This window comes from Tripterygium wilfordii, chromosome 11, assembly GCF_013401445.1.
Source record: "Tripterygium wilfordii isolate XIE 37 chromosome 11, ASM1340144v1, whole genome shotgun sequence".
NCBI classification, from domain to species: domain Eukaryota; kingdom Viridiplantae; phylum Streptophyta; class Magnoliopsida; order Celastrales; family Celastraceae; genus Tripterygium; species Tripterygium wilfordii.
In genome coordinates, this window is record NC_052242.1 from 11890324 (window position 1) to 11999476 (window position 109153).

Genomic DNA, 109153 nt, shown 5'->3' on the forward strand with positions numbered 1-109153 from the left:
GTCCTAATCATATCAAGGAACCACACATTCATGAATTCTTGCTTTCACATAATTTGCTTTGCCTTTTAGGTTTCTTTCTAGTCCTCCTCCTTTATTGGTTTGCCACGTACCTCGCATTGACAATAACAGACATTGATGGGAATGGGATATTGCTAACATGACAATAATATAATGTAAACATCTTCTCCGATTTTCACATTTGTTGTTTACTTCTTTCTTCTTGTATGAACTGCAAAATCTATTCATGCACGATTTCGAAACCCAAAAATAGGTTTCACGTGGAACCCAAAAATGCTTAAATTCAACGCGGTTGTTACAGAAATTCGTCTTCAAGCAACAATCGGGGAAGTCGGGGGTTTGTTGTAAATTTTTTACAGCGGTCCGTTGTAAATTCATTTTTAGTGTTTAATAATTTTTTTATAAATTTCAAAAAATTCATGATTGTGTTTTGATCGAAAGTACGAGTTCAATAGTATTTTTTTTTGGTTTCAAACAAAAATCAAATTCATGTTTAAAAGAGACATTGAATGTTTCGAGTTTATATTCGAAGGTCCAAAATTTTCATTTCATTTTCTTGTTTAATTTGATTTTTGTTTGAAACAAAAAAATACCATTAAACTCTTAATACCGATCAAAATACAATCATAATTTTTTTGAGATTTATAAAAAATATAACATTGTATAATATATTTACAATGGAGTCCGTTGTAAAAAATTTATAGCAGACCCCTGCCACCCAACAATAGAAAGAGGGCGCTACAATTTTTTAAGTTATAATTTATTAAAATTCTTGCTATAATCATATTAAATCATGATTTAAAATGTGTATATATATATATATATATTTAAAAAAAAGAACTTTAGCCCTGAGCTAGGTACAAGTAGTCCAACTTTCACTCTCTGTATGACTGTATTGTCAAAGGGGAATTGAATGGACTGGACTGCTTCGGGAAATACAAGAATAAGACTGTAATATAAATAAAAGCTCATCAATTAGTAGTACTCATCAATTATTAGGGGTGGCCTACGGAGGGTCCATCACAGCTAATCACAAAAAAAAAAGCTAGCAACTTGAGTGGGAGAAAAACAAAACACCGCTATCAATCATGATTAAGGGTTCGTGTAATAGACAATTTTGACAGTAACATATATTGTAGACCATATATATTGATAAAAAATGATAATAGGGTCCAGCTTTACAAAATTTTTTAAATGTAGCAGATATATCAGTAGAAATGGTGATAACAGAAATGTTGAACAATTTTAATAGCAGCGATGCTGCTTAAATGCTGTGTAGCGTTTGGTTGAACTTTTACTGATAATATTTTTACTGTGTAGCATATTCTGATAAATTACGTGCAGGGATATTACGCATATTAGTTGTAATGACAAATATACATGTATCCAATTGTAAAAATTAATATATATAATTTATATAATGAATTAAAATAAATTAAAGATACTTAATCAATTATAAATTAATTAATTAATTAAAGTTTTAATAACAATTAATTAATTAATTTATTTATTTATTAAATGAGAGATATTTTATAATAACACTATTCTTTAATTTATTAAATGAGAGATATTTTATATAACACTATTCCTTGATTTATTAAATGAGAGATATTTTATATAATGATTTAAGTATACATTCGAGGGTATAATCGGAATAAATAAAGTTATGGGGATAGTACCTTCTTCGGTAATTGAAATGCTATTGAAATGGTTCCAATAAGTAGCATGTGAAAAATAATCTTGAATTATGTGTCGAAAATACCTATTTGGATGGAAGGTAGCATTTATTACTTTAAAACTAACCACATTAGATGGCGTAATGGGTTTGGCTTTTGATTATTGAAATGCTATTGAAATGGTTCCAACAAGTAGCATGTAAAAAATAATAAAAAATGCAACTAAAAATGTCTTGAATTATGTGCCTAGAATACCTGTTTAGATGGGAGGTAGCATTTATTACTTTAAGATTAACCACATTAGATGGCGTAAGGGCAAATGCAATGGGATTTATGTTGCTGGGCCAACATTTTTGTTGACCCGGTCCCACCTCTATTACACAAAAAGTCAAGTCAAACACGTATTCTAATACAGCTACATCAGTAAAACACAAATTTCTATACACTTTTTCTTCCCACACACTTTATCTTTCCACCCAACCCAACAATATTCCATTCCTCCATATTATCCACAACAAAACTACACCAAAACATCAAATATCAATACATCCACATCAGCAAAACACTTATCCCAATACAGCCACATAAGCAAAACACATTTTACAATACAATCACATCAGCAAAAGACAACATCTTTGTTGGCTCAATACCACTTCACCATTGCATTTGCCCTAATGGATTTGCCTTGTTGCCTTCACGAAGAAATATTTAAATTATTTCATTACAAAATGCATGAAATCCTTTTGGAATCATGTTCCAAAATTTCCACTATCATCATGATATACTAATTCTTTCCACCAGAATCTCGTACTGGCAAATGCTAATAAGCAAACCATTAGTTTAATCTTTCTTAAGAGTGCTTGATTTATTAGTGGGGTTTTCCACTAAACCTTTACAGATAACACTATTAGCATATAGTGTAGTTGGGTGGCTGAAAAGACATCTGTTAATTCACCATACAATAATAGATAGCATACATCATCAATTGTTCCCACTCAAAATATTCATTTTCTGAATAAAGAGAAAAAAGCAAACCTATTTGTGAAAGTAAAGATAAAGCCTGCCTAATACTTGTGTGCAAGTCTAGCAAGAATATTAAGACCAAAAAGGAATGCATGGTAAAGCGGAAAAATAATGGCACAATTAACCCACTAAATGAGTGCAATATCATCTACTTATGAAATGTATTAGAATAATCATCCAAGTGAGTGCGTTCCTGTTGTGTTCACTACTGCCCATACTTTCCACAATTTGGTAGGCACAAATATATTAGCTAAAGTAGAATCTGTACGATAGTATTTGTAGCACCCCACTCGAGTGTGCAGTACCACAAATCTTTGTAGTGTCAAATTTAGTAGTGCTGAACGAGTTACCGAATGAAACGATGAAATTAAATATCTTGTTCCACATTGTCCATAAGAAGGCGTGAAGTAACAAGCACTTTGCCTTGGCTAAAACTGGTATGAGCGGGTGCTAACGCTAGACCTACAAACTGAACCCAAAGAATCTCTATTAACCCCATATGAGCTCCATGTTTCCCCTTCCACTCCAAATCTAAAACAAATAAGTTTTCCACAACACACTCCACTCAACTGCCTTGCAAACTATGAAGATGAATTTCTGGCTTCTACAGATGGTTATGCTGCTGTGCTTCTGTTACACGTCCGTCGTAGCAGAAGAAGAGAGGGATCAGCAATCCCAAAAGACATACATAGTCCACATGGATAGGTCCAATATGCCAGCAAGTTTCACTGAACACCTGGAGTGGTTTCAATCATCCTTGAAATCGGTATCAGAGGTAGCCGAGATGCTTTACACCTACAAAAACGCAGTTCATGGTTTCTCCACAAGGTTAACTGCTAAGGAAGCAGAATCACTGGAAAAACAACCGGGAATTCTCCGCGTTCTGCCTGAAATGACATACGAGCTTCACACAACTCGAACACCAGAGTTCCTTGGATTAGGAAGGACGGGCACTCTCCTTCCTGAATCCGACTCTATGAGTGATGTGATTGTTGGAGTACTGGACACGGGTGCTTGGCCTGAGTCAAAAAGTTTTGATGACACAGGGCTTGGGCCAGTGCCTAGTAGCTGGAAAGGTGAGTGCGAGTTGGGTAAAACATTTAACTTGTCGAGCTGCAATCGCAAGCTGATTGGTGCAAGGTATTTCTCAAAAGGGTATGAAGCAGCTTTTGGACCCGTTGATGAATCAATGGAATCAAAATCACCGAGAGATGATGATGGCCATGGAACTCACACTGCCACTACGGCAGCTGGGTCAGCTGTCTCAGGAGCTAGCCTTTTTGGTTTCGCTGATGGGATAGCACGCGGGATGGCACCAAAAGCTCGAGTGGCTGTATACAAGGTCTGTTGGCTTGGCGGCTGCTTTGGAACTGATATACTAGCTGCAATAGAGAAAGCTATTGAGGATGGTGTCAATGTGTTATCCTTGTCTATTGGGGGAGGATTATCTGATTACTACAGAGATACTGTTGCAGTCGGAGCTTTCACAGCAATGGCTCAAGGAATTCTGGTATCATGCTCGGCTGGAAATGGAGGACCAAGTTTAGGCAGTTTGGCCAATGTAGCACCATGGATAACCACAGTAGGTGCAGGAACTCTTGACCGTGATTTCCCAGCCACCGTTACACTAGGGAATGGAGAAAAATACTATGGCGTATCACTCTACGGTGGGAAACCTTTATCAGCTTCATTGGTTCCCCTAGTTTCTGGTGCTAAGGCCAGTAATTCCAGTAACGGTAATCTTTGCATGACTGGCACTTTGATTCCTGCAAGAGTGGCAGGGAAAATTGTGATTTGCAATAGAGGGGGAAATTCTAGAGCGCACAAGGGTCTGATGGTCAAAGCTGCTGGTGGGGTAGGGATGATATTAGCCAACACCGAATTCTACGCGGAGGAGCTGATTGCCGACGCACATCTACTGCCGTCCTCAGCAGTAGGCCAAAAAGCAGGGGACGCAATTAAGAAATATGTTCTCTCCGAGAAAAATCCAACAGCCACAATTGCTTCTGGAAGAACGCAATTGGGCGTCCAACCATCACCGGTGGTAGCAGCATTCAGCTCTAGAGGTCCAAATATGCTAAACCCAGAAATATTAAAACCAGACCTCATAGCACCAGGAGTAAATATCCTAGCTGGGTGGAGTGGAGGAATTGGCCCAACTGGATTACAAGGAGATAAAAGGCACGTAAGTTTCAATATCATTTCAGGTACATCTATGTCATGCCCTCATGTGAGCGGTTTAGCTGCGTTCATCAAGGCTGCTCACCCAGATTGGAGCCCGGCCGCCATTAGATCTGCACTTATGACCACAGCTTACTCAGCTTACAAAAACGGCGAGACTATACAAGATGTTGCTACAGGACAACCATCAACACCCTTCGACTATGGTGCCGGACACGTAGATCCAATGGCAGCCATTGACCCTGGTCTTGTTTATGACGCCTCGGTGGATGACTACCTAGCGTTCCTATGCGCACTGAACTATACCCCAACTGAGATTAACCTTGTTTCAGGTAGAGACTACACCTGTGAAGCAAACAAGAGATATAGCTTGGGAGATCTTAACTACCCTTCTTTCTCAGTACCTCTGCAAACTGCTTCAGGCCTAAGTGGTGGTGCTGGTAAAACAAGCAGAGTCAAATATACTAGGACTTTGACTAACGTGGGAACTCCAGCAATTTATAAGGTTTCAGTCACTTCACCAACTCCATCAGTGAAAATCTTGGTCCAGCCAGAATCACTGGCTTTCAGTAAGCAATATGAGAAAAAGAGTTACACAGTCACATTCACTGCTAGCTCTATGCCATCAGGTACAAACAACTTTGCTCGCCTAAAATGGTCGGATGGGAAACACGTTGTTGGTAGTCCAATAGCATTTAGCTGGACTTGATCATAACAATGGACAAGAGCTCAGGGGATCTACTTCTGGGTCCTGCAAAATCTGCATGCCCAATTATATTGCTCTTCATATGTGCAAATAATGTCTTATATTTCAGCAACTGACAATGCAAGACCAGTTGTACACTGACTAGAATGGTGTAAATAATTTTACATAAAATTATGTATGAATCAGCATATGCATCTAGACTATATTTCCAGCAATCTTGCTTTCTTCTTAACCTGACTTTTGTGCACTTCTCACATTTCATGCTACTAGGAAGTAATTCTAATTGATACAAGGGTTAAGGACACCAATGATCCCTCAAATTAAGGACCGGGTTCAATTTGGTCCTTCAATTTTACAGTTGGACAATTTTTTCCTCAACAGTATAGTCCAATAATATAGACTTGAAATAAAATGACTAATTTTGAAGTCAAATGCACTTATTGTTGGACCCTATTGTTCTTAATATTAAAGCTGAAGGACTAAATCAGCTAAATTTAAATTACACTACCAGTATGAATTTGGTCCCTAAGTGCAGCGACAGGGACCATTGGTATCCTTATCTTATCCTAATTCTTAAGCAGCCATAAGTTTCATCATTCTTAAGATGACGCCAAATTTTGGCAAGAAGAGTTATTTATTTTGGGTGGTCTACTAATCAACAGCAAGTGGTCCTTGAAAAAAGATTTCAATCAAGAATAGCTTCTTACAGACACTAGTACAACTTAAGGAACTTTGATATCTCCGTAGACTGTTAACTAGAAGTATTGAGCCTATTGGCTCATATCCTCATTAACTGAGCCATAGCATGTAGAGGATCAAATAGGACGTACATGAAGTTCTTCCATCCTTGCTTGGATTGAGCTAAATATCAAAAGACCAAGCATGACAACAATAACAACAAAAGCCTAAATCCCAAATATTTGGAGTCAATTACATGAATTCTTAAATTTTAAAAATGAAGTCTGGCACTTGAATTTTCTTCATCACTCGCACCAATATAAAACTGCATAATCCACCAATTTCTTTGACATCTACAAACTACATTACTTTGTCTCTTTTTGACCACCTTCTTCCCTTCTTAAGATCTCTTACCTGGGTATTCTCAATTTTCCACACCATAACACCAATATCTATAATATACATGCCATACCATCCTAGACAATCCATCTCGCCATATTTATGAGTGGAGCTGCCTACACTTAAAATCGGGCACTTCATTTTGATTTTTTTTATTATGTTGCCCCACATACAACATTCTCATTTCTGCTAAATTTACTTGGACAAACTATGATGGATTGAGGAAAAGATATTAACTATTCCAATAATATCTACCAACAATCTTTCCAGTCAACAATTTCATACATTCGCTAGAAAATCATTTGTATCCGAATATGGCAAGAGCTTAAATATTTAATCCTGGTTGAAGACTGTTTATGAATTTTACCACTTTTAAGACATTGGATATCAAAAGATTATCAATTTAATGGCTAGTATATCTCCAGTATCTATGGTCTATAATAAAATAATCACCAAATTTGAAGATAACAGAAGCCTGAATCAGTAACATCCAACTCTAAACTATCTAGTAACAATAAATAGAAGAAAAAACATCTTCAGTACTGTCCAACAATAACAAACTCAGGAAATGAACAATAATCTGTTATACGATAAATTCAAAAATCAGTCAGAATCCCGTATAGACTGAGAGACAGGAAGGTAGTATGTATCAAGCTGCCAATATTTGTGCCTCACACCATCCCACACTTCTTCTCCCAAACAATCCTTAACAGGCAAGGGAATTAGTTGTGTGGAGTACCCCAAATTCTCTAATTCTAGAGAAACTAAATGACAGTAAACAACATGGAAGAAAGCATTACCACCACAAAGGCCATTGAAGAATGAGTAAATCCCCCCGGACTTCAATAGCTTTGGAAGTTGTTGGTGGAACTCTCTCAGGTCTTCATAGTACTCTCCATATGTGTCAAAGAAAATACCTGAAAGATTTGGCAAATTCTTTTAGAAGTATTATGGGCACACAAGCAAATACAGGGATACAAAATCATTACATGTTAACAGTTATAACTTGTGAAAAGTTCTTGAAGTGCATAAATCTGTGCGTTTGAATTGATAACGTAGGTATATGCCTTGACAAGGGATGTGCATATTGTTGAAAGGGGAATAATGAATTACCATCGTAAGATCCAAGTTGAGAAAGAACGTCCTGCCAACGGCCAAATATTATCTTCACATTATTTTTCTCACCCCAACCACTATGAAGCATACGTTCATAAACTTCTGGGTGTGCCTCAACAATTGTGTGTGTAGCTGGAGAGTATTGCTGAATGGCTGTATCCACAAGACCCATGCCAAACCCAATGTTCAATATATGGCCACCCCCTGAACAAACAGCTTTTGCATGAGCCTCCATCAACGGCTTCTCCCATGCCATCATAATAGCCTTGCTATCAGAGTCCATCAGCTTATCCTCACTAAATGAGATCCTATCCTCCAAGTAGTCCCCACTAGAGTCGCCATTTTTATTTTCTTTCCGCGCAATGGTTCCTAAGATCAACTCAGCCTGAATTCCTGCTCAAAAAAGACAAAGTCCATTTCAGTCTCAGATTCTGTTTCACAAATGAGTTGTGGACATTTATGCCTATTAATTTTTGAACGTGGAAGCACAAGTTTTGGACAGGTGAATCCGTGGATCAGTGCATGTGCTTGCTGAGTTGCTGTGGAGGAAGAACATGAGGAGCTGCATAGAAAGGAATAGAACTTCCAGTGTGCTCGCCTTGGGCTAGTCCATAATCGTGAGCCAACTCACAAATACAAAGCAAATTTCAAAATTTTCTTATAATTTGGGCTTATTTACGAATGCAAGGAACAGGAAGAAACAACTATCCATATGCTATTAAGTATTTGTGTGATTATTTTACACTCTGCACAAAATTCTTTTCTTGCTATTACATGGTACTTAGCCGCCATGAAAACTTTAATATTTTCTTAATTCAAATGTTCTATGACCCACGAGACTGCTAAAAAATTCAATCAGAACACTTCTCTTCAACTTTTGATGAAAACAATGAGTTCGAGGCAACCACACCTGCATTCAGCCATTTTTCGGGAAAAATTCTATCAACATTCAGCTAATTTTAACCTTACATACATTACGACGTGTAACAAAAGCACTTTCACTCTCAAAGTCTCAATTGAACAAATTCGAGGCAACCACGTACACACCTGCATTGAGAAGTATTTCGAATACTTCTTGATGCCCGAATTCCATGGCGAAATCTCCCGCAGAAAGATTTGAGGGAGAGAGCGCGTTCCACGGCGCCCCAGCTTCAAGAAGCACCTTGACCACCTCGGCGTGCCCGAGGCGTGCCGAGTGCATGAGCGGAGTGATGCCATCGCTGTCGAAGTAGGAGACATCAGCTCCTGAGTCAATCAGAGCTCTCAACTTATCAAGAACTCCGTTCCTCGCGGCCTCGCATAGAAGTTCGCCTTGGTTGTCCATGGCTGCCGTCGCCTTCAACGGAACTGTGGAAGAAACCCTGATCCAAGAATTAATAGCAAAAATTACAAAATTGGGTCGAACTGAGAAATCTTCATTTTCCTCCCCAAATTGTCCTGGTTCTTTACTTCTTTTGGGCTAGCTCTTCTAGTGAATTTCAATGGGCCCTTGATGTTGGGCTTGGCTTTTAACTTTACTTTCACTTAAGCCCATTCTATTTCACAACCTTGTATGAGGGCTCCAATGCCGTTACAAGTTTGAATGAAATTCTTACAAACTCTCTTCTTCTTCTTCTTCTCTGTCTTTTCTTCTTCTCAACATCTGAAAGCTTGAATCACCAGATTATATCAATAGATAGATAGATAACCTAATCAAAGAGCTCATTGTTTTTTTTTGTTATTTTTGGATATGGGACTCTAGAATTAGCAGAAAATTCTAGAGTCTAAAATTCTTCAATATGGAGCATCAGATTAATCTAAATGACCAAATAAGAAGCCATCTCATCAATCCTACCAAACCGAAATATACAAGATCATTCCTTCAAAGTTTGGATGCCATTTCTCATTCTTCTTGATACACAAACCTAAAGATCCCAAATTCAAAGAAATGGTTATCTAAGTTTATCTTGAAAAAAGGGGCAAAACTCACCGTTATCAATCAATTACCATTTCGCTTCTGTTGACACCACTCTTGGTCAAAAAGTCCATAACCCTGTTAGCCTCTCTCCACGTGTGAATGAATTCTACGTTAGCAAGAGTCTCAACAATATTAACTATGGCATTGAAGTCTTGATCCAGCTTCCACGGAGAGGGGGAACATTTTCGAAGCCAAGAAATGGAGTTGAGAGAGTCCGACTCTATGATGATGCTAGATCTGTTAGTGCAATCATGCTCCATAGTGATCTCCAATGCCTTTCTTATACCTTTAACTTCAGCAGATGTAGCGTCAATATCTCCCGCAGGACCTGTTAAAGGGATAAAATCCCACATCGGTTGTTGAGGGGCTTGGTGTCTAGCTTATAAGCTTGCCCAAGTCTTCAACTCATTGTCCAGCCTTTTCCATGTGGATGGGCTGGGAACTGCCACAGCACAAAGGGCTGAGATGGTGGGGAGGCTGGCTCTGGGTTGTGTCATCGTGGGATTTTCTACATTTAAACCCATGCGAAGTGCAGTATATAAGAGCAAGCTCTTCTCCCCCTTAATAGGCCTTTTAAGGGGGAGGCCCAAAGGGCCCAGAATTATTTACATGGTATCGGAGCAGGTGTGCACTCATCCTCGATAAAAAGTCCACTCGTTGGGCCTTGGGCATAGATACCCAGTCTACGAGTGCGGGGGAGTGTTAGGACGAAATGTCCCACATCGAGTATAAACCCATGCGAAGTGCAGTATATAAGAGCAAGCTCTTCTCCCCCTTAATAGGCCTTTTAAGGGAGAGGCCCAAGGGGCCCAGAATTATTTACAGGACCAGAGAAGATACATAGGAACTCTCCATTGCTATTTCTCAACACTCCTCCTATGGGGAGTGTTAGGACGAAATGTCCCACATCGGGTATAAACCCATGCGAAGTGCAGTATATAAGAGCAAGCTCTTCTCCCCCTTAATAGGTCTTTTAAGGGAGAAGCCCAAGGGGCCCAGAATTATTTACAGGACCAGAGAAGATACATAGGAACTCTCCATTGCTATTTCTCAACACTCCTCCTATGCCTGCCTTGTTCATATGCAAGGAACCTTTTAAGGGAGAGGCTCAAGGGGCCCAGAACCTTTTAAAGGAGAGGCCCAAGGGGCCCAGAATTATTTACAGGACCAGAGAAGATACATAGGAACTCTCCATTGCTATTTCTCAACACTCCTCCTATGCCTGCCTTGTTCATATGCAAGGAACCATCAGTGTTCCATTTTAGACTCCCTGGTGGGGGAGCTATCCAGTTAGATAAGGATCTATGGTTCTTCTGCACATGAGTTCTGATGTTATGGCTTGGAGACAAAGACCGGGGCGGGTATCAGTTTTGTATGTCATAAGTAAGGTATGAAAAAGTTGATTTATACCAGATATGTCTAAGGTAATACCTCGTTGCCAATGACAGGATATGTGCGAGTCTAAAGGCTAACTAGAGACGGATGTATGGTTGAAGGTCAGGATTAAAGTAGGCATCTGGTCTTAATTTTACAAGATCAATTAGCATCTGTATTGGGGACATTGATTTGATTATAAAAAGATTGTTTAGACACAATATTCCAAAACTTGACCATGATTAGCTATTGTTTAATAATAGTGTAGGTTGAATGACCTGTCAAATTGCGATCAATTAGCATCTTCATTGAGGACATTTATATAATGATAAGAGAGTGGTTAGACACAATAATAAAAAATGTGACCATGATTAGCCATTGTTTAATAATAACCTTAATCTCTCCGTAGGTTGAATGACCTGTCAATTGATCAATAAACTATGAACAGCAGAGGCCGGCAGGTCTACTTCTCCCAGACGGGTATCTTCTTGACTTGCCAAGATCTAATTTTTTGTATAAAACTGAAATGTAGAGCACTATTTCTCCCAGACCCAGACTGGTATTTTCTTGACTTAACAAGATGAGCTGGTGGTGGGCCGGAGCCGTTGGTGCAGCTAAGGTAAAGGTCAAATAATGAATCCAATTCTGGCTCTGTATTCTTCATTGACATAATTGAAATTCTTGGTTTACAGAAGAAATTCGAAGAAGATGAGATCTCAACGAGCTACAAGAGCGTGGCACTAATAATTGGTGTGACCGGTTTAGTGGGTAACAGCCTAGCCGAGATTCTGCCACTATCGGATACACCCGGCGGCCCATGGAAGGTGTACGGAGTGGGCCGACGACCCAGACCCGACTGGCACATGGACCATCCCATCGAGTACATCCAGTGCGACGTCTCCGACTCCGAAGATGCTCAAGCAAAGCTCTCCCCACTAACAGACGTCACTCACATTTTCTACATGAGTTGGATCAATCGACCATCGGAGGCCGAGAACTGCGAGGTCAACGGCCGGATGCTACGTAATGTCCTCCAGGCCGTTATCTCCAATGCCCCCAATCTATGCCACGTGTGCCTCCAGACAGGGAGCAAGCACTACGTTGGCTCCTTCGAGTCCTTCGGCAAGATCCAGCCTCACGACCCGCCGTTCTCGGAGGATTTGCCCCGGTTAGACGGACCCAATTTCTACCATACCCAAGAGGACATATTGATCGACGAGGTGGCCAAAAAGAACGATTTGACTTGGACGGTGCACCGACCCCACCTGATTTTCGGCTTCTCTCCGTACAGTCTAATGAATATAATCGGAACGCTGTGTGCGTACGCCGCGATTTGCAAGCACGAGGGAGTTCCGTTGAAGTTCCCGGGAAAGAAATCTGCATGGGAGTGTTACAGTGTAGTGTCGGATGCGGATCTGATAGCGGAGCATCAAATATGGGCGGCGGTGGATCGGTATGCGAAGAACGAAGCGTTTAATATCCACAACGGGGATGTATTCAAGTGGAAGCATTTCTGGAAAGTACTGGCGGAGCAGTTCGAGATGGAGGAGTATGGGTTTGAAGAGGAGGGGCTGAGCCTGGCGGAGATGATGAAGGATAAAGGGCCGGTTTGGGAGGAGATTGTGAGGGAGAATCAGTTGCAACCGACCAAGTTGGAGGAGGTGGCAGCATGGTGGTTGGCTGATTTAACATTTGCATTTGAAAATCCGTTACCTCTGATGAATAAGAGTAAAGAACATGGATTTTTAGGATTCAGGAACTCTAAGAATTCCTTCATCTCCTGGATTGATAAGATGAAAGCTCACAAGATCGTGCCCTGAATGCTTGCCTGAATGGAAAAACCGAGTCAAAGAGAGAATCAGTCGGATTTGGTCTTAGTTCTTGGGACTCCATTCCTGTTGCTTGTGGCTCAAGACTATTTGCTTAAATTTTGAAGTATAATAAATATTGATGTTTCTACAATTCTACACCTTCATTATAATTTTTATTCATATTCTGCAAGTACTCATTTATTATTGTATTAGAATAATATGAAAATAATAAATAAAAAATTATATTATTGGAGAAAAGGAAAAATTTTTAATTTTAAATAAAGTCGTAATTAGTTTTTTTTCCTTATTTAAGGATATACATAAACAATGCATATGAAATTAATAGTTTGTATATATATTTTTCTCAAAGAAAAAATATTCATTTGTTATAAGAAATTAAATTTATTCTTTAATGTATGAATTATTGTTAGTTATTTACAAAATATTTAAGCGAAATTTTTATTTGCATGTTATCAAACTACTACGTTTACACCACCTACTTCAACCGTATAAGTTTACACTAAATATATACCCAAAATATATACCCAAAATTTAATGAATATATCAAAATGCCCTTTACTGATAAAATATTAAATAGGTAATTGTTAACTTTACACACATGATAAACAAAACCCACAAACAGCCCTTACCGATTCAAACATATCTAGACAACACATCCATCGATCCGTTTCAACCCACCGCCCTCGACCTAGCATTCCGGCCACGAAGCTCTCCCAAGACAACTCAAACCAATCGGACTAACTATACTCGCATGGAGTACAAGTACGGTTTAAGTCTGAAAATTTTCTCAAATCTGTCTACATAGTTGTTGCCATTAAAGCTCCCAATCTTGTCAAAAATTGGTCCATCCAATCCAAAGAGCGGTGGAAAGTATTTCAGTGGGTCTTAGTGAGTTGGAATGGTGAGAGGCTAAGAAAGTGCATGGATCTGCGAACTCTATGCCTCACGGAATAGGAAAATAGGCCACCGAGGTTCAGTGGACCAGCCGCATTCCCAGAGAGATTTTAGATTCTCTAGATTTTTGGTTGTATAAGGTGTAGGTGCTCGAATCTACAATCAAAAGGTAATCAAGGTCGCAATACAAGTAGAAAATGACAGTCAAAAATTGCTTGACACGGATTGGGTGCCAACCGAAAAACTCTGACAGTCAAGTCAGCAATGTCATGGGCGGAAAAGATGGAGATTAATGCACGGTGGATCAAGGTCTAGGAATAAAATGCTTTTTGTGAGTGAATGGGGCTGGTATGTTCAGTGTTCTAAGAATGAGATGAGAAGAAGAGAGAAAAGGAGAGAAAGGAGAAAATTCAGTTACAAAGAAGAGAGAAATCCCTCTAGCAGTAGAAGATTTCATTTATATAGTGTACTTGAGGGGACACATGTCACTTGGACCATGTGGGATACAAGTCAAAATAGCCGTTGGAGGAAAATGTCTTGTGACAGATTTGTGTCAGGAGGATATGATGTTATGGCTTGGAGACAAAGACGGGGTGGGTATCAATTTTGTGTGCCATAAATAAGGTATGAAAAGGCTGATTTAGGGCAGATATGTCTAAGGTTATATCTCATTGCCACTGATGGGATATGTGCGAGTCTAGAGGCTAACTCGGGACGGATGTATGGTTGAAGGTCGGGATGAGGCCTGTTTGACAGGAGGTCGATGTCAAGATGACGTGAGGTAGAGGTCGAGATGATATGCAAGCATGTCGGGTAGGATTCATACGAGTTGGTCGTTTGGGCGGAAGGCTCATCCGACATGCGTGATGTAATACAATATAGATATAGGGTAAGCCAAGGAGTCGTAGCTGCTGGTGGTCCGTACGTGAGCCTGCTAAGGAGCAGTATTCTTGTTGTTATCAATAAGGTCATGGGCCCGTTAGCTGGAATGGACTGTGGGCATAGAGCATACCTGTTAAAGTGGCCAAGACGAATTTTGGCCACTACATATGGGCGGTGAGCCCCTTATATACTATGCTTTTGTTTGCTTAATAATACTTGCCTTAAAAAAATGCCCTTTTGTTGGAAATAAAGGACAAAAGGGAAAGAGTTATGGACAACCGTAAGTCATGTGAATGGAAGGTACAACTTTTCTTCTTCTTTTTTTTCCCAGCTTAACTTAGTTTAGATTCTTCTTCATCTTTCATTGTTGTTGTGCTCAAGTGGTCCTAACTCCAAAACAACATTCCCCCCACAAGTGCATGCAAGCTCACTGAAACCCAGTTGCTTCCATGTGACCTGAAAAAAGCAGCAGCTGAATCTGCATCATCAGTAAACCGTTTTTCTATTTAGAAGGCATACGACTAGGCTTACTCTGATCAAACTCCAATAGCTTTCTTGCTCTCTGATCTTCCTCAACTTTCCAGTATGCCCTCCTAGCGATCAAAGGATCATATATGAAACTTTTCTTCTCCATCATAGTCTTCATCATTTCGTCATTGCTTCTCTCACAGTCACCGCCGTCTGATTCTTGTTGTACTCTTCTCATTTGATTAATCTCCATTGATTTGGACCGAGCAGTCGAAAAAAGCCAAGTGGCATCCATTTGCTTGCTGATCATCCGAGAAGCATAATGAGGAATCTTGTTGCAGCCATCAATGAACATAATGCAATCCATCAAACTCTCCTTTGCCAAACCTTTCATGTCGTAAGCTTGTGATCTCCTCCAAAGGCTTTTACCATGAGAATTTGTTGGGTTTGAAAGACAAAGAGCTCTAGTTGAATCACTGATAGCACTATCTGGGTCTCCAAGCAGCAAATGACACTGAGCTCTATTGCTATAAACCACCATCCTTTCTTTTCTCAACCTTATTGGGCACAAATCCAATGCTTCACTATACTTCATCAATGCTCCTTCCATATCTCCTGACCAAAACATGTAGTTTCCTTGTTGTTTAATCAAACCTACTAAAACCCTTTTTTCTTCAACTTTTTCTTCACACATCAATCTCTCTTTTCTCCTCTTCTCTACCTTCAATTCCCAAACTTGCTCTAGTGCCTTTTGGACATCAATATTAGTACTATATTTCATTTTTCTTTGTTTGTAGTCCAAAAGGAGTGCTCTTGTGATTGCTTCACCTAGGTTTGATCTATCTCCAAGATTTATAATTTCAACCAAATCAACAAGAAACAAAGTAGCTACTCCCATGACTTTGTACCTTGTGTCCTGATCTTTGAGAAGTATAAGAAGACAATCAATTCCAATGTACTGCCAATCGTCCGATGATCTTGCGAGATTGCATAGATTCACTATAACTTCCTTCATTTCAGCTATGTTTTTTCTTCCATATTTATTGTAACACAAAATTCTGACTAGTCCAACCCCAGCAGGAGAGGTGTGATTCACCAATCCACCCCACATTCCACACAAATCTCTTAAAAATTCATGCTTACAAATGAGTTTTAGGGATCTTCCTTTGTAAGCAAAGCAATTTAAGAGATAGAGAGACCAACATTGAAGTTGACTACCCCATTCTTCAGCCTTTCTGTTCTCCATATCTAATCCTCTAACACCTCTAGTAAGCAAGTCACAATGATACTTCAACCTTTCCTTTCTCTCTTTCACACCCACAAAGCCGTCATATATCAATTCAAGGCAAGTAGAGGCTATTTGGATAGATAAGTTAACTACCTCTTCCTCATACAAAGCTAATGCTTCAAATGTTTCTTCATAGCTTGCGAGGTGACCGAGAGCTCGAACCGCGACTCTTTGTTCAACCCAGCTGATCTTACCTCTCAAAAGCTCAAGTAGTGGAGATATAACACCTGATTCCACAGCCTTTTCAGCAAACTCAACCTTGTTCATGGTGTAAGAACCAATGACATGTGCAGCATAATAAGGAATATATATGTTTTGGTCCCTAAGAAGCCAAATTTTATCAGTGACACCTTTCTGAATCAGACTTGCCATGCAATTGAAGACACCGAGAGAAGGCAACTCTGGATCGTTTGGTTGAATCATGGCTATGTTCCATACACCACTCAGCACCAGAACATGTTCTTGGTCATCCCGGACCGGCATTTCCTTGAAATAGTTTGCTATTTTGGCTCTTCTGGGTGATGGGTCTGGCTCTCTCATGATGCAAAAGAAACAATTAGGGTTTGTACATGTCTGCTCTACAACAAATCTCTGATTGACATTAGGGTTCATCTTGTCTGTAATATTCAAGGATTCCATTGATTTGGTGATTTGAGTATCGATAGAGCTCAAGATGCGGTGAGAGGTTAGACTTTAGGGTTTGGAGTTTAGATTGAATAAAGAGAGGATGAGGAAAATGAATGGAATTGATGACCGAGTTATTGTAAAGACATCTAGCGGCGCACCAAAAGAATTGACATCAATAATTCTGACAAGACTTGTACTTTCTTGCTGTTAAATTAATACATATATGCTTCCCAGCAAATTGATGTATTGATCGTCAATTTTCTTGACAATGGCAGTAAAGCCTATCTAGCTAGCTTGACCCTTTTCATTGCTCAAAACTCAAGCCTTAAGGTGTTAAAACATCGATCCGATGGAGGGCAATGGCTATTCATCTTAAAAACTTTCTTTATTTGAAAAAGAAATGAAAAAGGAAATAGAAATATATTTTTTTTGAAAAGGAAATAGAAATATAGAGCATTTGAGGATAGTCGAGTTGGTTGGTGATGAATCACAAACAAATTCAAATTTTATGACTAAAACTGATATTGTATCTCTATAGAGTGAGTCAATCCAGATAATATGAGAAAAGAAACTTGTTACTAAGTTTATGAATTATGAAGTACATTTACACTCGAATCACTAGTTAAGACAAGAATGTTGTATGATAATATCAAAATGATCTCCACACATCCATGCAGATTTTGACACGTGGTATATGAAACCAAAATCCCATCAAGGCGATGTTCCTCTAGTATTGACCGAGGACATCAATCGAGAAAGAGGGATCTAGAGCTCACATGGGGCATGACACCCAAAGAAAGGGAGAGCACCTTGGCTAGATCAAGGAGCCCCCTTCGGTGAAATATTGAGCACACGTGCTTGGTAACCATCGGTGACCAAACGTCATAGGAAAACTAAGAGTTTATAGCATTCACCTTCCTATAATTATGTCTGAGATCAAGGAGAGGAGATCTACTCCTATCAAAACTCATATAAAAGAGGACCCCGACTACAGGTAAAAGAATCTAAACTTTTTCATTCCTACATTATATTAGCTACTGGAGAGAGAATTCCAAACATTGAACACTCCCATTTGCTAATTACTGACTTGATGAGCGTCAGAGCAAGAGGTCTCCAAGAACACCCTCGAGACCCCATAACTTACGTATTTTTTTTGTGCAAGTCATCCTTAACAGTACCGAGGATATTCTCTGAAAGTCTTACCGCCTAAGATGTCATCAAAACCAAAGCTAGCTAGTTTTCAACCTCATACATTCACCCGACAATCAGAACTCGAGTCCCATCTTTTATCCCTTACCCAATTAAGAGCCTTACCCATAAAAAGAAATCATGAAGAGCATTAGCATGCCACCCCAAAAAAGTGAGTGGTCCTCACCGGAGCTCACAAAGGTCGAGGCCCCCCATTTTACTCCTCCACGCTTTCTCTATTAAACACCTTTTACTTTGCACTTTCTAAATCTATAAGCATGCACTTTTGTCTTATTCGGAAAATTAAAACGTAGGCCACAACTGGTAAAACTTCCAATTCCAAATCCACTCTTGTGCCAACGAGACTTCTTAATTATGAGAACAAGTGCACGTAGAATTCCAATCCACATTTTCATGATGTTGTCTGGAATCTGCATGCCCTTGGCTTTTGTTTAATTTCTCCAGTCAAACACAGCTGTGGGCCCCACCCAATCTTACTTTCTGCACTCAGAGTTGAATCCACCAAGTTGAACTTGAACCATAATAGAACATGCATAGAGAAAAATGACCAAGTTAGTCCAAAGATTCTGGTTTAAAATGACCAAGTTAAGTGCACGTAAAATATTCTAAATAAGTTGTTAGGCTGAACAATGACCCATCTTCTAAATTGCGATAATAAAAATACTCATGAGACTTGAATTCACGTCCTCTCCCGCTTGCGCTTAGAGTTATCGTGACAAAGTTCATCATTTCACCCAACAACTTGTTGTCTCCTCTTTCTGAAGTGTTTAAGATGGCCAGGAAGGCAACAATACAGATAATTAAAGCTAGTGCTCATTTTCATACTTATTCCTAGCCAACTCGATTGCCGCTGGTTAGTTGAGGCCTGAGGGCGTTGGCCTATTAATAATGGCATTATTCACCTAGCAATTGGGTAAACCACAAAAAATTGTTGGTAAATATATAAACTGCAATTGAGCAGCAATGGACGCCAAATATAGTACAGGCCTACAAGGTGCACACACCGACTCTTCCACTAGTTGAAAGTTATAGTGCAGGCTATATGCTGCAAAAAGACATGCGGGACCACAGATTGAATATAGGAGGGGTATGTCTCTACTATATATATATACACACACACGAGTTCTTCTCTAGTTACAACTCCTTATTTATAAAATATTTTGAGATTGTTTATTTTTGGTGAATTCCAATTTCCTGTGTTGTAACTTTAAACATAGGTTTAGCCTCAGCCTTACGTTTTCCACTGTGTTGCAGACGCCAACAAATTCCAAATGGAAAACTTGTATGATATCATTCTCGATTAAAATTTATGGCTTAGTATTGTATAGTTAGCTCAACCATTGCTCAGATCTAACAGTTTAAAAGCAAAATGATGAGCCTAAACTCAGACCCAAGCGCACATCAGTTTTTTACCTGACAACAAGGTAAGTTGGGTGAGAATCGAACTCAAGATGTCCCCAATCCATATGGTTTGACTCCAGAGAGATTCACCAACTAGTTTTTTTTATAACCAAAAACAATATCATACAAGCTTGTATTTTGAACATCTATACTATGTCTGTCAGTTCCGTGCGTACATAAATTTTCCACCTAAAAACAAGATAAGTTGGGTTAAAACCCAACGCGTGATCCTAAACAATAAACTCCTAACCCCTAAACCATAAGTCATCTTTAATTTGCCATTTGTTTAGATCCAATAGCTTAAAAGCAAATATTCGTAAATTTTACAAAATAAGGACTTCTATATTAGAGAATTCATGTGCGCGTGTGCGTGATTGAAATGTGGTGCCCTTTAACATTAGTCTTCAACTTATGTATTGAGATAAATATTAAAAACGTCAAATATATATATATAGCAATCAGAGTAGTAACTTTAGGGAATTGACAAAGAAACATTTCAGTACAAACGGTGAAGGTCTCAAGAATATAAATGCGGCTATATACATACATATATGCAGTTCCGAAGCATGAAACTAGGTGTGGAGACTATATTATATAGGGGTGTTAATTTGTACCCTCGTAGGCTCACTTTAGTTTAGAGGTATTGTTCACCTTTTAGATTGGCATGCACAATTTAATTTAATTTTCAAAAAATGGCTGGTTTTCATGAGAAACTGAATATGGGATGTGAAGTTGTAATTTCGTATAGATCCATCACTTTTTGCTTCATCAACATTTGCTAAATCAAAACCTGAAGCTCCATCGATCATCACCAGAGTATATATATAGTCAATGAGAGCACTATATTTTTGTTTGGGATGTGATGGAGTCGGTCCTTGTCCAGAGCAAGGTTCTTAAAACCGGACCGGTCATCAAACCGGAAAAGTCTTCGGTTCACGGTTCAAAGGTTCAACCGGGGTTCAAACCGGGTTCGAACCGGTTTTAATGTAATGAATTATTTATATATATATTTATATTATATGCATATAATATGTAAGAAAACTTCATAAAAATACAATATATTCAAATAAAGTACCATTTTAAACAAAGAAAATCTCATAGCCTAGTGATTAAAACCTTTTTTAATGAACAAAAGGTCATGAGTTCAAACCCTACAAATAACAAAATTTCAAAAATATTTTATTAACATTAATAAATGACCGAACCGGTCAAAACCGGTCCGGTTCTGACCGGTTCAACCGAAGAACCGGCCGGTTCAACCGGAAATATCCCGGTTCACCAATCACCGGTTCTGGCACCTCAACCGGACCGGACAAGTGGCCGGTCACCGGTTGGACCGGTCCGACCGGCCGGTCCGGTCCGGTTTTCAAAACACTGGTCCAGAGCAACCAAAGCTAAGGCTTCGGGTACCAAGTCGACTTAGGGCACCACATAATTTTGAAATTTTTTTAACACCTAACCCAACCCAATCCAAAATTTGAAAAAACTTTAACAAGTTTCTTTCTCTTTAACCTCTTCCTTAGGCCTCAACACTCACGCAAACTATACGTGATTATCGTCTCACTTTATGAGAATAATTTTATTTTTTTTGCGGATAGTACTTTACGGTGCCGCAAAGTGGCTAAGGTGAGCCCTCGATATGTGTGATATTGCTGAACATTGTGGCCTTTATACTGTTCATCAAGATGTGTTACTATACAAGAAGCAAACTTTTGTAACCTAACTCGTATGAAATTTACTTAACTGTATAAAATTGGAAGGGATATTTAAGCAAATCAAGGACATTGTATATGGCATCTATGTAACATATCAGAAAGTTTTTATTATATGAAATTTTTTGACAAACTTCAATATTATATCCCAAAACTGTATGAGTGTGGCATTTTTCGTCACTCAACTACGCAAAAAATACTTATTTTGTCCCTTAAATCACATTAAGACATGAGGCAATTATGTACTCAAAATGAATTTCCTCTTTATTATGCTTTCCTTTGCTGTCATTTACTTTGATTTACCAACCCCTCTTCTTGTACCAAAAAATATGTGGACATTTTTACTCACATCTAGCCAGGTCTCCACCAATGTGGAACAGTTTGATGTCTGTAAATTGTGAAAAAAGTGTTACTCGAGTACAGGCAAATGCTTAATATGTGCTGCAAATCCAATTTCTGCCCAGCAATTGTTGACAATCTTCCTCAACTCAGAAGGGGGAAAAGGAACACTAAAGAGAGGCAAAAACTTGACAAGCTTCGACGTAAATATTAGCAAATTCTGATGCAGCTGGTACAATTTTCTTAAGAAACCTGGGTAGGAGTCCACTACACTGGCAGCTCTACAAAAGATGTCATTCAGCAAACATGTCTTCAGCCGAGCAAAGTGCAACCAAGTGCCAAAGAACTCAAGAAACAAACAGACCCAAATTCGGGAATGGCCATGGCTCTTGTAAAAAGATTACAAGGTACCTGTATGTGAAAAATTATCTACCATGATCTACTACCGTCATAAAGGAGCTTACAAGAATTCTATCACTACTTCCCGACATAAATAGAGCGAAGGTATATGGAAAACATGCCTCCTTCATAGCTCCGTGCGTCATCACTAGCCCAAGCCCTGACTCCAATACTGGGATTCCCCAACAGAAGTATAAAATTAAACCAAAACTCTTGAGAAAATATGTCAATGACTTTGCTCTATTTACAAATTAGAAGAGACATTATCCAAAAGTGGAGAAACTTATAACCTAGCTCATCTGGCCCCTCCACGCAGCATTGTTTGCACCATTTTCATGGCGTTTCTCAAACTCAACAACTTTAGCACGATAAGTTGATGCTGGGATGGCAGGTCTTACCCCACGAACCTGCGAAAGTTCACAGGTTTCGCTCATGGATGTGAATCGTAGTTCAGCAGGAGGGATGAAACAATCAACTGACAGGCCAGGAACATTGAATGCCACTTCCTCTATCACCCATGCTTCTTCCATCCTGGTCCTGGTGTGGCTCATTGCAGTATCACCAAAGCGGAAAAGGGTGGCAACAGAGCGCCCTGAGTGAGCAACCATTATTCCATCCACTGGCCTGTAATCATCAAGAAACGAGTTGATTGTTGTCTCCCAGTACACGGCATCACCTCCGTTGTTTTGGATGCGAGTCAAATGTGAGTCTTCAAGGTGAACAAGGAGCCCTGTTTTCTGGCTGAAGTAGCCAAACAAGACATGCCTAATAATCTCAGCTGGCCCTTCACTCCTAGCCCTCAGTGTAGCCGGATCAGCACAAAGCTTGAGGATAAAGCAATCGTCTCCATTGATCTTCTTCTCCCCAATGCATCTTGCATTTGCGAACATGCTTGCAGTGGTTCTTGGGTCAAGACCCTGCCAAAAGAATACAGCTTGAATCTCATGTTTTTTCAAAGAACTAGCAATTTGCAAAATGATAAACAATTAGATCACTGAGGATGATCGCTTCACCTGAAGTGCACGTCGTAGTGGTCTAACAGGGCCTTTTGCAGTATGCGCACCAAGCCAAGGTGTGTGCCTCCACACAAGCTGCCCATTGCAGCCAGCATGAACTTTACTGCCACCAAGTGCAAGCTCCACATACCACTTGTCTGGATTCATCTGCCATAGAACAAAGCCACCTGACTCTGCAGCTTTGGAGGAATTCCGACTCCTAGTCACCTTGTTGGCAGTCTCAAACTCAGAAGCTATCATCCTCACTTTTCCTATTGCATACGTATTGTGAATAGAGTTTTGAAGCTTCTGCCCTCCTGATGCTGCCGTGTACTGCTGCAATATATACTGAGCAGATGAAGCTTCCTGCACCAGGACACCCACAAATATCACATTGATGCTTTATTGCAACATTGTTGGATATTTACCAACGGTCCAACACAAATGAATTAAAATGAAAACTCGAATAGAACTAATGCTAATTGCTAAAGAAGTATCCATCCACATTGTAAACAAATTTTCACATTATTTCAATCTTGCACATCCAACGGAGACACATTACAGACTCAATTAAGACATCATACCTACAAAGAGCAAAAATCCCAAAGACACAACCATGATTCTTTTGCTTGCATATCTACATCACTACTGATCAATTGCACAGATATCAAATTTTGAATATTTTAAGAAACAAAAACCCCATGAACAGATAAAGTAATCAACAAACCGTCCTCATGCTTAGAACTTACTTTACCAGCTAACAACAGGTATGTGTAAAGATGAAGACAAGCAACATTAGTAATTAGTTAGTAATCCATAAGTGATAGAGCAGCATTTTTCATCTATCACAACCAAAGAAACCCAGACTCTCCATTCCCCAAGAAAACCGTCTTTACCCCCAAATTTCTCCAACCATTACCACTAAAAACTCATTGAATATACTGTGGGAGAAGAAAGAAACTAACAATTGGAGTATCTTTGATGCTGAGATGAGGCAGAGGGTCGCCGGTGAAAACGTGAACAGGGGCGAGCGGTGCACCAAGGACACCAAGCAGCAGCCTCAGATCGGACCGCTTGAAGGCTGAGCCAGCAACTGATGGTGTCCTCGAAAGCTTTTCCTTCATCCAGTGGCCCCACCTCCCCTCCATCCTTGAATCTCCGCGATCATTCCCGTCCGGACCCTCCTTTAGCGGCGATAAAGCTTCTGCAGGCCTCAGACTTCCGGATCTCGCAATTAACTGCTCCGGCTGCTGCACGTGGCGGTGACCCTGACCCTTCCTCCGCCTTAGAAGACCCGACATTGGTGACCCACTTCTCGCCGGACTCTGCGCCCTTGATCTCGACCTGGACCTCCCCGGCGACAGCCCTCTAACCACTTCCTCTTTAAGTGCCGAAAAGAACCCCTGTTTTCTCTCCATTTCACACAACAAACAAAACCCAGAAATGGAAACAATGGAGCACCTGTGAATGGATCAGTGGAGAGTTAACTGAGCAGCGACAACCGGAAAATAGCAAAGCAACTAGAGGTAGAGTGTGAGCAAGAAGCGTCAGCGATAAAGTAGAGAGAGAGAGAGAGAATTTTGTGGATTTGATGCGAAAAGTAAAAAAAATTAAAATCTGAAGAAGAAAATATATTAATTTTGGTAAAATTATTGCCGCGAAAAGTGGCGGTACTACGTCGTTTCGGCTCACTTTTCTGTTTGTTTTGTTATAATAATATTTATTAAATAATATAAAATATAATATAATATTCAATAAATTTTAATATGATAATAATAACAAAAATCATGCATTCATGCGAAGCATGCGAAGGGTGAGGACATAAACGATGATAATGCCTATCTATTTTCTTTTTAAATTTAATTTTTTTTATATTCTTATTTGGTGCCCAATAAAGATGTCCAATTGACAACATGATGATAAAAAAAAATGATGTTTCCACAATAATCATTCCCTAATGTCATCATTTAATTTCAAATTTGTTTTAAATTTCTTAAAATAAGTGTACAACTTGAGAATTACGAATACCTCAAATGACACTCATATGTATAATATCTCATAGAAATATCGAATTTGAACATTCTCGACTCCTTCACATGTATTAAAAAAGGACAGTTTAGTGTTGTTGGGCGCCTAACTTTGACGAATAGATGGAAGTAAGAGGAGATTATCAACTAAATGTCTTCTTTTCAACAAAAGTAGCCACATTGGGTTTGACAATTTGTTTTGATGGATTCATCAACCAACCACGATTAAGTTTTCCATTTCATGGAAGAATGGAGTCCTCGTATTGTGCAAAGATTTTCGACTAAAAGTAAAAAGCACAAGTAGCCAACCTCGCCTTTGTCAAATGTGCCTAATTGGTTGTTTTTTTTTTCTTTGCATCGCCAATCACGGGGATGCAGACTGGGTTTGGTTTTTTCTTTTTTGTTTTTCCGTCTATATGTATAGTCTTAGTCTATACCTACCCAGCTACCCCTATTGGTGTTTCCCTTGGTTGGTAAATGGTATTATCATATCATATATATGATGGAGATGAGGATATTAGAGTTCATAAAAAATGATTGAGGGACAAAGACTAGACTCATGCCGTTGCTTTTGACTTGTTGCCAACAAATTTTCACTCAATTGCATTCATTATGATTACTTATTAAAAAAAAAAAACCACTAAAGTTATCCCCATCACCTTGTCGCATAAAAAAGAGAGTAAAAAAACCTGTATTTAATAAAAAAGAAGAAATTATGTAAGACTTGCTATTTAACACGTATCATGTAAAACTAAACTTCCCGTTTCAGTTCGGTGTGTGTATTTGTCAAAATTGTTTGAGTTCGCTTAACAATCGTGATGTTAAAAATACCACATCGTTTAATTCAAGTGTGTGTGTAGTATCTAAGGCTAGTGAACCAAACATCTTTTTACCCTTAGGGGCGATGTTTGGTTAGTTAGTTTTGTGTGTTGTGTGTGTATATTTGTCTTTCAAGAAAAAAACACATATTATGAAATTAGCATACTCTAATTAACTAGCTGTTGCGGCAGAACATATGCAATCGTAAAGACTAAAAAATAGAAAGGAAAAAACCATTTCGAGATGCGTATCCTAGTCTAGGGGTGGAAAAAAAAAAAGGGTTTCGAATCGATTTCTGGTCGGACGACAATACATGTTTATGAAATATTTATATGTCAGGATCATAATCCGGATTAGATTTCGGACGTGCTTCATTGATCATACGCAAATTGGTTTAAATTCGAACAAGTAAATCAGACAAGATTTTTGAGTTTGAACTCGGACACAGTTTTAAACCGGACAAAAATATTGTGTTTGAACCCAAATTTCAGATATATAATTTATGATCAAACTTGATTTTATTTGGATTGGATAAATTCCATCATTCGAATCGGATAAAATTTTATCACTCCTAGTTACAGGTTTCCAATGTGGTATCCACTATTGAAGTATTGATAAAGTGGCTTAGTACAAAAGAAGATGCTTTTGGCATCTGGGCCTTCTAATGGACTACCTTTACGACATCTAAACGTGGGCCTTCTAACAACTTGCGCTCGTCTTTTTTAGATAATTATCATGTTTTTTTTTCCCTTCATATTGTGTACACGTTCCACTTCCACACAACACAAGTCATATGAAAAGCAACAGAAAACAAACCTGACCAAAAAAAAAAACATAAAGCACATTGTACAAGATTTAATGGGGTGTGGTATTCCAGGAATTGAACATCATTTGACTATTAATGTAAACTCTAAGGGAACATTTAGTTGGTATTTTGAGTGACGAATGAGGGTGAGATAAGAAAAAAAATAATATGAAAATTATACTACTAATATTCTCATACTCATATTCACTCTTTATAATTTATTTTATACCAAACATGACCATGTTCATCTCACACTCACCTCGCAAGTCATCTCTTCCTCACCTCACCTCACCTCGCACTCACCTCACCTCGCACCTCGCACTCATCTCTTCCTTATCTCATGCTCGTCTTACACAATTATGAACCAAATGCCCCGTAAGAATATTTCGTTTATGATCTCATCTATGGTACATACAATCACAATATTCCAAACCTATAAAAGTGTAGTCATCTTCCTCTAATTTTTTTTTTTCTAATGTTTTCCTTTTACAGCGGTTGAGGTATCAGAAGGGAAACCTAGTGAAACAGAAAACCATAGAACTATTCAATGGAATCAGCATGCCTAACAAAAACTCAAAAAATCAAAGTGGCTGAAGCTCGTGCTCAGGGATAGTAGCAGCACCAACAGGCTCATATGTACCAACTGTGCGTTGCCTGTGCCTCCAAACTAACCACACCCCCATAATTGACATACCAACAACCAGAGTTACCAGAACTCCAACAGCCACTGCCAAGAAGTGCTGCTTCCACCATGTCCTGCAATGGTCCAGAGGAGCCAAAACGTCAATGCAGCAAAATCTATCTATAGCTAAACCCTTTTGTATACACGTAACTAAATAGCGCACTTTTAAACAGAAAACTACAGCCAAATAAAAAAGTCCGGTGAATAATAGAAAAGTATGATCGTGCATTCATCTCCGCATAGCCTATCTGACTAAAGTTCCTGATATTGTGTGCCTTTATAGAGATTTTTTGAAAGTTTAGAAATAAAATAAAAAAAATGTAGAGAAACAGCATAGAAAAACTATGAAACATAACAATTAACTAATAGGGTTACAGGGTTACCCAAATAATATTGCTACCAAAATAATATTCGCACTAGAATTTGGAGAAATCTAATACTGACCATAGAAAGACTATGATCTACAGAGTACTAATAGAGTTACTGCCATAACCCTACGGAAACGGTTCAGGTAAGGGAAATTTTGTTGCTGCCAGAGCCACTGTTCTACACGACTATCACCTGTGGGATGAGTACATCCCACAGGCACATTATCCTCCCAAAGAAGTTAATGATACCAATATAAATGAAATGAAAATGAACACCTTCCATTTCTAATAGCATATTGGATTCTAATCTCCTTCTCTGACCTTTTCGACAATTAATACTTGCTCGGAGTAATCTTACAACACTACACTGTACATGGACATTATAATTGCCCTATTTAGCGCCAGGTGGTAAAAATGATTATTAAATAGTTACTGGGGCTATCTATCTTAAGGCCAAAGTTATTCATAGAAAAGAAACAGTAGAAAAGAGAAATGAAGGGAGTAATCCTACAACACTACACTGTACATGAACATTATAATTGCCCTATTTACTGCCAGGCAGCAAAAATGATTATTAATTAGTTACTGGGGCCATCTATCTTAAGGCCACAGTTATTCATAGAGAAGAAACAGTAGAAAAGAGAAATGAGAGAAATGAAGGGAGATACATGTTATTTTATCAGTTTAACTGACCCAACAAGACGGAATGCTTTCAGGTCACCATATATGAGACATTGAGAATTGATTTAGCCAAATCTTTAAGACCAGTTCACTGTGTGTGTCTGGACATTGAAAATGAAAAGAGTTATTACATTTAAATATGTCCCAGATGTTGGATCTTAGCAGAACTGTGATCAATGAAGTTTTTCTACCACAAACAGTATTTCAAGCATGGCAAATTCGCAATTTTCCTTGTTCCCTTTCTGTGCATGGTTTTATCCAAGATGCACAGAAGTGTTCTTGGGGGCTTTTACTGTGTTCAATGTTCATAGGCTTAGAAAAGAAAATTAAATCATGTATAAGAGTTTAAAAGAGCCATGCAAAAAAAAAAAAAAAACACTAGAAATTTGAAGAACAGAAAGAAAACATACTGCTCCCTTCGAGGTTCTACATTCCATTCAAGCAACTGATAACTCCCAAATCTTTCGGGAAACTGCAGACGATGTTCCTTTAATTGCAGAACTATGCTCTAACACATTGAAATGACAAAGAATCAGCTGGCACATATTCAACAAAATTTACAGAGCAAACCAATTGCATATTTCATCATAACAGAATGATTACCATTGCCATACTATTTGAGATGTATCTAGCCGATTCAGGTGGAAAGATGGCCCATCTAACAAGATAAGCATTTTCTTTGAGAGAAAAATTTAACAGATGAACCTGAAATCAGACATTGGTATAACTCTTGAGCCAAATTCAGTCGATATAGAATGCTTGCTGGGACTAAGCAATATTGTCATCATCTCATGAACTCTTTCAGATGGAACTGGACGTACAAAATGATGGTAACCGAATTAGGTTAACACTGCCTTTACCAATCATTATCTTTTGCATCCCATCCACTAATCATTAACCTATAAACTTACAAGGATCAAGCCCAACATAGAATTTTCCTTTTCTTTTTTGTTTTTTTTTTTAACTTCTCCTGGTTAGCTTTTCTTTTCTGTGGATGAGTAATTAACCAGCAATAGTTTCTAGGCTAGAAACGTTGAATTCCATGCTTGAGGCTTTTGCGAGCTGCAATTGCCTGTTACCTAAGTTAGTCAGTGGGTTAGGGGTCTTTAAAGCGAAGTATCTCACAATTCAGTGATCAAGATCCAATTAAAAGATGAGTTCAACAGCCAGATGAAAACAGCACGCTATAAATGATATACAATATCTTGCTTTATAGAGTCCATAAAACTTAAAACCTGACAAGGTGAAGAAACACCATAATACCTGTAACTCATCAATTTCCATTTCATGGGCAATGAACTCTGCAAGTTCAGTGAAGTTGGGCTTCGGTGAAATGTTATTCACAGTGATTGACATATCAAAGGTTATCATTCCAATCCGAAAATCATCTGTATACATAACGCACAGAGATAGCACCAAATTCCATAATATAAGTACAAGCTGAACTGCAGAAGTATGCATCAAAAGCAGAAAATACATCATGACTATATGACGACGATGATATGATTTTCATTGCATGTAATTACTAGTATATTTCAAATGCTATAGAAAATAACGAAAAACATGTCTAGAGAACTACATTGCCTTCCTGGACCGCGTATGATTAAAAAATTAAATGACAACAAAATGTCCGCGAGGATCTTGAAATTCTAATCATGGCATATGCAAAATCAAATGAAGTTCAAATGCACACAAACGCAGGTATGAAAAATCAATGCCTTTTCTTCTGAATGTTGCACGACCACATGATTTTGTCTAACGAAATCACAGTATATCCCCAGCAATGTAGAAAAGACACTGTATCTTTTTTCTTTAGGTTTGACCAAACATCCTGAAATAGCCTGACTTCAAGAACTTCAGTATCTATAGGCAATGTCTCAGCCAATTATGACTAAATAAGTATCATAATTTGTTGATTGGGAAAATGTTGGCAAGTATTAAGAAAATATGATATCAGGTTGCGAGCAAGAATCTTCAGACGTTTAACATGCCACGGTCACTAAGATTGCCAAACCCACCACCAGGTGCCAAGAACTACTCCCCTGTCATTATGACACAACTTATGCGGCCTACGGGAACAAACCAAAATCACAACCAGCAACCTGTCTTTTATGATAAGAAATCAAGAATATTTGATAACCACCAAGAGTTGAAAATGAAAATTTTTATTAAATCCCAAACACAAGCCTGCCCATGGCAATTCGGCAATCAAAACAATATAATAAAAAAGTCACCACCCCTTTGCCGAGGCATATCATTCTGAAAGCAACACTGCAATCCTCGCACTAACAATATCAGCAACCCATCAATGGAGTTCACTTTCGCTCGAGGACCTAACCTCCACCCCCAGCCCCTAGGGCTATCAGGAACAATAGTCACATTGTCCAAGCCACAGAGCCTCATAAGTCGAAGGAAAATCAAAGAATCACAATTAGCCAATGCAGATACAAGGATGTGAGATTTTTCATTATTGAAAGGGAGCTTTTTGATCTTGTTAAAGGGACAAAGGGAAAACTACTAATGAGTGGAGATTAACCACAATCTTTGATGTTTATCCAACGGGAGGTAAACACAATGGAGGAATTTGGACAAGGCAACCCAAAACCCTATGAATGTGTAAACTTCAACTCAGTGTTTTAAAAGGCGGTCAGGGCGTACGCCCTGAGGCGCGCCTCAAGGCGAGGCGCCTTCGAGCTGCCTCCGGGCGTACGCCCTTGATAAAGGCCTGTGAGGCTTACGCCTCATATGCCTGAGGCGTACGCCTCGAGGCGTTGCGCCTCGAGGCGTATGAGGCGTAATTGTTGACACACCACAATTTATCAAAAGCAACGCCCACAAAGAACAAAAACACAAACAACCCAGCGAGGCCATTCCAACCGAGGACGACGATTCTTGAGACATTCTCGAAGACTCTCTCTCTCTCTAACAAACAAATCGTCCAAGGAATCGAATCAATTTTCAGCTTCATACATACTCTCTCTCTCTCTCTCTCTAACTCTCTGTTGGTGTTGTGCGACTTGTGCCCAAGATCTTGAATAGAAGGTACGATTTTCAGTCTTCAGATCTTTATTGATTCTGTTTTCTTATTATTCTTGCTAATATTTGCAAAGCGAGCATGTGAAGCTGGCTTGGAGGAGTTCCATCTTTCATAGGATAACTATAACGAAAAAAAATGTTCGTTTAGTATATAAGATACTTGCGGTGATAATTTTGACAGATTTCAAATCCTATCATCCACACAACACCCACTAGTTTTAGACATGTAGCTTTAGCATATTGAGAATGGCTGGAAGTAATTGATTTATTTTGATTCTTGAAGACTTTATTCAATTAGACTTTCTCTCTAATTCTGCGTCCAACTCCAAATTTCTCTACTGATCACTTGAATTGATGATGGATGGAGTCATGTCTTCATAAATTGATAAATTGATATGATTATATTATTTGAATGTGTACATGTACATTTTAGATTAAGCATATAGGTTTTTTTGTTGATTCTTACCGAGGCTTACGCCTCGCCTCAAATAAGTCAAGCGCCTCGGTTTCCGAACCCGCCTTTTAAAACACTGCTTCAACTAAAGAACATATGGTCCTTTCATCTGGAAACCAATACAAGAGTCAAAATAAGAGCCATCACCGAAAAAATTGGAGACGGGCATAAAAGGCTACTGAGCAAGATAATGAATGGAATTTCAAAAAGTAGCATTTCGAATGTTGACTTATTCGACACCCGTAGCCAAGGTAGAAAATAGGAATGTGAAACAACACGGCAATCTATAAAGGTAGAAGGAACCAGCACAAACACCAAAAGGGACCGTTTTCCCTGGTGTGATTTGACTTGAGCAAGCCAAGAAGAATGCCCAACGCTCGTGGAACAAAAGAGTATGAAAGAAACCGTAGTCATAGGCATGCGAGAAGGAGAGGCGATATCAGAGGCAAAATTAAGGACCGTCAAGAAAAATGGAAAAAGAAGCACAAACAGCACTTCAAAAGTGAAAGGGTAAAATCAAACCATCACAAACGCCAAAAGGGAACACTTTCCAAGGAGAGATGTCACTTGGGCAAGCCAAGAAGAATGTCCAACACCTGCGGAACAGGGGCATGAACAAAGAGCATGGTCAGAGCCTCAGAGGAATGAGGAAGAAGATGAAGAAGATAGTGGGATTCAAATTGAAGGCATACAGTTGACCAACAATCAAACCGAGACCAGTAAACAATAACCACTAGCTGAAAAGAAGTCTGATGAGAAGGAAAATATCAAAATATGACAGATGGGTGAGGTCCTAGCAACTGGCTAGTCATAATAGTCATAAACAGAGCCTAAAAATTGTCCGTCCAAGTCATATTGATATTACACTTCAGATAAAAGAAGACAATATTACAAAAAACTTAAATGATGAAAGAACTAAGGGGAAATAGAATAAGATAGTGATGCAAACGAGTTTACAAGAAATAATTCAAGGTAAGGATACAAGGAAAAGGTATTTTCCATGAAATTGTAGTATGATTTACATCAAGGACCTTACATTTTGTCTCTCTAACTACTCTGGTTCTCTAAGTAGCACGCACAATTGTTAAGTGTTCCCTCAAGTAGGAAGGTTCAACAACCATCATAGAAAAACATGCCTCATCTTGCATGATGATAATATGAACAATCTATTAACAATATCATTGGTAGTATAATTCAGATTATGATTATAATATTTCTAACCATTGCATGTGGCATGAAACACAAGCAAAACATTGAAAACCAATTGCTAATATAGGCACATCGCATCTTCAGACTTTTATTTTGGACATTAATTTTTAAATCTGATGAGAGGAATAAAGGCCAGGTACATTTTACAAGCAAACATTACCAGGAAGGATGTCTGGCGGCGATCCACTAGGCAGTGGGCTAGGAGGCATTCTTATACTTCCATTACTGCTGGGAGAAACTGAAGGTGCTGGGGCAGGACCACCAGGAATTTGCAATCTCCTCCATAGTTCTGAACAATTAGTTTTCCAAAATCCAATTTTATTATTCTCCCGATCATAGGTAACAAGGGTATTACGGACAACAATTCCTGCCTCAGACAAATCAAAATTAAGAGATCTCAGTTCCTCAATGAAATAATGAATGTATCATGTAAGTGGCTTGAGCATGCAGGCACACACACACAGAGGGAGAGAGAGAGATCTGCAAATGACATTGTATACCTCCTAAGAGAGTAGTTGGATCCTTCCCATTCTGGAAAATTCCCAAGCAATATCCACCACTAACCTTTGTGTGCTTCAAATCATGGCATTAAAAATAGAGGGAAAAAATGAACATTAGAAAGTTAAACAGAGAAAAGATAATATCATGGTGTATTTAGAAAATATTAGAAACAAAACAAGACACAAGACCAGCAAAAAAACATTAAATTAGTTTTCCCAGTGATGCAATGCTTATAACGTCCTCAAACAGGGAAAGTTCAATAATGTTAGCTAATCAAATTACCCGAAATAGGTAGTTCTCCGGGGACAATGTTAACTTCTGTCCGTTGTTAAACACCATGTTAACCTCCGGAAAAACTTTTGACAGTTGAGAGACATCCCTACATCATGTTTCACATAAAGCACTCAGAAACATTTTAAAGGCGGCAAATACCAATACAGTGAATAAAAGCTGACAATTCTATGAGCTTATAATTAGTAACACCTTCCAGCACCAGAAAAACATATGTCATGGTAATTCGGGTCGGGACCACGTATTTGCTTGAGGGAATGGATCTCCTTCATGATCTGCAATTAGGGATTCAAAATTAACCATGAACCATTATTATTCCTATGGCGTGCTGTTTTATGCCAACCATTACGTAATTGTCCAGTTAGAAATAGAAGATGGATCCCATATTGATATAATTGATGCATCACTTTGGTATGAAAAATATATTTTAGCCATCATCATTGGAAATAGTTACCACACCCAACAGGGAACCATATGATATGAAACTTCCAAATATCTTAAATGATTTCTTAAAGAACAATTATTTTCTTCTTCAAATAATAACTTTAATATACTCTTTTTTTGTAAAGGAGGGTTGGAATCCTATAAACTCAATTTTTAAAAAATTCTAAATATATTTCTTATTCCAAATTCCATAGACTCGGTGGTTTTTTCATTATTATTAATATTATTATGAGCAAGAGAAATACAAAGAATCAAAGAAAGTAGAGGTCTACAAGACTTATAGACACATTGACTCTTTAAAAAGAAAGAAGGAAAAACTCGCAAACACATCCAAAAAAGAACCTCTGTTCTAGCAGGTTTAGGTTTCCAATCTTCTAAGTATCTTGGTGAGTATAAAATAATCTTTGGCTAAATGAAAGCAGTCATATCATTATTAAAGATATTTTTTCTCTCTCTTTCATTATCTTATATTCCAAAATCACGTTATACTTATTCGAGCAACTTATCATCTTCCCTGTTCAGCTACTCTTTATAATTGATAAAAATACAATGCAATCTAGATCACAAGTCCATCAAAGGTGATTGTTAAATTTCCATTTGACCCAAAAGGCCAACCTCTAGGATAGAGGATAATTTAATCATTTAACCCTTGGGAATCCCTCGTGCAAGGACAGCTAAAGCTGTTGTACATTTCATACTGTTCATCAAGGCTAACTAAACACTACTAGCAAGCTGCGAGCATGAGCATATACTTCTGAACCTCAAATATTGCCAAAATCCAAATAAGATAAAGCCCTTTATTTAGATGCACGGATCTGCAGTAATAGTGATAGGAAGAAGAATGTTTTAGGAAGACATTTTGCTGAAAGAAAAAACAGCTTGACTGTCATATTAAATTTCTTAAGTGTTAACTCAACTTTGAAACCAACTAAAGCAAGAGAAGATAGAAAATGGAGCCATAGAACTCACAGCACTCTTGAATGCAATAAAAGCATCTTCAGGGAAGTAGGCATATGTAGTCCCGCTGTCTAAGACTGTTCCGTGCTTACCGTCAAAGATCCTTGGGCTTAATTTCAATGGCTTCCCAGCAACATGTAGTTCTTTAAGCTCAATATTGTAGTATGGGCTGTTGTCATCCAAAAACTATAGTAGATGTGTGAGATGCACTAATGCATACTTCGCAAAAATAAATCAATCATCATGGTGGTGTGTCATCATATTCTACCTGCGGAAGGGGTCTGAACGGGTAAAGGCCATATCATGGGGAGGAGATATCCCGCCAAGAACCATTGCTCCCCCGCCCACATCCATCCCACCATAACATAGTGAGAATGAGTCGCTAATAACACCCTTGTCAACTAGCTGATCCACAACACTGAGCTGACCACGACCCAAACCCATTATACCATCAGCACGTTGGCTGTAAAGATCCCCAGTTTCCATATTTTCACACCCAAAAGCTGCACGTTGAGGCGTGAGTTCACTTTCATTGCCAAAAGAAATTACATCCTCAGCAAGAACACCACTGCTAGAGCTCATCTCAGCATATCGTCTCTCATATGTGCATTGTTTTCCCTCATTGTCACAGTTACAACTAGGATTGCACTTCACAGCTTGGTAGGTGGTAGACAGCTCTGGTTGGAACATTGGATCCTAAACAATAACAAAAATTAGCTCTTGGGAAAGGTTAAACTGGTAAATATCACACTTAGCTCATATTGGTGAACCAAGAGAATTACATTTCCATTTTTTAAAAACGAAAATCAATTGGTACTCCTGATGTGAATTATTCGCAAGCGCACAAATCGCACAAGTAATAAAGAGGTGAGTAAATTATCGTTTCCACTAGGGATGTGTTGGCAATAGAAATCAATGTCAAACAAGTTACAATTATGCAAATTGGGGAAACGGATTCGAGATTGATTTCGTTTTTAAACTAAACTAAAGCAAATAAAACTCAATTGTATTGTCTAGTGTCAAAAACTACAATAGTCCTTTGGAACCAAAAATATAGTAAGTCACTGCTTTCTAAGCAGTCTACTTGAGAATCCATTCCAAAAACACCTATGTTTGAGAAAAAAAAATCCATTATTTTAAGAGAAGAAAATTTTCCTAGACGTGATTTCAAGCAGTCAAATAACTATTCCAATTACATTGCTTGCAACCAAAGGAAAATTTGGTTTGCAACATTAACATCACTCGTCCATCTATTACTGGAGCAAAGAAACTGTTGTCACAAAACAAAACCTGGTTGGAAAGAAAACACAGAATCGAGGAAAACCAAGACTTGATTCCGCATTGGTAATTGGAAGTCGAAATTAAAGAAGCCAAAACCTGATGCTTCCCGCACTGTTCACATCCTGAGCACGGAACGTAAGTCACAGTACTCCCAGTGTCCACTATAAGCGCAAATTCCTGAGGCGGATTACCAATCCACAGCCGTGTCGTGTAGTAACTGATTATAACAAAATCAATCTAAATTCAATATGTCCGCAGTAACAGAAAAACGAAATGTATGATGAAAATCGAAAACGTACCCGTTGGTGAGGAGATCGTCGTAGAGGCGCATCCGAGCGTTAGGGATGTGCGAGCTCTGTAGAAATGAACTTTCTAACTGATGATAAAACAGGATTACATATTTTTTTCCAATATTTTAATCCAAACACATAATTTTTTGTTCAATTTACTTATCCATACTTTAATCCGGATTAGATTATTCTTCAATTTATTAATCTGGGTTTCGATTGATTGTGTTATAAGGAGAAATGAACTTTCTAACTGATGATAAAACAGGATTACATATTTTTTTCCAATACTATTGGGTCCAACTGTCCAACCCACCTCAAAATGGGAATAAAATCGCTGAATTAGTTAAGTCCCATTTAACTCAAAGGGATCCTGTCACAATTTCTTTAAACCTCCCGGCCTCCTCTACATCTCCTTCATTCTCTCCCACATACCTCTTCTTCCAAACCATTTTCATCACAACATTCAGGGTCAGCTCAAAAAATATCAATTTCATGTCTGCATCTGTATGGGCCAAAACTCTACCAGACGTATATCCGGTTAGCATATTCAGAAAGTCAGGAAACTGAATGGGTCCGTTGGGTCAGGGTCAAGGTAAGGCCTATTAAGCGCACAATCTGAACAGGCCTAGTAAGTCTGGCCTAAATCAAACATGGGCACAACAATTGCCCAAAAGTTCAACCTAGGACCCAGGCCCAAACAGATGAGCCCATGATCTTGTTCTGGCCCCACCGTTGCTTTGGAGTCCAGACGACACCTCCTTTCGTCGGGATCGGAGGTTGTAATTACTTTAACTATAAACTAGCTTGTAATTACCCCTCCAATTTTTTTTTGTTATTTAGTATTTTGGACCGTCATAATTGTTTTTTATTTTTTTGAATACAAGTATAGATACAATATACGACACACCACCAGATCAAGCCTAAGAAAGTAGAGGTGTCAACATGCCCCAAGCAGGAGGTACAAGCCAAGCTCACGCAGGGGTAGATTAAGCCCACATACCTCCTTATAAATATTCAGGAGGAGATGAGACTAGAACCCATGACCTGAAGTCAGGGACATGCAAAGTCATTGTCACTCAACCAATGGCTCGATTGAGGATGGTCATAATTGTTATAACATAGATGATTTTGGAAAAAAAATAATTATTATAAACTTAGATCCTAAACACTAAACCTTAAACCTACAATCTAAATCATAAATCATAAACCCTTAATACTAAATCATAACTCATAAATCCTAATAACATCAAAAAAAACTTATTTGGAGGGATTTGGGGGCTATAATTGTAGCTTATTGCAGCCCCACTATTTCCCCTTTCGTAGATCTCTATGTTAACATATATAGATAATTTCAATTCTTAACCATCCACAATGCATTTTCTTGGAGAAAAACATCTCATAGTACCTCTGCAGTTAAACGTGCTTCTACGAGAGCACTATTGTGATGGATGACCTCCTGAAAAGGTAAAGTCGTGCGGGTCCGATGTATCCATGGAAACCGGACAACCCAAAGCGAACACTATTGGAATGGGTGACCTCCTAGGAAGGCTAAGTTGTGCGGGTCCAATGACTCCACGAGAATTGGACAACCCAAAACATACAATATTGTTAATGTGTATTGGGTCGAAAATTATAATTTGTAACAAACAGACATGGAAGAATACCAGCCAGTAGGATAAACAGGCGTCTCATGGGTCCTCTTAGTAAAATCGTGAGGGGAGGGTAGGCGGACACTATTGGGATGAGTGATCTCTTGGGAAGACAAAGTCGTGCGGATCCAATGTATCCACGGGAACCGAACAACCCCAAGCAGACACTATTGGGATGGGTGACCTCCTGGAATGCAAAGTCATGCGGGCTTGATGTATCCACGGGAACTGAATAACCCAAAATAGACAATATTGATGATGTGTATTCGGCTGAAAATTCTAATTTGTAACAAACAGACATGGAAGAATATCAGCCAGCAGGGTAAACAGGCATTCTCCCGTGGGTCCTCCTAATAAACTCGTGAGGGGAGGGTAGAAAAATCCATACAGATACCTCAAAGCGGACAATACATAAAGATTGTAGATCAATTAGCTCGGTCCATTTTTCAAAGACCATGGGTCCTCCTAATAAAATCGTGAGGGGAGGGTAGAAAAATCGGTATATATATCTTAGAGTGGACAACACATAAAGATATATTGTAGATGAATTAGCTTGGTCCATTTTTCAAAGATAAAATAAATTTCATTGATAGTGTTGTCGACTGATAAGGGGAGGAGTCTTGCCCATTTTACACTTCAAAGGGTCTAACTTTCCAGACTTGTATTTAGCTTTCAGTCAATACATAATGTGGTTGCAACTTGCAAGCACTTTTCATCCTTAAATAATCGGGGGGACAAATGACTTGACTCGTAGCATTTAGCTCCAATCAGTCTATATGATGGATAGCTTGGGAAGGAGGTAATTGACATTTGCACTATGGGAGAGCACTATACAGTGGAAGATCGTTTTTCCCCATTAATTTCAGAGTGCAAGAAAATAATATTGAAAGTATTACTTGACACCGAAAAACTCTAGCAAAGGGAAAGTTTTGCGAGAGAGGAGAGTAGCGTCGACTCCGTGGACGTAGACTCCGTGGACGTAGACACTTTTGTCGAACCACATTAATCCTTGTGTTCTTCTTCTTTTCTTCTTTTTGTTTCGATTGTTATGTGTTTATTGCTCTATTGTCTGACTGTGTGAGAAGAACCTGTATAAACACGAGTTACAGTATGTTTTTAGAATATCAACAATCGAGTACCAATTAGTGTTGGTCCTTTCGTAGAGACCCATATGGAATTTTACGTCCATTATTATTATTATTATTATTATTTTGAATACAGGGGAAACGGATGGCTCGAACTTGAAATCTCTATGAAATATCACACACATGAGTATCATTTGAGCTATTCGTGGTTCTCTTATGTCCATTATTAAGACCGTGCGTCTCAGAGTCATGAAAATAAAAACAAAGCAGTAGGCCGTCAACGAAGGACTTTTAAAGATTATGAGGGGTTTGTATTCGTTGCCCTGCCCATTAACGGCTCAAGTCGTGTGAGATTCAGACACCTATCGACGAATACGATTGAGATGTGAAGGATAATTCAGAAGTTGGGACCAACTGTCATGTTAGCTAAACCAGAGGACAAGGCAAGGAGACCATCCTATGTTACATTTTAGAGATTTAGTTTCATTAATGTGGATGTCGTAATATGTAGAAATTAACGTCTTATAATTGTTGGATATAGGTTGAGCAATGGCCCCTTTTAAAATATAAATGAGGACTGAGATTAGAAAGACTTGAAAGATAAATTTGATTGCTTGACTGACTGATTTTTCCATTATGTTATCGCTGTAGCTCTAATTATGTGGTATGGAGGACTTACCTGTGTTGAAGGGATCATTGAGTGGCGTTAGTGGTTTTTTTTCTTCAAATTTTTTTGTGGGTCCGACAATAATAATTACAATTTATTACTTTTTTAATAAAGGTTAGGCCCACATGCATATTAACATTATTTGAAAAAAACAATTTGGATAATGTTAGACACCTTAAAATATGACTCTCAAAAGTTCTCTAATTAAATATATATGACATTAAAATGATCATTGATTAAAAATACACATATAGGATTCACTTCACATCCAACACTTCACATTAAATGGGGGTCTTTGGGGGTCATTTTTTGAGGATCTCATGCTGTAATATTTTTCACTTACCATTTCTTTATTAATTTTATTTTAAAAAATATTTACATTATTATTTTACTTAACAATTTGTTTATTAACAATTTTTATTAATATTTACAAAATTATATTTGATTATTTTATTTCGTTTACTAATTAATATTTTCAATTTTGATATAAAAACAATTTATAATAAATTTTACTGATAAATTATATTTATTAGCTTAAATTTAATAAAAAATGATTAAAAAATTATGAAAAATATTATTAAATTTAGGATAATCCTTTTACTCAACAACTTTTCCGTTAACGTCAGTTTTTAGTTCATCAAACACCTCACAACATATTTAACAGCTTCAAGCTTAGCTTTTTTCCATAGTTTTTCAACTATTATTGAAAATCAATCCAACCGTTTTACCAAACGGACCCTAGGGGTGGCCCTAAGCCCCCTGAATTTTGAAAAAATTATATAATATATTAAGTTAATTAAAAATCAGAATATAGTTGTTGTACAAACAATCAACATACCCTTGTTTTGTTTTCTTGAATCAATGTCATCATGTATTTGATCTCTTTTTGTGGTTTGGTCATATGATTTATATTTATTTTCTCAACCTAGAAAACATGGAGTTTGTGAAAAGAAGCAACACAACACTAAACCTTACTACAAAACCTTATGAAAAAAAAAAATTCACGTGCATAATTTGGATCAATGGATTCAACGTGTGTTGATTGCTGATTAATTTTTTTCTTTTTGTAAATACATGGTATTTATGCATTCAATGATACTTTTGTTTTTCACTTTGACTTTCCTATAATCAATGAGAAATTAAATAATTTTTCAATAAATAACCATTAAATTTTTTTTTGGGGTATTGTCTTCTAACCCGTCAAACTTTTGACCCCTCGTATGAATTCCTGACTCAACCCTAACGTATAATCAACTCAAATTTACTGGTTTCATCCAAATCCATAACTCGATTGACACGCAGCTTATTGGGCAAGGGACTCGGGGTATTGTTTAAGCGGGTCAAGCATATCGATTATTCGTTAGTCCACAACAAATCGACCCGTTGAACGACTCTCAACTACCAACTCAAAACTAGGTCAGTCACAACAAAGACTTTCCAAAGTGTGCTTGGTGATTGCATATTTGCATCAATTGCTTCCATTAATTCAATAGGCATAGAAATTGCTTCCACTAATTTTGTGGACGATCTACGCGTTAGCAGCAGAGAGGGTTGTCATGAAATGACGAACCCCCTGACACCTTAGGAGAGGGTGGCGGCCCCTGGTGGCCTCGGGATTTAGTAATCGAACTGATTGTAAAGTGTAATGCGTATCTTAGGTCGACCTTAACCTCTTTTATATAGGGGTCAACTGGTGATAAAGATAAGATATTTTTTTGGCTATTGAGCTTATCCTTCATACCAACTCTTGACTGGTGATAAAGATGGGTCGACTGGTGATTTGTAATCTTGTGACGTCTTTGGACGTTAGGTTGGGATTTATCTTGGGGCTGTGAATTATTTTTTCCCACCTCTTTATTTATCTTATATTTATGGCTGCTTCCAAAAAAAATTGGTATGTAGATTTTTCTTCATGTGACACTTGATATGCTCACCTGGTATGCTGATTATACATGGCTCATTTTTCTCATCCACAAGTTTCAATCGCTCACCTTGCCAATGTCAATTTAAGCAGTTGGGATGTTGGCAGTGTTCACTTTTAAAGTCAGAGATATTTGACAGTTGAAAATGATTCAACAAGAAAAGATTGAGAATCAGTCAGTCCTCCAATATATTTTCATTTCTCAACAATCCATTCAGATTATGAACGTGATGGTTCAAGATACATATTTCGTAACTGAACCATCTGTTTGCTTGACTTTCTAAAAACTGAAAAGTAAATGTAAATTGACTGCCGCCTTATCTTTACAGCCAATTTTTTCTTTACAAGCTGATGTTACCTAATTTGTATGTCATTTGACAAAGGAATGACTTTTGAGTACCATTAAGACCCCGCAATCTTAATGGACCAGTTGAGACATGAGACGAGATTCAGTGTAGAAAGATAATGCAAGGTGATATTCGCACATGTTGGGCTAAGCAATGACCTATCTCGTAAATTTTAGAGCACACAAGAAGTAGTTTTAGAGCAACTCAATGAGTACCCCATTTTAGGTATTTTACGTCGTATACCTCAAAGTTGGGGTATGCTGGACTCGGGGGAGGACTTGTGCATTATGCACCTTATAGAACAAAAACTTATAGAACAGTAAAGTCCCCGCTTTAATATCACATCAAAGCACAAATTACATGAAATATGCATACTCAGAATATAACACCCCAACTGGTGGCATTGACAATTGGAAGCGGAAAGAGATCATGATTGAACCATCAGGTCAAGTGACGGCCACCCCCAGATGAAAATTAGCCAAAATCATGCAACGAAGACCATAGTTAATCATTGTCTTGTCTCTATTTCAATAAACGAATCAATTGAAATTAGCAAATACACTAAAACTCACTAACCTCCATCTTATGTAGATAGTCATATATGTCCGTCGCATAAGGCGCGCACATCTGAGGATCATGGGACTCGCCATCGATATCAACCTTCTCAGCAACATCCTCCGTCGTTGACTTCGCCGTCGTACTCACCAAAGCCTTCTTTGCCTTGGTTTTTGCCCTAGATTTCCTTTTCTGTGGCTCATTCCCCAAACTGGGATTCACCGAAACGACAACGTTCGACACGTTAGGCAACTCCCCCAACACCACCCTTTTCTTGGGCACCGGCATATCCTCCGTGTTCCCCGCCGCTCTCCTCTTGGCCGTCCGAGTGATGCGCACATTCTCCTGGTCAGCCATGGAAAACTAATCCTTCTCTCTCTACTCACTCTCACTGGGCTAGAATAGATCGAGAGAGAAGAACGATGAAGGAGAGACGAGTTGGAGCGAGTGGCTTTGTAGGAAATGAAGAGAGAGGGATAGCAAAGAAGGATATACAAGTGAAGCGCCATTTTTTGCAATTCGAAAACAAAAGATGTTGGCGCTCTGTGGCTCTGGTTTTAGGGCTCTCTTGAAACTCAAAATTTTTTCCCAATTTGAGGGGTTCTAGGGCTTGAGTAGATTTAAAAATTTTAGGGATTTGGATTTTGGTATAAGCATTCCCGGGTCTGATTTTAGTTCGGACGGCGCGGGCTCTTTTTTGCCCGTGATTTCTATTTTTGGCTTATAATAATACGATTTTAGAATTCAACCACAGGTTCATTTCAGGGATTTGAACCCGCATTACCTCTCTTTTAACGCCGTTTAGCACTTGGGCCCAATGTGGGCTAGTCGAAGTTTTACGAGATGGGCTGAGGCGATCCATTTGAGAGTGTTTTGTTTTGATCTTTTATGAGGAGGTGAACCAAGTTCTAAAATTGTGATGAGTTAATAGGAATTGCAGTGATAAAAGTGTTTGTCGCATCATTGAAATACTGTGATGAAATGAAGGTAAAATTGTATCTCTTTTGTTGATATAAATTAATTTTATAAAAATATAAATAGAATAATAGAATTGGCAAAAGACAAAATTGAAGAAAAATCTCGTGTTTTGACACTAAAAATGCTACCAATTGAGTTGTTCCAAAAATATGATCAACTAAGTTGTGTTGGGAGTGGAGGCAGGCCGTACACCTAGAGCTTCAATTTCAAATTTATTGCAATATGATGAAATCGTAACACCCCACTCGATCAAACCCTGTTTTCATGGCAACGTACTACTTTGGGCAGGTGCAAAACGGGAATATGTGATAAGTAACGTACTTGAAAATTTGGAAATGATACAAATATGAAGCAGCAAAGACTATTGAACAGTAATCGAGATTATTAGTCACAGAGAAGGATGCGTTTCACTGATTTCAACTCGCGAACAGCATCTCTCATGCTGATACGAGAATCAGGAGAATCTGCAGTGCAAGACAAGCCAACCCCAAAAAGCTTGTTCATGCATTCATGCTGAATTTCTAGATTAATGTGCTTGTTATCATCGCTTGGATCGTCCATGTATTGCAAAAGCTCAGGGTCAAGTGCTTGTAGTATTTTATGAGGAAACACTGACCGCACCGACTCAATAAGATTCAGATCACCCATGAAGCAATCATCGACTGGACTTTTCCCCGTAAATAGCTCCAGCAGCATCACTCCGAAGCTGTACACATCTCCTGCCTTTGATGGTTTCTGCCCAATACCATATTCTGCAGAAAATTACAGTAAACACACATTAATTCAGGACGATGTACATGCACATTTGAAGCACAACAGGTGTTCGTTGAAATGCCTCAACAACCTGCATCATATTGTCATGATACTAACCTGGAGGTATGTAACCGATGGACCCCTTTAAGGCATATGTGGAGCTTATCGAATGCTGAATGTTGGTTCTGTTCACCAGTAGCTTGGCTAGACCAAAATCTCCTACCTTAGCAGTCATGTCCTCGTCCAAAAGAATGTTGCTTGGCTTTAAATCACAATGCACCACAGGGACTTCAATGTCATCATGTAGGTAATTCAGCACTGAAGCAACATCAATGGCCACATTCAATCGCTCTGTCATGCTTAACCCATCTCCATTTGGTTTCGTTCTTTTGCCTCTCAGCCAGTCCTCCAAACTCCCATTACCAAGGAAGTCATACACTAGAGCAAGAAAGTCATTGTTTTTAGAATCCAAGCTTGAGCATGATGTGATCAATTTAACAAGATTTCTGTGCCTCACATTTCGCAAAGCCTCGCACTCTGCAACAAAGCTCTTCCAAGAGCCAGTAGTTTTGATGTCAAGGATCTTGATTGCTACAGCAATACCTTCTCCAAGATACCCTTTGTATACCGACCCAAAGCTGCCTTTTCCGACCAAATTTGCCGGGTTGAAATTGTCAGTTGCTCGACGAAGCTCATGGTATGAGATTGTTTGATGGTCTGCCTTTAGCAGATCAGGGGTTCCACTGATGTTTCTCTTGTGCTTTCTTACAAACACAAAGGACACAACAATGACGCAAAGTGCAAATGCTATGATTGAGACGGTAATACAAACAATAACCACCAATTTTCTAGGACGTGGACTACCGTCACATCCAGAACTTGAGCAGAGTCTTGGATTACCTTCCAATTTGACTTCAGAGAGATTTCTGAAAACTCCACCACTAGGAATTACACCTTCAAGGTTATTGAAAGAGAGGTTCACTGACTGAAGAACGTGAAGATCTTGGAGGTCAGTAGGAATAGAGCCAGAAAGTTTGTTATAGGAGAGGTCTAGAACTTCCAGACCTTTCACTTCTCCTAAAGTGTTTGGAATAGGACCAGAGAATTCATTCTTTGCCAAGAACAATCTCTCCAAACTCCTACAATCTTTGATTGAGCTAGGAATATCACCAGACAAATGGTTGTTAGAGAGGTCGATGGTTACAATGTTGTCCAGGGCACCAACTTGTTCGTTCAAAGGTCCGGATAATAAGTTCCTAGACAGATTCAAGATTGTGCTCAAGCTGGAGAGACTTAAAACTTCTGTAGGTACGCTTCCATTGAGCCTATTATTGGACAAGTCCATAGAAATCAAATTCCCGAAGTTCCCAAAACTGGTGGGTATTTGACCAACCAGTTGATTTCCTGATAAATCAATCTGGTTCACTTTTCTAAGGCTACCAAGAGAATCTGGAATATTTCCGGAAAGTTGATTTCCAGCCAACCCCAACTCCTGGAGCTCTGTCAGTTGGCCAATTTCGGGAGGTATCGAGCCATTGATGGAGTTGTAGCTCACATTGAACAAAGATAGGCCAGTAAGTTGACCAATGGAGGCAGGAATGCGACCATAAATTCTATTACCTCCCATGTAAAATTTTGAAAGAGATTTGGAAAGATTTCCGACAGATTCTGGAATAACACCTTCCAAGAGATTGCCGTCAATGGCCAGGAAGTCGAGACGAGTACTGTTTTTCAGAGAAGTGAGGAATTCGAGACCGTTGTCGCCTGAGCTAACAATCCTGTTGAATCCAATATTATACATTGTCAGATATGGGAGATTCCCCAAACCCGGTGGCACAGTTCCCTCCAGAAAGTTTTCTGCCATACGGATGACTTGTATGTTGGTCAGATTATGCAGAGACCCGGGGATGGTTCCAGTGAATTTATTGATGCAGAAATTGAATACCAAAAGATTTGGCAGTGTATCCCCAACGTTATATGGAATTTCCCCCCATAGTTGGTTTGATGCTAGAGCCAAACTAACTAGGGAAGTCATGTTGTAAAGGGAAGGAGGAATAGTGCCTGTGAGATTGTTGATGACAAGATTAAGCACTTGCAAGTTTCGAAGTTGGCTCAAGTCACTTGGTATCTCACCAGAGAGGAGATTAGTGCCTAAATTTAATCGTATGAGTGAGGAAACATTGGCAATGGAGGGTGGAATTGGACCTGAAAGCGAATTTTGTCCAAGATTTATGACCTGAAGCTTTGTGAGCTGGCTAAGGTCAGTAGGAAGTCGACCGGAAAGCTTATTCGCTGTTAAGTCCAGAACTGTGAGCTCAGCTAAGTTGCTTATGTTATGTGGCAGTGCACCAACAAAGCTATTGTAGCTCATGTTCAGGACTCGTAAGCGAAAAAGATTACCAATTTGGTCTGGAAATGATCCTGCAAGGCTATTACCTTGTACTTGAAGCGAATAAAGGAAGGAGAGATTACCGACATAGGGGCTAATGGAACCTGTGAGTCTCAACCCAGAAAGATCAAGACCTTCGACTCTGGTGCTGGAGTTGTCACAGAGAACTCCAGTCCAGTTACAGGGGAATGTGTTCTTGTCCCAAGAAAGTAGAGGATCTGAAGACTCTGCACTTAATTGAGACTTGATTGAAAGCAAGGCCTCCTTGTCTGTATCAATGTTGGACTCCACACCAGAAAACATGAGAAGTACAAGCATGGAAAGATAAACCATGTCTGTAAATCTCTTCATTTTGAATGGTTTTAGGGTTATGAAACTGTTTCAAACTTGAACAAACATGATGGATATTTATAGCCTTTAGTGGCAGCCTGACCGGTAAGACTGCATGTTGCGTGGTTAATCTGTATCTAGTTTATCATTTATAATATTCTGATGAAAGGAACATGTCTACAAAGGACAAACAACTGTATCATCAGCTTGCTAGAAAAAATTGACAGTCAAATATTGCATTCTAGAAAAATCTTTTCAAATTAATAGCAGAACTTTACAAACACATAAAATATGATTACAAAATAATTAATCTTTCTAAGTTCTTTTTAAATCAAAGTTAATCTTGGTAGATTCCATTATCCATGTTAGTCTGAAGTTTGTCAAGGCAAACATAATTTTAATCTCAAAATTGATCTGATGAGGTGTTGATGATGCAAATGCTTGCTTAGCAATAGTAAGGAATCGTATCAAGTTGTGCATGTGAGCGACGGTCAATATAATCCACAAGGAACCCCAACATATATGTATTGCTAGAAGTCAATAACATATGCATCGTAAAACTCGCCAGCCCCTTTTTTTGACCGTTCATGTATTCAATCCACCACTCTCTCATGGACTCCAACTCAATATATATTCTCTGTATAGGACAGAGAATATATTCTCTGACTATACATGTGTACATATATGGCTATAAATTGGACATACTTGTGCACCCGAATGGGTTCACTGTAGACATACTTGTGCACCTGCATGGGCGACTCCGTATGCGGAACGATTAGATGCGTACATGCACTCATATGGATTCATCAAATCTTCATCTGAAGCTTTTATTCATGTACTTGAATAAATTATTATCTATGTCTTACAAAATTATGAAATTAATATCAAAAAAATATAATTTCTCTTTTCTTTACACAAAAATTAAAAAAATAATAATAATTAAAAAAAGCAAACAAATAATCTTAATCATAACATTTAAATTAATAAATGTATATATATATTCTCTGCCCTATATGTGTGTGTATGTATATGAGATGAGACATGATGAAAAGACATGACATGACAAGACAAATAGTGACAACCTAGGGGGAGGGGGTTTAAAATAGGGGGGGTTTGTTTATCAATTTCCTTTTAGAAAGTCAAGCAAATAGATTGTTCAGTTATGAAAAACTTGTCTAATGATATCACCATTCTAGTTTTTATCCAAAACTTTTTGGGTTTATTATACTAGTCAATGAAAAAATCAATTAACGTGCACTCGTTCTCATCATTCATTAATGATTTCAAGTTATGTCTAAAAATTCTTCAATTCCTACTCGTTCTAATTGCGCTTGTAGTCGGTCCCAAATCTAAATAAAGGAGGAGGATTACATTAAGTTCACAACCAACACAAAACTTTGTAAACCCTATGAATAATTGAATATGAGTCCAAATCATAATGTGAATTGATATTTGAAAAATGGAAAGTGTATAATATTGGAGGCTTGACTGATTCTTGAGAAGTCTTTGTTGGGACTGATTTGGTTGAGTTGAGAGTTGAGACTCCTTCAACGGGTCGAGCGTTGTGGGTTAACGAATAACCGATATTATTGAGTTCATGACCCGCTTAAACGAAACCCGCAGTGCACTAAAGCGACGGGTCAATCGAGTTACGGGTTCGGATGCAAACCGGTAAATTTGAGTTTCATTATAATATGCAATAGACAGGCTGGGTCGTAAGCAAGGAGCCCAACCCATTAATTGTTGGACTTGGGTCAACCCATGCTCGAAAACGAGCCGGGGCTTGCTTAATGCTTATGAGTTATGAGACTACATTGAATTTCGCATTTTCACCCACCGCCAAGTCCAACTCTCTTTGGGACAACTTCACCGTGTGGCATGTACTAATGCACGTTGTGGATCGTTAGAGCAAGATTTGGTCAAGGGTAGCCCAGTTTTGTGGAATAATATATACCAACCAAGTACCAAATTAAAGTCCATACCCAAAAAAAAAAAAAGTACCAAATTAAAGTCAATATATTGAAAAGTCTAGAAGAATATAGAAATCAACTGTAAGGAAATCAAATATGAGGTGTATGACAAGTGTGTGCTATACTAGAGATGATTTCTTTTAGGGGTTGGCTACACGAGTCTTTGAGAACATCACCAGAAAATCCATCACATGTATTTGTTTTCTCCATTCATTTCTGTCATGGATCATACACTCATCCACGCTTATTAAATTCATATAATTTCTTATTACTTCAAGATGTGTCTCTTTAGGTTTACCTCGCCGCCTCCTACTCTCTCCCATACAAATTCTCTCTTTCCTCCTTACTGTTGCACCGCTATCTCTACGTTGAATATGTCCATACCATCTTAAATGATTTTCTTGTAACTAATCTTTAATAAGTGCTACTCCAACCTTAAATCTAATAATTTTATTTAATATCCTATCTTTTCTAATGTGACCACACATCCAACGAAGCATTCACATTTCTGTTACATGCATTTTTTGGATATGGTTTCTCTTGATAGCTCAAGACTCGGAATCATATATCATTGCAGGTCGAATAGCGGATCTATAGAATCTTCCCTTCAACTTTAAGGGAATTCTTCGATTGCATAAAATCCTGGATACACTCTTCCACTTACTCCACCCGTTCTTAATCCTATTAACTACATCATCACCTATGTCTCCATCTTCTTGGAAAATCGATCCAAGATATTTAAAAGCCTTACTTTTTGTTACTTCTCTCCCATCTAATTCAATTGCTTGTTTGTTCTCTTGCCTACTCTTACTAAACTTACATTTCATATATTTTGTTTTAGTCCTACTTAGCTTAAATCCTTTAGACTCTAATGCTTGCCTCCATATTTCAAGTTTTGAGTTAACTCGCGATATTGTCTCATCCTTTAGAACTATATCATCCATAAACAACACATACCAAGGTACCTCACCTTGGATATGTAGTGTGAATTCATTTATCACTATAACGAACAGGAATGGACTTAGTGTAGACCCCTGATGTAATCCTATCGTGATGAGAAACTCCCCTGTAACTCCTCAATAGTCCTAACACATGCTACGGCTCCTTCATAGATATCCTTAATTATAGTGATATCGCTAATCGGGATTCCTCTCTTCTCTAAATCCACCACAATACTTCCCTAGACACCCTATCATATGCCTTCTCTTTGAATTTTGAATATGAGATTAAATTTGGGCCATTAGACTGATGCGTGTAGAAGTTTCTCATTCGATGACAGGATAAATTGGACCAAAAGCTAGCGCATAACCACAAGAATATTACTCTAAATGTGAATAGAACTCAAAACATTCCGTGCAGTTGATATGAATTCTTCGAGTTCGGGAAACCAAGTTGAACGTTGACATTGAAACCAAAAATATGTGGTTACCTCTAAAATATATATAAATCTAAATAGCAATTTTTCTCTTTTGAACATTTAACTTGGCAAATCAAGTAAAACTACCAACACCGTACAAAGGATCAAGAAATAAGAAGTATATAAATAATGGAAATACTATATATATATATAGACATATCATGGTGGATGGTGAGTAGGTGGTGTCAAGATTTGGGGTGTAAACTGAGACAGATACAACTCAAGCAGAGCTTGTTCTCTGGATTGCGCAGCCTCATCAACCGTGCCATCACCTGCCAACATGTTTTCAATATTATACATTATGATGTGTTATTTTACCCTTCAATTCAATAGCCTAACCTGTTGAGTGAGTGTTCCTATGTTCATTCTAGGCACAAAAAAAGCATAAAATCAACAGAAGTAGAAAGAAATGAAGAAAGATGAATTCATATATACATACCTGTGGGATAAAATTCAGCCCATGAGGGCATGGCGACATGATCAGCACCTTGTTCGAACTGATCAGGTCGTCGTATAATATTATTGTTGTTGTTGTTTTCATGGAAACCGTTCGTCGCGCTTTGATGACGGTCGTTGACAAGATTCATGTTTTGTCCTTGAAGGAGACTACTGGAAGGAGGTTGTACCATTTGATCAGCAACGTCCTGTGTCGACTGATCGCTGAGAGAGAGCGAAAGGTGAAAGGATTTTCATATATGAGTAAAAGGAAATGATCAGGGAAGTTGAGTGACTAAGAACGTATTACCACATGAAATGGAAAGCACACCTTAATAGGAGGCCATTGCAATCCAAAAAATTTAGGATTTGGACTTGTGGATCTCTTTGGGGTGGCCAATCCAATATTTTGTTTGGACTTTCTGTAACGAACCCACTTGCATTTGCAGTCTCTGTTGTAATATGTGCCTAATTACATTGGCTTTATATGATTAATTTAAATGAATGAATTAGTAAGACTAGAAATATAAATTACATCTACTTACCTCGGATGTTGATGGTAAATGAGCTATAGGTGAGTTGTACTTTTTCTCCAGAACTTTCTGTGTAATATACATATGAACTTTCATGAGTATATCATTAACTATATAGATTTAGATTTGGTTAGCGAAAATGATAGACATCTCAACAGTAGAGATCCCAGTTATCCCAACTGTTGAGCTGGTCACAAAAGATTGAAGTGATCCATGAGCTCCACATGTCCCACGTAATATACATGAAAAATTATATACATATAACTCAGCAGTTGTGATAACTAAGATATCAACTATTAAGATCGCTATCAATTGGTTACTTAAGCCGTGTTTGTTACCTTGCGCTTGCACACATGTTTTAGAGTCTCTTGGAGTCTCTGCTCCAAGTGATCAGCCTCGCGCAATGTTTTGATTCGAGAAGCATCGCCCTCCAATATGCTAAAAGAAATGGAACAATCTATGTATACGTATAATGCTTGACAAGGATGTATGTTTTTTTTCGAATAAGTAGATTTAGGGTTTTAAGGAACTTTTTTTACCTCAGTTGTTTCTCCAAATCTTCAATTCGAGACTTGTATTTGAGGATTTGTTGCTGAAATTCCTAGACAAGATTGATGAAGTAATCAAGAAGACTAAGTTAGTTCAAGCAAAGCAAATCAATCATTCTAAATGAGAAAGGATCATCATCAAATATATGTACCTCGAGTTGCAAATTGGTGTTTACAGAAGTACCACTACTTTAAAATGAAGAAACAAAAGGAAAATCAGATGGATTATAACAAGAAAAGATTAGAGAGAGAGATGTTGAGGCTTGTGAGGTGAAAGAAGAAGAATTTGAGACCTGCTGGATACTCGATTTTTCGTAGAGTCGGATTGAGTCATCATCATCTTACTAAGAGCTCTTTGTAGAAACTGCAATAAATCTACAACTTATAATAATTGGTTGCATATATATATATATATACGGTTCATTGATATCATATCCATATGGATGGAGATTGGAGAGAGCCCGTACCTCTTGCTTAGGTAGCCTTTACGGTCGCAATATAAAAACAAGAAGATGAAGAAGAAAGATCATCAACAAGAACAAAGAAAATTAAGTTTACAAATGTGAAATAATGAAATCAAATAATTACCGTCCTCGCTCATGCTCCGGAAGATTAACGTAACGGGCAAGAACATCTTCAATGCTTCAGCATGCAGAACATATATAAGAAATGTAGTACCCGATTTTCGTCCGGCTAAAATACAAAAAAATACAAAAATGAGAAAAAACACAAAAATGCAAAAAAACACATTTGTTGTACCTATAAGCCCATAAATATTCTCTTTCTTGGATTCTTAAGCCCACAAATACTCATATCTTAGCCCAATTCATACCAACCTATGTTCAACATTTGTTGGCCCATTTCATGAAGAGCTAATTTGCTTGTGTCCACTACCATCTTGACCAATGTCTTGATTATCATTTGAAAGCCCACCACATGATTTGTCAAACCCATTACTATTTCCACCTATACATATATACACATATATGTATATCTCTCTTGACATCATTCCATGCATCACCATCATTTTAGTGCAAATTGATGTGCAACTCCACTTAAATTCAATGGTGGTGACTCCATTTACATTCAATGGTGGTGAATCCATCATTTTAGTGCAAATTCAATGGTGGTGACTCCATTTACATTCAATGGTGGTGAATCCACTTACTTAGTGCAAATTGGTTATTCAATGGTGGTGACTCCACTTAGGTTGCCATGGTTGGTCATTCAATGGATGGGTAGCTCCTAATTTCCTATAAATAGAGAGCTAAGGGAGAGAGCTAGAGGAGGAGAGCAAGATAGAGAGCTAGGGGAGAGAGCTAAGGGAAGAGAGCAAAAATAGAGAGCTAGGGGGGGAGAAAAAGAAAAAGAGAGAAAGAAAAGGGGAGAAACTTCTTGCTATCAAGTTCATCAATCATCAAGCTTTCCTGTTATTTTTTTTGCTACAACAATCTTCTCCAATGCGAGCCTCTACAATCAAGGACTTCAAATTGCAGGATTTTCAAGACCCTAATCTGTCCGAGATTAGCAGACTGCTTTAAACTTTGAATTTTGCTCTGAAATTTTGATATAGTGTTTATTGAGGTGTTGTGACATTGTATATAAAATTTCGTTGCATTTCGACCTCATTTGATAGGTGAAATCAGAGTTGAAAAATCTGTGCGCAATGTGTGGTTTGAAAATCTGTTTTGTGCAAATCTTGATTCTTTGATATGTTGTCATTTCAATTAAGGAAATCATAAGTTGATTTCACTTATCTGGATTATGGACCATATTTGATTTCATTTATGAATTTGCCATAAGTTGGCAATAATGGATTAAATTGGCAAATGACATTTTTTCCAAATAATCATTTATACCATAAGTTGGTATTTAAAATTAAACCTACCAAAAGTTGGTAGGGTATTTTATCATTTACATCATAAGTTGGTATTCAAAATTAAACCTACCAAAAGTTGGTAGGGTATTTTATCATTAACACCATAAGTTGGTGTTTAAAACTAAATCTATCAAAAGTTGGTAGTGTGTCTCCAAATAAAAACTATCATAAGTTTTTAGTAAAATTATAATTTTTTTTAATGCTATCATAAGTTGATAGTATTCTTACAAATCTTTTCCCAAAACTATCATAAGTTGATAGTGTTATTTCAAACCTATTTCCAAATAAAAACCATCATAAATTGATAGTAATATTCCAAGCTTTTTTTCAAACACTATCATAAGTTGATAAGTGTGTTGAAAGTAATAATTCAAACTTTAACAATTACACCTTGTAAAGAGCAAGTTTCCATAAGATCATTTATACCATAAGTTGGTATTGAAAATTAAACCTACCAAAAGTTGGTAGTACATATAATCATTTATACCATAAGTTGGTATTTAAAATCAAACTTACCAAAAGTTGGTAGGGCATTTTGTTCAATAAACCATAAGTTGGTATTTAAATTTAAACCTACCAAAGTTGGCAGTGTATTCCCAAATAAAAACTATCATAAGTTGATAGTAATATTCCAAACCTTTTTTCAAACACTATCATAAGTTGATAAGTGTTATTTCAAACCCTTTTTCCAAAGCTATCATGAGTTGATAGTATTTTTCATACCAACCTTTTTCTCAAAATAATTATATCTTGCAAAGAACAAGTTTCCATAAGATAGCCATTAGATTAATCCGGGTAACCGTTTTCAAACGGGAGTTGTGGGGTGCCTAACACCTTCCCCACACTCAATCGATCCCTGTACCCTTTTCTTTGGTTCGCAGGTTTTTTACGGTGTCCAATTGCACCTTAAATCAATTGGTGGCGACTCTAAACATTTTTCATCCTTTCAAACGTCGGACTGCGTCGTGACCCCGGTTGCGACAAGAAATTAAGAACAGAAGATGATATATGAATGTTTGTGATGATTGATCGAAGAGATGATTAATTACCTTTTATTGTTGCCAGAGAAGACAGTGAGTCTTCCAGAAGGAGAAAACATGAGGAGAGCCACATCAACATCGCATAAAACAGAAAGCTCGTATGCTTTCTTGATCAGTCCGTTTCTCCTCTTAGAGAAAGTGACCTGCCTATTTGTTGTGTTCTCTATCCTCTTTATCTGAAGCTTCACTCTCCCCATCTCTCTCGCTCCTGTTTCTTTCAAAAGAGGAATGAATGAATGAATGTATGTATATAAAGATGAGATCGGTCACGGTTAGAGAAGCAGTAATGAAGAAGAAATATATTTTTGTCGCTGTCAGGCCATTTGCACACTGGATGACGAGTGATACAGAGAGAAATGGGTTTGTATAACAAGTCACATGTCCACGCATAGGGATCTGGAAAATTATTTATTGTAGTCTTATGTTTCTGTTGGTCATAATGTTGGATAAGACAATGAGTGTGAGAGTGAGGGAATATTTGACAGACTGAATTCTCTGTAGTTTATGTGTCCGGTGGTTTTTGTGTTGGGTGTTGAATTAAGCCATAAATAATATTAATATATAGAAAAATTTTAATGAGTCCATACTACATAAGAATGAAAAAAAAGTGCATTAGAACATGAAAAAGATATGTATTTGAAGTTTAGAAAAATAGGCGAGAGAATGTCCATCACATACGAAATAATACTCTAGTCAATCCTTAACAAGTTCTCTTACGCTTTGTTTGGATTGTAAAATGAATAGTAGAGTTATTGGAGGGAGAGTTAAGTGGGGGTCATGAGAGGGGGATTACCTTGACTCGCCTTTACTTGAATAGGAGGTAGAGTAAAGGAGATCGAATTAACTTGAAATGAATGAAAAAAAATTTATGCATGATTTTGAAAATTATAAACAAATCTTACAAACTTCCAAATTGAAAGGTTACAAAATATAAAATTGAAGAGTTAAGTAAAGAAAAAAGTTATCTCCACTTAACTCTCCATCTTACAATTCAAGCAAGGTGGAGTTACTCCACCCTTCTTAACCCTCATCACTTAACTCTCTAAAACATCAATCCAAGCAAGCCTTAAGGCATCTGTTAACACTACGTTAATACATAATTAATAATATTTATTTTTTGGAGGAATCATTGGAAAGAAACAATTTTTACTTTTTAATTATATGAAGCTGCTCGTGAGGGCAAGAAATGAATTTTGTTGATCTTTTTCAGTGGTATGCAACGTGTCTTTATTTTATGCAACGTGCCCTTTATTTCTAGTTTTCATCATAAACCTTTTTGTTTTGTCCCTCTACGAGCACAATCTGACCGACGAATGGCCACTTCTGCCCAAACAACTACTTATGTAGTACGTTCAGTGAAAGGTTTACATTTCGAGTTTAGTGGCCACTCTTATTTTGTACAAGGAACAAAGTAATCCTTACAAATTTTTTTTTCCTGCTGAATTCACCATTCAATCTCACAAAAAAAATTGTAATTAGATTTTGCAGTTACTGTGAGTCTCCGGTATTGGGATTTTCCAATGGTGTGTGTTGGGATTGAGTATGGAGTTTGTTTTTATGCGTAATGACCCAACCTGAGAAAATTGTTGCGAATCTTATGAGTGAATTTTCCGGAGACTAACTCCGTGGAGCGGAGTTGAGGGCCGATAAGCCCGAACTAGAATGCTCATGGATATCCTTCTTTTTGGGTGTCGGGGGAAAATTTTTGGGGGCCTTTAATATAATTTTTGGCTTAGTTGTTAAGTGTAGGGTTAGGTTTTATAAGTGTGATTATAACCATGCAATCATATCTTGTATTCTTTCTTTGAAATAGTGAAAATTCTCTACAATTCCATAGACACAATTGATCGAACCACGTAAACTTTTGTGTCTTGTTTGTTGATGTTTTATTTTTTGCTTATTTTCTGTTGTTGATTTCGTTCCCAACAGCTTGGACCGAGCTCCTCGAGGTTAATGGAAATATGGAATAAGCTCTATCTGTAGAGCAGGATGAAGTGAGAGATGAAGAAAACAAAAGGGGCTGTCCCTTAATTTATGGGTACTCTCCGAAGCCTGAGCTTAGCAGTGAAGAAACTGATTGGAGTGCATCAAGTTTCTTGATAGTTACATCTTATAGCCCGTACGGTACTATATTTATTATTGATCAAAGATTGCTGTATTTCAATACCATGGAACACAATCTCTTCAATTATTTCTTGTTTGTTGGTTAGGGTTTCTATTTATTGGTCGAACAAGGGTTCGAGCTGGATCCGATTGAGATGGGAAGCTCAGGCTAGTAGTTTTGTAACTGCAAATGGTTATATTATTAAAAGTACTTTTCTGTACAATACTAACTTGTAAACCCTGCTTCTAGGGCTCGGTATCGGGAAGTACAAAGCCGGCCCGACTTTTTTAGACCCAAGCCTGACCTGGACCCAAGCCCGATATTGATCATCGGACCGGGCCTGATTGGGAAAATGCAGCCCAAGCCCGGTCCGGGCCCATAAAACTTGGGCCTTAGGGTCGGGTTCGGGCCTTGACTATTTTTTTAAAAAAAATTTGATTGTTTTTTTTACCCTTTTTTAAAGGATATATATGTGTGCTATATAGATATATGTATATAAATATGTATATATATGTAGAGATATATATGTGTGACATGTATATATGTGTGCTATATAGATATATGTATATAAATATGTATATATATGTAGATATATATGTGTGACATGTATATACATGTAGAACATATATACACACACTGACACACATATATACACATGCAGAACACATATACACACATGCAGAACATATATACACACATAACATATATAAATATATATATACACAAACACACACAAACATATATATACATATACATGCAGTACATTGATTGGGCCTCCGGATGGGCTTCAGGCTAGGGTAGGGTAAAAATTGACCTGAGGTGTCGGGCTTCGGGCGGGGCTAGGCCCCAAAAATGGAGCCCAGGCCCGCCCAAGGCATTGGGTCGGGCCAAGCTTTGATCTAAGGGCCAAATGGTGACCCCTACCTGCTTCTCCAGGCGAGCGAAATATATGTACCTGTAATGCCAAAATCTGCAAGCTCCACTGTTGCCGTCCATCCTAACGAACCCGTTACTTGGTAACTTGTCTATGTGTGAATCATGTGGTAGGTAGTATTATCGTAGATGTTTGTTTAAGGGATTGTATGTGCAATTAGCATTATTTTGTATGTTGGGGAAATTGCCCCAGATCCTCCTTAACATAAATATCACCCGTCAATAGAGAAAATTAAACTTGAGAATAGAAACACAATCACAACAACACAAACACAATTTACATGGAAAATTTCAAAAAAATAAAACGTCATTGTTAAAAGACAATCATAAAAACTTTCACTATATAACAAATTTCATAAGCCCTACTCCAGAACCTATTTTCTAACACTCTTTACATTTTGAAATCTCTCACAATTCCATACCAAGATCCCAATTACACAAAGAGATACACCATAAAATTTCCCCACCTTGTTATCTCTTACTAGGTCTGGCCGTCTCTCTAACCCATGTTTAGAGAAAACAAAACAATGGGAACTTAAATTACAAACCTAGAAAAAAGTTCTATTTATAAACCATGCATGTGGATCGGTTTACCGGTATCCAACTTGCGCCAATTTTCCATTAGCATCAAACGTGCACAATTATACTATCATGTAGTGTCCTATTTTGTGCCAACCTCTACTAGCCACTTAGCTCAAAAACTCTCATCCACTCACAACCACACTTGGACCCACACGAATTAACACACTTTCAAGTTTGTCACGGCACAAATTCAATCCGAACTCCCTTGTGTTTTTGCTTTTGACCAGTACTAAAATTGTAGTCTTCAATGGGAAGCAGGGTTTTCTTTGGTCAATAATGACAATGAGTGTGAATGTTGCGTCGAAGACATATGATCTAACTAAGGCTACCCATTTGTGCTCGACATTGAATGGATCATGCCAGCTGAAAAATGAAAAATACTCTTTAACTAACGCCTACTTGTTTCTTTAATGCTTTTTTTCATCAGCCAATCTGCTTTGTTTGCAAAATTAAAACTTGTCAATGAATCAATTGTCAATGGCATGATGTTTCCTTTGTGGCCCACGTGTTCATAATATTGGGGGGAAAAAAAACACAATGAGAACCAGAAATAAGGTACAAGAACGCGAGCTAAGGCCCCCCGCACTGGAAGTCACTACGGTAGTCCTGCAGTTTTAATTAGGGTCGTCCATTGTGTTTACCACAGTGAGACCCAGTCTGTTTTTAACTTTGCTAATAAGATTGGATGGTGACGATTGCAACTACAAAAAACTGCAGATTATTTTACTACAGATATCCTCAACTTCAAAAACACGCACCACCGTACTGTTATCCCACGATTTTTACGAGTGATATAGAATTTATAAGAAAAGAAAAGACTTATGTTTCTTCGTACTTGTAGACCCGTGAGACATGCATTCAATAAATTTTTCCATGCCTTGGTGACTGGTTAGATAGAGAGAAAGTTGAGGCATGCGTATGGATAAGGGAAGACTTTGTTGTCTTATCTCTTGTATGATTTGTCTTCGTCTTCAATTGGAGTGAGTGAAGACGAACACATAAATATGACTAGAATCCCCACCCCAAACCATATTAAATCATGAAATTTTTTTCTCAAAAATGATGTATTAAAGTTTAAAAAAGTTAGGATTTAGTGTTTAAGGTTTATGGTTTAGTAAAAAATAAGCTTTGATTGGGATGATGAAGTTGCAAATGTGGGAGGTCTCAAATTCAACTCCCACCATAACATTCCCCTGTAACTGGACTGGAGTTCAGATCCTCAGATCCTCTACTTTCTTGGGACAAGAACACATTCCCCTGTAACTGGACTGGAGTTCTCTGTGACAACTCCAGCACCAGAGTCGAAGGTCTTGATCTTTCTGGGTTGAGACTCACAGGTTCCATTAGCCCCTATGTCGGTAATCTCTCCTTCCTTTATTCGCTTCAAGTACAAGGTAATAGCCTTGCAGGATCATTTCCAGACCAAATTGGTAATCTTTTTCGCTTACGAGTCCTGAACATGAGCTACAATAGCTTTGTTGGTGCACTGCCACATAACATAAGCAACTTAGCTGAGCTCACAGTTCTGGACTTAACAGCGAATAAGCTTTCCGGTCGACTTCCTACTGACCTTAGCCAGCTCACAAAGCTTCAGGTCATAAATCTTGGACAAAATTCGCTTTCAGGTCCAATTCCACCCTCCATTGCCAATGTTTCCTCACTCATACGATTAAATTTAGGCACTAATCTCCTCTCTGGTGAGATACCAAGTGACTTGAGCCAACTTCGAAACTTGCAAGTGCTTAATCTTGTCATCAACAATCTCACAGGCACTATTCCTCCTTCCCTTTACAACATGACTTCCCTAGTTAGTTTGGCTCTAGCATCAAACCAACTATGGGGGGAAATTCCATATAACGTTGGGGATACACTGCCAAATCTTTTGGTATTCATTCTCTGCTTCAATAAACTCACAGGAACCATCCCAGGGTCTCTGCATAATCTGACCAACATACAAGTCATCCGTACGGCACACAACTTTCTGGAGGGAACTGTGCCACCGGGTTTGGGGAATCTCCCATATCTGACAATGTATAATATTGGATTCAACAGGATTGTTAGCTCAGGCGAGAATGGTCTCGAATTCCTCACTTCTTTGAAAAACAGTACTCGTCTCCACTTCCTGGCCATTGACGGCAATCTCTTGGAAGGTGTCATTCCAGAATCTGTCGGAAATCTTTCTAAATCTCTTTCAATATTTTACATGGGAGATAATAGAATTTATGGTCGCATACCTGCCTCCATTGGTCAACTAACTGGCATAGCTTTGTTCAATGTGAGCTACAACTCCATGAACGGCTCAATCCCTCCCGAAATTGGCCAATTGAAAGAGCTACAAGAGTTGGGGTTGGCTGGAAATCAACTTTCCGGAACTATTCCAGATTCTCTTGGTAGCCTTGGAAAAGTGAACCAGATTGATTTATCAGGAAATCAATTGGTTGGTCAAATACCCACCAGTTTTGGAAACTTCGGCAATTTGATTTCTATGGACTTGTCCAATAATAGGCTCAATGGAAGCATACCTAGAGAAGTTTTAAGCCTCTCTAGCTTGAGCAAAATCTTGAATCTGTCAAGGAACTTATTATCTGGACCTTTGAACGAACAAGTTGGTGTCCTGGACAACATTGTAACCATTGACCTCTCTAACAACCGTTTGTCTGGTAATATTCCTAGCTCAATCAAAACTTGTAGGAGTTTGGAGAGATTGTTCTTGGCAAAGAATGAACTCTCTGGTCGTATTCCAAACAGTTTAGGAGAAGTGAAAGGTTTGGAAGTTCTAGACCTCTCCTATAACCAACTTTCTGGCTCCATTCCTACTGACCTCCAAGATCTTCAAGCCCTTCAGTCAGTGAACCTCTCTTTCAATAACCTTGAAGGTGTAATTCCCAGTGGTGGAGTTTTCAGAAATCTCTCTAAAGTCAAATTGGAAGGTAATCCAAAACTCTGCTCATATTCGGGATGTGACAGTAGTCCACGTCATAGAAATTTGGTGCTTATTGTTTGTATTACAGTCTCAATCATAGCATTTGCACTTTGCATCATTGTTGGGTCCTTTGTGTTTGTAAGAAAACACAAGAGAAACAGTTGTGGAACCTCTGATCTGCTAAAGGCTGAACATCAAACAGTCTCATATCACGAGCTTCGTCGAGCAACTGACAATTTCAACCAGGCAAATTTGGTCGGAAAAGGCAGCTTTGGGTCGGTATACAAAGGGTATCTAGGAGAAGGTATTGCTGTAGCAATCAAGATCCTTGACATCAAAACTACTGGCTCTTGGAAGAGCTTTGTTGCAGAGTGCGAGGCTTTGCGAAATGTGAGGCACAGAAATCTTGTTAAATTGATCACATCATGCTCAAGCTTGGACTCTAAAAACAATGAGTTTCTTGCTCTAGTGTATGACTTCCTTGGTAATGGGAGTTTGGAGGACTGGCTGAGAGGCAAAAGAACGAAACCAAATGGAGATGGGTTAAGCATGACAGAGAGATTGAATGTGGTCATTGATGTTGCTTCAGTGTTGAATTACCTACATGATGACATTGAAGTCCCTGTGGTGCATTGTGATTTAAAGCCAAGCAACATTCTTTTGGACGAAGATATGACTGCTAAGGTAGGAGACTTTGGTCTAGCCAAGCTACTGGTGAACAGAACCAACAATCAGCATTCTATAAGCTCCACATTTGCCTTAAAGGGGTCCATAGGTTACATACCTCCAGGTTAGTATCATGACAATATGATCCAGGGCGTTGAGGCATTTCAACGAACACCTGTTGTGCTTTAAATGTTATGCATATTGTCCTGTATTAATGTGTGTTTACCGCGATTTTCTGCAGAATATGGTATTGGGCAGAAACCATCAAAGGCAGGAGATGTGTACAGCTTCGGAGTGATGTTGCTGGAGCTATTTACTGGGAAAAGTCCGGTCGATGATTGCTTCATGGGTGAACTGAATCTCATTGAGTCGGTGCGGTCAGTGTTTCCGCACAAAATACTACAAGCACTTGACCCTGAGATTTTGCAACACATGGAAGATCCAGACATACAGCATGAATGCATGAACAAGATTTTTGGGGTTGGCTTGTCTTGCACTGCGGATTCTCCTGATTCTCGTATCAGCATGAAAGACGCTCTTCGCGAATTGAAATCGGTGAAACGCATCCTTCTCAGTGACTAATAATGTCGATTACTGTTAAATAGTCTTTACTTCTTCATATTTGTATAATTAAGTCCTTCTCTCTTGCATCTTGGGCAGAATGTACTTCCCAGTAATAAATAAATCAGATTTGTACATACGTCTCTCGAGTTTACTGCAGGCCTGTTCAAAAAAACGCCACGACTGAAACCAATCGTAACCAAACTGATTTGGTCAGTTTTTTTAAAGAAAAATTCACAAATCTCTACACCAAAAATCAAACCGAATAAAAAAAAAGCCTGACAAAAAACAGACAAAATCGATGGTTTGATCAATTAAATTTATATCAAAAAATTGGAAAAAAAAAAACTGACCGTGAACACCTCTGTTTTCGGAGGACAAAAATATGTGTTTTTTTTTGGCTTTTATCATTTCCAAACTTCTGTAACGTCTCCCATCCCCAATTATAAAATACGCCTTCAATTTTCTCCTTAAAAACCACTTCTCATTTATCATTTACAAGGAAAAAAAAAAAAAAAACTCAACTTGTTGACACGAAGAAGGGTGTGGTTTGTTGTACATGGCCCTAACATTTAGGAAAGTCTTTTAGTGGAACTTTTTTATGGATATTTTCTAAGAGAAATCCTTAGTCACGGTACATCATTTAGATATTGTCATTATGAAAACCCTATTGGGAAGAGAATGAATCCTTATATTTAGAGAGAATTCATATGAGAGAGTTCCTCAATAAAATTTACCATCGCCATCCACAGATGTATGCAATATGATTAAATTATGTAAAATCATTGTCTCTTTCGTGCAATTGATATTGTTTTTTGATTTCTCAATTTTTCGTATTAGTTCTTTACTTATCGTGAACATCTTGGGCTATTTTTTGTCAAGAGCATCTTGAGTTGTTTCTGCACAACAAATTGGTATCGAAGCAGAAAGTTACGGTTTACAATCGAGATGAAATCTATGTCTGCAGAAGTTTGATACCAGAGTAGAAATTTACAAGCAAGTGCTCGATGCGATGTTGAGAAGTTTGTTGGAAAAATAAATTTTAGTCTACAAGAGGTTCAAATTCGGGATATTCTGATCCAGTCAGGTTTACACAGAATGTTAAAATTGTGCCAATTTAATCACAATCGATTTAATGGTCAACCTGCCACATTAGCAAGTTGATTAACTGAAATTGGCAAATTCTTCACATATGACTAAATTGATACAAAATAAATTTTGGATGATTAAATTTTAGATGTCTTTTTTCCCTCAAAATTTATCTTTAATATCGTAGAGCAACAAATATCAATCCATTCTCAAACTTAAAAAGAAAAAAAGAAAAAAGGCCAAAGTCTTAGTCAATTTACTTAGGGGTGGCAAAATTCTGTCCGATTCGGATGACAGAATTTGTCCGACCCGGATTAAACTATGTTTGGGCAAAAATATGTCTAAAATCTGGGTCCAAACACAAATTTTTTATTCGATTTAAAATAGGATTAGAGTCCAACCACAAAAATCTTGTTTGATTTACTTGTCTGGACCCTAACCCGGATTAGATTATTGTCCGATTTAATTGTTCGAATTTAAACCAATTTGGGTTTGATCAATAAAGTACCTCAGAAATTCAATCCGGGTTAAGGTCCGGACATATAAATATTTTCATAAGCACATGCTCTTATCCTACCTAAAACCTACCCAGAATCGAATTTACGCCACCCCGTGACGTCATTGATTTGAAAATGAGTAGTGTTAGATCCAAAAGTAAGATCCCCATTTTACCCTAAATCTATGTTGCATATGAACTAAATATTGATTATAATTATAAACACACATAAAGTCCACTTAATATCCAATACTACATATTAGATGGAGGGTCACATATTGGAGGTCCCAAACATAATTCTTTGCAAATAAAACATTGTCCTCCGGAAAAAGGGGAAAAAAAAAAAAAAAAAAAGCTGGTTTTCTTCAGAGTTCAGATAGGAGGCTGATCATATTTGGGCTTAGGCGCGGCCTATACTTTGCCAGCAAGGGCTGCACCTTGGGCATGGAAAGCCCAGGCCCTTCAGTCATATCCACCATCTCCTCACCAACTCTGACCCAGTCAAAGCATTGAATCAGCGATCCCAATGCCAGCCCAATCATCTTCATTGCCAAGCCCTCCCCTAAACACCCTCTCCTTCCAGCTCCAAATGTCAACAACGTGAACCCATCTTTGCCCCCTTGATGCCTCTCAGGCTTGAACTTTCTGGGTTCTTCCCAGAACTTGGGGTCATTTTGTATTGCCCACGCGTTTACGAATAGAATCGTGCCTCGGGGAACTCGGAAACCTCCAACTGTGCAATCTTCTGATGAGGCATGGGGGACCAGAAGTGGGCCAGCTGGGTACATACGGAGGGTCTCCTTGATGATGCCATGGAGATATGGTAGTTTGGGTAGATCAGATTCGTCAATCAGTCGGTTTGGTCCAATGTGATTGTCAAGTTCAGACTGTGCTTTGACAAGAGCCTCTGGATTGTTTAGAAGAAGCGAGAAAGCCCACTCCATCGTTCCAGCGGAAGTGTCTGTACCAGCTGATAACATCCCCTGTGAATACAAAGTCAAACAGTTCACTTCATGGAGCAAAATCTCAAATGCTGGCATCAATGTTGTTGTTGACCTAAATGGGTTGTTGGTAAGGGTATTAGTTTTCTGTCTGGCTGTATTTGGGGATGAAATTGCATCGCATATCAGGTATTCGATTAAAGTCCTCACTGGTGGCATCGCTAATTTAAGCAATAATCATGGTTATTTGAGAACTGAATCTTTTTTCGATTATCTCTAGTTGTGATATAGAGTAGTGGACTCACCAGCACCATGCCTCTGATGATTTCATCTGTGTAGTAATCAGGTTCAATCTCCTGCTGTGATAACAGGACATCAATCATGGTCTTAGCTGTACTGTTCTTTTTTCTTCTGAGCTCTTCAATCAATTCCTGGGTAAACAGGTCCCTTTTCTTCTGCAAACTCACCATTCTCTTCTCAATACTATTTGTCCCAATCCACTTCAAGACTGGAACAAAGTCACTGAAATTCGTAGTCCCACTTAACTCAAACGTCTCTTTCACAATTTCTATCAACCTCTTGGCGTCCTCTGCACTTGCTTGATTCTCACCACAAACCATTCTCATCATAAAATTCAGTGTGAGCTCAAAAAACATCGACTTCATTTCCACGGTCTGAAATTCACCACCCTTTGTACCTCCAAAAAGCCTGTGAACTAATGACCTGACTTCCTGGATACGAATTCCAGAAAACATCTGCACACGATGCGTTGACAAGAGTTCAAGGGAAGCTATGCGCCTTAAGTTGCGCCAGTGTTGGCCGTATGGTGCCCAAAGAACGTTGGTGTAGTTGTAACCAAAGTGTTTTCCGCCAAGTAATTTTGGGCGGTTGGCGAAAATTGTGTCGTTTTTGGTAAAACATTCCTCTGCAGCAGAAGGAGAAGACACAAGGATGACAGGTCGTGAACCAAACTGGAGGAATAGCACCGGACCATATCGCTTAGAAAGATCTGCAAGAGTTCGATGGAGGGGTTTCTTCAATAGGTAAAGATGCCCTATGATGGGTAGAGAGACACCAGGACTTGGTGGGAGGTTTTTGTTGTACTGAAGAAACAACTTTGTAAAGAAATAAAGGAAGATGAAGAGCATAAAGAAGCTGTAGATTGAGGCCTCCATGGATAGACCTCTGGGAATGCCAATTCTGTATTCAAGGAAAGCAGACTTGAACATTTGAAGGATTGGCATTGACTAGCCACATGTATGTACTGTTGTCTTGAGAAAAGTATGGACGCAAACCTCATATGCTGATGTATATAAGCAGGAGCGGTTTACCGTAACAATTGGCAAATGGAGTTCTTTGAAAGCGCTAGCCAAGACAAGAAGCTAAAAGTCGAAACATGGGATCCTACCTAGCCCAGACAGACAAAGACAGTACAGCCATGCATATGGAGCATGAATCTTGATCCGGCTATCCCGGCCAAATACGGCCCTTGGATGCGAATATAAAGCCTTGGATAGGCACAAAAACGTGCCTTAACATGAAATATTACGCCCAGTATCTTGTTTTTGTACAACAATCATAGAAGAAGAAGAATTGGCTTCAATTGCACTCAAATGGGTTTCAGGGTAGATGCATTTTTCAGTTTTAAGTCGGTCGTTATCTAAGCTCTGTAACCAATACGGAGCTGTGTATGATAGACCAACTGACCAAGTAAACGTGTATTATTGGGTTACATAGAATAGATATTTAGGTAGAATTTGTTACAATTCCCTTCAAAATCATGTTCAATCATGGTTTAAAAAATGTTATCACAAACTATTTTTTTTAAGCGAGAGCATCAACCCACGTAAGATAAGATCGGGCAAAAATCATACGGGGAGAATGAGATCGAAGTCCACAAAGGAGAGTTAACTCCATAAAACATGTTATGGTGGGAGTTGAATTTGAGACCTCCCACATTTGCAACTTCATCATCCCAATCAAAGCTTATTATTTACTAAACCATAAACCTTAAACACTAAATCCTAACTTTTTAAAACTTTAATACATCATTTTTGAGAAAAAAATTTCATGATTTAATATGGTTTGGGGTGGGGATTCTAGTCATATTTATGTGTTCGTCTTCACTCACTCCAATTGAAGACGAAGACAAATCATACAAGAGATAAGACAACAAAGTCTTCCCTTATCCATACGCATGCCTCAACTTTCTCTCTATCTAACCAGTCACCAAGGCATGGAAAAATTTATTGAATGCATGTCTCACGGGTCTACAAGTACGAAGAAACATAAGTCTTTTCTTTTCTTATAAATTCTATATCACTCGTAAAAATCGTGGGATAACAGTACGGTGGTGCGTGTTTTTGAAGTTGAGGATATCTGTAGTAAAATAATCTGCAGTTTTTTGTAGTGGCAATCGTCACCATCCAATCTTATTAGCAAAGTTAAAAACAGACTGGGTCTCACTGTGGTAAACACAATGGACGACCCTAATTAAAACTGCAGGACTACCGTAGTGACTTCCAGTGCGGGGGGCCTTAGCTCGCGTTCTTGTACCTTATTTCTGGTTCTCATTGTGTTTTTTTTCCCCCCAATATTATGAACACGTGGGCCACAAAGGAAACATCATGCCATTGACAATTGATTCATTGACAAGTTTTAATTTTGCAAACAAAGCAGATTGGCTGATGAAAAAAAGCATTAAAGAAACAAGTAGGCGTTAGTTAAAGAGTATTTTTCATTTTTCAGCTGGCATGATCCATTCAATGTTGAGCACAAATGGGTAGCCTTAGTTAGATCATATGTCTTCGACGCAACATTCACACTCATTGTCATTATTGACCAAAGAAAACCCTGCTTCCCATTGAAGACTACAATTTTAGTACTGGTCAAAAGCAAAAACACAAGGGAGTTCGGATTGAATTTGTGCCGTGACAAACTTGAAAGTGTGTTAATTCGTGTGGGTCCAAGTGTGGTTGTGAGTGGATGAGAGTTTTTGAGCTAAGTGGCTAGTAGAGGTTGGCACAAAATAGGACACTACATGATGGTATAATTGTGCACGTTTGATGCTAATGGAAAATTGGCGCAAGTTGGATACCGGTAAACCGATCCACATGCATGGTTTATAAATAGAACTTTTTTCTAGGTTTGTAATTTAAGTTCCCATTGTTTTGTTTTCTCTAAACATGGGTTAGAGAGACGGCCAGACCTAGTAAGAGATAACAAGGTGGGGAAATTTTATGGTGTATCTCTTTGTGTAATTGGGATCTTGGTATGGAATTGTGAGAGATTTCAAAATGTAAAGAGTGTTAGAAAATAGGTTCTCGAGTAGGGCTTATGAAATTTGTTATATAGTGAAAGTTTTTATGATTGTCTTTTAACAATGATGTTTTATTTTTTTGGAATTTTCCATGTAAATTGTGTTTGTGTTGTTGTGATTGTGTTTCTATTCTCAAGTTTAATTTTCTCTATTGACGGGTGATATTTATGTTAAGGAGGATCTGGGGCAATTTCCCCAACATACAAAATAATGCTAATTGCACATACAATCCCTTAAACAAACATCTACAATAATACTACCTAGCACATGATTCACACATAGACAAGTTACCAAGTAACGGGTTCGTTAGGATGGACGGCACCAGTGGAGCTCGCAGATTTTGGCATTACAGGTACATATATTTCGCTCGCCTGGAGAAGCAGGTAGGGGTCACCATTTGGCCCTTAAGCCAAAGCCTGGCCGGCCCAATGCCTTGGGCGGGCCTGGGCTCCATTTTTGGGGCCAAGCCCGGCCCGAAGCCCGACACCTCAGGTCAATTTTTGCCCTACCCTAGCCCGAAGCCCATCCGGAGGCCCAATCAATGTTCTGCATGTATATGTATATATATATGTTTGTGTGTGTTTGTGTATATATATATTTATATATGTTATGTGTGTATATATGTTCTGCATGTGTGTGTATATGTTCTGCATGTGTATATATGTGTGTGTGTATATGTTCTGCCGACTTCTGCATGTGTGTATATGTGTGTGTATATATGTTCTACATGTATATACATGTCACACATATATATCTACATATATATACATATTTATGTACATATATATACATATTTATATAAATCATTACTTTATTCTATTCTTCAGTTTTTTGGGGTCTTCTCCCGGCGAGTTCTCTTCTTTTTTCATACTCTCGCGTGTGTGGATGTTTTCATTTTCATACGGACCGTTGGATTCCTATCACTCTCCTTTCATCCAGGTCGTACACGACGATACATGCACCTTAAATCACGAGCTCCGTCTTCTCTTTCTTCATGTTCACGTTTCACGATTTCAATCCCAACTTTTGTCTTTCTTCGGTTTTGCCTCTGCTTTCTTTCGTTGATTCTATGTGACCTGCAATTTCCGTTGTTCGAGAATATGCCAAATCACAAAATACCTTTTTCCCGTTCATGCATCTTCCCGGTCAGCCTCATTCGGTTTTACCTCTGTCCACAATCGCTCTCAATTTCTCGAATCCTGCTTGCAACGGGTTATTGGGGTGGATTTCGATTATTTTGCTCTCAATACTTGCTCCGATTCTTCCGCCGTTACAGGTGATTTGGGTGTGTTTCGACACTTCTACTTTTCATACTTCTCATTTAATTTTGATTTAGTGAATTTCGTTCGTTATAATTTTTTTGTTGTTTGGAGTTTATTTCCCTATTCTAGCAATTTGTTTTCTATCTCTAAATTTTCAGACGATGAAAAGAGTATTTTGCATGCCTGGGTTCTTCGATTTAGGTATACTGTGGTGTACTCCGTTACTTTGATTTTGTTAGCTCTTTCTGTTGGTTTATCGTGCTTTGTTTCTGCTGGTCAAGAAAAAACACTGGATTTGTGCAGTTGTTCTTTTACCTACAGGTTCACTTTTTGCTTTGATGGGTTTGGTGTTTGGTCTTTTATCTGTTCTTCTTCAATCTACACTCCAACTCTGACGACTGAGGTGATATTTTTTTAAGTTTTTTCCATGTTTAATTTCGCTTAATGCCCTCTGTTTTATTTATCCCCGTAACACTGAATCTGTGCGGTGTCAACCATCCGTGTGTTAATACCTAACAATTGGTATGGCAAAACCTAACAATTTAGAAAACATAGGATTTTATCCTCTGTTACCACAATCTCAATGAGATCTTCAAGATTTTATGCTTTTTTTTTGGTTGATTTTGTAGCTACTACGAATTCTGGTGCGTGGTGTTTTTCTTTCCATGAAGAATTCTATGAATTTGATTTTACAATTAAAATGCGAACTTGCGTTAGTCTTGATGGTGTGGATTGAGATTTTGAAGTTATTGCTCATTGAATTAATAGTCAGATTGTTGATATTTCATTTTTATTTATCTCCTCCTTTGATTGAGGAGGTTCGGCCATTGAAAAGTAAACCAGGTGAAGATGGAAGGGTAATTTTGGTGAAGTTGGATCAAAAGAACTGAATGAGCTCTGCTCAGCTTTGGAGCGCTGACATGGAGTTTGATTAGAGAAAACAAGAGCCAATATCAGAACTCTCACTGGTAAAGCCCAAAGCTCCCTTCTTTTTGGGTCTTTTCTTTTTTCATCAATGGCTGCAATTGTTGTGAATATTGTTTTTGCGGACAGAGAAGGAGAGAAACACTTGGTTTATGCTGTCATGTTGTGTAATAAATAAGTAGACTAAATATTTTGCCTCTCTCCTATTGTTGTGGCCTTCATTTTCTTTTTGTTTGTGCGCGTTTCACCTGAGACTAACTGCTGCATTTTCCGATTTGGAATGCAGCATTTTCTACCAACACCATAAGCAAGAATATATCTTCTTTGATCACTGCTATAAGGTATATGATTTGATTTGAATACAGACTACTCATTAAAAGGGATTTCCTAAATGTAAAATTTGCTAGGGCCAGAACTCAAGCATGGGAGTACTAGATCTATGCCTTTCTCTGGTGAGTATTTATGTAAATAGTTATACCTGGTATGGACTGAGTTTATAGGCTTTCCTAGCATTGGGGTTTTTTTCCAGTACCCAATTTTACCTTCATGTCACTACACTGGTTCCGCATTTATGCTAATTTGATTTATTGAAAATTATCAATAATTGTAGGCCAGTGTTGATGTTGTTGTACCCATTGTAAGTAATTGTTTGTCCCATCGGTTCTTTACATTGTTATGCTAAATTGATAATGTATTTTTTGGGTGATTTAGGTATGCATCAGTGGTGGCAATAGTCATTCAAGGGTGGACTATGACCAGTGACTTGCATATTGGATCCTATATTCCTTCCTAACTGTTACAGATACTTTCCTTCAATCCATTCTAGAATGGTAATTAGGAACAAAGTTTCTCTATCTATATTTAATTTTCATTTTCTATGTAAGTTTCTTTTCAGGTTTCTCTTTTGGACCTTTTGGTTGGTGGTCTGATTATTTGCATTAGACATTAATACAGGTAAATGCATCTTCATGAGTTAGTTATTGGTGTTCTTTGTCTTTCTTTTGTTTCTTTGCATGCTGCATCAGATCTTGGAATTAAGTTGGTCGTTAAACTTTGGTGACCATGTTCATGTCTTTGTTTTCTATCTTTTTTTACAGCCAGTACTTTGTTAGCATGGATGACTCTATTCCACAAAAAGTAAGTATTTCTTTGCGGCAAATAAATCTTGAATTTTGTGGGGCCTGTGATTCTAGCCTTTTGAACTCCACAAATGGGAGTGAACTTAATTTGGTTTAGGAACTTTTGTCGGGTAAGGGAGATGATACATTGTTTTATTTTATTTCAATTTTCTCTATAACCTGTTGTAGCCAATTCAAATATGAAAATCCATACTTTCCCTTGGGGATGGGATAGAATTGATATGGTTATATGCCCTTCTGTGTTTGTCTGTATGCAGTGTATTGTTTTGATTTTGAACTGGGCTGATAAAACATGCTCTTAGTAACCAATGTTGGATTTCACACACTTGCTTTGATGGTGGGGCTTTCAATTGGTATCACTTATTATGACTTTTTATAGATTGCCTGATGATTCTAATATTGTAAGAATAAGGTAACCAATTATCCTTCATCCAACACTACCATTTCCATGCACAGTCACAGGACGCAAAAGGGAAACTTACCATGAACCTCTGCTAAGCAAAAGTCAAAACTATGGTATGTTTGTTTTCCAAGTTTTTTTTACAGCTCTTTGATGGTGGGGCTTTCAATTGGTTTTGTAGTGAAATTTGTTATGACTATTCTATGTAGAACCACAGAGCTATGTCTAAAATATTTTCCTCTTTTATTATGTGTATTGGTTAATGATATTCTTATCTAATTGCAGTAAATTGTGAGGGGAGGAAAGGATTTGTTCCCTTTGCTGCCAATGCAAAATGCATTCAAGGTTGTTAATGCTTATACTAATTATTGGTTTTAGGATAAGCTGCAAGATGCAGTGGACATGATAAGCTTATGTTTTTTGCTCTAACATTTTAGCTCACCAAATTGTTTACTTAACAATGCATAGAGTTTTCTAGGTTTTTTAATGAAAACTCACTACCAGATTAAATTGATAAGCACAAACTGGACTTAATATTTAGAATTTTCGATTTTGATTTACTTTATGACTGTTTGTTTGGATAGAAAACAAGAGAAAAATCATTGTGCCTTCTCTCTCAGAACTTTATGAAGCATTTCATTTGTTCAGATGTAAATGTGCATTTTTGTTTAATTCCACAATGGATTATACAATAATCCATTATTTTTGTTTTGCTCATATACATATTCTTTTGATTAGGTGGACATGATAACACTTGACAATGCTGCAAGGGCATTGCTTGGCAATGGCTACGATTCAACAGCTATGAGAAGTAATGCCTAACCCTCATTATTTTTCTGCTGAATTTTCTTAAGAATGTGAAGCAAAATAAGAATATCTGGAACATAATTCTGGTGTCTGTCTCTGCATATAGATATGCAATGTCGTGGTTGTGGCGAAAATTTTTTATCATATGATGTGAAGCAAAATAAGAATATCTGGAACATAATTCTGGTGTCTGTCTCTGCATGCAGATATGCAATGTCGTGGCTGTGGCCAAAATTTTGAGCGCCTGTGTTAGGATCAAAGGTGAGCTATCGTGCTTATGGTATTGTAGTATCCAGAGTAAACTGTCACATCATTACAACATATTGCAGTTGCAGCCTTAAAAATAACAAGGGAATGTTGTGAAGCAAATAATTCCCGTAATTTATATGGAATGGGTTTATATACCGAGAACATAGAAGCTGTGTTTTTCGTCATTTTTAATTTCTCATCTCTACTTTGATTATAAGCTGACATCGTGAGCACTCTAGAATGGATTTATACTTATCGCTCGCTAAAATTACTACTCATTGCCCTTTTGTAAATCCGAGAAGGCTTTTTTTCCATGTTTCAGTGCTTTATTGATAGACTGACAAGTGATATAAAAAAACTATTTTACATTTTTAATGATGTGAAAAATAATTAAAAATTCTGCTCATAATGTCATTCATATATAAAGCTGCTGATGTAACAATGGAAGATACAAAGGAAGCTGATAATCTGCTGTTTAGGTAATTGTGAATTTCTAATTTCGTGCAGATATAACTTTCCCCATGTTTTCATCAGTATGCATATATGGGTGTTTAGTACCTATGTTATTTAGTAGTATTTAATCCCAAGGTTGCTTATGTACCACTCACTTTCGAGTAATGGTTCCTGTGTCTTAGGGTGGAGTCAATGAAGAATAATGATCAAATATCATTTATATAATTGCTTTTTGAGAGAGAATAACTTATACTAATTTTTATAAAGCAAAATACTAATTTTGCTTCATGCTTGATGGTTGCTGTCAATTTCTTACAACTTTTGATCCTGTCAACAAGAAGTTCTGCTGCTGCTGCTAAACAAGAAAAAATATATCAGAAGAAGAAAACAAGTGGTGGGTTAATTCCTTGCAAATAAGAGCCAAACCCAGTTGTAGAAAGATGTCATCACTTGAATTTAAGCATAGAATTAGTCCTCCACACCATATCGTGACTGATCAGCCAGTGAATATTAAGACTCAAGAAAGGAGCAGTCACATTGATATGTGTTTCCATTGTAATGAAGCTCCATCACAAAGAAACATAACATACATCCATTCTAGAGAGCATGTTTTCCCTCCCCTTTGTTACATGAATTTTGAACAGAAAAATTTGTAACTCCTGTTTATAGGTTTTGCAATCGGGAGCAGATGAACTGTAATCCTTAGTTTTTGCAGACTGTTTTAAGTTTCGACTCTTATGACCGTTCATACGTGTCAGTAGTACTTATACCCAACTACTCCAACACAATTTAAGGATAATTTTTGTCACCTCTCACGATCAGTCCCGCCGCAAGGCGCGGCACTGACCTAGTATATCTATATAGCACACATATATACATGTCACACATATATATCTACATATATATACATATTTATATACATATATCTATATAGCACACATATATATCCTTTAAAAAGGGTAAAAAAAACAATCAAATTTTTTTTAAAAAAAATAGTCAAGGCCCGAACCCGACCCTAAGGCCCAAGTTTTATGGGCCCGGACCGGGCTTGGGCTGCATTTTCCCAATCAGGCCCGGTCCGATGATCAATATCGGGCTTGGGTCCAGGTCAGGCTTGGGCCTAAAAAAGTCGGGCCGGCTTTGTCCTTCCCGATGCCGAGCCCTAGAAGCAGGGTTTACAAGTTAGTATTGTACAGAAAAGTACTTTTAATAATATAACCATTTGCAGTATAAAACTACTAGCCTGAGCTTCCCATCTCAATCGGATCCAGCTCGAACCCTTGTTCGACCAATAAATAGAAACCCTAACCAACAAACAAGAAATAATTGAAGAGATTGTGTTCCATGGTATTGAAATACAGCAATCCTTGATCAATAATAAATATAGTACCGTACGGGCTGTACGATGTAACTATCAAGAAACTTGATGCACTCCAATCAGTTTCTTCACTGCTAAGCTCAGGCTTCGGAGAGTACCCATAAATTAAAGGACAGCCCCTTTTGTTTTCTTCATCTCTCACTTCATCCTGCTCTACAGACAGAGCTTATTCCATATTTCCATTAACCTCGAGGAGCTCGGTCCAAGCTGTTGGGAACGAAATCAACAACAGAAAATAAGCAAAAAATAAAACATCAACAAACAAGACACAAAAGTTTACGTGGTTCGATCAATTGTGTCTATGGAGTTGTAGAGAATTTTCACTATTTCGAAGAAAGAATACAAGATATGGTTGCATGGTTATAATCACACTTATAAAACCTAACCCTACACTTAACAACTAAGCCAAAAATTATATTAAAGGCCCCCAAAAATTTTCCCCCGACCCCCAAAAAGGAGGATATCCATGAGCATTCTAGTTCAGGCTTATCGGCCCTCAACTCTGCTCCACGGAGTTAGTCTCCGGAAAATTCACTCATAAGATTCGCAACAATTTTCTCAGGTTGGGTCATTACGCACAAAAACAAACTCCATACTCAATCCCAACACACACCATTGGAAAATCCCAATACCGGAGACTCACAGTAACTGCAAAATCTAATTACAATTTTTTTTGTGAGATTGAATGGTGAATTCAGCAGGAAAAAAAAATTTGTAAGGATTACTTTGTTCCTTGTACAAAATAAGAGTGGTCACTAAACTCGAAATATAAACCTTTCACTGAACGTACTACATAAGTAGTTGTTTGGGCAGAAGTGGCCATTCGTCGGTCAGATTGTGCTCGTAGAGGGACAAAACAAAAAGGTTTATGATGAAAACTAGAAATAAAGGACACGTTGCATAAAATAAAGACACGTTGCATACCACTGAAAAAGATCAACAAAATTCATTTCTTGCCCTCACGAGCAGCTTCATATAATTAAAAAGTAAAAATTGTTTCTTTCCAATGATTCCTCCAAAAAATAAATATTATTAATTATGTATTAACGTAGTGTTAACAGATGCCTTAAGGCTTGCTTGGATTGATGTTTTAGAGAGTTAAGTGATGAGGGTTAAGAAGGGTGGAGTAACTCCACCTTGCTTGAATTGTAAGATGGAGAGTTAAGTGGAGATAACTTTTTTCTTTACTTAACTCTTCAATTTTATATTTTGTAACCTTTCAATTTGGAAGTTTGTAAGATTTGTTTATAATTTTCAAAATCATGCATAAATTTTTTTTCATTCATTTCAAGTTAATTCGATCTCCTTTACTCTACCTCCTATTCAAGTAAAGGCGAGTCAAGGTAATCCCCCTCTCATGACCCCCACTTAACTCTCCCTCCAATAACTCTACTATTCATTTTACAATCCAAACAAAGCGTAAGAGAACTTGTTAAGGATTGACTAGAGTATTATTTCGTATGTGATGGACATTCTCTCGCCTATTTTTCTAAACTTCAAATACATATCTTTTTCATGTTCTAATGCACTTTTTTTTCATTCTTATGTAGTATGGACTCATTAAAATTTTTCTATATATTAATATTATTTATGGCTTAATTCAACACCCAACACAAAAACCACCGGACACATAAACTACAGAGAATTCAGTCTGTCAAATATTCCCTCACTCTCACACTCATTGTCTTATCCAACATTATGACCAACAGAAACACAAGACTACAATCAATAATTTTCCAGATCCCTATGCGTGGACATGTGACTTGTTATACAAACCCATTTCTCTCTGTATCACTCGTCATCCAGTGTTCAAATGGCCTGACAGCGACAAAAATATATTTCTTCTTCATTACTGCTTCTATAACCGTGACCGATCTCATCTTTATATACATACATTCATTCATTCATTCCTCTTTTGAAAGAAACAGGAGCGAGAGAGATGGGGAGAGTGAAGCTTCAGATAAAGAGGATAGAGAACACAACAAATAGGCAGGTCACTTTCTCTAAGAGGAGAAACGGACTGATCAAGAAAGCATACGAGCTTTCTGTTTTATGCGATGTTGATGTGGCTCTCCTCATGTTTTCCCCTTCTGGAAGACTCACTGTCTTCTCTGGCAACAATAAAAGGTAATTAATCATCTCTTCGATCAATCATCACAAACATTCATATATCATCTTCTGTTCTTAATTTCTTTTATATGTTCTGCATGCTGAAGCATTGAAGATGTTCTTGCCCGTTACGTTAATCTTCCGGAGCATGAGCGAGGACGGTAATTATTTGATTTCATTATTTCACATTTGTAAACTTAATTTTCTTTGTTCTTGTTGATGATCTTTCTTCTTCATCTTCTTGTTTTTATATTGCGACCGTAAAGGCTACCTAAGCAAGAGGTAAGGGCTCTCTCCAATCTCCATCCATATGGATATGATATCAATGAACCGTATATATATATATATATGCAACCAATTATTATAAGTTGTAGATTTATTGCAGTTTCTACAAAGAGCTCTTAGTAAGATGATGATGACTCAATCCGACTCTACGAAAAATCGAGTATCCAGCAGGTCTCAAATTCTTCTTCTTTCACCTCACAAGCCTCAACATCTCTCTCTCTCTCTCTCTAATCTTTTCTTGTTCTAATCCATCTGATTTTCCTTTTGTTTCTTCATTTTAAAGTAGTGGTACTTCTGTAAACACCAATTTGCAACTCGAGGTACATATATTTGATGATGATCCTTTCTCATTTGGAATGATTGATTTGCTTTGCTTGAACTAACTTAGTCTAGCTTCTTGATTACTTCATCAATCTTATCTAGGAATTTCAGCAACAAATCCTCAAATACAAGTCTCGAATTGAAGATTTGGAGAAACAACTGAGGTAAAAAAAGTTCCTTAAAACCCTAAATCTACTTATTCGAAAAAAAACATACATCCTTGTCAAGCATTATACGTATACATAGATTGTTCCATTTCTTTTAGCATATTGGAGGGCGATGCTTCTCGAATCAAAACATTGCGCGAGGCTGATCACTTGGAGCAGAGACTCCAAGAGACTCTAAAACATGTGTGCAAGCGCAAGGTAACAAACAAGGCCTAAGTAACCAACTGATAGAGATCGTAGCAGTTGATATCTTTGTTATTCCAACTGCTGAGTTATACGCTCATAATTTTTCATGTACATTATGTGGGACATGTGGAGCTCACAGATCACTTCAATCTTGTGTGACCAACTCAACAGTTGCGATAACTGGGATCCCAACTACTGCGATGTTTATCATTTTCGCTAACCAAATCTAAATCTATATAGTTAATGATATACTCATGAAAGTTCATATGTATATTACACAGAAAGTTCTGGAGAAAAAGTACAACTCACCTATAGCTCATTTACCATCAACATCCCAGGTAAGTAGATGTAATTTATATTTTGTAGTCTTACTAATTCATTCATTTAAATTAATCATACAAAGCCAATGTAATTAGGCACATATTACAACAGAGGCTGCAAAAGCAAGTGGGTTCGTTACAGAAAGTCCAAACAAAATATTGGATTGGCCACCCCAAAGAGATCCACAAGTCCAAATCTTAAATTTTTTGGATTGCAATGGCCTCCTATTAAGGTGTGTTTTCCATTTCATGTGGTAATACGTTCTTAGTCACTCAACTTCCCTGATCATCTCCTTTTACTTATATATGAAATTCCTTTCGCCTTTCGCTCTCTCTCAGCGATCGGTCGACACAGGACGTTGCTGATCAAATGGTACAACCTCCTTCCAGTAGTCTCCTTCAAGGACAAAACTTGAATCTTGTCAACGACCGTCATCAAAGCGCGACGAACGGTTTCCATGAAAACAACAACAACAATAATATTATACGACGTCCTGATCAGTTCGAACAATGTGCTGATCATGTCAACATGCCCTCATGGGCTGAATTTTATCCCACAGGTATGTATGTCTGTATTCACCTTTCTCCATTTCTTTCTTCTTCTGTTGAGTTCTCTGTGTGCCTAGAATGAACATAGCAACAGTCACTCAACAGATTAGTCTATTGAGTGGAAGGGTAAAATAACCCATCATGATGTATAGATATTGAAAACATGTTGGCAGGTGATGGCACGGTTGATGAGGCTGCGCAATCCAGAGAACGAGCTCTGCTTGAGTTGTATCTGTCTCAGTTTACACCCCAAATCTTGACACCACCTACTCACCATCCACCATGATATGTCTATATATATATATAGTATTTCCATTATTTATATACTTCTTATTTCTTGATCCTTTGTACGGTGTTGGTAGTTTTACTTGATTTGCCAAGTTAAATGTTCAAAAGAGGAAAATTACTATTTAGATTTATATATTTTAGAGGAAACCACATATTTTTGGTTTCAATGTCAACGTTCAACTTGGTTTCCCGAACTCGATGAATTCATCTCGACTGCACGGAAGGTTTTGAGTTCTATTTTCATTTAGAGTAATATTCTTGTGGTTATGCGCTGGCTTTTGATCTAATTTATCCTGTCATCGGATGAGAAACTTCTATACGCATGAGTCTGACAGCCCAAATTTAATCTCACATTCAAAATTCAAAGAGAAGGCATATGATAGGGTGCCTAGGGAAGTACTGTGGAGGATTTTAGAGAAGAGAGAGGAGTCCCGATTAGCGATGTCACTATAATTAAGGATATCTATGAAGGAGCCGTAGCATGTGTTAGGACTATTGAGGAGTTACAAGGGAGTTTCTCATCACGATAGGATTACATCAGGGGTATACACTAAGTCCATTCGTGTTCGTTAGAGTGATGAATGAACTCACACGACATATCCAAGGTGAGGTACCTTGGTATATATTGTTTGTGGATGATATAGTTCTAAAGGATGAGACAATATCGGGAGTTAACTCAAAACTTGAAATATGGAGGCAAGCATTAGAGATTAAAGGATTTAAGCTAAGTAGGAATAAACAAAATATATGAAATGTAAGTCTAGTAAGAGTAGGCAAGGGAACGAACAAGCAATTGAACTAGATGGGAGAGAAGTAACAAAAAGTAAGGCTTTTAAATATCTTGGATCGATTTTTCAAGAAGATAGAGACATAGGTGATGATGTAGTTAATAGGATTAAGAACGGGTGGAGTAAGTGGAAGAGTGTATTCGGGGTTTTATCCGATCGAAGAATTCCCTTAAAGTTGAAAGGAAAATTCTATAGGTCCGCTATTCGACTTGCAATGATATATGATTCTGAGTGTTGGGCTATCAAGAGAAACCATATCCAAAAAATGTATGTAACAGAAATGTGAATGCTTCGTTGGATGTGTGGTCACACTAGGAAATATAGGATATGAAATAAGATTATTAGATTTAAGGTTGGAGTAGCACCTATTAAAGATTAGTTACAGGAAAATCATTTAAGATGGTATGGACATATTCAATGTAGAGATAGTGGTGTGGCGGTAAGGAGGAAAGAGGGAATTTGTATGGGAGAGAGTAGGAGGTGATGAGGTAGACCTAAAAAGATATGGCTTGAAAGAATAAGAAATTATATGAATTTTATAGGTGTGGATGAGTGTATGATCCATGATAGAAATGAATGGAAAAAACAAATACATGTGATGGATTTTCTGGTGATATTCTCAAAGACTCATGTAGGCAACCCCTAACTTTTGGGATAAAGGCTCGGATGATGATGATAATAATTCAAAGTTTAAAGAGCAAATTTGTATAGTGTTGTTCTCCGTTAAAAGAGAAATCATCTCTAGTATAGCACACACTTGTCATACACCTCATATTTGATTCCTTTACAGTCTATATTCTTCAAGACTTTTCAATATATATTCTTCAAGACTTTTCAATATATTGACTTTAATTTGGTACTTGGTTGGTATCTATTATTCCACAAAACTGGGCTACCCTTGACCAAATCTTGATCTAACGATCCACAACGTGCATTAGTACATGCCACACGGTGAAGTTGTCCGAAAGAGAGTTGGCGGTGGGTGGAAAATCGAAATTCAATGTAGTCTCATAACTCATAAGCAAGCCCCGGCTCGTTTTCGACCATAGGTTGACCCACGTCCAACAATTAATGGGTTGGGCTCCTTGCTTACGACCCAGCCTGTCTATTGCATATATTATAATGAAACTCAAATTTACCGGTTTGCATCCGAACCCGTAACTCGATTGACCCGCCGCACTCCGGGTTTCGTTTAAGCGGGTCATGAACTCAAGCATATCGGTTATTCGTTAACCCACAACACTCGACCCGTTGAAGGAGTCTCAACTCTCAACTAACAACTTAACCAAATCAGTCCCATCGAAGAGTTCTCAAGTTGGTGATTGCTTCAGGACCTCAAAAATTGCTACCATTAATTGAATAGGTACAGAAACTGCTTCCATTAATTTCAATGGGCTCACCTTGTCAATGTCAATTTTAAGCACTTGGGATGATAAGATGACAGCGTTCATATATATATATTTGACTTGGTATTGCAACATACTTTTCTTAAAACTATAATAGAAATACAGCTAAAAATGATTGAACAAGAAAAGATTCAAACAAGAATCAGTCAAGCCTCCAATATTATACACTTTTCATTTTTCAAATATCAATTCACATTATGATTTGGACTCATATTCGTAGGGTTTAAAAAGTTTTGTGTTGGTTGTGAACTTAATGCAATCCTCCTCCTTTATTTAGATTTGGGATCGACTACAAACACAGTTAGAACGAGTATGAATTGAAGAACTTTTAGACATAACTTGAAATCATTAATGAATGATAGAAATGAATGATGAGAACGAGTGCACGTTAATTGATTTTTTCATCGACTGGTATAATAAACCCAAAAAGTTTCGGATAAAAACTAGAATGGTGATTTCATTAGACAAGTTTTTCATAACTGAACAATCTATTTGCTTGACTTTCTAAAAGCAGACAAGTATATGCTATTGACTTCTAGCAATACATATATGTTGGGGTTCCTTGTGGATTATATTGACCGTCGCTCATATGCACGACTTGATACGATTCCTTACTATTGCTAAGCAAGCATTTGCATCATCAACACCTCAACATCCACCATGATATGTCTATATATATATATATAGTATTTCCATTATTTATATACTTCTTATTTCTTGATCCTTTGTACGGTGTTGGTAGTTTTACTTGATTTGCCAAGTTAAATGTTCAAAAGAGGAAAATTACTATTTAGATTTATATATTTTAGAGGAAACCACATATTTTTGGTTTCAATGTCAACGTTCAACTTGGTTTCCCGAACTCGATGAATTCATCTCGACTGCACGGAAGGTTTTGAGTTCTATTTTCATTTAGAGTAATATTCTTGTGGTTATGCGCTGGCTTTTGATCTAATTTATCCTGTCATCGGATGAGAAACTTCTATACGCATGAGTCTGACAGCCCAAATTTAATCTCACATTCAAAATTCAAAGAGAAGGCATATGATAGGGTGCCTAGGGAAGTACTGTGGAGGATTTTAGAGAAGAGAGAGGAGTCCCGATTAGCGATGTCACTATAATTAAGGATATCTATGAAGGAGCCGTAGCATGTGTTAGGACTATTGAGGAGTTACAAGGGAGTTTCTCATCACGATAGGATTACATCAGGGGTATACACTAAGTCCATTCGTGTTCGTTAGAGTGATGAATGAACTCACACGACATATCCAAGGTGAGGTACCTTGGTATATATTGTTTGTGGATGATATAGTTCTAAAGGATGAGACAATATCGGGAGTTAACTCAAAACTTGAAATATGGAGGCAAGCATTAGAGATTAAAGGATTTAAGCTAAGTAGGAATAAACAAAATATATGAAATGTAAGTCTAGTAAGAGTAGGCAAGGGAACGAACAAGCAATTGAACTAGATGGGAGAGAAGTAACAAAAAGTAAGGCTTTTAAATATCTTGGATCGATTTTTCAAGAAGATAGAGACATAGGTGATGATGTAGTTAATAGGATTAAGAACGGGTGGAGTAAGTGGAAGAGTGTATTCGGGGTTTTATCCGATCGAAGAATTCCCTTAAAGTTGAAAGGAAAATTCTATAGGTCCGCTATTCGACTTGCAATGATATATGATTCTGAGTGTTGGGCTATCAAGAGAAACCATATCCAAAAAATGTATGTAACAGAAATGTGAATGCTTCGTTGGATGTGTGGTCACACTAGGAAATATAGGATATGAAATAAGATTATTAGATTTAAGGTTGGAGTAGCACCTATTAAAGATTAGTTACAGGAAAATCATTTAAGATGGTATGGACATATTCAATGTAGAGATAGTGGTGTGGCGGTAAGGAGGAAAGAGGGAATTTGTATGGGAGAGAGTAGGAGGTGATGAGGTAGACCTAAAAAGATATGGCTTGAAAGAATAAGAAATTATATGAATTTTATAGGTGTGGATGAGTGTATGATCCATGATAGAAATGAATGGAAAAAACAAATACATGTGATGGATTTTCTGGTGATATTCTCAAAGACTCATGTAGGCAACCCCTAACTTTTGGGATAAAGGCTCGGATGATGATGATAATAATTCAAAGTTTAAAGAGCAAATTTGTATAGTGTTGTTCTCCGTTAAAAGAGAAATCATCTCTAGTATAGCACACACTTGTCATACACCTCATATTTGATTCCTTTACAGTCTATATTCTTCAAGACTTTTCAATATATATTCTTCAAGACTTTTCAATATATTGACTTTAATTTGGTACTTGGTTGGTATCTATTATTCCACAAAACTGGGCTACCCTTGACCAAATCTTGATCTAACGATCCACAACGTGCATTAGTACATGCCACACGGTGAAGTTGTCCGAAAGAGAGTTGGCGGTGGGTGGAAAATCGAAATTCAATGTAGTCTCATAACTCATAAGCAAGCCCCGGCTCGTTTTCGACCATAGGTTGACCCACGTCCAACAATTAATGGGTTGGGCTCCTTGCTTACGACCCAGCCTGTCTATTGCATATATTATAATGAAACTCAAATTTACCGGTTTGCATCCGAACCCGTAACTCGATTGACCCGCCGCACTCCGGGTTTCGTTTAAGCGGGTCATGAACTCAAGCATATCGGTTATTCGTTAACCCACAACACTCGACCCGTTGAAGGAGTCTCAACTCTCAACTAACAACTTAACCAAATCAGTCCCATCGAAGAGTTCTCAAGTTGGTGATTGCTTCAGGACCTCAAAAATTGCTACCATTAATTGAATAGGTACAGAAACTGCTTCCATTAATTTCAATGGGCTCACCTTGTCAATGTCAATTTTAAGCACTTGGGATGATAAGATGACAGCGTTCATATATATATATTTGACTTGGTATTGCAACATACTTTTCTTAAAACTATAATAGAAATACAGCTAAAAATGATTGAACAAGAAAAGATTCAAACAAGAATCAGTCAAGCCTCCAATATTATACACTTTTCATTTTTCAAATATCAATTCACATTATGATTTGGACTCATATTCGTAGGGTTTAAAAAGTTTTGTGTTGGTTGTGAACTTAATGCAATCCTCCTCCTTTATTTAGATTTGGGATCGACTACAAACACAGTTAGAACGAGTATGAATTGAAGAACTTTTAGACATAACTTGAAATCATTAATGAATGATAGAAATGAATGATGAGAACGAGTGCACGTTAATTGATTTTTTCATCGACTGGTATAATAAACCCAAAAAGTTTCGGATAAAAACTAGAATGGTGATTTCATTAGACAAGTTTTTCATAACTGAACAATCTATTTGCTTGACTTTCTAAAAGCAGACAAGTATATGCTATTGACTTCTAGCAATACATATATGTTGGGGTTCCTTGTGGATTATATTGACCGTCGCTCATATGCACGACTTGATACGATTCCTTACTATTGCTAAGCAAGCATTTGCATCATCAACACCTCAACATCCACCATGATATGTCTATATATATATATATAGTATTTCCATTATTTATATACTTCTTATTTCTTGATCCTTTGTACGGTGTTGGTAGTTTTACTTGATTTGCCAAGTTAAATGTTCAAAAGAGGAAAATTACTATTTAGATTTATATATTTTAGAGGAAACCACATATTTTTGGTTTCAATGTCAACGTTCAACTTGGTTTCCCGAACTCGATGAATTCATCTCGACTGCACGGAAGGTTTTGAGTTCTATTTTCATTTAGAGTAATATTCTTGTGGTTATGCGCTGGCTTTTGATCTAATTTATCCTGTCATCGGATGAGAAACTTCTATACGCATGAGTCTGACAGCCCAAATTTAATCTCACATTCAAAATTCAAAGAGAAGGCATATGATAGGGTGCCTAGGGAAGTACTGTGGAGGATTTTAGAGAAGAGAGAGGAGTCCCGATTAGCGATGTCACTATAATTAAGGATATCTATGAAGGAGCCGTAGCATGTGTTAGGACTATTGAGGAGTTACAAGGGAGTTTCTCATCACGATAGGATTACATCAGGGGTATACACTAAGTCCATTCGTGTTCGTTAGAGTGATGAATGAACTCACACGACATATCCAAGGTGAGGTACCTTGGTATATATTGTTTGTGGATGATATAGTTCTAAAGGATGAGACAATATCGGGAGTTAACTCAAAACTTGAAATATGGAGGCAAGCATTAGAGATTAAAGGATTTAAGCTAAGTAGGAATAAACAAAATATATGAAATGTAAGTCTAGTAAGAGTAGGCAAGGGAACGAACAAGCAATTGAACTAGATGGGAGAGAAGTAACAAAAAGTAAGGCTTTTAAATATCTTGGATCGATTTTTCAAGAAGATAGAGACATAGGTGATGATGTAGTTAATAGGATTAAGAACGGGTGGAGTAAGTGGAAGAGTGTATTCGGGGTTTTATCCGATCGAAGAATTCCCTTAAAGTTGAAAGGAAAATTCTATAGGTCCGCTATTCGACTTGCAATGATATATGATTCTGAGTGTTGGGCTATCAAGAGAAACCATATCCAAAAAATGTATGTAACAGAAATGTGAATGCTTCGTTGGATGTGTGGTCACACTAGGAAATATAGGATATGAAATAAGATTATTAGATTTAAGGTTGGAGTAGCACCTATTAAAGATTAGTTACAGGAAAATCATTTAAGATGGTATGGACATATTCAATGTAGAGATAGTGGTGTGGCGGTAAGGAGGAAAGAGGGAATTTGTATGGGAGAGAGTAGGAGGTGATGAGGTAGACCTAAAAAGATATGGCTTGAAAGAATAAGAAATTATATGAATTTTATAGGTGTGGATGAGTGTATGATCCATGATAGAAATGAATGGAAAAAACAAATACATGTGATGGATTTTCTGGTGATATTCTCAAAGACTCATGTAGGCAACCCCTAACTTTTGGGATAAAGGCTCGGATGATGATGATAATAATTCAAAGTTTAAAGAGCAAATTTGTATAGTGTTGTTCTCCGTTAAAAGAGAAATCATCTCTAGTATAGCACACACTTGTCATACACCTCATATTTGATTCCTTTACAGTCTATATTCTTCAAGACTTTTCAATATATATTCTTCAAGACTTTTCAATATATTGACTTTAATTTGGTACTTGGTTGGTATCTATTATTCCACAAAACTGGGCTACCCTTGACCAAATCTTGATCTAACGATCCACAACGTGCATTAGTACATGCCACACGGTGAAGTTGTCCGAAAGAGAGTTGGCGGTGGGTGGAAAATCGAAATTCAATGTAGTCTCATAACTCATAAGCAAGCCCCGGCTCGTTTTCGACCATAGGTTGACCCACGTCCAACAATTAATGGGTTGGGCTCCTTGCTTACGACCCAGCCTGTCTATTGCATATATTATAATGAAACTCAAATTTACCGGTTTGCATCCGAACCCGTAACTCGATTGACCCGCCGCACTCCGGGTTTCGTTTAAGCGGGTCATGAACTCAAGCATATCGGTTATTCGTTAACCCACAACACTCGACCCGTTGAAGGAGTCTCAACTCTCAACTAACAACTTAACCAAATCAGTCCCATCGAAGAGTTCTCAAGTTGGTGATTGCTTCAGGACCTCAAAAATTGCTACCATTAATTGAATAGGTACAGAAACTGCTTCCATTAATTTCAATGGGCTCACCTTGTCAATGTCAATTTTAAGCACTTGGGATGATAAGATGACAGCGTTCATATATATATATTTGACTTGGTATTGCAACATACTTTTCTTAAAACTATAATAGAAATACAGCTAAAAATGATTGAACAAGAAAAGATTCAAACAAGAATCAGTCAAGCCTCCAATATTATACACTTTTCATTTTTCAAATATCAATTCACATTATGATTTGGACTCATATTCGTAGGGTTTAAAAAGTTTTGTGTTGGTTGTGAACTTAATGCAATCCTCCTCCTTTATTTAGATTTGGGATCGACTACAAGCACAGTTAGAACGAGTATGAATTGAAGAACTTTTAGACATAACTTGAAATCATTAATGAATGATAGAAATGAATGATGAGAACGAGTGCACGTTAATTGATTTTTTCATCGACTGGTATAATAAACCCAAAAAGTTTCGGATAAAAACTAGAATGGTGATTTCATTAGACAAGTTTTTCATAACTGAACAATCTATTTGCTTGACTTTCTAAAAGCAGACAAGTATATGCTATTGACTTCTAGCAATACATATATGTTGGGGTTCCTTGTGGATTATATTGACCGTCGCTCATATGCACGACTTGATACGATTCCTTACTATTGCTAAGCAAGCATTTGCATCATCAACACCTCATCAGATCAATTTTGAGATTAAAATTATGTTTGCCTTGACAAACTTCAGACTAACATGGATAATGGAATCTACCAAGATTAACTTTGATTTAAAAGGAACTTAGAAAGATTAATTATTTTGCAATCATATTTTATGTGTTTGTAAAGTTCTGCTATTAATTTGAAAAGATTTTTCTAGAATGCAATATTTGACTGTCAATTTTTTCTAGCAAGCTGATGATACAGTTGTTTGTCCTTTGTAGACATGTTCCTTTCATCAGAATATTATAAATGATAAACTAGATACAGATTAACCACGCAACATGCAGTCTTACCGGTCAGGCTGCCACTAAAGGCTATAAATATCCATCATGTTTGTTCAAGTTTGAAACAGTTTCATAACCCTAAAACCATTCAAAATGAAGAGATTTACAGACATGGTTTATCTTTCCATGCTTGTACTTCTCATGTTTTCTGGTGTGGAGTCCAACATTGATACAGACAAGGAGGCCTTGCTTTCAATCAAGTCTCAATTAAGTGCAGAGTCTTCAGATCCTCTACTTTCTTGGGACAAGAACACATTCCCCTGTAACTGGACTGGAGTTCTCTGTGACAACTCCAGCACCAGAGTCGAAGGTCTTGATCTTTCTGGGTTGAGACTCACAGGTTCCATTAGCCCCTATGTCGGTAATCTCTCCTTCCTTTATTCGCTTCAAGTACAAGGTAATAGCCTTGCAGGATCATTTCCAGACCAAATTGGTAATCTTTTTCGCTTACGAGTCCTGAACATGAGCTACAATAGCTTTGTTGGTGCACTGCCACATAACATAAGCAACTTAGCTGAGCTCACAGTTCTGGACTTAACAGCGAATAAGCTTTCCGGTCGACTTCCTACTGACCTTAGCCAGCTCACAAAGCTTCAGGTCATAAATCTTGGACAAAATTCGCTTTCAGGTCCAATTCCACCCTCCATTGCCAATGTTTCCTCACTCATACGATTAAATTTAGGCACTAATCTCCTCTCTGGTGAGATACCAAGTGACTTGAGCCAACTTCGAAACTTGCAAGTGCTTAATCTTGTCATCAACAATCTCACAGGCACTATTCCTCCTTCCCTTTACAACATGACTTCCCTTGTTAGTTTGTTTCTAGCATCAAACCAACTATGGGGGGAAATTCCATATAACGTTGGGGATACACTGCCAAATCTTTTGGTATTCATTCTCTGCTTCAATAAACTCACAGGAACCATCCCAGGGTCTCTGCATAATCTGACCAACATACAAGTCATCCGTACGGCACACAACTTTCTGGAGGGAACTGTGCCACCGGGTTTGGGGAATCTCCCATATCTGACAATGTATAATATTGGATTCAACAGGATTGTTAGCTCAGGCGACAACGGTCTCGAATTCCTCACTTCTCTGAAAAACAGTACTCGTCTCGACTTCCTGGCCATTGATGGCAATCTCTTGGAAGGTGTTATTCCAGAATCTGTCGGAAATCTTTCCAAATCTCTTTCAAAATTTTACATGGGAGGTAATAGAATTTATGGTCGCATACCTGCCTCCATTGGTCAACTTACTGGCCTATCTTTGTTCAATGTGAGCTACAACTCCATCAATGGCTCGATCCCTCCCGAAATTGGCCAATTGAAAGAGCTCCAGGAGTTGGGGTTGGCTGGAAATCAACTTTCCGGAAATATTCCAGATTCTCTTGGTAGCCTTAGAAAAGTGAACCAGATTGATTTATCAGGAAATCAACTGGTTGGTCAAATACCCACCAGTTTTGGGAACTTCGGGAATTTGATTTCTATGGACTTGTCCAATAATAGGCTCAATGGAAGCGTACCTACAGAAGTTTTAAGTCTCTCCAGCTTGAGCACAATCTTGAATCTGTCTAGGAACTTATTATCCGGACCTTTGAACGAACAAGTTGGTGCCCTGGACAACATTGTAACCATCGACCTCTCTAACAACCATTTGTCTGGTGATATTCCTAGCTCAATCAAAGATTGTAGGAGTTTGGAGAGATTGTTCTTGGCAAAGAATGAATTCTCTGGTCCTATTCCAAACACTTTAGGAGAAGTGAAAGGTCTGGAAGTTCTAGACCTCTCCTATAACAAACTTTCTGGCTCTATTCCTACTGACCTCCAAGATCTTCAAGTTCTTCAGTCAGTGAACCTCTCTTTCAATAACCTTGAAGGTGTAATTCCTAGTGGAGTTTTCAGAAATCTCTCTGAAGTCAAATTGGAAGGTAATCCAAGACTCTGCTCTAGTTCTGGATGTGACGGTAGTCCACGTCCTAGAAAATTGGTGGTTATTGTTTGTATTACCGTCTCAATCATAGCATTTGCACTTTGCGTCATTGTTGTGTCCTTTGTGTTTGTAAGAAAGCACAAGAGAAACATCAGTGGAACCCCTGATCTGCTAAAGGCAGACCATCAAACAATCTCATACCATGAGCTTCGTCGAGCAACTGACAATTTCAACCCGGCAAATTTGGTCGGAAAAGGCAGCTTTGGGTCGGTATACAAAGGGTATCTTGGAGAAGGTATTGCTGTAGCAATCAAGGTCCTTGACATCAAAACTACTGGCTCTTGGAAGAGCTTTGTTGCAGAGTGCGAGGCTTTGCGAAATGTGAGGCACAGAAATCTTGTTAAATTGATCACATCATGCTCAAGCTTGGACTCTAAAAACAATGAGTTTCTTGCTCTAGTGTATGACTTCCTTGGTAAGGGGAGTTTGGAGGACTGGCTGAGAGGCAAAAGAACGAAACCAAATGGAGATGGGTTAAGCATGACAGAGCGATTGAATGTGGCCATTGATGTTGCTTCAGTGCTGAATTACATACATGATGACATTGAAGTCCCTGTGGTGCATTGTGATTTAAAGCCAAGCAACATTCTTTTGGACGAGGACATGACTGCTAAGGTAGGAGATTTTGGTCTAGCCAAGCTACTGGTGAACAGAACCAACATTCAGCATTCGATAAGCTCCACATATGCCTTAAAGGGGTCCATCGGTTACATACCTCCAGGTTAGTATCATGACAATATGATGCCGGTTGTTGAGGCATTTCAACGAACACCTGTTGTGCTTCAAATGTGTATGTACATCGTCCTGAATTAATGTGTGTTTACTGTAATTTTCTGCAGAATATGGTATTGGGCAGAAACCATCAAAGGCAGGAGATGTGTACAGCTTCGGAGTGATGCTGCTGGAGCTATTTACGGGGAAAAGTCCAGTCGATGATTGCTTCATGGGTGAACTGAATCTTATTGAGTCGGTGCGGTCAGTGTTTCCTCATAAAATACTACAAGCACTTGACCCTGAGCTTTTGCAATACATGGACGATCAAAGCGATGATAACAAACACATTAATCCAGAAATTCAGCATGAATGCATGAACAAGCTTTTTGGGGTTGGCTTGTCTTGCACTGCAGATTCTCCTGATTCTCGTATCAGCATGAGAGATGCTGTTCGCGAGTTGAAATCAGTGAAACGCATCCTTCTCTGTGACTAATAATCTCGATTACTGTTCAATAGTCTTTGCTGCTTCATATTTGTATCATTTCCAAATTTTCAAGTACGTTACTTATCACATATTCCCGTTTTGCACCTGCCCAAAGTAGTACGTTGCCATGAAAACAAGGTTTGATCGAGTGGGGTGTTACGATTTCATCATATTGCAATAAATTTGAAATTGAAGCTCTAGGTGTACGGCCTGCCTCCACTCCCAACACAACTTAGTTGATCATATTTTTGGAACAACTCAATTGGCAGCATTTTTGGTGTCAAAACGCGAGATTTTTCTTCAATTTTGTCTTTTGCCAATTCTATTATTCTATTTATATTTTTATAAAATTAATTTATATCAACAAAAGAGATACAATTTTACCTTCATTTCATCACAGTATTTCAATGATGCGTCAAACACTTTTATCACTGCAATTCCTATTAACTCATCACAATTTTAGAACTTGGTTCACCTCATCATAAAAGATCAAAACAAAACACTCTCAAATGGATCGCCTCAGCCCATCTCGTAAAACTTCGACTAGCCCACATTGGGCCCAAGTGCTAAACGGCGTTAAAAGAGAGGTAATGCGGGTTGAAATACCTGAAATGAACCCCGTGGTTGAATTCTAAAATCGTATTATTATAAGCCAAAAATAGAAATCACGGGCAAAAAAGAGCCCGCGCCGTCCGAACTAAAATCAGACCCGGGAATGCTTATACCAAAATCCAAATCCCTAAAATTTTTAAATCTACTCAAGCCCTAGAACCCCTCAAATTGGGAAAAAATTTTGAGTTTCAAGAGAGCCCTAAAACCAGAGCCACAGAGCGCCAACATCTTTTGTTTTCGAATTGCAAAAAATGGCGCTTCACTTGTATATCCTTCTTTGCTATCCCTCTCTCTTCATTTCCTACAAAGCCACTCGCTCCAACTCGTCTCTCCTTCATCGTTCTTCTCTCTCGATCTATTCTAGCCCAGTGAGAGTGAGTAGAGAGAGAAGGATTAGTTTTCCATGGCTGACCAGGAGAATGTGCGCATCACTCGGGCGGCCAAGAGGAGAGCGGCGGGGAACACGGAGGATATGCCGGTGCCCAAGAAAAGGGTGGTGTTGGGGGAGTTGCCGAACGTGTCGAACGTTGTCGTTTCGGTGAATCCCAGTTTGGGGAATGAGCCACAGAAAAGGAAATCTAGGGCAAAAACCAAGGCAAAGAAGGCTTTGGTGAGTACGACGGCGAAGTCAACGACGGAGGATGTTGCTGAGAAGGTTGATATCGATGGCGAGTCCCATGATCCTCAGATGTGCGCGCCTTATGCGACGGACATATATGACTATCTACATAAGATGGAGGTTAGTGAGTTTTAGTGTATTTGCTAATTTCAATTGATTCGTTTATTGAAATAGAGACAAGACAATGATTAACTATGGTCTTCGTTGCATGATTTTGGCTAATTTTCATCTGGGGGTGGCCGTCACTTGACCTGATGGTTCAATCATGATCTCTTTCCGCTTCCAATTGTCAATGCCACCAGTTGGGGTGTTATATTCTGAGTATGCATATTTCATGTAATTTGTGCTTTGATGTGATTAAAGCGGGGACTTTACTGTTCTATAAGTTTTTGTCTATTGGCCTGCGTGAATTAGGGAAAAAAAATGAAATGAGTTGGTCTTAGGGTTTTGTGTGCTGAGTTTGGCCTTTCATGGGTATTGTTATCAGGGTTCCTTTTTTTTTCTTATAAAAAAAACATGGGCGTTAGCATTCATTTATTAGCTTAGTGGGGCTTATTCTGATGCTTAATTGACTAATCAGGTGGAATCAAAGAGAAGACCACTACCTGATTACATTGAGAAAGTGCAAAAAGATGTTACACCCAATATGAGAGGAGTTCTGGTGGATTGGTTAGTGGAGGTTGCAGAGGAATACAAGCTTCTCTCAGATACTCTGTATCTTACCATTACTTATATTGATAGATTCCTATCCTCTAATGTCCTCAACAGACAGAAGCTTCAGTTGCTGGGTGTTTCCTCAATGCTTATTGCGTCGTAAGTACCTAATCCTTTTGCAAAGTAATCATTTTCTTATGAGCTCATGCACTGAGTTTACTTACATTTCCTTTTGTTATTAATTGTTCCTCTCAAGTAGAAAATATGAAGAAATCAGCCCTCCAAGTGTGGAAGAGTTTTGCTATATTACAGATAATACTTACACTAAGGATGAGGTAATTTCTTTTTCTTTATTTTTATATACTTGTTATCCTCCTTGCCTTAAAATATTATCATTTTTGCTCTTTTGAATTCTAACAGTAAGCTATGGGTAATTACATAGGTGGTAAAGATGGAGGCTGATATACTTAAGTCCTTAAAGTTCGAAATGGGTAATCCTACTATCAAGACATTTCTAAGGTAAGTCAGCCGTTGTTCTCTCTCTTCTTGGTTAAAGTTGGTGATCCATAGGGCATTGTGTGTTGGTACTTTTGGGGCTCATACTGGTTACCTTTTCCCATCTGTGTATGCAGGAAATTCACCAAGATTGCACAAGAGGATAACAAAGTAAGTATAATCCCTACATTGCTTTAGCGTTTGGTTGATAAGGAATAATCATGTACTGATTAGATATTTTTGTATTGCACAGAATTTAAACTTGCAACTTGAGTTCCTGGGCTACTACCTTGCTGAGTTAAGCTTGCTAGACTACAACTGCGTAAAATTTTTGCCTTCTTTAGTGGCTGCCTCAGTTATTTTTCTGGCCAGATTCATGATGCAACCTAAGGTGTATCCTTGGGTAAGTGGTTCACCTTTTTCTAAGTCTAATTGTGTATTCACGTGTTTGGGAAGCTTTTCTGATCTATGCAATTGTTTCAGAACTCGATGCTGCAAAAATACTCAGGTTATAGGACAGCTGATTTGAAGGAATGTGTCCTCATAATACACGACTTGTATCTGAGTAGACGTGGAGGAGGATTACAAGCTGTAAGAGAAAAGTACAAGCAACATAAGGTGTGTTTTTTAAAATAAATTTTGGTTGTGTTGGGATTCTACATAACGAAAGGATTCTGATTTAAGTTACTTGCTATATGGAACAGTTCAAATGCGTGGCAACCATTCCTTCTCCTCCAGAAATACCAGCTCCCTTTTTCGAAGATTTGAAGGACTGAGAGTTTTGGTAGACTTGTGAGCTAGTGTTATTCCAAACAAGTGGGCTTTCTCCTTGTTTAAGGGCTTGAATTTGAAGTATTCTAACACCCAGAAATTGGTGTTAGCTGGGCCTGTAGACCTTGATAGGCTCTTAGATCTGGGTTAATTCCCAGGAGCTGTGGTGGAGCTTCTCATATTAATTCAAGTGATCTGATGCTGGGAGACCTGGTCTACGGTGAGCGGCACTGCTAAAGCACAGCTTTTAATCGTGACATAAATAATTCTTTTCATGGGTAGAACATTTGTAATTTCTTGGTGGAAGTTTGTAGATTAGGTTTACAGATAAGTTTTGTGAGCTACGTTTTATTTGTAAGGGAAATATTTATTTTCCTCATTTGGCTTCATGAATTGGAATGATGTAAAACCCTGATACTCGAAAGGATTGATTACAATATTTGAAAATCTACTGGATTTCTGTTAAAGCATTTGATGATTCATGATTCCTTGCAGTTTTCACAGTTCTGGAAATTTGACATTCGTTGAATGTGGCTTCCAAGCAATTTCATTGTTCATTTTCCATCTCTCTCTCGGCCTCAACTAGTTAGTGGATTGATGAACCAGAGTGTTCTGATTCCTATAGAAGAACACAGGTAATTTTTCTGAAAGATGGTTAATGCAAAATGTCAAAAAACTTATATAAAATTTTTTTAAAAAAAAAATATATATATATATATATATATATTTTTTTTTTTAAAAAAAAAAAAATTTTTTGATAGGAAAGACAATTTTATAACACATTAGAAAATAGAACTTATAAACCAAGAATAGCCCAAGTTGAAACCTCCCCCATTCACACTCTGGTACCTAGAGCGCGATGGGAATTCCTAGCCATGAAATGGGCAACCTAATTCAAATTACATGGTATATGAGAACACATAGGGACACCTAAGTTATCCATTAACATAACACACGACTGAAGCACCACCCCCATGGGAGCACGGTGGAAAGAAAGGTCAGAAAGGAAGCGGCACACTATAGCGGAATCTGATTCTAGCTGAAATTCATGAAAACCCCCGTCTTTGGCTACCTGTAGATCCATTAGAAATCTTTGATTCTTCAAAGTTCAAATGTACAGGTGTAAAGTGAGTCGGCCTGGCCCGTCCCTTAAATTTCTAATCCCTTGGCCCGGCACTCTTAGGACCCAAGAGCTGGGTTGAGTGGGCCCTATGGGCCTTCTTTTGATAAAAAATTAAATGATTAATGTTGATGTAAGGTTTTAAACTTGAAACTTTAATGTGAAAACTAATATTCTAATTACAACACGAGGATATTATAGAATCACGAGTAGCTTAGAGCACACTCATATGTATGGTATTTTATAGAGGTATCGAGTTTGAGCCCCACCCCCCTTCCCCTATATTAAAAAAAAAAAAACACAATATCACTTGTGATTTCTATTCCCCTATTTAGATATTTAAAAATTTCAAAAGAATATTTAAAAATTGGGCCTGGGCCGGCCTGGTCAGGCCCATGAAGTCCCGGCCCGATCATTATATAATTTATTTGTGCCGCAATAAATTTATTTACTTTACATGTAATTTAAACTTGATTTGTCTGGTCTGCATATGATTGCGTCCGACGTTGTCGGTGGTGGTCGTTGACCTGAGGGTTTTGCCATGTAAGGCACTAATTTGTGTTAAGACCACCAACATCATCAAGAGACCCAACACAAACCCAAAGTTGCTTTGACCATTAGAGGAAAATAATTTTAATAGAGTTATGTTTTAGAGTAACATTGCTGCTGCCAAGCTTCTCAAAATTCCCTTCTTTCATGTGATTGGTATTGGTTTTGAATTTTCCAATTTTTTTTTTTCAAAATAAAGAATCGGTAAAAAAAAGCTAGATAGTAGATGTTATTTTATTTAATATCCATATAAAACATAAATACAATTTATATTTGTATTTGTATATATATAATGTCACTACGGACAACAATAGATGTCACAGAACCATCTGTTATTTGGACCGGTACCTCTGTGCACTACTCTGGGTTCGCACATGTCATATGCCCTCTTAGCCCTCTCCATCACCACATCTGAATTAAAATGAGCTTCCGGCATCGTTTTAATGTAATACAGAGTGGATTCTTGATGGCATTTCATCCCAGTACAAAGCGTCAAATAATAACAGCACAGATCATCACTAATTTGGTCACCTTCTCCGAATATATATAACAGACACAAACTCATTTCTACACTCTGGACACATATAAACTTGAACAATTTGCCAAAAATGGTGACATCTCCGGCACTGGCGCTGCAGATGGTGCTTGGTCTGCGGAGCCTGTGAACACATGAGATATCACGACTGCTAGCAGCAACAACGTGACCATGAGAGGTTTTTGCGGTCCCATAGTTGGTGGTGTTAATTTTTTATTTTTTTTTTTGCTTGCTCTGCTATGTATGTGTATAATGTGGTTATGCTTAATGGAATATTTTATTGGAGATCGAGTATTTATAGTGGAGATTAATGAATAAAGATGGGGAGAGATGTTTCAAGAGATCTCAATTAATGTCTACTTTTTTTTTTGTAACTTGTATGTCATTAAGAATCTGATTAATGTTTAGAGCTTTTTATTAATCAATATATGGTATGATCATAGGGAGGTTACAACCGTTTGTGGTGATAATATGTTCACATAAAGATCATTTGTAAGTTAGAGCTAGAATATATATATATATATATTCTCCAATAAAGAAGTCTTATTTTAATTAAAATAAATAATTTTACTTTTAAGTTGTTGGATGCAACAAAATGACTGAGATTAGAGTTCATTTAGCGTTTAGGGATTGGGTTTTGAGAAAAAAAAATTAAAAAGAAAAGGTATAGAGTCTAGTTTTAAAGGTTTAGGATTTAAGCTTTAGTTTCTAGCTAGGGTTTATGGTTTAAGATTTTAGGGTTTAGGAATTTGTATTTCTCGTGACATGGTACATGCCATTTATGATATGAAGAGCCTCTTTTCTTCTTGGATGAACTTTTTCTTCTCTGGTAGATCCCTTATCCTGGTATATACGTGTCAATCAAAATATGTTCATTACATACTCACTTCTTCTTGGTTTGCTGAAGTTACATTATAAGGACTTTGCCTAATGCTAAAACTAAGTCTATTACTGGGAAGGTTGCCTTCTACTGGGTTTTTGTGTTCTTTTCTATATAAACTAAGTTTCTGTTATTGTGGCTGAATGGGTTTCTTATACCCATTGCTTCTTCTCTGAGAAATTGACTTTTATTCACATGTGATTTGGATTATAAGAAATTTGATTGTTGATTTGTTCGTTTGTCATTTTTTCTATTGGTAGGATGGTCTTGATTTGTTGGTTGCTGAGATAGTGAACTTGACCGTGAAAATTTAAGTGCAAACGGGAGGTCGTAAGTTCAAGTCCTATGAGTGTTTCCCTTATCGCAGTTGCGAGATGGACCCTTACTCAGTTCAGCGTGTGCGAATGTCATCCTACAATATTTTCTAGCACTGGATCTCGGCTCAGGTCTCAACTGGTTCATGGGGGTTACAGGGTCTTCAACGTGACCCGGGTTGACCAATCAATTATTCAGTGGACAACTGGGTGACTTTCACGTTAACTCTTGCTGTTGAGTGTTCACATTTATATGACCCTTGTGATTAAACGTATGTGAAAGTTAATGAACTGGTCAACATTTTGAAATGGCATTTTTGATGTACACCAACTACTTCTAACTACGGGCGGTGTCTTGGCATTAGACTACTATTAATTTCCTTTTGCAATCCAGACTTAAACCAGAAGAACTATCGAATCTCAACCGTTGAATATATATTGTTATTGAAAAAAACAAACAAACAAGTAAGGAATAAAATATAGGTGACGTGATGATCCCAAGTCCGAACGGACCCTGCGGAAGTTTTATATGATTTTAGTGACATGGAGCTGATTCCCCATATGATATGAAAGCCTCTCCATGAGGTTTTTTTTTTTTTTTTTTTCCCTATTTGTTTTTCTTTTTCGAATTATCGTTGAGAAATATATTTTTTATTGGAATTAGACCTTGGACACACATATATCTAACACATCCAATTAATTTATTTTCACTACATATAATTTAATTACATTGCATATAAATTGGATTTATTTGCTCTGAGTTTTTATGCATCGCATATAATTTATCTTCAATGCACTCAATTTATCTGCACATCATAGAATTTATTTGCACTATAATGAATTTATATACACTATATATGAATTTATTAGCATTGGATATAATTTATCTATACTGCATACAAATTTGATTTATATGCACTGCATGAGTTTATATGCACTGTATATAAATTTGATATTTGATTTGTCCACACTGCACGTAAGTTTGAGTTATCTATACTAATAGACAACAAACACACTGACATCAGAAACACTATTCTAACTTTGAGTTTAGATTTGACTTTTAAAATGTTCGAATATTCAAAAATATATTAGACATAATTATATGGGTTTTTGAATCTTATTTCCAACGTCACAAAAATTGTCTCAATCGGAGCTCAAACGAGTGAGTTATAGCTGTCTGAACACATTAATGTAAAAAATACAGCTTCGATGCGCAAACTTTGAGTCCCGATTTGACCGTTAAAATTAGAGTGGACCTATTGGAATAAAAATTTGATTTGAGAAAGGGCACTCCGTCTTACGCTCATATTGCTCCAAAAAGACACCAGCCATCCGATATACATGACTTGTCAACTTTTTTATCGATTGCAAATTCTACTCCCTATCGATCGCATTCGACATTGTCGTGGTGGTCGTTGAGCGGAGGGTTCTGCCATGTACGACACTAATGGGACATTTGATTGCTAATCCAATGAGTGTGAGTGTGAGTGTGAAACGAGTCTAAGATGAGTGTGAGATAAACATTATCATGTTTGATACGAAATGAAGAGTGGGCATGAGTGTTAGAATCTTAATTGTACAATTTTTATATTACCCAATTTTTTGTAAATAAAAATAAGAATATAATAGATTAATTTAATAGCTGCGCTTACTTACTCCCTTCTGGAGATTAGCCAATCTCATCATTTTGGTGAGCTTGGTTAATCTTCATAAGGGGGAATGAGGGTGTGATGAGTTTGGGATTTCACCCTCCCAAACTCAACCAAACAAGAGAATGAATGATTCCCACACTCATCTCACTTCATTCCCTCTCGAAATGCAAACCAAATGCCCCGTAATTTATGTTAAGACCACCAGCATCATCAAGAGACCCAGCACAAACCAAAGTTGCTTGACCATTAGAGGAAAAGAATTTTAATAGAGTTATGTTTAGAGAATTAGAGTAACATTGCCGCCAAGCTTCTCAAAATTCCCTTCTTTCATGTAATTGGTATTGGTTTTGTATTTTCCAAATTTAAAAAAAAAATCGGTGAAAATAAGCTAGATAGTAGATGTTATTTTATTTAATATCTATATAAAACATAAATACAATTATATTTGTATATATGTCCAGTTCAACTTCTACATAAAGTCACTTCAATTCGAACAACAATAGAGGTCACGCAATTATCCATTGCTCATGTTCAATTGCGTAGTCTCCTATCGGTTGCACTTGTCATATGTCCTCTTAGCCCTCTCCATGACCACATCTGAATTGAAATGACCCTCCGGCTTCGTTTTAATGTAATGCAGAGTTAATTCTTCATGGCATTTCTTCCCAGCATGAAGCACCAAATCCATGCAGCAAATATCAGTAATTTTGTCAGCTTCTTCGAATATGACAGACACAAACTCCTTTCCACACTCTGGACTCAAATAACTTGCACACTTTTCCAAAAATGGTGACTTCTCCGGCACTCGCTCAGGCGCTGCAGATGGTACTTGGTCTGCGGAGCCCGTGAACACATGAGAGATCACGACTGCAACCAACAACAACGTGACCATCAGAGGTTTTTGCGGTGCCATGGTTGGTGGTGATTTTTTGTTTTTTTTTTTTTTTATATTGTATTGGAGATCGAGTATTTATAGTGGAGATTAATGAATAAAGATGGGAGAGATGTTTCAAGAGATCTCAATTAATGTTGATATTTTTTTCTGTACCTTGTATTTAATTAAGAATCTGATTAATGTTTAGAACTTTTTATCAATCAATATATGATATGATCATAGGGAGGTTACAACCGTTTGTAGTGACAATATGCGAGAGGATGTTGAACGTACGTAAATGCGATTCTTGTTTACAGAGAAAAAGAAAGATAGATTTGTATTTCGACACATAAGAATTATATAGGAACGAAGAAAAATCTTGGATTTCTTTGGAGTAATAACATAAAGATCATTTGCAAGTTAGAGCATATATATAAAAGAATTCTCCATGAGGTACATTCTTATATATTTTAGTTACTTTTAAGTCATTGGATCTAACTAGATGATTAAGATTAAAGTTGATTTAGGATTTAGGGGTTAGGTTTTGATAAAAAAAATTAAAATGAAAAGGTATAGCTTTTCGTTTTTAAGGTTTAAGGTTTAGACTTTGGTTTTTAGGGTTTAGGAATTTGTATTTCATGTGACATCGTATGATGGTACACCATTTATCATATGAAGAGCTTCTTTTCTTCATGGAAGAACGTTCTCGTCTTTGTTATAAGGTATATGCCACAGTTTGTGAATAGCTTTTCTGGCCTTTTTCTTTGCTCCTAAAGTTTTCTTTTCCTGTATTTTCCCTGTTACGTCTTTTCAGATTCTTTTTTCCCTGCAGCTCCAGGCACTCTGTGCTGACTTGAACATCTTTGTTTAAATTTTTTGATGGACTCAACGACTTATAGGCAGGCTGGAAGCAAGAACCCGGTCTATGTTAATGCGATCCTCTTTTGGTCCCAACAGTTAGTTCAGTTCCTATTGTATTAGAACTGTATGGATTTCAATAAGTAGTTTAAAGACGAAGGGAGAGCTTGCGCTTAATTTACCTTGGCAGAGTTGACTACTATTAATTTCCTTTTGCAATCCAGACTTAAACCAGAAGAACTATCGAATCTCAACCGTTGAATATATCTTGTTATTGAAAAAAACAAACATGATAATACAAACAAGTAAGGAATAAAATATAGGTGACGTGATGATCCCAAGTCCGGACGGACCCTGCGGAGGTTTTATATGATTTTAGTGACATGGAGCTGATTCCACATATGATATGAAAGCCTCTCCATGAGTTTTTTTTTTTCCTTCTTCTTTCTTTCTTTTTCGAATTACTGTTGAGAAATATACTTTTTATTGGAATTGGACCTTGGACACACATATATCTAATACATCCGATTAATTTATTTTCACTACATATAATTTAATTACATTGCATATAAATTGGATTTATTTGCTCTGAGTTTTTATGCATCGCATATAATTTATCTTCAATGCACTCAATTTATCTGCACATCATAGAATTTATCTGCACTATAATGAATTTATATACACTATATATGAATTTATTAGCATTGGATATAATTTATCTATACTGCATACAAATTTGATTTATATGCACTGCATGAGTTTATATGCACTGTATATAAATTTAATATTTGATTTGTCCACACTGCACGTAAGTTTGAGTTATCTATACTAATAGACAACAAACACACTGACATCAGAAACACTATTCTAACTTTGAGTCTAGATTTGACCTTTAAAATGTTCGAATATTCAAAAATATATTAGACATAATGATGCAGCGAGGGCAACAACCACAGGCCCAGCCCAAGCCCAGCAACAAGCGGCCCTAACTACCCACTAGAAAACCGGTTGACTAATGTTAGGTTTGCCCAACTTATATACTGCAACTATGAGCCAGTCACCACCGATGTGGGATTTCTCCACACCATGGACTATTCACATTCCCTCCTGCCACAGAGAGCACGTCCTCGTGCTCCCAAGCCCACAGGCCCATGTACACACGGCAAGCCCCCTCGGGCTTCGATACCAACTGATGCAGCGAAGGCAACAACCACAGGCCAAGCCCAAGCCCAAGCCCAAGCCCAGCAACAAGCGGCCCTAACTACCCACTAGAAAATCGGTTGACTAATGTTAGGTTTGCCCAACTTATATACTGCAACTCTGAGCCAGTCACCACCGATGTAGGATTTCTCCACACCATGGACAATTCATCCTGCATCACATAATTATATGGGTTTTTGAATCTTATTTCCAACGCCACAAAAATTGCCTCAATCGGAGTTCAAACGAGTGAGTTATGACTGTCTGAACACACTAATGTAAAAAATACAGATTCGATGCGCAAACTTTGAATCTCGATTTGACCTTTAAAATTAGAGTGGACCTATTGGAATAAAAATTTGATTTGAGAAAGGGCACTGCGTCTTACGCTCATATTGCTCCAAAAAGACACCAACCATTCGATATACATCACTTGTCGACTTTTTTTATGGATTGCAAATTCTGCTCCTTATCGATTGCATTCGACATTGTCATGGTGGTCGTTGAGCGGAGGGTTCTGCCACGTACGACACTAATGAGACATTTGGTTGCTAATCCAATGAGTGTGAGTGTGAGTGTGAGACGAGTCTGAGATGAGTGTGAGATGAACATTACCATGTTTGATACGAAATGAAGAGTGAGCATGAGTGTTAGAATCTTAATTGTACAATTTTTATATTACCCAATTGTTTGTAAATAAAAATAAGAATAGAATAGATTAATTTAATAGCTGTGATTACTTACTTCCTTATGGAGATTAGCCAATCTCATTATTTTGGTGAACTTGGTTAATCTTCATAAGGGGGAATGAGTGTGATGAGTTTGAGATTTCACCATCCCAAACTCAACCAAACAAGGGAATGGGTGATTCCCACACTCATCTCACTTCATTCCCTCTCGAAATACAAACCAAATGTCCCGTAATTTGTGTTAAGACCACCAACATCATCAAGAGACCCAGCAAAAAATGATTTCTACTATCTAGTAAAAGTGGTAATTTCATACAACTTGCGGTTTCTATCAAATCAGCTCCAAAACACTCCTAATTTGGCTTAAACCAACTCAAAATCAGCTCCTAATTTGGCCTAAACCTCTCATGGTCACGTTGTTGTTGCTAGCGCCTAGCAGTCGTGATCATCTCTCATGTGTTCACGGGCTCCGCAGACCAAGCACCATCTGCAGCGCCAGTGCCAGTGCCGGAGATGTCACCATTTTTGGCAAATGGTTCAAGTTTATATGAGTCCAGAGTGTGGAAATGAGTTTGTGTCTGTTATATTCGGAGAAGGTGACCAAATTAGTGATGATATGTGCTGTTATTATTTGACGCTTTGTACGGGGATGAAATGCCATGAAGAATCCACTCTGTATTACATTAAAACGATGCCGGAGGCTCATTTTAATTCAGATGTGGTGATGGAGAGGGCTAAGAGGGCATATGACATGTGCGAACCCAGAGTAGTGCACAGAGGTACCGGTCCAAATAACAGATGGTTCTGTATATATATATATATGTAATGTGTATATATATATATGTAATGTATACATGTGAGACGGGGGCATGACATGTCATGATATTCTAGGGTCTCAGGGAGTGGGTTCAAAATAGGGAAGGTTTAAATATCCAAATCTTTGACAAAAAAGATTAGAAAATGTGGGCCCACGTTATGTTTACCAATTTTAGTAATTTTTTCCTTAAAAAACACATAATGTGGGTCCCATTAAATTCAATAACTCATTAAGTACGCTAAATTTATTTGTAATATTTTATTAATAACTCATTAAATACAACAAATTCAGCTTTTAATTTTTAATTCTTTTACTAATTTTGATATAAAAATATTTAAATTAATTTTAATAAAATTATATTTATTAATTTAATATAAAAATCATAAAATTTGATATTATAATACTTTAATTCAATATCTTTTCCGTCAAGATCAGTTTTTAGTTCGTCAAACACCTCACATTGTATTTTACATAACATCAAGCTCAACTTTTTTTTTTTCCACATTTTTTCCGTTAATATTAAAAACCAAGTCAAACGCACCATCAGTGAATCCACTCTTGTTATATTTTTATTATTGGTAGGATGATCATGGGTCATGTGTCTTATTTAATATGTTGATTGTGGACTTGTGGTAGACATGTATGTGCTGCAGAAAAATGTTTGGGATCCTCAATTTATGACCCCAATTTAAGATAATGCTTGAGATCCCCAAAAAGTGACCCTCAAAAGACCCCAATTTAATATGGAGTGTCGGATGTGAAGTGCACCCTACATGTGTGTTTTTAATCAATGACTATTTTAATGCCATGGGAGACTTTTGGGGGTCTCTAACATTGCCCCCCAACTTAACCCTTAATTCATGTAGCATATGAGGTGTCAAGTGGACTCTCGATGTGTATTTATAATCAATGATTATCACACATGCTACATAGGATTGTGGGTAAAACGAGGGCATAAATTGACAGTTTATAGGATTGTTTGCAGCAATATTGCATGTAAATGAGTTTTTTTTTAACGAGGGAAGGGGTTTCGAACCCGGGTCACCAAGGTGATACGTATTATCCTTATCATTCCAATTAGTGATTCGGGTATAATGTAAATGAGTTGTTACTTGTTGACGATTAACATTTATATGGGCATTGTGGTTAAACTTTTGTCAATAGATGTTAATGAGTTAGTCAACATTTTTGATGTACACACCAACTACTTCTAAGTACAGCGGTTGGTGTCTTGGCATTATTGGACTACAATTTCCTTTTGCAATATCTAGACTTAAACCAAGAGAACTGTCGAATCTCAACCGTTGAATATTTAAAAAAAATGATAATATAATTAAGAAGTAAGGAATAAAATATCGTTGACGTGATGATCTAAAGTCCGGACGGACACTGCGGAAGTTTTATATGATTGATGACATGGGGCTGATACCCAAATGATATGAAGGCCTCTCCATGAGTTTCTTGTGCCTTTGATCTAATTATAATTATTTGCTCATGTTGATTTACAACGTTGTCTTGTAGTAAAAGCTGTATATTTTCTATATATTTACGGATTTTATTATGAAAACATGAAATATTTGAACTTAGATTATTCATATTAAGGCATGGAGATATATTTGTTCGAGAGAGTCTTGTTCACAGTCTGGCTACATTTATTCTGTTGGCAAATTATTGGTTCACTACTTCATGACTTGCTGTTAAATCCATTGCTTACTTGCTTATTTACATACATGATACAAGAATAAACATATTAAATCAAATTAAAAAGGAAGTTTGGTAGACCAACCATTAATTGCTGTCTTATATTTGGGTACCAAAAAAACTGCAAATTGATTGTATATACGTACATATATATACAAATATTAAACGCACGAAAAAAAAAATATTTACCATAATTAATAGGACGGTTGGCCATATATATATATACACATAGCATGTTATGCATGCATATTAATATAAACCTTTTTTTGGTAAGTAAAAAAGATTAAGAAGCTCTCCCACAGTCTCACATAATATTATATTAATATAAACACATACATACACTCCATGAATTGGTGAAGGAGATCCCCTCGCCATCCTCGTGGATCTCTTTTTTTGACCTACATTAGTAAATTAATAATTTCGACCTTCCAATATATATACACACACACACACACACACATATATATATATATATATATGCGCACGCAAACTAGCTGGTAGATCATATAATTTATCAAATTGAATAAGCGTGTTGAATATGCCTCATCAATATTTGTATCAAATTACAACTACTAGATGACATTCATCCTCTTTTAGACGAAATCATGAAAGTTACAAAAAAAAAACTACTAATTAAAGAGACTTAAGAAGGGTAATTGTCACAGCTAGCTATCTTAATCTGTGTAACAACTATAAATCAAAATTAAAAAAAAAAAAAAACAATTGTGGGTAATTAATGTCCAGGACCTCTCTTGCTTGGTCCAGAAGCCATCGTAAACTCCAAACTCCGAGCAGATGATAGACCATTAATTGTCGAGTTGTTTTTTGCCGAAACAGTACTGAAGGAGTCCTTAGACTTGTTTTTATCGACTGCAGATTCTGCTCCCTTTCGATTGTACCCCGCGTCGTTGGTGGTGGTCTCTGAGCGAAGGGTTCTGCAACGTACGACACTAATTTGTGTTGAGATCACCAATATCATCAACAGAACCAGGTGCACAAACCAAAGTTGCTTCCTCATCGACTCGCCGACTGATCCTTAATTTGAAATGTGTGTATAGATATATATGTTAGTGCTTAGCGTAAATATAACGTTGCTGTTGTGGTTACCATTGGCTTTTGGTATCAATGATGCATATATATATATAGAGAGAGAGAGAGAGACTGGGAGTTGTTGTGAAGTGGGGCCATTAATTAATTGCAAGAATATATGTTTTGACTTTTTATTCAGTCGGCAGTGATGTTGTGAAAAGTGAAAACATGCGAAGCGTGGAGGTGATGCGCGCTGAAGAGGGGATCGCGCGAGCTTTTAGGTTGCAAATTGTTTGTGCCGTTCGAATTTGACTTTTGATTACTTCTCAACCTCAAATAACCCACCGTAGACAATGAAAAGGTCACACGCTATATATTCTTATGAGCTGTGTTTGGATTGGATCAAGTACCCAAAAGGGCCAAAACGCATAGCAGGCCCACAGCCACTGCTGTCCTTTTTCGCATGGTTTCACACGGTTTCTGACGTTACGCGTGTGTTAACACGCGGCGGGCGCACAAATAATATAACTATAAAAACTGCAAATTGACCCAATGATGGTGTTTGCCCGATGGTTAAGAGCATGATAATCGTGCTCTTCCATCTGTGAATTCACACATGAATTTACCCCGCATGCGGAGTTTGTGGGCTATTCCATGCATACCGGTTAGTCAAGGACAAAACAATCGATGCAAGCAGAAAGAACATGCACATGTGAAGAATGTTTTTGATTTTGATATATCATGTTTAATTCATTCATTCATTAATTGTGGCATATATCACTTCTACACGTAAACTCAACTTATTTTTTTCTTCCTCACCAAATTGTCATCGTGTTTAATTTCCAATTTCATCATTCAATCTTAATTTTAAAAAACAAATTTGATAATGTAGAACCCATCAGATAACTAACTAATAAATCGCAGGTCAAAACTCAATGCGTGAAGATATTACAGGATAACATTCACGTATACTGGACTGAGCAGGGTTCATCTCGCAAATTACAATAATGAGTTTTTATTTTCTAATCCATCATATGAGTTATTCTCCAACATTAATATTATGTTTGTCCTTTGTGATCGACCATGTTAAGAGACTCTATAATCTAATCTTTAAAAAACGGAGAATTGTCCAATCAAAACATTTTCTAGCCGGGTAGTCAAACTAGGCAATGCAGAACTATATCATATAAGGGACAACCACAACAAATATTCAAAGTAGCTCTTCCGAATCCACATTTTACAGCCAGTACTGTGTCTGAAATGGTTTAAGTCGAACTATTGTTTCTTAGCTGTCTCTATCAGGAACTTTTTTTACAAAGTATATTAATTATTTGAAGTTATTCAAAAAGACAGGACAGTTTTCAAAAGAACGAATATATATATATATATATATATATAAAGGTTGGCTTGACTAGATTAGCTTCACATGAAATTCAACCCTTCTTTTGAAGAGCATTTAGTCTTAAAATATGACTTTATAGCTACGCCACTTGGGGATTCTATAACCCATTTGGCCCTTTTTATTTATAGACAACAGCACTTAATAGAAGAGTTGGAACTTACATGAAACCAAGACTTATGTAAGCCATTGTTTTGTATACAACATTATTAAGATTTGTCCTTCCCATGCATTCCATGTATGTGCATTTATATATCTTCTAGGTTAATGCTGAACCCTGGTCAAAACATTTGAATATTGAGTGACCAAAATGAAAATTTTGAAATCTTTCGGTGATCAAAGACTATATTAACCCT

At 37.6% G+C, this 109153-nt stretch overlaps 14 protein-coding genes, 1 long non-coding RNA gene and 1 pseudogene across 41 annotated transcripts; 8 read left to right on the forward strand and 8 right to left on the reverse strand.

Moving 5' to 3' along the window:
• The first annotated feature begins 2889 nt into the window (after positions 1 to 2889).
• Positions 2890 to 5807, forward strand: LOC120009323 (subtilisin-like protease SBT1.7). The gene has a single exon (XM_038859866.1). The coding sequence runs from the start codon at positions 3301 to 3303 to the stop codon at positions 5605 to 5607; it is 2307 nt and encodes a 768-aa protein (XP_038715794.1). The 5' UTR covers positions 2890 to 3300; the 3' UTR covers positions 5608 to 5807.
• A 1350-nt stretch (positions 5808 to 7157) lies between these two features.
• Positions 7158 to 9215, reverse strand: LOC120008925 (protein arginine N-methyltransferase 2). The gene is made up of 3 exons (XM_038859309.1): positions 8845 to 9215; positions 7795 to 8190; positions 7158 to 7598 (listed from the first exon to the last, which is right to left on the reverse strand). The coding sequence occupies exons 1-3, from the start codon at positions 9119 to 9121 to the stop codon at positions 7285 to 7287; spliced, it is 987 nt and encodes a 328-aa protein (XP_038715237.1). The 5' UTR covers positions 9122 to 9215; the 3' UTR covers positions 7158 to 7284.
• A 2306-nt stretch (positions 9216 to 11521) lies between these two features.
• Positions 11522 to 13083, forward strand: LOC120008549 ((S)-8-oxocitronellyl enol synthase CYC2-like). Its single transcript, XM_038858924.1, has 2 exons — positions 11522 to 11747; positions 11821 to 13083. Exons 1-2 carry the CDS (start codon positions 11709 to 11711, stop codon positions 12946 to 12948), a joined length of 1167 nt encoding a protein of 388 aa, XP_038714852.1. The 5' UTR covers positions 11522 to 11708; the 3' UTR covers positions 12949 to 13083.
• A 1905-nt stretch (positions 13084 to 14988) lies between these two features.
• On the reverse strand, positions 14989 to 17376 carry LOC120009659. The gene has a single exon (XM_038860326.1). It carries the CDS (start codon positions 17129 to 17131, stop codon positions 15239 to 15241), a length of 1893 nt encoding a protein of 630 aa, XP_038716254.1. The 5' UTR covers positions 17132 to 17376; the 3' UTR covers positions 14989 to 15238.
• A 4745-nt stretch (positions 17377 to 22121) lies between these two features.
• On the reverse strand, positions 22122 to 24705 carry LOC120009651. The gene is made up of 3 exons (XM_038860309.1): positions 24140 to 24705; positions 23193 to 23540; positions 22122 to 23096 (listed from the first exon to the last, which is right to left on the reverse strand). Exons 1-3 carry the CDS (start codon positions 24590 to 24592, stop codon positions 22470 to 22472), a joined length of 1428 nt encoding a protein of 475 aa, XP_038716237.1. The 5' UTR covers positions 24593 to 24705; the 3' UTR covers positions 22122 to 22469.
• Positions 24706 to 27185: 2480 nt separating this feature from the next.
• Positions 27186 to 37090, reverse strand: LOC120009322 (aspartic proteinase 39). 2 transcript variants are annotated; one of them, XM_038859863.1, is made up of 12 exons: positions 37029 to 37090; positions 36826 to 36946; positions 35717 to 36144; positions 35461 to 35617; positions 34240 to 34322; positions 34039 to 34135; positions 33756 to 33828; positions 33416 to 33622; positions 29820 to 29944; positions 29160 to 29261; positions 28967 to 29064; positions 27186 to 27581 (listed from the first exon to the last, which is right to left on the reverse strand). In XM_038859863.1, exons 1-12 carry the CDS (start codon positions 37058 to 37060, stop codon positions 27407 to 27409), a joined length of 1698 nt encoding a protein of 565 aa, XP_038715791.1. In that variant the 5' UTR covers positions 37061 to 37090; the 3' UTR covers positions 27186 to 27406. The 2 variants fall into 2 exon arrangements, with proteins under 2 accessions (XP_038715791.1, XP_038715792.1); XM_038859864.1 differs by lacking the exons at positions 34039 to 34135; positions 34240 to 34322.
• A 288-nt stretch (positions 37091 to 37378) lies between these two features.
• On the reverse strand, positions 37379 to 43600 carry LOC120008806 (cyclin-A3-2-like). The gene is made up of 3 exons (XM_038859172.1): positions 43265 to 43600; positions 42932 to 42981; positions 37379 to 37538 (listed from the first exon to the last, which is right to left on the reverse strand). The coding sequence occupies exons 1-3, from the start codon at positions 43598 to 43600 to the stop codon at positions 37379 to 37381; spliced, it is 546 nt and encodes a 181-aa protein (XP_038715100.1).
• A 923-nt stretch (positions 43601 to 44523) lies between these two features.
• LOC120009845 (putative receptor-like protein kinase At3g47110) lies at positions 44524 to 47809 on the reverse strand. The gene is made up of 2 exons (XM_038860558.1): positions 45092 to 47809; positions 44524 to 44973 (listed from the first exon to the last, which is right to left on the reverse strand). The coding sequence occupies exons 1-2, from the start codon at positions 47712 to 47714 to the stop codon at positions 44606 to 44608; spliced, it is 2991 nt and encodes a 996-aa protein (XP_038716486.1). The 5' UTR covers positions 47715 to 47809; the 3' UTR covers positions 44524 to 44605.
• Positions 47810 to 51110: 3301 nt separating this feature from the next.
• On the reverse strand, positions 51111 to 55712 carry LOC120008465 (annotated as a pseudogene).
• Positions 55713 to 56828: 1116 nt separating this feature from the next.
• Positions 56829 to 63423, forward strand: LOC120008807 (putative receptor-like protein kinase At3g47110). Its single transcript, XM_038859173.1, has 7 exons — positions 56829 to 56877; positions 56995 to 57062; positions 57504 to 57716; positions 58556 to 58635; positions 59562 to 59621; positions 60350 to 62847; positions 62965 to 63423. The coding sequence occupies exons 1-7, from the start codon at positions 56829 to 56831 to the stop codon at positions 63303 to 63305; spliced, it is 3309 nt and encodes a 1102-aa protein (XP_038715101.1). The 3' UTR covers positions 63306 to 63423.
• A 1616-nt stretch (positions 63424 to 65039) lies between these two features.
• Positions 65040 to 67555, reverse strand: LOC120009199 (cytochrome P450 81Q32-like). Its single transcript, XM_038859669.1, has 3 exons — positions 66116 to 67555; positions 65246 to 65852; positions 65040 to 65176 (listed from the first exon to the last, which is right to left on the reverse strand). Exons 1-3 carry the CDS (start codon positions 67052 to 67054, stop codon positions 65109 to 65111), a joined length of 1614 nt encoding a protein of 537 aa, XP_038715597.1. The 5' UTR covers positions 67055 to 67555; the 3' UTR covers positions 65040 to 65108.
• Positions 67556 to 69959: 2404 nt separating this feature from the next.
• Positions 69960 to 75151, forward strand: LOC120009200. Of its 25 annotated transcripts, none has more exons than XR_005470640.1 (11): positions 69960 to 70414; positions 70550 to 70592; positions 70695 to 71359; positions 71602 to 71656; positions 71729 to 71767; positions 72027 to 72269; positions 72413 to 72452; positions 72911 to 72970; positions 73593 to 73665; positions 73868 to 73922; positions 74705 to 74726. It is a non-coding gene; the product is annotated as an uncharacterized LOC120009200 (long non-coding RNA). The 25 variants fall into 25 exon arrangements; XR_005470639.1 differs by having other exon boundaries at positions 70713 to 71359; XR_005470643.1 differs by having other exon boundaries at positions 69960 to 70405.
• Positions 75152 to 77680: 2529 nt separating this feature from the next.
• On the forward strand, positions 77681 to 79387 carry LOC120008808 (agamous-like MADS-box protein AGL104). Its single transcript, XM_038859174.1, has 9 exons — positions 77681 to 77868; positions 77958 to 78011; positions 78117 to 78132; positions 78236 to 78306; positions 78422 to 78455; positions 78559 to 78620; positions 78722 to 78821; positions 79091 to 79147; positions 79226 to 79387. Exons 1-9 carry the CDS (start codon positions 77681 to 77683, stop codon positions 79385 to 79387), a joined length of 744 nt encoding a protein of 247 aa, XP_038715102.1.
• Positions 79388 to 79482: 95 nt separating this feature from the next.
• On the forward strand, positions 79483 to 80039 carry LOC120009202. The gene is made up of 2 exons (XM_038859671.1): positions 79483 to 79689; positions 79852 to 80039. Exons 1-2 carry the CDS (start codon positions 79500 to 79502, stop codon positions 79962 to 79964), a joined length of 303 nt encoding a protein of 100 aa, XP_038715599.1. The 5' UTR covers positions 79483 to 79499; the 3' UTR covers positions 79965 to 80039.
• An 8817-nt stretch (positions 80040 to 88856) lies between these two features.
• Positions 88857 to 92333, forward strand: LOC120009203 (putative receptor-like protein kinase At3g47110). The gene is made up of 2 exons (XM_038859672.1): positions 88857 to 91552; positions 91671 to 92333. The coding sequence occupies exons 1-2, from the start codon at positions 88933 to 88935 to the stop codon at positions 92036 to 92038; spliced, it is 2988 nt and encodes a 995-aa protein (XP_038715600.1). The 5' UTR covers positions 88857 to 88932; the 3' UTR covers positions 92039 to 92333.
• Positions 92334 to 92705: 372 nt separating this feature from the next.
• LOC120009204 (putative cyclin-A3-1) lies at positions 92706 to 95650 on the forward strand. 2 transcript variants are annotated; one of them, XM_038859673.1, is made up of 8 exons: positions 92706 to 93380; positions 93841 to 94073; positions 94171 to 94249; positions 94357 to 94433; positions 94547 to 94580; positions 94663 to 94812; positions 94893 to 95027; positions 95114 to 95650. In XM_038859673.1, exons 1-8 carry the CDS (start codon positions 93045 to 93047, stop codon positions 95183 to 95185), a joined length of 1116 nt encoding a protein of 371 aa, XP_038715601.1. In that variant the 5' UTR covers positions 92706 to 93044; the 3' UTR covers positions 95186 to 95650. The 2 variants fall into 2 exon arrangements, with proteins under 2 accessions (XP_038715601.1, XP_038715602.1); XM_038859674.1 differs by having other exon boundaries at positions 92709 to 93380; positions 94174 to 94249.
• The last annotated feature ends 13503 nt before the right edge of the window (positions 95651 to 109153 follow it).

Coding starts and splice junctions, on each gene's coding strand:
- LOC120009659 (XM_038860326.1), bottom strand. CDS start 17,131: ATGGAATCCTTGAATATTACAGACAAGATGAACCCTAATGTCAATCAG.
- LOC120009651 (XM_038860309.1), bottom strand. CDS start 24,592: ATGGAGAGAAAACAGGGGTTCTTTTCGGCACTTAAAGAGGAAGTGGTT. Junction 23,541..24,139: donor GCATCAAAGATACTCCAATT/GTTAGTTTCTTT, acceptor GTCCTGGTGCAG/GAAGCTTCATCTGCTCAGTA. Junction 23,097..23,192: donor CACTACGACGTGCACTTCAG/GTGAAGCGATCA, acceptor TTCTTTTGGCAG/GGTCTTGACCCAAGAACCAC.
- LOC120008808 (XM_038859174.1), top strand. CDS start 77,681: ATGGGGAGAGTGAAGCTTCAGATAAAGAGGATAGAGAACACAACAAAT. Junction 78,621..78,721: donor GATTTGGAGAAACAACTGAG/GTAAAAAAAGTT, acceptor CATTTCTTTTAG/CATATTGGAGGGCGATGCTT. Junction 78,822..79,090: donor AACATGTGTGCAAGCGCAAG/GTAACAAACAAG, acceptor TATATTACACAG/AAAGTTCTGGAGAAAAAGTA.
- LOC120009203 (XM_038859672.1), top strand. CDS start 88,933: ATGAAGAGATTTACAGACATGGTTTATCTTTCCATGCTTGTACTTCTC. Junction 91,553..91,670: donor CATCGGTTACATACCTCCAG/GTTAGTATCATG, acceptor AATTTTCTGCAG/AATATGGTATTGGGCAGAAA.
- LOC120008549 (XM_038858924.1), top strand. CDS start 11,709: ATGAGCTGGTGGTGGGCCGGAGCCGTTGGTGCAGCTAAG. Junction 11,748..11,820: donor GAGCCGTTGGTGCAGCTAAG/GTAAAGGTCAAA, acceptor CTTGGTTTACAG/AAGAAATTCGAAGAAGATGA.
- LOC120009202 (XM_038859671.1), top strand. CDS start 79,500: ATGGTACAACCTCCTTCCAGTAGTCTCCTTCAAGGACAAAACTTGAAT. Junction 79,690..79,851: donor GGCTGAATTTTATCCCACAG/GTATGTATGTCT, acceptor ACATGTTGGCAG/GTGATGGCACGGTTGATGAG.
- LOC120008925 (XM_038859309.1), bottom strand. CDS start 9,121: ATGGACAACCAAGGCGAACTTCTATGCGAGGCCGCGAGGAACGGAGTT. Junction 8,191..8,844: donor CGAAATACTTCTCAATGCAG/GTGTGTACGTGG, acceptor TTTTTTGAGCAG/GAATTCAGGCTGAGTTGATC. Junction 7,599..7,794: donor TCAACTTGGATCTTACGATG/GTAATTCATTAT, acceptor CAAATCTTTCAG/GTATTTTCTTTGACACATAT.
- LOC120008807 (XM_038859173.1), top strand. CDS start 56,829: ATGGCCACTTCTGCCCAAACAACTACTTATGTAGTACGTTCAGTGAAA. Junction 56,878..56,994: donor TGTAGTACGTTCAGTGAAAG/GTTTACATTTCG, acceptor AATTGTAATTAG/ATTTTGCAGTTACTGTGAGT. Junction 57,063..57,503: donor GTGTTGGGATTGAGTATGGA/GTTTGTTTTTAT, acceptor TCTGTAGAGCAG/GATGAAGTGAGAGATGAAGA.
- LOC120008806 (XM_038859172.1), bottom strand. CDS start 43,600: ATGGCTGACCAGGAGAATGTGCGCATCACTCGGACGGCCAAGAGGAGA. Junction 42,982..43,264: donor ACTATCTACATAAGATGGAG/GTTAGTGAGTTT, acceptor TTGTTCTATAAG/GTGCATAATGCACAAGTCCT. Junction 37,539..42,931: donor CAGCATACCCCAACTTTGAG/GTATACGACGTA, acceptor TACGTCTGGTAG/AGTTTTGGCCCATACAGATG.
- LOC120009322 (XM_038859863.1), bottom strand. CDS start 37,060: ATGCGCCTCTACGACGATCTCCTCACCAACGG. Junction 34,323..35,460: donor TTATTGCATTCAAGAGTGCT/GTGAGTTCTATG, acceptor CCCTAATTGCAG/ATCATGAAGGAGATCCATTC. Junction 27,582..28,966: donor GTAGAACCTCGAAGGGAGCA/GTATGTTTTCTT, acceptor GGACCATTGCAG/GACATGGTGGAAGCAGCACT.
- LOC120009323 (XM_038859866.1), top strand. CDS start 3,301: ATGAAGATGAATTTCTGGCTTCTACAGATGGTTATGCTGCTGTGCTTC.
- LOC120009845 (XM_038860558.1), bottom strand. CDS start 47,714: ATGAAGAGATTTACAGACATGGTTTATCTTTCCATGCTTGTACTTCTC. Junction 44,974..45,091: donor CATCGGTTACATACCTCCAG/GTTAGTATCATG, acceptor AATTTTCTGCAG/AATATGGTATTGGGCAGAAA.
- LOC120009204 (XM_038859673.1), top strand. CDS start 93,045: ATGGCTGACCAGGAGAATGTGCGCATCACTCGGGCGGCCAAGAGGAGA. Junction 94,581..94,662: donor TTGCACAAGAGGATAACAAA/GTAAGTATAATC, acceptor TGTATTGCACAG/AATTTAAACTTGCAACTTGA. Junction 95,028..95,113: donor AAAAGTACAAGCAACATAAG/GTGTGTTTTTTA, acceptor TATATGGAACAG/TTCAAATGCGTGGCAACCAT.
- LOC120009199 (XM_038859669.1), bottom strand. CDS start 67,054: ATGCCAATCCTTCAAATGTTCAAGTCTGCTTTCCTTGAATACAGAATT. Junction 65,853..66,115: donor TCATCAGAGGCATGGTGCTG/GTGAGTCCACTA, acceptor TTGTATTCACAG/GGGATGTTATCAGCTGGTAC. Junction 65,177..65,245: donor AAATATGATCAGCCTCCTAT/CTGAACTCTGAA, acceptor ACAATGTTTTAT/TTGCAAAGAATTATGTTTGG.